At 37.6% G+C, this 135,546-nt stretch overlaps 6 protein-coding genes and 1 pseudogene across 6 annotated transcripts; 3 read left to right on the forward strand and 4 right to left on the reverse strand.

The window, feature by feature from the left end:
* The first annotated feature begins 55,809 nt into the window (after nt 1-55,809).
* Nucleotides 55,810-58,166, forward strand: LOC107830581 (inactive LRR receptor-like serine/threonine-protein kinase BIR2). The gene has a single exon (XM_016658193.2). It carries the CDS (start codon nt 56,085-56,087, stop codon nt 57,891-57,893), a length of 1,809 nt encoding a protein of 602 aa, XP_016513679.1. The 5' UTR covers nt 55,810-56,084; the 3' UTR covers nt 57,894-58,166.
* Nucleotides 58,167-60,192: 2,026 nt separating this feature from the next.
* LOC107830582 (uncharacterized) lies at nt 60,193-61,511 on the reverse strand. Its single transcript, XM_016658195.2, has 3 exons — nt 61,121-61,511; nt 60,566-60,739; nt 60,193-60,471 (listed from the first exon to the last, which is right to left on the reverse strand). Exons 1-3 carry the CDS (start codon nt 61,372-61,374, stop codon nt 60,432-60,434), a joined length of 468 nt encoding a protein of 155 aa, XP_016513681.1. The 5' UTR covers nt 61,375-61,511; the 3' UTR covers nt 60,193-60,431.
* Nucleotides 61,512-74,781: 13,270 nt separating this feature from the next.
* On the forward strand, nt 74,782-78,925 carry LOC107774802 (uncharacterized). Its single transcript, XM_016594451.2, has 9 exons — nt 74,782-75,206; nt 75,665-75,742; nt 75,830-76,282; nt 76,685-76,820; nt 76,970-77,132; nt 77,312-77,440; nt 77,622-77,816; nt 78,288-78,410; nt 78,490-78,925. The coding sequence occupies exons 1-9, from the start codon at nt 75,020-75,022 to the stop codon at nt 78,580-78,582; spliced, it is 1,557 nt and encodes a 518-aa protein (XP_016449937.1). The 5' UTR covers nt 74,782-75,019; the 3' UTR covers nt 78,583-78,925.
* A 1,667-nt stretch (nt 78,926-80,592) lies between these two features.
* LOC107774804 (putative prolyl 4-hydroxylase 7) lies at nt 80,593-89,038 on the reverse strand (annotated as a pseudogene).
* Nucleotides 89,039-89,271: 233 nt separating this feature from the next.
* LOC107774807 (glycerol-3-phosphate acyltransferase RAM2-like) lies at nt 89,272-94,112 on the reverse strand. The gene is made up of 2 exons (XM_016594455.2): nt 93,433-94,112; nt 89,272-90,307 (listed from the first exon to the last, which is right to left on the reverse strand). The coding sequence occupies exons 1-2, from the start codon at nt 94,063-94,065 to the stop codon at nt 89,408-89,410; spliced, it is 1,533 nt and encodes a 510-aa protein (XP_016449941.2). The 5' UTR covers nt 94,066-94,112; the 3' UTR covers nt 89,272-89,407.
* Nucleotides 94,113-97,277: 3,165 nt separating this feature from the next.
* Nucleotides 97,278-100,282, reverse strand: LOC107774805 (serine/threonine-protein kinase D6PK-like). Its single transcript, XM_016594452.2, has 2 exons — nt 99,111-100,282; nt 97,278-98,299 (listed from the first exon to the last, which is right to left on the reverse strand). Exons 1-2 carry the CDS (start codon nt 99,824-99,826, stop codon nt 97,426-97,428), a joined length of 1,590 nt encoding a protein of 529 aa, XP_016449938.1. The 5' UTR covers nt 99,827-100,282; the 3' UTR covers nt 97,278-97,425.
* Nucleotides 100,283-107,657: 7,375 nt separating this feature from the next.
* LOC107774806 (thaumatin-like protein) lies at nt 107,658-109,439 on the forward strand. Its single transcript, XM_016594454.2, has 3 exons — nt 107,658-107,790; nt 108,383-108,846; nt 108,935-109,439. The coding sequence occupies exons 1-3, from the start codon at nt 107,727-107,729 to the stop codon at nt 109,196-109,198; spliced, it is 792 nt and encodes a 263-aa protein (XP_016449940.1). The 5' UTR covers nt 107,658-107,726; the 3' UTR covers nt 109,199-109,439.
* Nucleotides 109,440-135,546: the final 26,107 nt, after the last annotated feature.

Here is a 135,546-nt window from a genome sequence, read left to right on the forward strand (position 1 = left end):
GGAGAGCTGGAGAAATATAACGCCCTCTTAGTGGTCAAGTGATCACATTGGAAGCTAAGAAAGCTCAACTGCTTGCACGACCCTCTTCTTTCCATACTTCGGAATTTCCCAACATTCCTCGGGCATCATATGAGGAATGGATTCAAGCCGAATCTCAATTGGATGTATATCGAGATTTGTACAAGGCGGGATCCATTTCTTAGGTCGCTCTCGAGGATGTCAGTGTTAAAGCCTATGAAGCTCGAGTCGCTTGCGGGTATGATCCCGTTGCTCTTGAAGGCGATAAAGAGGGAGATAATGGAATCGTGGTCTATCTTGAAGAGGATGCTTGGTATGATACCGCTTATCCTGACGGCGTGGGCGGTGTAAGTGGGGGTAATCAAGGTGGCGAGGACATCGGTAGTCAGGACGGTGGAGGTGCGGAAGGCCCTGATGGTGGTGACCAGTAGTTTTTCTTTTCTTCTCTTTTTTGTTAACTTTTGTTGTGTAGTTGGTGGCATCTTCATGAGCCTTTGTAAAGAATGTTTCAAGTATGAAATGCCAACTTCATTGTTTGCATTTGTTTCTCTTCCAGTGGTTTGTTTGTTTTTTAGTTCTGTCGCTTGTTTGAATTGCTTTTTTTATTTGGCCTTGATTACTTAATGGCGAGTTGCGGCCAAATATTGATAGGCGTTTGTTCGAGTGAGGTCGAACATGGTATTTTGTCAAGGCTGCGGCCAAGGGCCGGCATATGTTAGTTCGAACAATATCGAACATAACCTATATTAAATTATGGACGAGGGCCAGTAGGTGTTAATTCGAACAAGGTCGAGCATAACCTATATTTAATTATGGTCGAGGGACAATAGGTGTTAGTTCAAACCAGGTCGAACATAACCTATATTAAATTATGGCTGATGGCCAGCAGGTGTTAGTTCGAGCAAGGTTGAACATAACCTACATTTAATTGTGGCCGAGGGACGGTAGGTGTTAGTTCGAGAAAGGTCGAACATAACATAACCTATATTTAATTATGGCTGAGGGCCAGTAGGTGTTAGTTCAAACAAGGTTGAACATAACCTACGTTTAATTGTGGCCGAGGGCTGGTAGGTGTTAGTTCGAACAAGGTTGAACATAACCTACGTTTAAAAAATTTACAAGTTTTTCGGGCATTGGCTAGCGTTCCAGTCCCAGTCCCCGTCTATCTAGTCCCTTCGTTGGTTGACTTAGAGAGTACTTGAGAGGTCGAGCAATGAATTAGTAGTCACAGTGTCGTCCTCACGTACTTTGACTTAAAGTGTTCCCTTTGTTGGTTGACCTGGAGAGTACTTGAGAGGTCGAGTAATGAATTAGTAGTCCCAGTGTCGTCCTCGCGTACTTTGACTTAATGTGTTCCCTTCGTCGCCGCGTTAAAAACCTCTTTGAGAAAACCCAACTGGGACAAAACTCAAGTGAGGGAAAAAGAGTACGACTTGGGGGACGCTTTATCTTTTAAAAGTTAAAGTATTTGAGGTGGCTAATATTCCAATTGTTTGGTAGTAACTTTTCTTCTATTGTTTCTAGTTGGAATGATCCTTTATTTGCCTTTGCTGTGATCTTGTTCGGACCGTCCTAATTCGTTCCATTTTGCCTTCCTGTGGGTCTTTGCTCGCTTGTGTTTTAGTTTTAAGCACGTAGTCCTCGACTTTGAGCGGCCTGACCTATGATTTCTTGTTATAATAGCGTTCTGCTTGTTGTTTCTGGGCGATCATTCTTATATAGGCCATATCTCTTTGTTCTTCGACTTCATCGAGCTCATGCCTTCTGCTTTAGTCGTTGCTCGTACCGCTCTCATGGGAGTACCTTAGGTTAGGTTCTCCGACTTCGACCGGTATTACTACATCAGTCTCATAGACCAAAGAGTAGGGTGTCTCTCATGTGCTTGTTGTCAAAGTTGTTCAATAAGCCCTCAGTACTTCTGGTAATATTTCCGGCCACAGCCCCTTGACGTCTTCAAGCTTTTTCTTCACGATGTTCAGTATCGACTTTTTGGAGGACTCTGCTTGCCCGTTGCCTACGGGGTGGTATGGTGTCAAGAGTATCTTTTTGATATTCCATTTCTCAAAGAGCTCGACGGTTTTTTATCCCATGAATTGGGGTCCGTTGTCGCAGCTGATCTCCTTGGGAAGGCCGAACCGACATATGATGTTCCTCCATATAAAGGTGATTACTTCATATTCCCATATTTGGGCGAATGCTCCTGCTTCCACCCACTTAGAAAAGTAGTAAATTAAAACCAAAAGGAATCATATGTTACCTCGTCCTGCCGGGAGGGGGCCCACAATGTCCATTTCCCATTTGATGAACGACCAAGGTGAGGTGACCGAGTGGAGGTGATCACCCCCTGGTGAATCATTGGGGCGTACTTTTGGCATTGCTCACATCTTTTTATGAAGTCCGCGACCTCCTTTTCATGGTGGGCCAGTAGTATCCTGCCCGTATGAGGTATCTGACCAGAGCCCAATTGCCGGAGTGGGATCCATAATTGCCCTTGTGGACCTCTTCAAGGACGCATCGAGTTTGGTTTGGGTCCAAGCATTTTGCTAGAGGACCGCCGTATGTTCTCTTATACAGGTCGTTATAGATGATACTGTGTGTGGCTGCTTGCATTCTCAATTTCTGGCCCTCTTTTTAATCATCTGGGAGTATGTCATCCTGCAAGTATATAATAATACGATTACGCCATCCCCAAGTTAAGTTTATGGTTCTTACCTCGACTTGGTCTAGCGACGAGTTGAGGAGGTGGACTACGTTTCTGTCTCCAGTTGTAATATTTTTGGTGGTTGTGGCTAGCTTAGCGAGTCCATCTGCCTCAACCTTCTGTGCTCGTAGAATTTGATCGAGTTGATATTCGTCCAACTCGGACAACAACTTGCAAATTTCGGTCTAATATTTTTGCAATCTTTGTTCCTTGATTTGAAAAGTCTCTATGACTTGGTTGACTATGAGTTGGGAATCATAGTGTAGTTTTAACCGTTTCTCCCCATACTTGAGCGCTAGCCTCAAACCTGCAATTACGGCCTTATACTCGGCCTCGTTGTTTGTCATATCTGGGTACCTTAGCGAATTACTTTACCGGTTGGGACTTCGAGTACGAGTCCCAGTCCGGACCCTAACGCGTTGGACACGCCATCGGTGTACAGGACCCAGAGGTCTTGTGTTTGGGGGAAGTGCGGGCGACTTTTCTTTCAACTTCGGGCATTAATTTTGCGCTGAAATCGGCGACGAAGTCAGCGAGCACTTGTGACTTTATCATTGTTCGTGACTGGTACGTGATATCGTGCTCGCTCAGTTCGATGGCCCATTTGGCCAGCCTTCCCGATAGCTCCGGTTTATGCAAGATTCTTCTTAAGGGGAAAGTCGTGACGACCGAGATGGGGTGGAATTGGAAATATGTTATAAGCTTTAGCGAAGCTACGACTAAGGCCATGGCTAGTTTTTCGAGGTGAGGGTACCTCGTCTCGACGTCGACTAATGTTTTATAATATAATAGATGGGGGATTGCGTACCTTTATTTTCTCAAACCAGGACTGCACTCACAGTTATTTCGGATACAACAAGGTAAACGAGGAGACGTTCCCCTAGCTCCGATTTTGAAAGCAATGGTGGCGACGACAAGTACGCTTTTAATTCCTCCAGGGCTTGGACGCACTCAGAAGTCCATTGGAGGTCGTTATCCTTCTTCTGTACGCAGAAGAATTTTTGACACCTATATGGTGATTATGAGATAAACCTTGATAGGGCGGCGATACAACCAGTCAACATTTGAACCTATTGTTTGGTGGTCAGGTGTTCCAGTATCCCCTCGATGGCTTTGATTTGATCAGGATTGACCTCGATCCCTTTGATTTGATCAGGATTGACCTCGATCCCTCACTGTGATACCAGGAAACCTAGAAATTTTCCTGAGGCCACGTCGAACGCACACTTTTTGGGGTTCAGTTTCATTCTATATCGTCTGAGTATGTCAAAGGTTTCTCTCAGATGGTCGATGTGATCTTTTTTCTTTTTGGATTTGACTAGTTTGTCGTCTATATAAACCTCCATCATTTTTCCGAGCTGGTCCTTGAACATCCTCGTCAACAACCTTTGGTAAGTTCCCCTAATGGGTGATGAATGTGGTTTTCTCCTGATCCTCTTCTTCCATGAGGATTTGATTATAACCTGAATAAGCGTCCAAAAGGCTCAGTAATTCATGCCTGGTCGTTGCATCGATGAGTTGGTCGATATGGGGTAATGGAAACGAATCCTTGGAGCATGCTTTATTCAAATCTATGAAATCCACGCACATCCGCCATTTTCCATTTTTCTTTTTCACCATGACCATGTTGGCAACCCACTGGGGGTACTTTGGCTCCCTGATGGAGCCATTTTCTAACAGTTTTTCCACCTCTTCACGCACTGCATCATTAATAGCGGAGTTGAATTTATGCCTGACCTGTCTTACTGGGGGGTGAAATGGGTCGACGTTCAGTTTGTGCGTGCCAATTTCCTTTGGGATACCTTGCATATCTGTATGGCTGAAAGCAAACAAATCTACGTTAACTGCTAAGAATTAGCAGAATTTACCTGGTTCCTGAAGCTTGCAGCCGACATAGGTCTTCTTGCTGCGGTCGTTAGGTCTAATTGAACGGGGTCGAGGTCTTCTATGGTCGATCCTGCAGCTTCGACCATTTCTGGGTCTCTGATGTCGTCCCCGTTGTCGTCATGTGCTGACCTCGACCATGCTGATTGTTATGCCTCTTTTTCTTTATCCTTCTTTTGTTGGGTGGCCGAGCTATCTAGGGCGGTGCTGTAGCATTTCCGAGATATGTGTTGTTCCCATCGTATACTGAATATTCCCTACGGAGTTGGGAACTTGATGATCTGGTATAAGCTGGAGGGGACGACTCTCATGGTGTGTATCCATGGTCGCCCTACTATGGCGTTGTACGTTGTGTCTTGATCCATGATGTGGAATGTGGTTTCCACAGTGACTCCACCGGCCAAAACGGGGAGTGTGATCTCTCCAGATGTTCGCTCAACTGCATTGTTAAAACCAGTTAGTGTGATGCAACGCGACACTATCTTATCTTTTAGTTTCATTTGTGCAAGTACTCGAGGATGGATAATGCATGTGCCACTACCGTCATCTACCATAATGTGTCTCACATCGGTATCTAAAATTTGTAATGTAATAACGAGGGCATCATTGTGAGGAAAGGTCAAACCGTTGGTGTCTGACTTATCGAAGATGATACTTTCTTCGAGTCTGTCATACTGTTCACGGGTGACTGATCGCTTGAGATTGTGGGTAGTGGTGAATTCCACGCTGTTGATGAATGAGTCGTCGCTATCGCCGATGATCATGTGGCTGGTACAGGCCGGCGAGGGTGGTTTTTGCAGTCCTTGGTGCTGCTCGTGTCCTCTGGCGAAGTTGGTCCTTCCCCAGTCGCTTAGCAACTCTTTGAGGTGTCCTTGTCACAACATGTTTACGACCTCCTGCCTTAGGGCAATGCAGTCCTCGATTTTGTGCCCTCATTCTTGATGGAACGCACAAAGGGCGTCAAATTTTCTTGCATTCGGATCTGACCTCATCTTCTGCGGCCACTTTACTTTCGGTCCGACTTTCTCCAAAGCATAGACTATCTCTGTAGGCGACGCACAAAAATTGTGAGCTGATAGTAAATAGGGCATAACTTTTTCATTCCCGCAAGTCCCTGTCCTTGGTCTAGAGGGGCCCTCTTCGTAGCGGGAGGAGGCCGCAACGGTTGTTCTGACATACGGATGATGTCGTTCCCTGTTAGGTCGCGGAGCTGCAAGATCTCTTCTGGCAATATTCTTTCGATCTTTTCTCGATTCGGCCTGTACCAAGGTCAGTCGACGGGTGGGTCCATTGAGGTCGTCCTCATCTGCTCGGACCTCGGCACAATAAGCATTGTGTATTTAGTCCTAAGGGGTTAGGGGGTACTTCATCAGTCGACTCAATAATTTCCTAGTTGCTCTTGAACCATACCTGCTCAGCCGGTTCTGAAAGGTTGTAACCGCCATTCCTTCGGATACATTCGGCAAAGTCATCCTCGCTCGATTGAACTGGGCAAGGAAGTCCCTCAGCCCTTCCCCTAGGGCCTGTTTAATGGCAAATATGTCGTTCACTCTTGCTTCGGCCTTCTTGGCCCCAGCATGGGCCGTTACGAACTTGTCGACCATCTCTTCGAAGGTTTCTATGGAGTGTGCTGGTAGTTATGAATAACATGTTAATGTTCCTCCTATGAGGGTCTCGCCAAAATGTTTCAGCAAAATGAAGGACACTTGTTCTTTGGCGAGGTCGTTGCCTTTCACGGCGGTGACATAATGGGTCACATGATTTTCCGGGTCGGTTGTGCCATCGTATATCCTGAGGTAGGGCGGCATTTTGAAGGTTTTTGGTATGGCATGAGGAGTTGCATCATCACTGTACGGCTGCTCTATGAAACGGCCGGCGTCTCTTTTCAGTAGCAATTTAGGGGCGCTTGGTATTTTATCGACCCGCTCTTGATGTTCTTTCATCTGATCTCGGAGCACCTTATTTTCATTCTCCATTTCTTCCATACTTTTTAGGATGGCTGTAGGGGCGTTATCACCTACATTATCAATGACATTGTAAGTTTTACCTGCCGTTAGACGGGGTGGGTGATTATCCTGATCGTCCGTTTGTTGGATCGTAGCAGTCTCTGTGGTTTCTGCAGTTGAGCCTGGGGTGGGTTTGTTAAGGATGCTCGTCAGCGTGTCGGTCAACCAAGTCTCGAGAAGCTTTTTGACAGCTGGGGGTGCCCCTTCCTCCGCAGATGTAATGGCTCCTTTGCCATAGGATTTTGTTATACTGCAGTGCGGGAGTGGCGACCCATCTTGCCCGGGGGATGCATTCGGCATCGTATCCTCACCAGTTGTTTCGCAGCTCTCGTTGAGGACGGTTATGAGGTTGGCATGTAGGTCACTTGTTATCCTCACCCTTTCTTCTCGGTTACCTGCCGTGTTAGATTTTGCACAAGGAAAGAGAGAAGATCTTGGGCTTTGTGACATTAGTGACCGGTGTTAGTTATAGATCTAGAGGAAATTAAAAGTTTAGCTAAGAAATCCCCACACACGGCGCTAAATTATTTGACCCAAAAACATAAATCTTGGTTCAAATAATTAATTTCAGTTAAACATTGGTTAATTTTAGTTAAGAATAATATCCTTAGATCTTATAAATCAGAAAAAGGTGGTCGAATAGTATTTACAAGGGCAACAATGATTCTACGTAATACATGCCCTTTTTCTATCATGAACAGTAGCAGTGTGTATATGATTTTCAATAAATGGCAATATAACTCATGTAATTAAAAGGAATAATTTAATAAGCAAAAGGTGGAACAAAAGAACCTTTCACCTGACAATGATTGAACAACAGAACCTCAAACGGTTGAGGATTCCTCGGGATGAGAATCTTAGTGAAAAGTGAAGTTTTGTATTTAATGAAGAATGAATCTTTTTTCAAAGTGTTGTTCTTACAATTGAATCTCAGGGTGCTTCTATTCTCACCATTTTTTCTATTTATATGAGACACATTGCTAGTAAACTTTAATAGTACATGTAAAGAGAATATTCACGGAATATTTTTTTTAATACCCTATTTTGAAAACTAATTGTTACAACTTCATTGACGGTGCTCGAACTCGATCATGACTGGCACCTCGACCTCGACTCATATTGACTCTTCGGCTATGGGCTTCACTGCTTCCTGATCCACCTCGACCAACGGCGGCTCGATAATCCTTTTCTTAGTATAATTTTTTTCAAATATTCTAGAGCGGATTTTGACCCATACAAGAAGAATTTTGTATCGAATGCTACCGAAATTGGTGCAAAATTCCTTAATGATTATTGAAGAGAACTATAGGAGTTCATATTTTTTTGGTAAGTACAGTATTTTATACCAAGTGAATATGTACAAGTATAACTGAATTTATAGTTAGACAAATGGTCCCAACCTCAGTTCAAGACCTGCCTGTATCTCAACTCTAACTCATATCATATATGACTAGCTAACCATATAGGAGTTAAGATTGTGTACTAGTTAAGCTTGTTTTCTCTTTACAATTTTAAAACTAGAAACTTTTCAGAAAGAACAGAAAAAGAAGAAAAGTTTAAAAACTCCAGTTTCGACAGTATAATACAGTTAAATTAGAGACTTAATTAGAAGTTTTTAACTTGATCTTCTTACGTTTTTTAAAAATTCTACATTCCCTTATACTTTCTGCAGCCTCATAAAATTACGACTTTGCCAAGTCCTAAAATGACAAAATTTACTCATAGTAAAAATAAAGAAAAGTAAGAGCCTGTTTGGACTTTGGAAAACCACCTAGGAATTGAATTTGAGTATAATTGAGTGTAATTACACAGTTTAACATGTTTGTCTTGGAGGGTGTAATTACGCTCTTTAGTTTTCAAGAATAATATGAGAATTATTGGTAATTACGTTGTTTAATTACAAGATACTTTAACTTTTCTAATCTTTTTATTTTATTTTTATTTTTCGAATATATTAAGTACTATTCTTTTCATATTATTTTTTTATATTTTTCCTATTCTTATTTTTTAACATTCAAATATGTTTGCTTATGGTGTGCTTCCATATATTTTGCAACTTCTCATATTTTGCTTCTTTTAGATTTTTATTTTTATTTTTCTTAGTTGTTAAACAAAATTTCATGTTTTACTAACTTTGGTTTCTATTTATTAGTGCAAAATAATTATTGATAAAAAATACCTTTTAAACTCATATTTTTCGTTTTATTATTTAAAAAATGTAAAAAAAATCATAAATTTCATATTTTACTCGTATAAGTTGGTAAAGTTTTAAATTCATAATTGAAACTTTTATTAATTATTTTAAGTTAAGATATTATTTATTTGAAAATAGTCAAGATACAATAATTCTTTTCGATATAAGTTACCGATTTATAATTATTTAATATTTTTATTTTTAAGAATATTATTTATTTGGAAGATACTTATTGCCTTTATAACAACAACAAACTCAGTATAATTTCACATGTGGAGTCTGAAAAGATACTTACTATTTTTAAGATATTATTTGTCAACTGATAATTATTTAATATATTTCGATAGGTTAATCTGAAAAAATATTTATTTAACTATGTAATTACACTTCTCCAATCAAACGTGACGGTGTGAATTACATTGCAATTATATTCTAATAAACAAATATGTTATTGTGATTACTATATTTATATTGTGTAATTACGGAGTGTGTAATTACTATCCCAGATAATTACACATGGCTTTTCAAATAAACCTAGTATAATCCTTGTGTCTCAAAGAGTTTATCACTTTAAATAGTTTAATTAGGTGACATTAAGGAGTAGTTGAAGGTGCGCTCCAGCGTTGTTTTAATGAGTGAAATGCGCACTGTCTTTTGTTTTATAGTTTTTGAATATATACATTTTTATTTATGCAAATTAACTAATCCAAATCCGATCAATTTTGAAAGTTGGCCAAATTCACACATAAATTAGGTTTCGGGAGGGAGGTTATTGTAGGCATGCAAAATTTTATTGGATTTAAATTCATAAAATTATTTGGATTGTACTTTAAATTCAAGGTATATTAGTCCAAATAAATATTATGAACTAATATAATTGAATTAATTACTTAAGTCCAATAAATATTGACTAGGCTAGCCTATTTAGTTGGGCTACAAATGATGAGTCCACTTAGGCCTAATATGCCATCTTCCCAGAGGTACAGTTTGGTGCCACGTGTCAAATGACGTGGCACGCCAAGTCAAACGGGAAAAGCTAATAGAATCATACCAAGTGTCAAAATAACAAGGCATGCCAAGTCAAATTAAAAGGCCTATGAAACCGCGACACATGTTCAAGTGACATATTCTGGTCAGTCAAATGTGACCTTGTCACTCTTCAATCTGATTGGTCGGAAAGAGTTTGTTGCCATCACAATTCTTTCATTCCACAACTATAAATATGGGTCTTTATAACTTAGAAAATGGACCAGAAGTTATAACAAAAAGCAAGAAAGAGCTCATGGATCAAACACCTCAAGTTTCTTTACAAGTTTCAAGCTTCAAATAATCAAGTTTAAGTTCAAGCTCAAGAACGATGAACAAATCAAGGTTCAAAGAGTACGAGTTCAAATCAAAGTTCGTGCTAGCTGAATTTAAGATCATCGTTCGTGGCAACAAATATAGATTCAAGATCAAGCTCAAGGGCCCTTGAATTTATTTACTACGATTGTTGCAATATTTTCGGCCTTGATTTTATTTTCTTGACGCAAATTTATTGTCTACAAATTCTGGAATGCGCAGTGGGACAATCTCTACCTCCCATCTCAACTTTTCAATCACCAACGTTCAAGACCATCGAAATGGCTTCACAGAAAATTAACTCCAGATCAACTTCCAGTGAGGCTGCTAATTCGAAGTTCTATGCTGATGTGGAAAGCATCCTTGATTTTACCTTTGAAAGTTTTGGGCCAGTTACAAGGAGCAAAGCAAGTTCTTTAGGACAACAAGCACTCCAAGTGTCATCCATGTCAGCCCCTATTTTCGGATCTTCATCTTCAAAAGGAGCAAGATCCTCTATAAGCACGACCCAAAAAGGGAACAATGTCGCCAAAAGGATCGAAAAGTTTCTTGTCCAACTTAGTTTATCTAAGTCTAAGAAACCTTTCATGCAAGCTTATGATGATGACTTAAGTGTTGGATCTACTTTAGTCTCCATTAATGCGACTTCCAAGCTCTATCTCAATAATGATCTATTTCATTCTTCATCCTCTACGGACATCATGTAAGCAATGGTTATTGAAGCTTCTACCGTAGAAGTACAACTCGCAAATTTGATGAAACTAGTTGAAGGCTTGTCAAAGCGCGTGCAAGATCAAGATGCTAAACTTTCCAAGTTAACAAATAAGTTGGATAGCATAGTAGAAGGAGAATCTATACAAACACCTTTAAATCTTCAAAAGTTACAAGAGAAATGGGACTCCTCCAACAAGCAAGCAACGACAACTAAGGAGATCTAAGTCTCCGCTGAAGGTGTAATTCCCGTTGAGAAATTGAAGGACTTCATCATGGAGGCTATTAAAGATAAACCTGAGTCGTCATCAAAATTATCTCTCACATACGCAAAGCCGTATAAGCAAAGAATTGATAACTTGAAGATGCATGCTGGTTATCAACCTCCTATGTTGCAACAATTCGATGGCAAGGGAAATCCAAAACAACATGTAGAGAACTTTGTTGAAACTTGCAGCAATGTTGGAATGTACGGTGATTATCTTGTCAAACAGTTCGATCTCTCAAATGTAATACATTCAATTGGTACACAGATCTCGAACTTGGATCCATAGATAGTTGGGAGCAGCTAGATCAGAAGTTTCTTAATTATTTCTATAGCACAAGATGCATCGTAAGCATGATCGAACTTACAAACGCTCATCAACGAAAATATGAGCTAGTTATTGACTTCATCAACCGCCGCTGGAGGAGCTTAATCCTCAACTGCAAAGACCTCATTAGTGAAACTTCTGGCATCGAAATGTGCATTCAAGGCATGCATTAGGGTCTTCGCTATATCTTACAAGGCATAAATCCTAAAACATTTGAAGAACTAACAACCCGTGCTCATGATATGGAACTAAATATGGCCATAAGTGCCGACCAAGGGCTACTTGTCTTTGAGCCTTACGACGAAGATGAAGAACAAGAAGGAGAGGATGGGGGAAAGTTTTCATTTGAAAATGAAATCGAAGAGTCTATGCACGTCACTATGCTCCTTAACGTATGAGCCTAAACTGCAAGTTATAATGCTCAGTAATGCACGAGCCTAAACTGCAAGCCGTAATGCTCCTCAACGCACGAGCCTAAACTGTAAGTCGTAATTCTCCTCAATGCACGAGCCTAAAATGCAATTCATAATGCTCGTCAATGCACGAGCCTAAACTGTAAGTCATAATGCTCCACAAGGCACGAGCCTAAACTTCAAGTCATAATGTTCCTCAACGCACGATCCTAAACTGCAAGTCGTAATGCTCCACAACGTGCGAGCCTAAACTGAAAGTCGTAATGCTCCTCAACGCACGAGCCTAAACTACAATTCGTAATGCTCCTCAATGCACGAGCCTAAACTACAAGCTGCAATGCTCATCAACACACGAGCCTAAACTGCAAGTTGTAATGCTCCTCAACGCACGAGCCTAAAATGCAAGTTATAATGCTTCTTGGCACATGAACCCATATTGCATATCATGAAGCTCTCCAAATTTGAAATCTCATAAAATTCGAGCAAAGTCTTCAAGTCGCAAATCTCTTCAAATACGAGTAAAGACTCAAGTCGAAAGCTCTTCAAAGTCGAGCAAGGACTTTAAATCGCAATGTTTTTCAAATTCGAGCCAAACTTCAAGATGTTAAGCTCTTCAAATTCGAGCAAAAACTCAAGTCGATAGCTCTTCAAAGTTGAGCTAAAACTTCAAGTCACGAAGCTCTGCAAATTTGAGCCTAACTTCAAGTGACAAAGCTCTTCAAAATTGAGTAAATCTTCAAGTTACGAAGCATTTCAAAACGTAAGCCAAATCTTCAAATTACTACGCTCCTTGATGAAAGAGCATAAACAACATGTTACTCCTGGACCGCAAGATTATAAACTTTGTACGGCCCCAAAAAAGGATCTGCTAGGTTGAAAACCTCGAAAGAGGCGGCCTAGGAAAAAGTTAGGGCATTAAACAAAAACAAATACCTCACCCATTCTAAAATACGACATGACTTGATCCTCTACACCGAGGTACGTAGGTGTCATGACCCAAAATCCCACCACAGGCGTCGTGATGACACTTAGTCTCTAAGTCTAGGTAAGCCGATTATAATTACATTTCAAGCCATTTTTTTAATATATACTTTAATACAAATGTTACACCCTGTGCGTCCCAAGGTGACGTATAATAAATATGAGACTTGTTAATCATTATTTAAATGAGTTTAAAGTCATAATATGACTATATATGATGTTTGGATAAAACACATAAAGTTTGGGAAAAATCGGATTAAAGTTGCGGAAAAACCAACTAAGAATTTGCCCTATAAATAGAGCTTTTTGAGAAATAAATTTCGTGTGCTATATGAGATCTTTTTGGGACATATTATATACCAAATTGAAGTTCTTAGAATTTAGTTTCCAACTCTCTTAACCGTTTATTCATACGATATCCGGATAAAAAGTTACAAACGTCGGAAAATGGGCGAATCAGAGGGTGCCAAGCTAGCACCTTTTGACTTTTCAAAATTTAATATATTTTTTTAACTAGTCTCTATCTCTCTTCATTTTTACATAGCATCTGACGATAGGACACCATAAATGGTCCTTGAGCTCTCTAATATTACTTCAAACAAGACTATCATCTCGGACACGAAATCAAGAAGCGATAACATTAACTCGATCCCTATGACGTAAGTATCGCTATATCGCCTCTCTTTTTCTTTGTAGTTTGAGTTTTGGAATGTATTTAATAGTTAATAAAAATTCCTAATTTCTGTATTTAAGCTTTAAAATATCAAGAAAAGTTGACAAATTCGTTTCCTAATAGTTAGACCTCACGGGACGGTGATCGGAAGCCGTGAGTTTGGGTTATTTGACTTATAGTGGACTATTTTATGGGCTGTTTCATGTTGATTTTGGGTTGTCTATTGTGTTGCTGATTTATGGAGTTTGGAAGGATAAAAAGGGCATGGAGAAATGCCACATGTGGTAGGGTAGTAGGTTGGTCGCTAATCGTTGTAGTTACATGCTAATTGATAACTTATTGGTTGGGTGTATTATGGTATATTTGGGGGTTTTGTTGTATTGAAGGTCCCGGATTGTAATTAGGTTGGTTTTGAGTTGCTGATTGTATTATGTTTGTATCTCGCCTATAGTAGGCTTGAGGGAGCAGTAAAATCAGGGGAAATGCTGCCCGTTTTATTTTAGAATCGAGTTATCGTTTGAGATACGTAATATACTACCGCCATCTAAATTGTACACGTATTTCTTTGTTATAGGGTTGGCGCGCTAGTTGTCATAAGCTTGTTGTTGAGTTGCATTGACGACTTGAGGTATGTTAAGGTTATCCCTTCTTTCCTTTTGGCATGATCCAAATGATACAAACGACACAAGCAAAATACGCAACTTTCATAAATGACTCTATTCATAGAAATACTAGGGGTGTCTATAATCTTGATTCCCCATGTGAATTATTATTATATCCTCTGCTCACGGGTCCCAGAGAAATACGTATTTGATAAAGTTTGTCCGAAAGGAATATTAATTTTATGATATTCGAGAAATCTTATTAACGTATTTCTTATGCATTTCATAAATTTATACATGTACATTGACCCATGACCAGAAGACGTTATATATGTGTATATTATATGTATATGGGATATGGGAAAAGGTTAAGGCATTATATACATACCACCACCTGATCAGCTGGTATATGTTGATGATTTTGCCCACAGTGGCCGAGATAATATGATGGGATGCCCTCAGAGGCTTGATGATGTTATGTACACCTATACCTATGCATGATATGACATTTACATGCATGATATGACATTATAAATGTTTCAGGATTCAGAAAGTTATTTAGACTCACAGGTGGAATTCTTTACCCCATGTTTCATCTATGTCTTTTATGTACTGATTTTCATACTATACATACTCAGTACATTATTTGTACTGACGTCCATTTTTGCCTGAGGACACTGCGTTTCATGCCCGCAGGTGCAGGTAGACAGGCTGACGGTCCCCCTTCTTAGGATCCTTGATCAGCGAGAGTTGGTGTGCTCCATTTGATCTGGAGCTGCTTTGAGTTTTAGTACGATGTGTTTGCATACATATATGGGTACGACGGGGCCCAGTCCCGTCCTTTATATAGTTGTACACTCTAATAGAGGTCTGTAGACAGTCATGTATAGTTAGATAGTATGTGGCCTTGTCGGCTAGCCCTACCGTATTCCGTATATATATATATATATATATATATATATATATATATATATATATATATATATATATATATATATATATATGTGTGTGTGTGTGTGTGTGTGTGTGTGTGTGTGTGTGTGTGTGTGTGTGTGTGTGTGTGTGTGTGTGTGTGTGTGTGTGTGTGTGACGTAGGTTGTTCATATGAATTATTAGTTTAATTCCAAACTTTATGTATGACCTACACTTATTTCATGTTTATATCTTAGACAAATGCTTAGGGGTGTTCGATAGGTAGAACTCGGGCACTCATCACAACCCATCGGTTTGGGTCGTGACAAAAGTGGTATTAGAGCAGTTCTGTCCTAGGGTTGTCTACAGACCGTGTCTAGTATAGTCTTGTTTATGGGTGTGTTGGGAACCAGACTTATAGACACGAGGCTACAAGATATTTAAGATGGTTACTTTTCTTTCTTCTCTTAGATCGTGTGATTTAAGAATTCATTTTCCGAACGATATGTTATGTTTTCAGAGATGCCCAAGAAGGCTATAGCCACCCAGAAGGGCAAGTCCATGGATCATGAGACTACAAGTAGAGCACCACGAGTTACCAAGTCTTGGGGAGAGTCGCATAGTGAGACTCCATCTCAGACTTTACATACCCTGCCCTCTCTAGAGGAGATTCGAGGGGCACCACCTCCAGCACCCGCTCCAGTACCCCCAGCTCCTCATCCAGATGCACCGGGTCAGGAGATGAGAGATGTTATTCAGCTATTGACTCGATTAGTGGCCGCATAGGCTCAGCGCTTGGAGGTAGGTATTGGTCATACAGATAGGGCCATTAGTGCGAGGGTTCATGATTTCATTAATTTGGACCCTCTGATATGCACTGGAGTAGATCCACACGAGGACCCTCAGGTATTTATCGATAGGATGTAGAGAACTTTGAGGGTAATGAATGCCATTACGACTGAGTCAGTTGAGCTAGCTTCCTATAAACTTCAGGATGTTGCAATTAATTGGTACGAGTCTTGGGAGTTGTCCAGAGGTGAGGATGCCCTTCCAGCAGTATGGCAGGATTTTATAGAGGCTTTTCTTCATCATTATTTGCCATCAGAGCTTAGACGAGCCAGAGTTGATAGGTTCTTGACCCTTCGACAGGGTAATATGAGTGTTCGGGAGTACAACCTTCAGTTTGATTCTTTGGCTAGGTATGCTCCCACTATTGTAGCTAAGATGGAGGATCGGGTTCACCGGTTCGTGATGGGATTGGAGTCTCACCTGCTCAATGATTGTATGTCGGTCTCACTTCATCCAGGCATTGATATTTCTCGTATTTATGCATATGCTCAGGGTGTAGAGAAGCGTAAACAGAAGCAGAGGGCCGATCGTGAGCATGATAGGGGCCAGATTAAGAGAGCGAAATCTTCAAGTTCTTCTGGTGAGTTTCGAGGTGGTCAGAGACAACAGTATCCGAGGTATCCAGCTCAGCCATCAGCTAGTGCACCCCCTCAGTTTTCCAGTAGGAGATTTGATCGTTCCATATATTCAGGGCCCAGTCAAAGTTCCAGGGCCTCTCGTTCTTAGTATATGGGTGAGTCAAGTCAAATGAGGCCACCCATGCCACGATGTGCTCAGTATGGTAAGCATCACGTCGGGCAGTGCCTCGTGGGGTTGGGTGTTTGTTATACTTGTGGTTATCCAGGCCACGTTATGAGAGATTATCACACGAGAGGTGGTACAGGTATAGTTCAGCCAGCGGGATCTATAGTTGGTTCGTCATCATCAGTACGCCCTCCTGGGCAAGGATCACAGGCACCGGCCGGTCGTGGTAGAGGCAGAAGTGGAGCATCTAGCTCGAGCGGTCCTCAAAACCGCATTTATGCATTAGCGGGTCGACAGGATCAGGAGTCGTCACCTAATGTTGTTACAGGTATATTATCAGTCTCTTCATATGATGTATATGCATTGATTAATCCAGGTTCCAACTTATCTTATGTCGCTCCGTTGGTTGCTAGCAAGTTTGGGATAGAACCTGAGTTGATTAAACATTTTGAGGTGTCTACACCTATTGGTGATCCAGTGATAGCTAGACGGGTATATAGAGATTGTATAGTAGGAGTTCTAAGTCGTTATATAGTAGCGGACCTGATTGAGCTAGATATGGTAGAATTTGATGTTATAATGGGTATGGATTGGTTGGCTTCTTGCTATGCTAACGTTGATTGTAGATTAAAGATGGTTCGGTTCTAGTTTCTAGGGGAGCCAATTCTAGAGTGGAAAGGTAATACTGCATCGCCGAGAGGTAGGTTTATTTCCTATCTTAAGGCAAGGAAGATGATCAGAAAGGGCTATATTTATCACTTAGTTCGGGTACAGGATGTGAAAGCAGAGTCACCGACCCTTCAATCTATTCCGGTGGTTAATGAGTTTTTCGATGTTTTTCCCTATTAGCTTTCAGGCCTCCGCCAGAGCAGGAGATTTAGTTTGCTATTGACACATTACTAGATACTCAGCCGATATCTATTACTCCTTATAGAATAGCACCTGCAGAGCTGAGAGAGTTGAAAGAACAACTAAGGGATTTGCTTGAAAAAGGCTTTATCAGACCCAGTACATTACCGTGGGGAGCACATGTGTTATTTGTGAGAAAGAAAGATGGTTCCTTGCAGATGTGTATTGATTATAGACATTTGAATAAGGCGACGATCAAGAATAAGTACCCACTCCCGAGGATTGATGATTTATTTGATCAGTTGTAGGGTGCCAGGTGTTTCTCAAAGATAGACTTGAGGTCGGGGTACCATCAGGTAAGGGTTAGAGAGAAGGATATTCCGAAGACATCATTCAGGACCAGATACAGACACTTTGAGTTTCATGTTATGTCATTCGATTTGACTAATGTCCCAGCGGTATTCATGGACTTAATGAACCGTGTGTTCAGACCCTTTCTAGATCTATTTGTGATTGTATATATAGATGATATTTTGGTTTATTCTTGTTCAGAGGTTGAGCATGCGGATCATTTGCGTACTGTGCTCAGAGATCTACAAGAAAGGAAGTTGTATGCAAAATTTTCTAAATGTGAATTCTGGTTGAATTCTGTAGCCTTCCTTGGTCATATTATTTTGGGTGAGGGTATTCGGGTCGATACACAGAAGATTGAGGTAGTGAAGACTTGGCCTAGACCCACGACACCGACAGAGGTTCGTAGCTTCCTAGGTTTGGCAGGTTATTACAGGAGGTTTGTAGAGGAGTTTTCTTCCCTTTCAGCACCATTGACAAAGTTGACTCAGAAGGCAACCAAATTTCAGCGGACTGATGCTTATGAGTGGAGTTTCCAGGCATTGAAGGACAGATTGACTTCGGTACCTGTTTTGACACTTCCAGAAAGGACCGATGGTTATGCTATCTATTGTGATGCTTCAGGCGTTGGATTGGGTTGTGTATTGATGCAGCATGGTAAGGTTATCGCTTATGCTTCTAGATAAATAAGAAACCACGAGAAGAATTACCTGACCCACGATTTAGAGTTAGCCGTGGTGATCCATGCACTAAAGATGTGGAGACACTATTTGTATGGCATTCATGTTGATATCTATACGGATCATAAGAGCCTTCAGTATATATTCAAGCAAAAGGAATTGAATTTACGTTAGAGGCGATGGTTTGAGCTACTAAAAGACTATGATGTTGATATTTTATACCATCCAAGAAAGGCGAATGTAGTAGTCGACGCCCTCAGCCGTAGATCTATGGGTAGCTTATCATATTTACAGCCAGAGAAGAGTGAGATAGCTTGTGAGATTTACCAGCTAGCTAATCTTGGAGTTTGATTATTAGATTCAGGTGGTACTGGAGTTACTATTCAGGACACAACAACATCCTCTCTAGTAACTGAAGTGAAGGAACGCCAGCATGAAGATCCTGTGCTAGCTCACTATAGAGATACAACCCCTCAAAAGGAGAAGACACTATTGGAGATTACAGGAGATGGAGTCCTCAGATATCGAGGTCGATTATGTGTTCCTAATGTAGTAGGGTTGCGCCAGCAGGTTATGGGAGAAGCTCACTATTCTCGTTATTCCATTCACCCAAGAGCGACGAAGATGTATCATGATATTAGGGGAATATACTGGTGGGACGGAATGAAGAAGGATATAGTACAGTTTGTTGCTCAGTGCCCAAGTTGTCAGCAGGTTAAGATTGAGCATCAGAAACCCGGTGGATTATTGCAGGCTATAGAGATTCCGACTTGGAAATGGGAAGTGATTAACATGTATTTCATCATAGGCTTACCTCGTACCCAGCGTAAGTTCGATTCTATTTGGGTTATTATTGATAGACTTACAAAATCAGCCCATTTTCTGCATGTCAGGACTACGTATTCAGCATAGGATTATGCAAGGATTTACATTAAGGAGATAGTACGACTTCATGGTGTCCCTATATCTATTATCTCACATAGAGGTGCTCAATTTACAGCTAATTTCTGGAGGTCCTTCCAAAAAGGATTGGGGACTCAAATAAGTCTTAGTACAATATTTCATCCCCAAATAGACGGTCAGGCTGAGCGTACTATTCAGACACTGGAGGATATGCTACGGGTTTGTGTGATGGACTTCAGGGGTAACTGGGATGATCATCTTCCACTTATTGAGTTCGCATATAATAATAGTTATCATTCTAACATTCAGATGGCTCTATACAAAGCTCTTTATGGACGAAAGTATAGGTCACCTATCAGATGGTTCGAGGTTGGGGAAACTAAGTTAGTAGGACCAGAGTTGGTACAACAGGCAGTTGAGAAGATTAAGCTTATACGGAAATGGCTATTAGCAGCTCAGAGTCGTCAGAAGTCATATGCAGATAATCGACGACGAGACTTGGGGTTTCAGATTAGATGACTGGGTATTCCTAAAGGTATCACCGATGAAAGGCGTTATGAGATTCGGTAAGAAAGGAAAGTTTACCCCTCAGTACATTGGACCTTATAAGATCATACGCAGAGTAGGCCAGGTAGCATATGAGTTAGACTTGCCTTCCAACTTAGTGTCAGTACATCTAGTTTTTCACGTGTCTATGCTTCGCTATTGTGTTAGAGATATTTCTAGAGTCATTCCAGTTGATGATGTTCAGGTCACAGAGCATATATCATATGAGGAAGCTCCCGTTGCTATACTAGATAAACAGGTTCGGAGATTGAGAACTAAAGACATATCTTCGGTTAAAGTACTTTGGAGGAACAATAATGTGGAGGAGATGACTTGGGAAGTTGAAGAAGACATGAAATTTAGGTATCCTCACTTGTTTTCGCTTCCGGAGGAAGATCGGACTGAGACATCATAGCCTTAGGTACGTATATGGTACTTGATTCTTATGTTAGTTATTGTCATTGGTAATGTGAGACCATTGGTGTTATTGATGATTGTGGACCTGTGTGGCTTTGTATTGTTGGCTTTTCTGTCTAACAGGTTGATAGTGGTACCATTATAGAGGAAGCTCTGCCAAAATTTCTATAAATATCTGGGAGTTTAACATTCGAGGACGAATGTTTCTAAGGGGGGAAGATTGTTACACCCTGTGCGTCCCAAGGTGACGTATAATGAATATGAGACTTGTTAATCATTATTTAAATGAGTTTAAAGTCATAATATGACTATATATGATGTTTGGATAAAACACATAAAGTTTGGGAAAAATCGGATTAAAGTTGCGAAAAAACCAACTAAGAATTTGCCATATAACAGAGCTTTTTGAGAAATAAGTTTAGTGCAATTTGAGGTCTTTTTGGGACATATTATATACCAAATTGAAGTTCTTAGAATTTAGTTTCCAACGCTATTAACCGTTTATTCATACGATATCCGGATAAAAAGTTATAAACATCGGAAAATGGGCGAATCAAAGGGTGCCAAGCTAGCACCTTTTTACTTTTCAAAATTTAATATATATTTTTAACTTGTCTCTATCTCTCTCTTCATTTTTACATATCATCTGACCATAGGACACCATAAATGGTCCTTGAGCTCTCTAATATTACTTCAAACAAGACTATCATCTCGGACACGAAATCAAGAAGCGATAACATTAACTCGATCCCTATGACGTAAGTATCGCTATATCGCCTCTCTTTTTCTTTGTAGTTTGAGTTTTGGAATGTATTTAATAGTTAATAAAAATTCCTAATTTCTGTATTTAAGCTTTAAAATATCAAGAAAAGTTGACAAATTCGTTTCCTAATAGTTAGACCTCACGGGACGGTGATCGGAAGCCGTGAGTTCGGGTTATTTGACTTATAGTGGACTATTTTATGGGCTGTTTCGTGTTGATTTTGGGTTGTCTATTGTGTTGCTGATTTATGGAGTTTGGAAGGATAAAAAGGGCGTGGAGAAATGCCACATGTGGTAGGGTAGTAGGTTGGTCGCTAATCGTTGTAGTTACATGCTAATTGATAACTTATTGGTTGGGTGTATTATGGTATATTTGGGGGTTTTGTTGTATTGAAGGTCCCGGATTGTAATTAGGTTGGTTTTGAGTTGCTGATTGTATTATGTTTGTATCTCGCCTATAGTAGGCTTGAGGGAGCAGTAAAATCAGGGGAAATGCTGCCCGTTTTATTTTAGAATCGAGTTATCGTTTGAGATACGTAATATACTACCGCCATCTAAATTGTACACGTATTTCTTTGTTATAGGGTTGGCGCGCTAGTTGTCATAAGCTTGTTGTTGAGTTGCATTGACGACTTGAGGTATGTTAAGGTTATCCCTTCTTTCCTTTTGGCATGATCCAAATGATACAAACGACACAAGCAAAATACGCAACTTTCATAAATGACTCTATTCATAGAAATACTAGGGGTGTCTATAATCTTGATTCCCCATGTGAATTATTATTATATCCTCTGTTCACGAAAGTTTGTCCGAAAGGAATATTAATTTTATGATATTCGAGAAATCTTATTAACGTATTTCTTATGCATTTCATGAATTTATACATGTACATTGACCCATGACCAGAAGGCGTTATATACGTGTATATTATATGTATATGGGATATGGGAAAAGGTTAAGGCGTTATATACGCACCACCACCTGATCAGCTGGTATATGTTGATGATTTTGCCCAAAGTGGCCGAGATAATACGATGGGATGCCCTCAGAGGCTTGATGATGTTATGTACACCTATACCTATGCATGATATGACATTTACACGCATGTGCATGACATTATAAATGTTTCAGGATTCACAAAGTTATTTAGACTCACAAGTGGAATTCTTTACCCCATGTTTCATCTATGTCTTTTATGTACTGATTTTCATGCTTTACATACTCAGTACATTATTCGTACTGACGTCTCTTTTTGCTTGAGGACGATGCGTTTCATGCTCGCAGGTGCAGGTAGACAGGCTGACGGCCCCCCTTCTTAGGATCCTTGATCATCGAGAGTTGGTGTGCTCCATTTGATCCGGAGCTGCTTTGAGTTTTTTGGTACGATGTGTTGACATATATATGGGTATGACGGATACAGTTGTACACTCTAATAGAGGTCTGTAGACAGTCATGTATAGTTAGATAGTATGTGGCCTTGTCGGCTAGCCTGGGACTTCAAAGATACCTAAGTACTATTTGATGAGAGCAGATAAATACACACACACACACACACATACACACACATACACTATGTCTTTTGGGCATGTTTTCTCATGTAGGTTGTTCATATGAATTAGTAGTTTATTTCCAGACTTTATGCATGACCTACACTTATTTCATGTTTATATCTTAGATGAATGCTTAGGGGTGTTCGATAGGTAGAACTCGGGCACTCGTCACAGCCCATCGGTTGGGGTCGTGACAACAAGTGTCGAAACCAATATCGAAAATAATAATAACAACCTCCCAAGACTGGTAATACTGAGTCAGAACTCTAACTGAATACATGTAATGATCATAAGGATCGAATATACAATATTGTTCGAATAAAAGTTGACAGTACAATAAAATGGAAAGACTCCAAGGGACTGCGACGACCAAGCAACTCTACCTGGAATCCTTGCGATCAACACACTAACTCTGTCCGAGTCCGATATCTCCAATACCTCGCTTTGCACAAAAATGTGCAGAAGTGTAGTTTGAGTACACCATAGTCAGTACCTAGTAAGTATCAAGACTAACCTCGGTGGAGTAGTGACGAGGTACAGTCAAGACACTAACTAGCCTAATAACCTGTGCAATATCGTATACAAAAATAATAGAAAAAAATAGCAGTGATAACAATAATAGTCAACTAGTGATTTAAACAACAAGGCAGCAAGAACACCATAAATATTGATCAAACAAATAATGAACACAAGTACAACCAATTAATCAAGTCCTTCAAATATAAATCTCTCACCTATAAGTTTTTCAAATATAAACCTTTCGAATATAATTCTTTCAAATAAATATATTTCGAATATACTCCCTTCAAATAAATATTTTTCGAATATAATTCTTTCAAATAAATATTTTTCAAATATAATTCTTTCAAATAAATATCTTTCGAATATAATTCTTTTCAAATAAAAGTCACCATGTGACACCCCATTTTATAATCATAAAATACGGGTCTTAGCCCACTTACATATTTTCACGGAATTACCTATCACGGAAAAATAAAATAACCAAAGGCAAGTGCATCCATAGAGAAATATCAACAAAGGGTACTCTTGAGGTACCGCCTCGTAGTCCCAAATTATAAATATATTTTTACAAAGGTCAATCCCAAGGTACTGCCTCGTAGTCCCAAATTATAAATAAATTCACAATCTTTCCTTATATCATCGCGGGAGCCTTCATATTTAGTTTTAAAAATTATTTTTTCCGAAATAGCATCCCGCATTTTAGCCACCATTATCACACCGCATGACTTCTAGTAGTTTTTCTACTAGCCACGCGTATCAAGCCCACCTTATCTCACCGCATGCATTTCAACACCCCGGACTTATATCACCTCATACGTATCAATATCACAATATTTCATAAATCGCACATCAAGTGCAAAATATCACATCATAACACAACTTGCACCTCAAGTGCTCAAATATCACAACATATTACAAATTGCACTTCAAGTGCTCAAATATCACAAATTGCACATCAAGTGCTAAAATATCACAACATATCATAAATTGCACATCAAGTGCTCAAATATCACAACATATTACAAATTGCACCTCAACTGCTCAAATATCACAACATATCATAAATTGTACATCAAGTGCTCAAATATCACAACATATCATAAATTGCACATCAAGTGCTCAAATATCACAATATATTATAAATTGCACCTCAAGTGCTCAAATATCACAATATATTAATAATTGCACCTCAAGTGCTCAAATATCACAACTTGCCATAGAAATCGACAATAATATTATTTTTCACAATAAGGAGCGCACGACTCGATCATAATGTGCACAACATCTTAACAAAATATTCGGGAGTGAACAACTCAGTCGAATAATATTTCACAATTTAGCACTTTGCCTTAGTATGATCCACGGCCTTTATAATTCAATACCAAATTTTCAACAACATGAACTGAAAAGTAATTCATCAAGGAACAACACCTCTTTTAAATCACAACTTCAGGAAATAAATAGATTTATTCATCGTGTTAACTAAATTTCCCATTTAATTTATTTGTAGATAAAATCAATAATGAAAGTATTTTCCATAAAAATGGCAACTCAAACAAACACAGAGTTCACATAAAAGTCAAGTGGCAATTGATAAGTAGGGATTTTGACTGCTTATTTGCTCTATTTTACTTATGTTTTAGCTCAAAAATGCTTAAAAGTATTCCCGAAAACTAATGAAATGTACTTTCTTGCATGAATATTGAAAAACGAGCCAAAGAAATAAAAATTAACTAAGAAGGAGTAAAAATTGGACAAGATCTAAAACAAGGCAAAATGGGCCAAAGTGCGGACCGCATAATACTGTGTGTGGCCGCAGACTCTGAAAAGCCACTGTCAGAATTCCTTCACAAAGTACGGACCGCACAATTATTGTGCGGCAGCAGAAGACCACCCTGTCAAGTCAGCTTCAAAGTGTGGACCACACACAGTATTGTGCGGCCGCACAACCTCCGCAATGGTGATTTTGTCCGATAATTTTAGCTAGGTATAAATAGATCTTTTTGTCATTTTTAGGTTAAGTTTGAACACCTGAGAATAGATAGCCGTTTTTCTTTACTGTTTTGGGTAACTTTGTAATAGTTTATCATTTTAACATTAGACTTTCTTCCCTTAATCATCTATTATGAGTTTTATCTTAGTTTCTTCTTTAATTTTTCATTTCCTATGAGTAGCTAAAACCTTAGCTAGGGTTGTGACCCAACCCTAGTATGGGTATCTAATAAGTTATTGATTTAGGGCTTATTTATGATTGGGTATATGATATTTAGCCTAGTTCTTGCTTGAATTTAAGAATTTATGGTTGCAAACATTGATTCATGCCTAATTGACTAAGTCTCTACTTGAGAAAGAGAGATTAAGTCTAGGAAAACTTGGGTAACAGGAAATTGGGGTGAACGCGAGAAATTGATTGCCCAAATTAAAGGGTCGAATCTAGAGATAGTAAGACCCGACTTGAGCATCTAACACTTGTTTCGTGAGATACCCATTTGGACTTGAGAAAGCCAAATTGGGCAAAATCACTCAAACTACCGAGAGGTATAGAGTGAGTAATCGCGTGTGATTGCTATATTGTATCCCGACCAACCAAACATGCCCTAAAGCTCTCAATCCGGTAGGTAACCAACTAGGCGGAAGTTACAACCCTAGATCTTTTATAACTTGAAAAACAACAATACCAAAAACATTGTCCCTTAGCTTTATAATTACAAGCATTAACATAAAAATTAGAAGTAGAAAAGAAACAACTGAATATGTGAAAGTGCAATCTTGGGCACGTAATATACTTAGACTAGGTATATACCTAATCCAACATAAAGCTCTTTGTGGAATCGACCCCGACTCGCGTTGGGTATTTATAGTTGCATCGACCGCCTCACAATCCCAATGAGTGGTGTGAGTTTGGACGACATCAATTTTTGGCGCCGTTGCCGGGGAGCTAAAAACGGATTTAGCTGTATATTTGGTTTTGTGTGTGATTTGTCTTCTTTTCCTTCTGGGTTACTAACCTTTTTGTGAATCGATTGTAGATACAAAAATGGATTTCAACAATGATCCTCTCGGAAACATGCCTTTGGGGGATGTGGACGTGGAAGATGACCCTGTTGAGAAGGTTCCTCTTGAGCCTCAAGCAAATAGACGAGGCCGACCGCCTCAAGACAACATTCCCGTTCCACCCCCAAATCCACCGAGAGCAGCTCCACACCGGGTGTTGCCGAATGAAGGGTATGCAAGTGCCATAGTCCTGCCCCGGCTTCACACCGGGTGTTGCCGAATGAAGGGTATTCAAGTGCCATAGTCCCGCAAGAGAGATTTTTCACCGGAGCTCCGAATCCAAATGCGTACAAACACTTAAAAGGATTTGTGGACACTTGTTGGGGGAGTAAACAGACCAACGTCTCCGAGGATGCTCTAAGGTTGAGGCTATTTCCCTTCTCTCTACGGGGGAAAGCCTTGGACTGGTTAGAAAGATTGCCAAACCATTCTATCCATACATGGGAAGAATTGGCGGAAACATTCATTGCCAAAGATCTATTCTCCCGGGCATATGACTACTCTTAGAGACGAGATTCTAGCATTCAAACAAGAATCCAATGAGCCTTTGCATGAGATATGGGAGAGGTACCACACTATGGTGAAAGAATGCCCGAATAATGACATGACTAAGGCTATGATTCAACAAACCTTCTATAGGGGGATCAATACTACCAATCAATGCGTGGTCAACCAACTTGCCGGTGGAAATTTCATGACAACACCATATGCCGAAGCTTGTGAAATCTTAGATGAAATGGCGGATACTTCATCGGCATGGCAAAGTAGAGCAAATGTTCCTCAAGGTGATCCAAATGTGATTCACCCATACAAAGAATTGCATGATCATAGGCAAGCAATTGTCGAGTTGACCACTACAATGAATCAATTGGCCAAAGCTCAACTTCAACAGGTTCAAGGTCCTAAGAAAGTAAATGCAATGGAAGGTGTTAATATGATGGTGAACAAGCGAAGGCAAAAGGGCCAACAAGTGCAAAACCGTGTGGAACAATTTGTGCAAGATGATACTGGGTTTGACCAAGACGAATCATACAATGAACAAGAGGGAGAAGTGCAATATGTAAATAACTACCAAGGGCAAAGAAACAACTCTCAAGGCCCGAATCAACAATAATGGCGATCTCAAGGAAATCAAGGCAATTGGAGTGGTAGTACCAACAATCAAGGTAATTGGAACAATAACAATAATCAAGAAAATTGGAACAATCAAGGCAACCAAGGAAATTGGGGTGGCAACAATAAAGGATATTGGGGAGGTAACAACCAAGGGGGCTGGAACAATAACCAAGGGAATCGGGGGCGAGGCCTTCAAAGTCCCCTGATATATCAACAACCAAACAACCCGCCTCCTTATATGTCTCATGGTTCTAGCTCTTCCAATAATGAGATGGGACAAATTGAAAATATGTTCAAACAAATGATGGAGAAAAATGCCGACTTCGATGCTCAACTAGCCTCTCACAACACTTCAATCCGCAATTTAGAGGTTCAATTAAGGAAAATCTCGCAAGCTTTAAACATTCGTCCTAAGGGGACACTACCTAGTGACACGGTAGTGAACCCGAAGGGTAGAAATAACACGGGACATGTCATGGCCGTAACCACAAGGAGTGGAAAAGGTGGGGAGGCAGCAACATCAAACCAAAGAAGAATTATGGATGATGATGTAGTGATTCAAGAAGATGAAATTCCAAGCAATATGGTTCAAGATAATGAAGAAGTGAGAATTGATATTGATGAAAATGTGGAGGAGACTCAAGAAGAAGTGAACACGTCTATGGAACACGTGATTGACATACCGGAACCGGTAGTGCCAAAGGCCAAGGCACCAATGCCAAGGCCTCTTCCTTCACACCCTCAAAGGCTCGCCAAGCAAAATAGCGAGAACTAATTCAAGAAGTTTATTGACATGATGAAGAGCTTATCCATTAATGTGACATTGGTTGAGGCGTTGGAACAAATGCCCGGCTATGCAAAGTTCATGAAAGATTTGGTGACAAAGAAAAGATCAATGAACTGTTAGACTATGAAGATGACACATCAAGTGAGTGATATTGTACACTCAATGGCTCCGAAATTGGAAGATCCCGTCGCTTTCACAATTCCTTACACTATTGGAAGCACCGACTTTGCCAAAGCTCTATGTGATCTAGCGGCGAGTATCAACTTGATACCCTACTCGGTGTTCAAAACTTTGGGAATTGGGCAACCAAGACCCACATCTATGAGGTTACAAATGGTGGATCATACTATGAAGAGACCATTGGGTATTATTGATGATGTGTTGGTTCGTGTTGATAAGTTCATCCTCCCGTCGAACTTTGTGATTCTTGATTGCGAAGTGGACTATGATGTGCCTATTATCTTGGGTAGACCTTTCCTTTCTACGAGGAAGGCTCTATTATCTTGGGTAGACCTTTCCTTGCTAAGGTGGGTTTCCATGTATGCAAATCTATGAGGCAACCGAATAGCAATGAAGTTTGTTCGTTTGTGGACTTAGTGACCGAGGTGATTGTTGATGATGCTAGTGCCATGATGAATGTTGATGATACTTTGGAGGCCGTATTGCTTAATCATGATGATGATGAGAAGGAAGGCTATGTGGAATGTGTAAATGCATTGCAAGGAATGGAGTCGTATACTTATGAACCCCGAAAATTGTCCTTAGATCTTGAAACCCGGAAGACTCCTTTAACAAAGCCCTCAATCGAGGAGCCTCCCACTTTGGATTTAAAGCCATTGCCTTCACATATCATGTATGAGTTTCTTGGCCCATGTTCTCCTTTACATGTTATTCTTTCCTCTTGCTTGACTAATGTGCAAGTAGATTCTACTTTGGCGGTGCTTCAAAAGAGGAAGAAAGCTATAGGTTGGACACTAGCGGATATTCGGGGTATAAGCCCCACCTTTTGCATGCACAAGATTATTTTGGAGGAGGATGTCAAACCCTCCATTGAACATCAAAGAAGATTAAATGAAGCAATGCAAGAGGTCGTGAAGAAGGAGATCATAAAATGGTTGGATGCCGGGGTTGTTTACCCCATTTTCGATAGCTAGTGGACCTCTCCGGTGCAATATGTCCCAAACAAAGGGGGCATGACTGTAGTAACAAATGACAAGAACGAGTTGATCTCCACAAGAATGGTCACCGGGTGGAGAGTTTGCATGGACTATAGGAAGCTCAACAAAGTCACTCGAAAAGATCATTTTCCGCTTCCATTTCTTGATCAAATGCTTGATAGGTTGGCCGGATGATTTTTTTATTATTTCCTTGATGTATATTCCAGCTACAATCAAATTCTTATTGCTCCTGAGGACCAAGAGAAGACTACTTTCACTTGTCCCTATGGTACTTTTGCATTTTCGCGGATGCCATTTGGGTTATGTAATGCACCGACGACTTTTCAACGGTGTATGATGGCCATATTCACCGACATGGTGGAGGATTTTCTTGAGGTCTTCATGGATGACTTCTTCATAGTGGGGAATTCTTTTGATGAGTGCTTGGACAACTTGGACAAGGTTTTGGCAAGATGTGAGGAAACAAACTTGGTTTTGAATTGGGAGAAATGTCACTTCATGGTCGAGGAAGGCATAGTCCTCGGCCACAAAATTTCAAAGCATGGTATTGAGGTCGACAAGACCAAAATTGAGGTGATCTCCAAACTCCCTCCCCTACATCAGTGAGGGAGTGAGGAGCTTCTTGGGTCATGCCGGGTTCTATCGTCGATTCATCAAGGATTTTTCTAAGGTGGTAAACCCCCTGTGTAAACTTTTGGAGAAGGATGCCAAGTTCCATTTCAACGAGGATTGTATGAAGGCATTCGAATTGCTCAAGTTCAAGTGAATACTACTCCTATTATCACCGCACCGAATTGGAACTTGCCTTTCGAGCTCATGTGTGATACAAGTGATGTGGCGGTCGGAGCAATTTTGGGGTAACGTATTAATAAAATCTTCCATCCGGTCTACTTTGCTAGTAAGACCATGAATGATGCCCAAGTCAATTACATAGTGACCGAAAAAAGAGCTCTTTGCTATTGTCTTTGCTATGGAGAAGTTTCGCCCGTACTTGATGGGTACAAAGGTGATTTTCCACACCGATCATGCAGCGCGTTGGTACTTAATAAGCAAAAAGGATTCAAAGGCAAGGTTAATGCGGTGGGTGCTTCTATTCCAAGAGTTTGATCTAGAGATTCAAGACCGCAAGGGTAGTGAAAACCAAGTGTCGGACCACTTGTCTCGTTTGGATGAGGAGGGGAGGCCACATGATGGCCTTGAGATAAATGATTCCTTCCCCAACGAGCAGCTTCTAGCCATTTCAATGACCGGGATGCCATGGTTCGCCGATTTAGCCAATTATCTTGTGAGTGGTATTGTACCGAATGAGTTCTCTTCAAACCAAAGGAAGAAGCTCAAACGGAATTGCCTTGACTATTATTGGGATGAGCCGTATCTCTTCCGAATTTGTACCGATAGTGTGATTTGACGATGTGTGTCGGAGTAGGTATAAATAGAAATTCTTGAGGCTTGCCACTCTTCACCATATGGTGGTCACCATGGTGGATCTAGAACGACAACAAAAGTGTTGAGTTGTGGATTCCATTGGCCTTCTCTTTACAAGGACGCTAGCGATCTCGTAAAGCGTTGTGATGAATGTCAAAGGGCCGGTGGGATTTCTAAGAAAAATGAGATGCACCTATCAACCATCTTAGAGAAGGATTGCCTTGACTATTATTGGGATGAGCTGTATCCCTTCCTGATTTGTACTGATGGTATGATTCGACGATGTGTGCCGGAGGAGGAACAAATGGAAATTCTTGAGGCTTGCCACTCTTTACCATATGGTGTCACTATGGTGGAGATAGAACGACAACAAAAGTGTTGAGTTGTGGATTCTATTGGCCTACTCTTTACAAGACCGCTAGCTATCTCGTCAAGCGTTGTGATGAATGTCAACGGGCCGGTGGGATTTCTAAGAAAAATGAAATGCCCCTCACCACCATTTTGGAGATTGACATAATTGATGTGTGGGGCATTAATTTCATGGGTCCGTTCGTGAGCTCTTGTGGGAACACTTACATATTGGTAGCTGTGGATTATGTGTCAAAGTGGGTTGAAGCCATGGCTTTACCCAACAATGAAGCTCGAAGTGTGGTGACATTTTTGAAAAAAAACATCTTCATGAGATTTGATACTCCAAGGGCCATTATTAGTGATGGGGGATCGCACTTTTGTAACAAAGCTTTTGATACCTTAGTTACAAAGTATGGTGTCACTCATAAAGTGTCAACTCCCTATCATCCTCAAGCAAGTGGGCAAGTCGAAGTCTCCAACCGGGAGATCAAGAGTATTTTGTCAAAGACTGTGAATGCCAACCGGACAGATTGGTCGAAGAAACTTGATGATGCTCTTTGGGCTTATAGGACGGCTTACAAAACACCGATTGGTATGTCTCTGTATCGGTTAGTGTTCAGGAAATCTTGTTACCTACCAGTGGAACTTGAGCACAAGGCTATATGGGCATTGAAAAAGCTTAATCTTGAATGGGATGTTGCCGCCAACTTAAGGGTGGCACAATTGAATGAGCTTGATGAATCCCGGTACCATGCATATTCAAGTTCGTCCTTATACAAGGACAAGGTGAAGTACCTCCATGACAAGTACATCCGGAATAAGGAGTTCAAAGAAGGTGATCTTGTGCTATTGTTCAATTCTCGGTTGCGGATGTTTTCTGGAAAGTTGAAGTCCATGTGGAGTGGTCCATTTGAGGTTGTGCATGTAACACCCTTTGGTGTACTAGACTTGAAGAACAAAAATGATGAAGTGTTTAGAGTCAATGGTCATCGGGTGAAACATTATCTTGGCAAAGTTGATGATGGCCACATTGTGGCGTTAATCCATTTCAAGTGATTGATGGTAACCTATGTTGTGCCCCGACGATAAATCAGACGCTTCTTGGGAGGCAACCCATATTTCTTTTCATTTTTCATTTTCTTCCTTTTTAGATAGGTTTTGTATTGAGCTAACTGGTTTTGAAGTGAATTGCAGGAATGAGTGTACATTGCATGTACTGTAATTGAAAAATTGGCCAAGCATTAAAAAAGTGTGGACTGCACAATTATGATTGCAACCGCACAATTGGAGACCCAAAAATGTGAACTCTCTGAAGTTTTGAGTTGCAAAAAATAGGCCAATTTACGGTCGCACTCACTTTTGTGCGGACCGCAGAATCTCAGCTTAAGTACAGGTAAAGAGTGCGGATCGCACTCAAAATTGTACGGCCGCACTCAGCTCACTTTGTGACCTACTTGGTCAAACTATAAATAGGGCTTTTGAACACTATTCACACTTTACACTCTCTGAACTCTTGAGCCCTAAGCAAACACTGTGCATCACAAAATAGTTCACACTTCATAATCAATTCATCAAGTCTAGATTCTCACATGCATTCCTTCATCACTGGTATGTTCAATCCATGTTAGACTTTTTCCATTTTTCTTAATTTTGTTCTTAATTAGTTTAGTTATTTTTAGGCCTAAAAATGTCAAATGTTCTTCATATGTGCTTAAAACCATGTGGGTAATTTCATGTATGTTCATTGAGGACTGGGTAGACCATTGATCATGTTTATTTGTAAATACCATGTCTAATTTGTGAAAACATTGCAAGAAACCTAAAGTCACTGTCGTATGTTTTCAAATTGTGCGGCCGCACACAAAATAGTGCGGTCCGCAAATCTATCGATTAGAGCAAACATGTGCTTGAAAAGTGGGGACCGCACTCAAAATTGTGCGGTCCACAGAAAAAATTGTGTGGTAGCACTCAAAATTATGTGGTTCGTACTTCAGCATATGCAGCTACACTCAAAATTATGCAGTCCGCACTTTAGGGTATGCGACCGTACTTTAAAAATTGTGCGGTCCGTACATGACAGTCTGCGACCGCACTCAAAATTGTGCAGTTCGTACTGTCTCTTCTGTAAATTATTGTCCTGTAACTGTACTGCAAATGTTTAACATGTTTTGAACTTCAACTGACTTATGTGCCTTGTATTGCAGACAATGGTTCGTTCACGAGGTAGAGGCGATACATCCAAAGGGAGAGGTGATCCCTCCCGAGGCATAGGAAAGGGCACTAACCCACTGGGAGTGCAATCTAAAGTAATCGCCAAAAAGCCGACCACTGGGAGAGGTAGGGCCACAGAGCCCTCTGAATCTAGTTCCTATGCCCTGTCTAGGGAAGCCTCCGAGGGTCAGTCAATGGAGGTACAGCCTGAGGCCCAGTCCTAACCACCACAACCCACTAGGAGATAACCCTCCACTACAGCAAGTTCTTCTAAGGGTTCCGATGCTGGTAGCCAGGGTTCAGAGCCCTCCTCTACACCTACTCCTCTGGCACCAGTGGCAATGGATGATGATGATGATGGTAGAGGAGGTGACACTCGATTGGGAGACCTAGAGAGGTCGAAGAAGAAGGAAGCATGGGAGGATCGGTTTGTGAGTTTGACAGCCTTCATAAGGTTTAGAGAGTGGTGGCCCCAGAGATCGCTCACACTTGAGCGACAGTTCTTAATGAAGGATTTGGATAAATACAATCCAAATGTCCTTCGACAGTTCCGGGAGCGAAAGGGGTGGATGAGGTTCACCCAAAGTGTCATCGATGCAAATGAGCACTTGGTTCGGGAGTTCTATGCCAATGTGGCTCACATAAAGAAGGGTACCAAGATAACAAAGTTGAAAAATTTGAAAGTCAAATTCGACCCTACCACTTTGAACACTTACCTGGGCTTTGAGGAGGTACAGGCAGTCAAGTACCTAGAGAAGGTTGCTATGGCTGATGCAGCTCGCCCTTGGCTAGCTGAGATTTTGGCTGCTCGAGGATCACCACCACCGTGGATCACTGCAGGGGTTCCTATCCTCCGGGCCACCCTAAATTTTGAAGCAAACGGGTGGCGAAGCTTTGTGTGCAGCCGTATCGACCGGAGCATAAATGAGAACAATCTTCCTCTTCCCCGAGCAGTTTTGGTAGCTTCGATTATGGCCGGGTACCCAATCAATGTGGGTGCCATCATGTCAGCCAATATGAAAATAGTTGTCTGAAAAGGTGAAAGCTCCTACCCATATCCCAACACCCTCACAGAATATTTTAACGATGCAAAGGTGGAGCCAAGGACATTTGATACGAAAGTGAGGGCCAAGAAGCCCTTCTCATGGTACCACCTGCAGGGTGCGGACAACCCAAAGTTCAAGGGTAAGGCCACTACCACCGTTGGTCAGTCTGATGAGCCTTCAGTGGTGGGTATAGAGTCTGCTGCTGAGCCATCTACAACTCCCATACCTCCTACAGCAGCCGGGCCTTCCACCAGGACAGCTGACATGCCACCACCTTCATCTTCTAGACCATCAGCCTCAGTACCAGTTCCAACTTCATCCACTTATCCACTCACTTCGTTGCGTGCAGTGCCGGCCCAAGGGGGAGGCAGCTAAAGCAATTGCTTTAGGCCCCCCAATTTAAAGGCCTCAATTTTTCATTATTAGTTAATTTTATATTATTAAAAAATTATTATTATAAAGAAGATACTAGATTTATGTTTAGAGGTTATTTAGATAAATACTTAAATTTCATAATAAACATACAATATGGCAAAATAACAGTTTGATGATGACATTGATAATAAAAAAATAAAAACAAATCTCTTGTAATATCTTTTAAAGTAAATTATTTCTTATAAAGAGTAGATCAAGTCATTTTTGTTAATTCAAATAAACTTGAACTCTTTCAAATGTCTAAAATTATTTTAAAATATACTTTAGTAGTATAAAATTATAATCATTAGATGTTGGGAACTTATAAAAACGTTTTATTAACTGCAGATATTTCTTATAAAAAAAATTGAAACCTTGGTGAGTAAAGTTACTAGATATCTTCAAAGGTGGAAGCTAGCAGGAAACCGAGTGAAGGGCCAAAATACATACAAGACGGTCCATAAAACTATTAATAACAAGAAAGAAAAGAAATCATACATATATACAATTTTATTAAATAAATTTTGGGCCTCTTCTTAACGTTCGACTTTAGGCCACCAATTTCGTTGAGTCGCCCCTGGCTGTGTGTCTCCCACACATTGGCGAGTCTCAATAACTGGATACACACAACCACTTCTAAGCTGTCTGACATATCCAGCGTTGTTGCAGCATAGTCTTCTACCCCAGCAGCACCACAGGTCCCCCCGTTAGTGGAGGAAATATTGAAAAAGATTCTGGAGAACCATAAGACCATTATGGATACACTGGTGGCTCATTGGGGAGCTATTGAGGAGTTGGGAAAGCAGGCAAAGAAGATGAGGAAATCCCAGGCTTCAAAGATATCAGTGGAGAGATTGAGAAAGGAGGTGACGAAGATCGCAGCCGCGAGTGATTTTCCATTTGACCTACTGATGGAGACGGATCCATCAGTACCAGCAGACTCAGCACCACCATCAACAAAGGCACCAGCTGGCCAGTCTGACGAGCTAGATCTTGCTACCCACACTGCTGAGGAGATGCTTCAGATGCTCGCCAACTCTGTTGTTCCCTAGCCAGATGATGATGAGATACAGTTGGAGGAGCCCGATGGTGGTGATGCTGACAGTCACCCTGAGACCACATAGGGAGTTTTCTCTACTCTCTACCCTCCTTTATTTTGATTTTTTTAAGCATTGAGGACAATGCTTGTTCTTATTCAGGGGGTGGTTTATTTTGGTTTGATTTGATGACATTTTATGACATTAGCATGTAATAACTTTAATACTTCTTTTCTTTTATCTTTATTTTCTCCTCATTATGTATATATTCATCCCTCTTATATATATATTTTATTTCACTCGGTCTGTATATTCATTTGCCTTACTTTCAGTAGTTTATTTCATAACTTCTTCATTTTGTTTTCTTAATATTATAGCTTCTTAGTTACCCTAATAGCTTCTTTTTGATTTGTTAGCTTCTTTTTACGTTTAAGTGAACAATAAGCCTTTGGTTTTTTTATGCCACGGTTCTTTCCATAGGTGGGCTTTGTGTGAACCGGGTTGTCTCTTCCCAACGATGGATGGCAAGACAACCTTCTTAAGGGATCGAGTCTATTCTTGATATTTAGGTAGAAACAGTAGTATAAATGAATAAATAAGGGTCGAGCATTCTTCACTTGGTACCAATACACTTAACTACACGCGTATGGTTAAAAATAAGTTTTTGGAAAGAAATGGCTCTAGTTAGTGACCTTGTGACTCTTGTGTTGACTTAGGCAATCATCGCATCGTTTAGTTGAACCATTAGCGATTTTCAATCTTGAATGCGGTTATTGTGGCCCCTCGACTCTATTCTCTTTAATAATCCGGTGGTGTGAGAAGTGAGGTATTTTGTTACAAGTCCAAGTACCCGTGCGAATGGTCTAGAACTTGCCCCAAATGTGTTTCTAGGCGAAATTCTAAGTTAGCTTGGCTTGAGAAGTGATTGTAGGCTCTCCTTGACCCGTTTTGAAACCTTCCATGACCCACCAATGATATTATTCCTTAGTCAACCCTTTTGAGCCTAAAGCCTCTTTTATTCGATAACCACGTTACAAGCCTTTACCCATTTTATAGTGACCCTCTCTTGGCACCCAAGCTTTCTTTAGCACTCATGAGAAACAAATGGCGAAAACATAAGTTTGAAGGGAGAGACGAGGAGTTTAAAGATGGTATCAAGGCACAAAAAGAGAAAAGAAATGAAGAAGAGGAAAGACAAAGAAAAAGAAAGGAAGAATAAAAGAAAAACACAAAAAGAAAGTGAATAATGTGAAAGGGTTGAAAAGATTCAAAAGAAAGCAAAAGTACAAAGCATGGAGAAAACAAAGAAGGAGAATATGAATAGCAAGACCAAGAAAGAGCGATGTCAAGTCTCTCTAGTTCCCCTAAGGAAAAAGAAAATACCTCAAAGAGTCGGCAAAATATGAGCCACAAAAAGAAAATGGAGTGCTAAAGGAAAGATGAATCAATTCCATTCCAATATTTCCCTCACTAGTCCAAAAGCCTTCATTACATGGCGAAAAGGCCCTAAGTGATTTCAAGCCGGGTAAATTTACATCAGTGGTGATCTATATGAGGGGCAAGCATATGGTACTTAGAACTAGGCTTGTGACATTCTTTTGAGAGTGATGCGTGAACCTTTCTCAATTCATTGCATTGAGTGCTATATTCTTAAGTGAGATGAGCTTCCGGAGAGTATAGGAGGAGGAGTTTGGGATCCACAACGACCTATATGAAAGTGCAAACTTCCTTGAGGAATTAACTCAACTCTTGATGCTCAAGCGTCACATTAGAGCTATTTGTACTTTAACATTCAAATCATAGGCTAATGATTCATGAGTGTATGGGTAATTGTTGGTCCCAATTGATGTGTGTTTGATTCAACTTAGGCCAGCTGAAATAGCCCTTTTCTAGTGGAGATAGGAATTGCCTTAATTGCTTGAGGACAAGCAAAAGCTTAAGTTTGGGGGAGTTGATAAGTAGGGATTTTGACTGCTTATTTGCTCTCTTTTACTTACGTTTTAGCTCAAAAATGCTTAAAGGTATTCCTGAGAACTAATGAAATATGCTTTATTGCAGGAATATTGGGAAACGAGCCAAAGAAATAAAAATCAACTAAGAAGGAGTAAAAATTGGACAAGAACCAAAACAAGGCAAAATGGACCAAAGTGCGGACCGCACAATACTGTGTGCGGCCACAGACTCTGTAATTCCTTCACAAAGTGCGGACCACACAATTATTATGCGGCCGCAGAAGACCACCCTGTCAAGTCAGCTTCAAAGTGTGGACCGCACACAATATTGTGCGGCCGCACAACCTCCGCAAGGGTGATTTTGTCCGATAATTTTAGCTGGGTATAAATAGATCTTTTTGTCATTTTTAGGTTAAGTTTGAACACCTGAGAATAGATAGCCGTTTTTCTTTACTGTTTTGGGTAACTTTGTAATAGTTTATCATTTTAACATTAGATTTTCTTCCCTTAATCATCTATTATGAGTTTTATCTTAGTTTCTTCTTTAATCTTTCATTTCCTATGAGTAGCTAAAACCTTAGCTAGGGTTGTGACCCAACCCTAGTATGGGTATCTAATGGGTGATTGATTTAGGGCTTATTTATGATTGGGTATATGATATTTAGCCTAGTTCTTGCTTGAATTTAAGAATTTATGGTTGCAAGCATTGATTCATGCCTAATGGACTAAGTCTCTACTTGAGAAAGAGAGATTAAGTCTAGGAAAACTTGGGTAACAGGAAATTGGGGTGAACGCGAGAAATTGATAGCCCAAATTAAAGGGTCGAATCTAGAGATAGTAAGACCCGACTTGAGCATCTATCGCTTGTTTCGTGAGATACCCATTTGGACTTGAGAAAGCCAAATTGGGCAAAATCACTCAAACTATCGAGAGGTATAGAGTGAGTAATCGCGTGTGATTGCTATATTGTATCCCGACCAACCAAACATGCCCTAAAGCTCTCAATCCGGTAGGTAACCAACTAGGCGGAAGTTACATACCTAGATCTTTTATAACCTGAAAAACAACAATACCAAAAACATTGTCCTTTGGCTTTACAATTACAAGCATTAACATAACAATTAGAAGTAGAAAAGAAACAACAGAATATGTGGAAGTACAATCTTGGGAATGTCATATACTTAGACTAGGTATATACCTAATCCAACATAAAGCTCTATGTGGAATCGACCTCGACTCGCGTTGGGTATTTATAGTTGCATTGACCGCCTCACAATCCCAATCAGGGGTGTGAGTTTGGGCGACATCGGCAGTCACACCAAATTATCAATATAAAAAGAACCTCGGTAAACAAGGAATAAGGCATGACAAATAAGGGATTTAATGAGTTCCAATAATTTTTCAATTTAATACACAAGGGTGTCTACGAATTTTAACCGATATAATTTGCACATATAAACCAAGTACGTACTTGTCACCTCACGTACATGGTTTCCAATCACACAATTTTCACATAAGACTCAATGCCTAAGGGGAAATTCCCCCACATAAGGTTAGGCAAGATACTTACCTTTTGAAGTTAGGCCTATATTCTAAAATGGCCTTCTCACGTGAATTGAACTCCGGACGGCTCCAATCTTTCTTAAGCTTTCCTTACATTACTAAGATGTTCCGGAAATCCTAACGACTTCAATATATTTAGAAACATAACAAAAGTGAACCATAATTAGGAAGATACTCGTGGGTTCATCTCATTTAAGCATTTCATCAAACACTAGGTGTGCAAATTTGATTACAAGATTCTTCCATAAGATTTCCTTCACTCCACAACCCACTCTTTGCCCATTTAAGCTCAACAATCTCCTTAAAAACCTTATTGGTACATGCATGTATAAATAATACTCTCCTACCCAAGAATCATACTCCCAATCACCCATTTTCTATCCAAACTCGAAATTGAACTTTACCTCTTGGGTGAAAATCTTGTGAGATTTCTTATTGAATTTCAAGGCTTGAGTAAGATTTTGATGAACAATTAGCTTAAGAATTTCTCCTCTCACTTTAGTTCACTTTCTCTCTCTAAAAATATCAGATATTCCCTTCAAACATGGTCTATTGCGTCTATTTAACGAGATAGGGTCGGGTTACAAAGATAGAAGAATGGACCCTCCAAATTCCGGATCGGGCTACAGACCATGCTAGGCACGCTCTGTAGCGAGCTACAGACCAGGCTTCGCGTGCTTTGTAGCGAGTTAAATACCAGGCTTCACGAGCTCTGTAGCGAGCTAAATACCAGACTTCGCGAGCTCTATAGCGCGCTACAGACCTAGCTTCGCGAGGGATATAGCACATTCTAGCGCGCTATAGACCTGGATTCGCGAGGTCGAAATGATTCAATTCCCCAACGCACCGTTCAACCTAAAAATTCTGAAAATACAATACATTAGCCTACCTTGGCATCACGAAACCTTAAATTTCTTGGCGAAAGTTTACGGGGCATTACATTCTCCCCCTACTTAGTATCATTCATCCTCGAATGAGAATTAGAGTCCGCTTCAAACACCTAACATAACACATCTCTTCTCTCACACATCTCATGCTCCCAAATTTGACTAACTCCCAAATTTTTCAGAAATTTCGGCAGAGTCTCCTCTGTATTTGGGCCTATCCACCTGCTAGAGAAATACCAAAACCACTTCTAAAAACACATCCACAACTAGATAAAGCATCACAACATACCAATAACACAAATTTCAACATTATCGGCATTACATTAACAAAAATGGCATCTGGACATGAACTGTACCTATTTGAATCATAACACATAAAAGTACCTTTCGATCCACAATCATTTGACTATACAATCAAGCGTGAACATTCTTTTTCCTTAACACTTTCAGCCTTCGAGGTGGCCTCCTCGACTCACATACTTCTCCATAACACTCGACACATGCAAATCTCAACTTCCGAACTTATCTAACAAGGATGACAAATAAGTACCTCTCATAGGCCAATTATCCATTTACTTCAACTCCATTAGCTTCCATCGGAACGATGGATAAAGGATTTCTAACTACCTTCTTAGACATAGACACATGAAACACCGGGTACATGGAGGACAATAATAGGGGAAACATCATGCTCATAGTTTGGCATATTTTACCTTTATTAGCAATTCACCTATTATATCCATAGAGAAAATCGTGAGAATAACCCGTGCATTTTCTTCAACTCTAAATCTCTACGTCGATCACCCAAACTAGACCTTTGGCTACCCTCAACAATTACCTTAAGATGTGCTAGCATGAATATGACCATAAAATTTGCTACCCAATATATTTGACCAATAAATAATGATTCTTCTTTGACATGTTTGAGCCTTCAACCGGCTGCAGCAACTCGTGCCTACACACACATCATATGTACGCCCATAACCATATCTTTAGCATTAATATCTATTCATAATCAATTACAACATCTCCAATTAACCTCATGTTAACTAAAATCTCTTTTCAAACCTTCACTTTACTAACAACGAGTCATGAGGCATGAAGACCTCATAATTATTTATCTGAATTAACGAGTCACAGTCAACGCCACCTGGGCACTCACCTCGTAGGCTAACACTCAATATTCACAGCACGAATATGGCTAAATATGCACAGAAAATACATACAAGAATTTATCACATAAGCCTAACAGGCATGACTCCCTATTAATACTTATAAATTTTAATTTCACAAAGGGAGAATTTAAACACATATTTTTTTTTACACCACAAGGACCTCGTCCTTATATAACTTCCACCGCGGATTGTATCCCAATTTAAATATTTTACATCATATATAAAAATGCGAGGATCTCGTTCTTAACTCTGAATCACAAGTATTTTGCACATTATGCCATCTGAAATTTTTTCATTCCCTTTCTTTCTTCATTTTAATAAATTTCGTGAGACAATTTCACAACACAAAGTGAACCCCCATACCGGTAGGGCATATATTTCACAAATTTTTACCAAACTATCTCGGATTTATATTAAAACCCACTGTAGTGAGTAACAGAAAGTCACTTTTGGACTCTTAGCCCTCAATATTGTACAAAACAAAATGCTAGACAGGGGCTAACACCATTAAATCTCCCAACAGGGATAAACACATAAATAGGTTTCAAAATTACGAAACTCATCCATAAGTGGAGCATAATAGGAGGACTCGCCTCGATACTCAGAATTGAATCAAACTAAGGAAAATATTCCTTTATAACAAATTAGGATCGTACCTGTAACGACGTCATCTAGTGTAGCGGCCTCAGCCATACCATACCAATTATATCAACGGGTCGAGCCTCCCCCGCTAGGGCGCCCTCTACCCGCCTGTCCTCCAGCCCTAACTGACTGTGCATGTGGGGTAGTAACTGGAATAGAGCCTGTAGCCTGAGTATTCTGATGAAATCTGCCTCTCCCAAGTCTGGGACAATCTCTTATAATGTGCCTAGTATCACCACACTGATAACAACCCCTATGCGGGTTTGGCTGCTCATACTGAGCATGTGCCGGATAACTGGAATAACCATTATAGGAACTCCGTGCCGGTGGTGCATTAAAAGAACTTACTTGAGCGCCTCGAGTATTCTGAAATTGTTTCTGTGACCCCACTGATATTGAAATGTATAATTATTAAGGACGCGGGAATACCGCAAGTCCCAGCATCATCCTATACAAATCACAACTCTTAATCATCACCTTTCAATACCACATACATACATCTTAGGCCAAAATTGATATAATACATGACCCTACAATCTAATCATTGATAGTGGACTCCCTTCACTTGGCGCGAAGCCATAGGACATGGTCCAATAATCCCATATGAACCACATAAACTCTAATACCACCAACTATCTTCAGATCTACATCCACCTCCTGACCCTACCACGATTGGGATAATTAGGCAACTAATTAAACCTTCTTAAGATCGTACTTATCAACCAGATATCTGGACTTGCTGCACCCCTATGTGCATCACTAAATGATCTCTCAATACTTCCACATCCACGATCTGGACGACATGTTGTAACAATGGTTGAGCAACCATGGCTCCCTTATAGACCCTCTGTAGTATCACGAACCGTTGGTGCATAGTTGATACCGAGTGCATAATTTCATACACGAGTGGATGCAAAAGAACATAAGATATATGTTTCAAGCTGAATAAATGCCGCACGATAAGGAATGAAAGAAGTGAAAATTTTCTTACTAGCTCTGTAGCCTCACGAAGATAAGTACAGACGTCTCCGTACCGATCCGCAAGAATCTACTAAACTCGTTCGTGACTCGTAGAACCTGTGAACCTAGAGCTTTGATACCAACTTGTCACGACCCAAAATCCCACCACAGGCATCGTGATGGCACTTAGTCTCTAAGACTAGGTAAGCCGATTATAATTACATTTCGAGCCATTTTTTTAAAATAATTTAATACAAGTGTCGAAACCAACATCGAAAATAATAATAATAACAACCTCCTAAGACTGGTAATACTGAGTCAGGAACTCTAACATAATACATGTAATGATCACAAGGATCGAATATACAATACTGTTCTAATAAGAGTTGACAGTACAATAACATGGAATGACTCCAAGGGACTGCGATGACCAAGCAGCTCTACCTGGAATCCTTGCGATCAACACACTAACTCTGTCCGAGACCGATATCTCCAATACCTGGCTCCACACAAAAATGTGTACAGAAGTGTAGTATGAGTACACCACAGTCGATACCCAGTAAGTATCAAGACTAACCTCGATAGAGTAGTGACGAGGTACAGTCAAGACACTCACTAGTCTAATAACCTGTGCAATATCGTATACAAAAATAATAAAAAACAAATAGCAGTGATAGCAACAATAATCAACTAGTGATGTAAACAACAAGGCAACAAGAACACCATAAATATTGATCAAACAAATAATGAACACAAGTACAACCAATTAATCAACTCCTTCAAATATAAATCTCTCACCTATAAGTTTTCAAATATAAACCTTTCGAATATAATTTTTCAAATAAATATATTTCGAATATACTCCCTTCAAATAAATATTTTTCGAATATAATTCTTTCAAATAAATATCTTTCGAATATAATTCTTTCAAATAAATATCTTTCGAATATAATTCTTTTCAAATAAAAGTCACCCCGTGACACCCCATTTCATAATCATAAAATACGAGTCTTAGCCCACTTACATATTTTCACGGCACCTCGTGCCCATGTTTCTATCACAACCACACGTACAACTCACGTACCAAAATATCAAAGTATATATGATCCGCAGGATTAATTTATTTTCAATAAAGTAAGTTTATAATTTTTAAATCAAGTAAGAAATCAACAAAGAAATGAATTTATTTTTTTAGAAATCGTTTGGGTGAAGATAATAACCTTTCAATTAAAACGAAGCACCAGATAGCTACTGTATTGGATGTAAAACTTATTAAATCAAAACATGGCAGCATTTCTTTTATTCAAAACAACTCAACCTCGAAAACCAGTAAAAACCAGAAACACAAATCCTTAGAGTCTCGTACGAAGAACCAAAGCCAACACATTATAACAAGAAATACAAAACACATAATAAAATAATACTTCACGGAAGAACACAAGGAATTACCTACCACGGAAAAATAAAATAACCAAAGGCAAGTGCAGCCATAGAGAAATATCAACAAAGGGCACTCCCGAGGTACCGCCTCGTAGTCCCAAATCATAAATATATTTTTACAAAGGTCACTCCCAAAGTACTGGCTCGTAGTCCCAAATTATAAATAAATTTACAATCTTTCCTTATATCACCGCGGGAGCCTTCACATTTAGTTTTAAAAATTATTTTTTCCGAAATAGCATCCCGTGTTTTAGTCACCCTTATCACACTGCATGACTTCTAGTAATTCCCCTACTAGCCACGCGTATCAAGCCCACCTTATCTTACCGAATGCGTTTCAACACCCTGGACTTATATCACCGCATGCGTATCAATATCACAATATTTTATAAATTACACCTCAAGTGCTAAAATATCACAGCATAACATAGCTTACACCTCAAGTGCTCAAATATCAAAACATATTACAAATTGCACTTCAAGTGCTCAAATATCACAACATATCACAAATCGCACATCAAGTTCTCAATTATCACAACATATCATAAATTGCACATCAAGTGCTCAAATATCACAACATATTACAAATTGCACCTCAAGTGCTCAAATATCACAACATATTAAAATTTTATCTCAAGTGCTCAAATATCACAACTTGCCACAGAAATCGACAATAATATTATTTTCCATAATAAGGAGCCCACGGCTCGATCATAATGTGTACAACATCTTAACAAAATATTCGGGAGTGAACAACTCAACCAAATAATACTTTACAATTTAGCACGTTGCCTTAGTATGATTCACGGCCTTTATAATTCAATACCAAATTTTCAACAACATGAACTGAAAAGTAATTCATCAAGGAACAATACCTCTTTTAAATCACAACTTCAGGAAATAAATAGATTTATTCATCTTGTAAACTAAATTTCCCATTTAAATTATTTATAGATAAAATCAATAATGAAAGTATTTTCCATAAAAATGGCAACTCAAACAAACACAGAGTTCACATAAAAGTCAAGTGGCAATCACACCAAATTATCAATATAAAAAGAACCTCGCCAAACAAGGAATGAGGCATGACAAATAATGGATTTAATGAGTTCCAACAATTTTTCAATTTAATACATAAGGGTATCTACGAATTTTAACCGATATAATTTGCACATATAAACCAAGTACGTACTCGTCACCTCGCATACATGGTTTTCAATCACACAATTTCCAAGATTCTTACCTTTTGAAGTTAGGCCTATATTCCAAAATGGCCTTCTCACGTGAACTGACCTCCGGACGGCTCCAATCTTTCTTGAGCTTTCTTTACATTACTAAGATGTTCCGAAAATCCTAGCAACTTCAATCTATTTAGAAACATAATAAAAGTGAACCATTTTTAGGAAGATACTCGTGGGTTCACCTCATTTAAGCATTTCATCAAACACTAGGTGTGCAAATTTGATTACAAGGTTCTTCCATAAGATTTCCTTCACTCCACAACCCACTCTTTGCCCATTTGAGCTCAACAATCTTCTCAAAAACCTTATTGGTACATGCATGTATAAATAATACTCTCATACCCAAGTATCATACTCCCAATCACCCATCTTCTACCCAAACTCGAAATTGATGACTAGGGTTAGAATCTTATCTCTTGGGTGAAAATCTTGTGAGCTTTCTTATTGAATTTCAAGGCTTGAGCAAGATTTTGATGAACAATTAGCTTAAGAATTTCTCCTCTCACTTTAGTTCATTTTCTCTCTCTAAAAATATCAGATATTCCCTTCAAACATGGTCTATTGCGTCTATTTAACGAGATAGGGCCGGGTTACAAAGATAGAAGAATGGACCCTCCAAATTCCAGACCAGGCTAGGCACGCTCTGTAGCGAGCTACAGACCAGGCTTCGCGAGCTCTGTAGCGAGCTAAATACCAGGCTTCGCGAGCTCTATAGCGAGCTACAGACTTGGCTTCGTGAGGGATATAACATGGTCTAGCGCGCTACAGACCTGGCTTCGTGAGGTCGAAATGATTCAACTCCCCAACACACTGTTCAACCCAAAAAGTCCGAAAATACAATACATTAGCCTACCTTGGCACCACGAAACCTTAAATTTCTTGGCGAAAGTTTACGGGGCATTACAGTATGTAGCTTAGAGCTTCATTCTATGTTCAGTCGTGTAAATTCAAAAGATATATATTGCCCCGATCGTTTTCCAAATAAAGTATGATGAAAGTAATTCATTCAACCTACACTTGAAAATCGGGCTTAAATATCATTCTTCTGTTGAACTTTGGATCTCATATGACTTATAGGGGGAAATCCTCCATGGTAAACATGTGTCTTCAATGGGACTATTATAGTCTTTTAGGAGGCTACCAAGTATTTTCACTGAAATTCAGGGGTTCACAATGTCTTCATGTTCTCCAAATCTTTAAATCCGTCGATCTTCAAGTTCGCTGCTCTTCAAGTTGAAATATTTGAGCCCTAAAAGTCTTCAAGTTGAAGTCTTCAAGTCTGTCAGTCTTCAAGTTGAAGTCCTCAAATTCACCGGTCTTCAAGTTGAAATATTTAAGCCCTCCAAGTCTTCAAGTTGAAGTCCTCAAGTCCGTCGGTCCTCAAGTTGAAGTCCTCAAGTCCGTCGGTCTTCAAGTTGAAGTCCTCAAATTTGCCGATCTTTAAGTTTAGTTGTTTAAGCCCTCCAAGTCTTCAAGTTGAAGTATTCAAGCCTGTTAATTTTTCAAGTTGAAATTTAAAAGTCCACTACTCTTTAGGTTGAAGCGTCAAAGTCCGCTGAATCTTCAAATCCATCAAATTTTCAAGTTTGTCGGTCTTCAAGTTGAAGTCTGCAAAATTCGCCAAATCTTTAAAGTTCGCAAAATATTCAAGTCGATGTCGTCAAGTCCACCAAGTCTTCGAGGTGAAGGTTTCTAGTCTTCCAATTGATGATAGGCTATAATCCCGTATTTTAGTCGCTCATTGCACTCTAATTTACTGCACTTTACTTGTGTTGAGCCTTAATTGGTAGTATTTTTGCACTTATTGTGTGTTTCATGCCTTGTAGGAGTGATTCCGAGTTATGTAGATGTTATAGAGCTAATTCAAGCTATTTGGAGCTTTGAAGTCTCAGTAGAAGCCCAAGCAATTAAGTCGGGATCACGTTCGGGGGTCGAAGACCAAGTCTGGACATAAAAAAAAATGAGAAAACGAGTTCACTCTGAGAAAATTGTAATACCGTCTCGTGGGCCTCATAGCGCTAGTGCAATTTTCCTGCAAAGTGAAAAAACTCAATTTCTGGCCAAATTTACACTGTTGCGCCGCATGGGACGGCGCGAGGCGCAACACGGCAGTGCAAAAAGTGGCTAGAAATGATTTTTTGGCACGTTCTGGAATTCCCAACATGCGCGCCGGATGGGGCGGCGCGGGACGCGTCGCGGTAGCACAAAAATATTAGAGTGACTTCCCATTTTCGCTAAAAAGGGTAGTTTCGTCCGGGGTTTATTTTGGGGGCTGTTTAAAAACACCAAAACACCATTTTAGATAGACTTTTGATACAATTTCGACCAAAGGAGGCGAAGGAGGCTAAGGAGGAGTTGGAAGAACACAAGCACAAGGATTTCATCATTCCTTCCTCACTCAAGATCCAGGTTTGGATTAAATTTATGTTTTCCTACACTTTAGTTACATTTGTGAAGAACTTCTCCATGTCTATGGAGTAGATCCTTTTGGGTTTTGATGGATTTGGTGTGTTGATGATTGTTTGTGGATTATAACTCTATTTTTATGTATTTGAATCGTTTTTGAAAGATTTAATTATTGCATCTATATTCACTTGTTCTTGTAATCGAAAGAGGCACAACTTATGATATCTTTGCATTATATTGTTGGTTGAGTTCATAGATTCTTCTAAGTAATCGAAAGAGGCTAGATGAATCATTGATTAAATCTAGTTAGGAGAATAATCGAAAGAGGTTTTCCTAAAGACCGATCCACTATACATTCCTGCATATCTTCATAGTGCTTAAATTGGTTCATCTCGTGAGGTTAAGACTTAATCGAGAGAGGAGTTTTTGCTGAATGTTTGAACTAATAATAGAGTGAATTCGAGAGATTCACTTGAACATTGGAAGTAAATTATCTAGAGTTAGATCCCGAACAATTATCTTGCACTTATTCTGTCAAAACCCTATCCTTTTCTACTTATAACCTTAATTGCTTATTCCTTGTTTCGATAGTCACTAGTCAATAACTGTAGATTTTAGATTCTTAGTTAAATTTTATTATTAATCATATAAATCCCAACCGTTGATCCTCCTGGATAGCAATCAAGCTAGAAACTACGAGAATACTATTTAAATCCAATCCCTATGGACACGATATTATACTATACTATCTTTGACTAACGAGTACAATTTAAGTGTGTGTTTTGCGTTTGTCACCAATCTTAAGGTGGACATTTAAATCCCTTTGCACCTTAAGTTGGTCTTTTAGCGGATTTATCCTTAAAAGGCACTATAATTTTTCAATCTTAAGGTGGACATTAAGTCCCTTTGCACCTTAAGTTGGTTTATTCATGGATTTTTCCTTAAAAGGAACCGTAATTTTCCAAGCTTAAGGTGGACATGTTAGTCCCTTGCACCTTAAGTTGGCCTCTTCGCGGGTTTGTCCTTAAAAGGAACAATAATTTTCCAATCTTAAGGTGGATATTTAAGTTCCTTTGCACCTTAAGTTGGCCTTTTCGTGGGTTGTCCATAAAAGAATCTATAATTTTCTAGTCTTAAGGTGGACATTAAGTCCCTTTGCACCTTAAGCTAGTTATAGATTTGTTCCTTCTATATGTTGTTACTAATTTGATCCTTCTATATGCGGCTATAGATTTATTCTTCAATATGTTGTTACGGATTTGATCCTTCTATATGCTGTTATGAATTTGTTCTTCTATGTTGTCGAGGATTTGTCCTTCTATATGTTGCGAGGGATTTGTCCTTCTACATGTTGTTGTGGATTTGATCATCTATATACCGTCATGGACTTGGCACTGGGCGACTCTTACTTACTTGACCTACAAAAAAAAAAAGGGACAGAAAAAGGCAACAGAAAATACAGAAGAAGAAGTTACCTCCGCTAATGCTGTCTATTCGTCAAAGCACGGAGCTGAGATGGCTTGCATATGTTGCTATGCGATGATCGATGAACCTACGAGCATGAGTTTATATAGCTATCAAAATATGGTATTAAATATTTTTTTGGCGATGGGGGATCAGTTGTTTAGGCGGCTCCAAAGTTTTAGTTTCCAACATGAACTAGGATACGGTAGCTTGATCCAAGTAGAAATCTAATTAAGCAGGTGAAGGAAGCTTGATTTTGAAGGAGACACGTACATTACATTGCACTATTATCTGGACAAAATATTAAGACCCACATGACTTGGTATTGGATTGGCTATGCAAATTCTTATCTAAACATTAGTCCATACAAGTCAAAGCCCATTTTTACGTGGAGATTTCCTAAGGGAAACTACCTGGCACTTGTGTATGAATAAGAACAATACATCCTACAATGCATATTGAAAAGGAAAAGAAAATGTGATTTTCCTTGAAAAAGGGGACGATTGGGTATTAGTCTCGTAATACTTCAATCCTCGTCTTTCAAGTTCAAGATATTTACCCAACAAGTCTCGAAGTATGGGATATTTGTAAGCATACAAAATTTAATTAGATTTAAATTCATAAAATTATTTGGACTGTACTTTAAATTCAAGGTATATTAGTCCAAATAAACATTATGGACTAATATAATAGAATTAATTAAGTTCAATAAATATTATTTGGGCTAGCCATTTAGTTGGGCTACAAATGATGAGTCCACTAAGGCCCAATATGCCATCTTCCTAGAGGCCTAGTTTGGTGCCATGTGTCAAAATGACAAGGTATGCCAGGTCAAATTAAAAGGCCTATGAAACCGCACCACATGTGCAAGTGACATGTTCTGGCCAATCAAATACAACCTTGTCACTCTTCAATCTGATTAGTCGGAAAGAGTTTGTTGTTATGACAATTCTTCCATTCCACAACTATAAATAGGGATCTTCAAAACTCATAAAAGAGACCAGAAGTTATAACAAAAAGCAAGAGAGAGCTCATGGATCAAACACCTGAAGTTTTTTTACAAGTTTCAAGTTTCAAACAATCAAGTTCAAGTTCAAGCTCAAGAACGATGAACAAATCAAGGTTCAAAGAGTATGAGTTCAAATCAAAGTTCGTGCGAGTTAAATTCAAGATCATCTTTCATTGCAACAAATATAGATTCAAGATCAAGCTCAAGAGCTCTTAAATTTATTTACTACGATTGTTACAATATTTTCGGTATTGATTTTATTGTTATTGACGCAAATTTATTGTGTACAGTTATAAATAATAAATAATTTAGAGTTGAACGACCTCCTTCACCAACTTCATTTGTACCGGCCACATGGAACTAGACCACTACGGGCAAATGTGGAACAACCCCAGAAACGAAATCGATTTATAACTCATTAAAAATGTTAATTTAATACGATTCTTTTTACAAAAATAATAATAATAATAAAATAGCTCAAAAGAAGATAACGAAATAATAGGAGATCTTTGTAAATTTTTATATAATATTGAAATCCTAACAGGTCATAGGAGATTATTATCTACCTTTTATAGGTTTCTTTAGATTACAAGCGTTTACATTTAATATCGTGCCATTGCAATATTTAGGAAATTAAATATTACGAAAAGGATTCTTAGAGCGTATAGTAGCAGAATGGAGTCTTATCCTTAACATTAAATTCATTCGAAAATTAAGATTCAACAAACATAATAGCGTCTCCCAAAGTAAATATAGGAGTACTGTATAAGACAGTGATCCAACAACTGTAATAAGAGCCATGTGCCTAATAATTAATATTGCTAACTTTTAATAATAGAGAAAAATCCGACATTAGCGTTAACTCAACTCATTATCCATCTGTTATAAGTAACAACCAACTTAATGAATCCAACAATTTTTAGTTTAATAATATAAGCCATTAATAAGTACTTTGTGTAATTAGTATTCAAGCTAGTCAAGTTTTATCTCCCAAGTCTAAACTAGCATTTGGACATAAATTTGATTGAAACTTGAAAAAGAAGTTGTTGAAATTGTGTTGAAAAATAATTTTTGAAAGTTAAAGTTGTGTTCGGTCATGCATTTTATTTGAAGAAAAATTAAAGTTATGTGAGTGGAAGAAAACATTTCACCCAAAATTGCCCTAAACTAGTTTTTGGGAAGTTAAAATTTTTTGAATTTTTTTCCCAAAACATGATCATATTTCATAAATAAATAATTTTTTTAATTTTTTTTTGAAAAAATAAAGCTAAAATATATGGCGGAGCTAAGTCTCCAATATTGCAGCCACGTAAAGGATAGTGTTAGTTAAGTTTTTGCAAAACAATTAATGCCCTTGGACTTTGACTGCTGGATTAGCTTAAGTTTTGACCCGCCTTTTTCTTCTGGAGTGAAATTCAACGTCCTCCCCCAAATCATACGCATTCCATTATGCTTTCATTATCAGTCTACCCTCCTCTTATACTTAACTAGTAAATTTTTTACAACAAAAATAAAATATGACTAAACAATTAATGACATATAAAAGAAACTCAATCTTTACTAATCAAACATATCTTCATGATTTTATCATGAACTATTATATTGATTACAACTTGTGAAATAAATAAAAAGAAAAAATGACACTGTATAATCGCTCTCAAAAATTTTAGCCGAAAAATGTATATTTTTTGTATATATATATATATACACATTATATATATATATATACACACACATTCTGTATGTTATATAAAAAATAATTATACAAAATTTATATACCTTTTCGACTATAAAAAATAAATAGTTTCTCGCGGGCTAAAAGAGGAAAAAAACCCAAATAAAAAGGTTAAGTATGCATTTGGACATTTTTTGGTTGAAGTTTGAAAAACAAAAGTATTTGATCTCTAAATCTTGTTTCAAATAGCACTTAATAATATTTATAGCCAAGCCAAAATATTTTTCGTGAATGTTAGATATTCTTGTTTTGAGAATTTTCCTGCATGTGATAATGCTCCACCAATCCAAATTTAGCGGTTAGCTACAATTCAATGAGTGAGATTAGAATTCTATTAACATCATTCTTATACGCTATAATAATTTTTAGTTTTCTTGTTTTACTTTCTATTTTTGGTTCTAACAGAAGCAACTACTACAATGACCAAAACTTAGTTTTAATTAGACTACTCTTATAGCTCTGTAATCACAGTTTTCAATATTAAATAAACAAATTCTCAAGAGTATGCCAAGGTAAAATGATAAATAAGGATGATACCCAGTTTATACTTGAGCAAATCCAAGCAACTTTTTCTTTGTAAATAATCAAAGTAATAAAATCTAAAAAGATATGAAGAAATGACTGACTGCCAAGGGCGGATCTATGTAGGGGATTGGGGGTGGTACGCCACCCGATCACTCGAGTAAAAAATCGTATATATATGCTGGTATTTTCCTCAAAATATTGAACATATATAACGGGTAACATCCCAAAGTCACAAAATGGGAGTAGGTGCCACGGTTAAAGCATTGCAACTCGAGGATCTCTATTGTGGTCCTAGTTATTTTGTTTCTATTGTGGTCCTAGTTGTTTTGTTGTCATCTGTTTTCCCTTCCCTTTCTTTTCTGTGTGCTCCTTCTTTTAAATTGTTTTAATTTTTTCACCTTTGTTATTCACTCTATTTTGTACAATCTCCTTTTTATTATTTATTTAAATTGTATATCTTCCTTTTTCATTTTCTAGATCTTAAAATTTATTTGAATGTGATTTTAATCATTTTCTCTTTTTATCCATCTAATGTTATTTTATTAATTTTAGAAATTAAAATGATGCATCAAAGACATAATATTAATCGAGCTATATGTAGATTGAAGTGGTGTATTTTCTAATTTAAAATTTTATTTTTACTTTATATTTTTTAATCATATTAATCAAATTTGAATCCAGAGAATTTGACCGAATTAGAAAGAACTTATTCAATTTTGTGATATATTCATTTATGCATATAACGATCTTTTAAATTGAATTGAATTAATTCAAAATGGACCGAACCGAACCGAATTAATAAAAAATGGATCGAACCGACTAAATATACACCCAAGTTTAATCTCTTCATTATGGTTGGTTTGCATTAAAACCAGTGGCACCAGGGGCGTACGCAGAAATTTTTGTAAGCGGTGTTGAAATTTACAGAAGAACGTTAATTAATAACTTTAGTTATCATACTTAGAGACGAGAAATAGCTTTAGTCTATTGGTTTTGTTGAGTCTAAAGTTAGAAAAAGTTATGAATTAAATTATATTTCATCACAATTTTTAACCACATACATTCTCTCAAATATTTGCAAAAATGATGTGCTAGTTGATGTTTGAACCTCTGACCTCTTAGAGCAAAATCAAGCACATAATCAATGCGTCAATATTGGTATCATTTTTTCCTACTTATGCGCTTCCTCACAGTATTAATACATATATTTAGCAAATAATTACGACGGTGTCGCATGACACCGCTTCGATAAATGTGCATCCGCCCATGAGTGATACCCATAGCCATCAAATCTTGGATCCGCCTCTGCGGACTGCTTAATAAAAGAAAGGAAGAAACACCTTGCGTAAAAATAAAAATTTGGATCATAAAAATGAAATTTTCTGAAGCCAACGTAAAGTAAAACAAACCAAGCGAATGATGTTAACAAAAGTGAAGTGTTAGTAATGCTGCGATATGCTTCTTCTTTATGTTTTCTGAAATACTAATTCAACTTTTCCTTCTTTGTCTGAATATTTTGCCTTTGGGTCTCTTAGTTTGTTTTCTTGGTATTCGTTCACTTTCCCCTCCTTTGTACTCGTACCATTTTACAACTATAAGAATATCCAAAATTCAAAATCTATAGTGCTACAATGCAGGTAACAAAAGTGGTATAATCTTATCTTTCCTCGTTAAGACCATCAGCCAGCCACAATATAATGTCTTAACTCTTATCAACAACTCATGCAATAAACTGCTCAAATAACTCTAACCTGCCAATACGATAAAGAAGAAAGATGTTATGCTCACGTTTTCTCGGCATTGTTTATAGAAGAACTTGTTCTCACTGATTAAGGCAAATGCCTTAGAAAGACCTGATAATACCACCATGGATGAATTGACACTTTTTTCCTGAATTCTAGAGTTGATCCAGTCATCACTCTTCCTGTTTTCAGAAATGCCTCTAATATGATCATGTCGACGATAGAGGACAATTTTTATTTTTAGGGGAGGGGTGATTACATATAAAAATAATAGGTTACAACCAGTGTTTGTGAAGGAAATTACGGTCAGTCCTATCCAACTCAAACACATGAGAATAGAGAATTTATAGAAAGTTATCATAAACTTGTGAAGATTCAAGGTACCAAAGTTCAAGGTTTACCGGTAATGACAAACTTGTGAAGATTCATCTGAATGCCTATGAGATTTCCTTGAATGAAATCGTAATGGCGCCAAAGAGATGTGGCGCCAAAGAGATGTGGCTTCGCGCACACTCTTGAAATGGAAAAGCCTAAGTTTTCGCTTGTCGATTGTGAATCGGGTGCTTTATTCCTCTTTCATAGGTCTTAACGGAAGTATAAGTAACTGAAACGGTGCCATTGTTATTTAATAATTGATTATTATGTTGAAATAAGAGGGATAAATCTAAAAAAAATGAGATAATAGATAAAAACATTTCCTGATTTATTAGAGGTGCCAAGTCACCATAATATATTTCCTAATAAATAACTTAACACATGAGAAAGGGGAAAGACAACACCAATGATTATTAAAACTTATATAGCATGATTTTATTCACTTTAACTTTTATTTTAACTATTCACAAAAGTTCAAGGCAGTTTCTCATTGTAGTACTCCTTGATCATAAACTAGATACTTCATTAGGTTCGAATTCTAAAAATAATTTTTTTTGGTATGGAGTATTTTTTTCCTTTTTACGCCATGTGCATCTGTATTAGTCAACCAAAATCATTCAAAAGTGATTTTGTGGAATAAACCAATTCTTCTTTAGAATAAAAGGTTTACATTAATTGGGTATTCTAGGCGCAGCCATAAACCTTATATGACAAGAATATTTGAATCTACGCTTTAACTATCTAAGGCCCTTTTAGGGGACTAAACTTTTCTTATTCAAACATCAACAATACTTTAAAGAGTTGTATATTCTTCCTTTAAGCAAACTAACCATTTTAATAGTCAAATTTGGCCTTTATTCATTAACAATTTCCATTTATCTTTTACGCATTAACTAATGTATCACCCCCTCCAAAGGCTCCACTAATGTAATAGTCATACTATACTAGTAAAATACAGAGAAAAAAAGAATCTGTAATTACAGACTGGGTTTTCATATTGGCAAGTCAATGCCTCAGCCGTCTTCGTCTTCCTTAGCTTTGCTATTTCCTGCCCATTTCTCTTGTACATATTATCAAACACCTCGTACCAATTACACAGAGCTGTTAAATCCCTAAAAAACCCTAGGAGGCTCTGCTCAATTACACGATGACTCGTTTCAGATTTCAGTTAATTCTGCTTTTTGTTGTACTTCCTCAGTTTTACGATGCTGCTGTAGTTGAAGATGATCTCAAATGTTTAGAAGGATTCAAAAAATCCTTAGAAGATCCAAGCGGGAATCTGATCTCATGGGACTTTACCAATTCCACTGTCAGCGCTATCTGCAAGTTTACAGGTGTCAATTGCTGGAACGAACGCGAAAATCGAATCAACGGCCTCGCTCTTCAGACCATGAACCTCGGCGGGAAGGTAACAGAATCGTTAGAGTATTGTGCCAGCTTAACAACCCTTGATCTTTCCGGTAACCGCTTTTCCGGTCCAATTCCTTCGAAAATTTGTACTTGGCTCCCTTTTTTAACAACCCTAGATTTGTCCAGTAACGATTTCTCTGGCTCTATCCCTGCTGATCTAGTTAAATGCGCTTATTTGAATAAATTAATGCTCAATGATAACAAACTTTCTGGAAATATTCCCCCTGAATTTTCTAGTTTCAGTAGGCTCAAAACTTTATCTGTGGCAAACAATCGACTTTCCGGTATAATTCCGGCAGCTTTCGACTCGGCCGATTCGGCTAACTTTGAAGGAAATAGTGGACTCTGTGGTGGACCTTTGGGGAAATGTGGAGGACTCAGTAAGAAAAACTTAGCTATTATTATTGCGGCAGGTGTCTTTGGTGCTGCTGCTTCTATGTTGTTGGGTTTTGGTGCCTGGTATTGGTATTTCACTAAGGCCGGGAAGAGGAAGAGAGGGTATGGGATCGGTAGAGGCGATGACTCAGATAGTTGGGCTGAGAAGCTGAGGGCACACAAGCTCACTCAGGTTATGTTGTTTCAGAAACCGCTTGTTAAGGTTAGATTAGTTGATTTGTTGGTCGCCACGAATAGTTTCAGCATGGACAATGTTATCAACTCGACTAGAACGGGGACTACTTATAACGCTGTGTTACGCGATGGTTCTGCGCTTGCCATTAAGCGGCTTAATGCTTGCAAACTGAGCGAGAAGCAGTTTCGGGTTGAGATGAATAGGTTAGGCCAACTTAGGCATCCTAATTTGGTGCCACTTCTGGGATACTGTGTTGTTGAAGAGGAGAAGCTTTTGGTTTACAAGCACCTGTCAAATGGTACTTTGTATTCATTCTTGAATCGGAATGCAAGTGAATTAGATTGGCCTACTCGGTTTAGAATTGGTCTGGGTGCTGCTAGGGGCCTTGCTTGGTTACATCATGGTTGCCACCCACCTATCTTGCACCAAAACATATGTTCTAATGTTTTTTTCCTCGATGAAGACTTGGATGCTAGATTAATGGATTTTGGGCTGGCAAGGCTGATGACGCCTTCAGATGCAAAAGAGTCTAGTTTTGTGAATGGGGAGTTGGGTGAATTTGGTTATGTAGCTCCGGAGTACTCTAGCACAATGGTGCCTTCACTGAAAGGGGATGCTTACAGCTTCGGGGTAGTGCTTTTGGAGTTGGCTACTGGACAAAAACCTCTTGAAGTTACTGCTGGTGAAGAGGGCTTCAAGGGTAACTTGGTGGACTGGGTAAATCAGCTCTCTGTTTCAGGTCGCATTAAAGATGCAATCGACCAGAACATATGTGGGAAGGGGCATGATGAAGAGATTGTACAATTCCTAAGAATTGCTTGTAATTCTGTGGTTTTTCGGCCCAAGGACAGATGGTCTATGTATCAGGTTTATGAAGCACTTAAGAGCATGGCTGAAAGACAGGGTTTCTCCGAGCAATATGATGAATTTCCGTTACTATTTGGCAAAGAAGCTACTACGAGCAGTCCTATTTGAAACCGGAATTTTCAAAGCATTTCAAAATGTTACAAACCAAGTGAATATGATGCATCCTGCTGTAAGTCTTCAGTTCCTACTGGTGTAAGTGGCACGACACCATTTTGATTGGTTCAAGACTGTACACCCTTTGAATATTGCTGTATTATATTTGCAAAATGGACAAATTATTCTTAAGTATTTTGCTTGTTTGAAATATGTAGTATAGGAAGCGACTGTTAATTGTTCTTCATATATGTGATTACTGTTGCATATAGCATTGGATGTTATGTACTCGGAGGATCCTCGACTAAACGTCTCATTTCTTGAAACTAGCCTATATTACTGCTAGTTTAGCTCTTGTTCGGAAGCAATTGGGTGGGGTGTTTGCTTCTTAATGTTGAATCAATGGCCTTTGTTATTCATGTGTTGCTTGCAACTAGTTGTGTATAGCAAAAACTGAAAGACACGCCAAACCAAAATATCGAATCAAACCAACTAAAAAATCCGGCATCTATTTGGTTTGATTTGGGAAAAAATTGAACCGGAGTTTGACATATACTTATATGTGTGTGTGGATTTATGTGTGCATATATATATATATAGCTTTTCTGAAAAATAAGTTGTCTAGACATATTCAAGATCCTTGTTTGGGATGTAATGTCTAATATGTTTATTATGGAAGATCACGTTTCATTCTGTTTACATGGTTGATTTTCATGGTCACTTTGTTATCACGTGTTTGTTCAAATACTTCAACCCTCCCGTTCTTTCATCTTCACAAGCGAAGATTAATACGTTTCATATTGAGTTTTGAATTTTCTATTGATGCTCTTTGGAGTCATTGCTTCATCTTTAACTATCCAAAATCTGTTAACTTGAAAGCATATATGAATGTCACATTGTTGTTAGATTAATGATAAAGAGAATTGTATTACATCAACTAGTGATTTCAGTTAATTTTCAAATTCCATGTCTTTGGCGATGATTTTTGGTGAGCTGGAGTGAGATAGGGTACTAAAGTTAAATAGTTGCTCATTCAGCCCGATGCTGCATTTTATCTATACCGGCTAAGGTTAAAGGAGGCCTCATTATCAAATACTGTTGCTAATTAGCTATTCAGCTTAAGGCCTCTCATTTCCTTAGGGCGCTGGAGGGTAAAACTAAAGTCAGTTTAGGCCAAATTCCACTCTCCCCACATTTAGAACGTAGCCCAGAAAGAGGAGGAAAAAGAGACGGGAAAGCAGCTTTCTTTCGTTAGAGGTATGGACGGTGTAACGACTTTTTTACAAACACAAATTACATGTCTCTTAGTCCATTTCAGCCTTAGATTTTATTGATTTTTTTTCACCAAATGGCACCTTGTTAAAGATATAAACTTATTCCATCAATATTTTTTTCACTTAGCTAACAACTAACAAGTGAGTGCAAAAGCTTACGTAGATTGGTCATTGAGATTTAAACTCGTGAAATTGCAATGTGAATTGTAGACTTTTGACCACTAGATTGTCCGTGGATGTAATAGATAAAATAACCCGGGGAAGGGATTGAGTGGAGGTTAGGATCATGCATGTGCATATGCTAATCTTCTTTTTTATGATTAATCTTTATTCTCTTTCAAAGACCAGAATTCTACCTTTTGAACACTCTGACCAACTTTTTGGACTAGAAACTAGAATGCCACCGAAAATTGAAACATTAGTCTAAGTGAGGATTAAATCTTATAATTGCTGTTTACTGGACATCAGTCAAGGCTAAAAATATTGGACAAAAGTAAACTTTAATAAGTCTCGTTTAGGAGCTTAGCTTTACCTTGTGAAATTTGCTACTTAAAGAAAAAAATAATTCCACTCGAGCCAGAAAGTAAAAAACTTGTTCCTTTGAATAGTCAAAAATGCCAACATAATCATTCAAGAAAGACTCCCCAAAACTAATTAATATCTTGGAAACTCCCCATTTTTCATGCATTTATCCAATATTTCTGTCTATCTTTTGCAGTGTCCCAATTATAAATGACACCCTCCTAAAATACTAAAAAGGAACAAAAAAGTGGGTAGCATATACTCCACAATCAAATCATATCCTGCTTTCATATTTCCTCAGTCTTGAAAAGTTTTACTTTCCAATCTACTTTCCCTCGTTAATTTAATTCTCCTTACTTAGAATTTCATTCAGGTGATAGCAATTTACTTTTCTACAAACAACATCTCCAGTGTCCTAACTCCTAACCATAGACAGTTCCAGAATTTAGATTTTATAGATTCAACCTTTAAGTTCTTAAAATTTAATTCATTGCACTTCTAAAGTTATGAGTTCAAAATTTACTAATTTTCCGCGTGTTACTATTTGTTGAAACTTTACTAACTTTTCACATATATTTATATTCAATATCGAAATTACTAAATCAGTAAGGCTACACTCGCCTCTGTCTACCAACAGATATATAGCTACTAGTACATTCTAAGGAAACACCTACTTGTTATCACTGCTTGTATGTTGTAAAGATGGTTGAAGGATCTTGTTGCTCTTTACTAGAGTACTTTCAATTGTTTTTTAAGCTCAAGCTCGAGTTGGTGGCTCCCTATACTTCCCTATTTTCCTGAAAACCAAGAAACATAAACATCATAAACTACAACGTTAAGTTTTTCTCATTGGTAACGTACTAATGCATATATGGATCAACAGTAATGTACCTGTTGTGTATGGCATTTGGTCCAGTAGGCACTCTTCTTTTGCTCACATAATTGACATTTGGATTCCTTTGAAGATATTGCCTCTCAGCTTCTATTATCTTCCAAACATCTAAAGGTTTGTTTGCCCTATCATCAACTATTTTGGTTGCAGCCCTGGCTGCCTTCCCTGCTTTCCTGAAAAAACATACACATAAAAAAGTTTTAACTTCTATATATTGATAGAGTTTACTATTAGGTCACATGAAAGATTAATTTGACAAGTAAAAATGGCAGCTCGTTGCAGTGTTGCACTAAACTCCCCAATGAGCATGTCGGACCACCTTGGATCTATTGTACGAACCCTTACCTTATATTTTTTGAAAAGTTTATTTTCATGGCTTGAATCCATGACCTCTTGGTCACACGGCTGCTAGGATAAAAAATACCACGTAATATGCTAACATATTTAAGGGAGGTAATATGCTACAACTTAAAATACATTTGGAAAGTTTTTGCATACAAGTGATACTAATGCATACAAGTGATTATATATATATACTGAGAAAGAGTAGATACCTGTTCAGAATGGCATTGGGTCCAGTAGACGCTCTTCTTTCGCTGACATAATTGAGATTTGAATTCTTTTGAAGATAATGACTTTCAGTTTGTATTGTCTTCCAAACATCAAAATGATTGATTGTCTTAGTGGTAGATGTTGCCTGCTTGGCTAAACTCCCATTGAATACAAGCCACAGTAAACTAAGTAAAAGAAGAACTCCCAAGAAAGCCTTCATACCATTAACCCTGCGTATAGCACCATCACCAACCATAACTCTATGTTTTTAATTGCCAACAGAGTTAGCTGTAGATTATTTCATGAGTAAGAAGACAGGGTAGTTCATGGCCATGATAGCAGACTAATATAGGCAATTCTATGTTGCTCTAATGATCTTTCATGAAAGATTTCCATTTGCTTTAGATGAATATATAATGTGGAAAAGTTAAAGTTAGTTAATGTCCAAAAGCCAAAAAGGGAGGGAATGTTAGAGGAGGTGGGGTGAAGGAAAAATCTTACCAAGTTGCACCAAGAAATGTTAGAGGATGTGGGGTGAAGGAAAAATCATACACAGTATTTTGTATACATATTTTTTACCTTATTATTTAATCATGTACTTAAGTGATACATATTCTTACTTTAACTTGTGGCTGGTTAATTTATTTGATCTGATGTAATTATCGGATGTGAGTACGTATTAAGAATTGAAGGACTGGCCGACGGTCTCGAAGGGGGGAGTGGGTCACCAAGTTTATAGTAAAGTGAGATATCCTTTCTTTACTTTATAGAAGTAATTGATTTGTCTCCGCGGGAACACTTCCTTTACTTTCTTTTACTCATTTTCATGCAAATCAGCCAATGGGGACCTCACTTTTACTACTATAGAGTCTAGATTTGGCCCTTCCCATATTTACTGGTGTAAGTTATGTGATTTGATAATAGCAGCAAAGAATTTTATTTAAAAAATAAATAAATAAGTGACGCACGCAATCTATCAGCATTGAATTAGCATCTTTTAGTCCGTAAATTTATCAAGTTAATTACTAGTACTACTATTTTACGAGTTATTCACATGCTCACGTCTCATTCGTTCAATCAGTAATTTGGAAGATTTACATTAGCAAGCACTTTCTCATCTGAAAAAAAAAAGGGTCTTGTTCTTTGCTGGACTTCCCCCATGGAACTGATACCGTATACAATCAAAATCGAGCTCGCCTACGACATGATAGGTCAGGCTCGAAATATGGCAATAAAGGACTGAAAATCGACCCCAAGCCCTACCGGGCTAGCACCCGGGGTCAGAACGTCTGCCTTCGAGAATATCGAGGCCGTGATCCCGGAATCGATCCTAGCTCCGAACGAGTTCGAAGAAATATTATTAACATAGCCTACAGAAGACCGGAATATCCGTGACCGGTCGGATATTACGGCGGGAATCTCGGCACGTATCAATAAGGAACCGACAATCAGTAAATCAAGAGATTTTTTACCTTTTATAGAATTGTACCTAAAGTAGAACTCCTCTACTATATAAAGAGGTTCTAATAATGATAAAAACTTACCCGCATCAGGTGTTTACACCCATCCAATAAATAAATAACACATGTCACATTATTTAACTAAAAGTATTAGTCTTTAATCATAGTTAATTACCATGTATTTTCCATATCATCCTAAAGAATAATATTAAAAATACTTAATAGAGTCTTGCAAACTCTAGTCTGTAACGTTAATGAATGACGATATTAATTTTTTGTTCACTTTCTGTGCCATCACTGGCCTCTACAAATATAAAAATTATTTTTTCTTCTACTAGGGTAACTATCATTATTTATATATGCATCTTAACTTTGAAAAATATATTAAACATTTTAAACTTAACAAAGAAGAATTTACTTTAGCATACTCTAAGTGGAACACATATGAAGATTAACAAACGAAAAAACTTTACGAAATAGAATCTGGTTTTACCCCACTAATGATGGATCTTCTTAACATGATGAAAATTTAGCATACATAATTAGAAGAGTAATCTACATAATATAATAGGTTAATATGATCTTGCAGTTCTGAATTTCATGGTATAAATAGAGGGTGAAACTTTCAGTTGACTCATCTATCCTTTATTTCAAGTTGTTCGTTGAAGCAGACAACTTGATTTTGGTGAAGGAGATAGTGAAAGTTCTCGTACCATTAAAGGTGCTCCTCTTGATGCCGCAAACTTTGGAAGTAGATCGGATCGGAAATAAAAGAACGTCATAAGAAGACAGGAATAAAAGAAATAAGAACTAAGAACTGACGGCAACCCTGATTATGTTAGTATGACTTCATTCTATTTTTTATTTTTTATTTATTTAAAATAAGATTCCTAATAGACCTTATATTGTGTTCTATGGTTAACTAAATTACATAAGGTGTAAACACCCGGTGCAGGCAAGTGTTTATCATCTGATAATTCATAGAACAGATTGCTACACGTATTGCAAAGCAATATATTATTATTTCTCTCTTTAAGCTCTTATTCTTTTGTATTTTGATACCGATCGAAGTGCATCTAGATCGAGGGTGACTAACCTTCCAAGACTGAAATTATCCAATTCGTGTAAATTTACTTTATCATTATTTATTTCAAGTGCAACTTAATTTATCACCTTGTGCCAAGTTAATCCGCGTATCCTTAGAACCACTTACAAGTTCAATTGTTATCCGATTTTGAGGGTAAACAGTTTGGCGCCCAGCGTGGGGCTAAGGATAATAGTGGTTATTTGATACAAATTTTCATAACACACACTACTTTACACTTGTTCTTTGGAGTGTCTCTAATTTCAGGTTAAAGCTCAAAATATCAAACTCTCAGTCAGCACCCTTACATGTTGACAATGGATCCGGCCATCACGGTGAAAACAACAACATAGTGCCCAGTGACAAGGTATTGCCCATTGATCCCATCGGAATTCTAGTCGAGGACTCGATTGATGCTAACTCGCATGTGGCTATCAACACAAATCTGCCTATCGACCCCGAGAATATCGTCTGTGGTGGATCCCGATCTGCAGCCCAAAAAACACAAAATATTGGAGGAGACGGGATCAATTTACGGGTGATCTTCGAAATATTGCATGCTCAACAAGCGGCGATAGTCCAGTTACAGAACCAAAGCCGCGCACTGAACATAATTGAACCCGATCCATCCCGGGAAGTCACCTAGAGGGATGAACCGGTCGCAGAGAGGTCGAATGAAAACGAATTGTGGGCTAACCCCGAGATCATAAAGATGCTCGAGGAACTGACAAAACGGGTAGAATCAGGGAGAAGAAAATCGAAACTAATGACAAAAAGGTGAAAACCTACAATTCCAGGGTCGGCCAAATCCCAAGATCACCGCCGATATTAAAAGGCTTGGATTCCAAGAAGTTCGTTCAAAAATCTTTTCCTATGAGCGCGGCTCCGAAGTCGATCCCTAAGAAGTTTCGCATGCCCGAGATTCCTAAGTACAATGGAACGACCGACCTAAACGAGCATGTGACCTCCTATATATGTGCCATCAAAGGGAACGACTTGGAGGATGGTGAGATCGAATCTGTCTTGTTGAAAAAGCTCGGGCAGACCCTGTCAAAGGGATCTATGATATGGTATCACAACTTACCTCCTAATTCTATTGACTCGTTTGCTATACTTGGAGATTCCTTCATAAAGCACACATCGTGGCTATCCAAGTCGAGACCAGGAAGTAAGACCTTTTCAAAGTAAAATAGATGGATAATGAGATGCTCAGGGAGTTCGTGTCCCGGTTTCAAATGGAACGGATGGACCTGCCATCGGTCACTGACGATTGGACAGTTCGGGCTTTCACCCAAGGACTCAATATTTGGAACTCGTTGGCTTCACAACAGTTGAAACAAAACTTGGTAGAATATCCGACTGTCAGTTGGGTCAATGTCCATAACCGGTATCAATCGAAAATCAGGGTCAAAGATGATCATATTGGGCCCCCTTCTGGGTCCGTGTATCCCGTCAGAACCATCGACAGAGTCAAGAGAGACATCGATCGTGAACCGAGATCGAACAGGGATCGGTATCAGTTGTACAATGGGGACCGAAGAAGTAGTGGGTCCAGGCAGAACCCTGCGAGAAACGAAATGAGAAACGGTCGAGGCCAGAGCAACCGGGGACTCATTAGCAAAAACAACTTCTACAGGCCCGTCGGGCTAAAGAAGCATCGAGATTATCGGAGTACAACTTCAATATCCCGCTATCGTATTTGCCATCGGATGCATCAAAGATACCAAATGGTCTAGACCTTTACAGATCAATCCAGCCCAAAGGGATCCCAACCTAATATGCAAATATCACGACACTCATGGCCACAGAACAGAAGATTGCCGATAATTAAGAGAAGAGGTGGCCCAACTATTCAACAACAGACATCTCCGAAAGTTCCTGAGTGATCGGGCCAGGAACCACTTTAGAAACAACAGTGATTATAATAAGCAGACCGAGCAGGAGTAACCTCAGCACGTCATTAACATGATCATCGGTGGGGTCGACATTCCCCAGAGGCCGATGCTGAAGCGCACCAAAGTATCTATCACAAGGGAAAAACAGACTCAAGATTGCGTACCGGAAGGAACATTGTCTTTCAACGACTAAGACGCTGAGGGGATCGTACAACCCCACAACGATGTACAGGTAATATCAATACTCGTAAATAAATCTCGAACTAAGCGTGTGCTAATTGATCCAGGTAGCTCAGCCAACATCATCAATCGAGGGTCATGGAACAACTCGGCCTACAAGATCAGATTGTACTTGCGGTCCGAGTCCTGAACGGGTTCAACGTGGCATGCAAAATCACTAAAAGGGAGATAACATTATCGGTGAACGTTGCCAGAACCGTTCAGGAAGCCAAGTGTTTTGTAATCGGAGGGGATTATCATGAACCAAAATTTCCTCCGTAGGGTTTCGTGATGACACTTAGTCTCTAAGATTAGGTAAGCCTATCAATGTGGAATAGTTGAATATAAACTGAAATTTAATCCTTAACAGTTGAATAAATAAGAACTGCAATTTAACAATTACAATCTCCCAAAACCCGGTAGGAATAAGTCACAAGCTTATAAGAATTTATCCTCAATATCTCTATATATCAGAGTCTAAAGAAAATAAGGAAGCAACATAATAAGGATAGAAGGGGACTCCGTAGCCTGCGGACGCTGGCAGATATTCCTTGAAATCTCCGCATACGGCTAATTCACGGATGCACAAAAAGATGTGCAGAAGCGTAGTATGAGTGCACCACAGCGGTACCCAGTAAATGCCAAGCCTAACCTCGGTAGAGTAGTGACGAGGTCAAGTCAGGCCCTACTGGAAATAATAAAGGACATGGTGAAATGTTTAATAGTGTAATAACAATAAAATATAATAGAAATGAATCAAGTAGTATGTCACCATTTAATTACACAGAATGAGGAAAAATAATACCTCGCAAAAAGAAAACAGAAATTTACAACTTTAAAAAAAATCACAACAATAATCAAAGGCAAATGCAGCCATAAAGAAATATCAACAAGGGCACTCCCGAGGTACCGCCTCGTAGTCCCAAATCATAAATAAATTCACAATATCTCATTTTCTTATATCACCGCGGGAGCCTTCACAATTAATTTTAAAGAAATCATTTTTCTCGAAATAGCATCCTGCGTTTTAGCCACCCTTATCACACTGCATGACTTCTAGTAGTTCCCCTACTAGCCACGCGTATCAAGCCACCCTTATCTCACCGTATGCGTTTCAACACCCAGACCTTATACCACCGCATGCGTATCAATATCACAATATATCACAATTTCACCTCAAGTGCTCAAATATTTTAACTTGCCAAAATAAATCAACAACAATAATATTTTCCACAATAAGGAGCTCATGACTCAATCACAACGAGTACAAAAATCTCACAAAATATTCGGGAATGAATATCTCAGCAAAAATAATATTTTATAATTTTTAACACGTTGCCTCAAAACCAAATATAAAAATGTCCACTACTTTATATTAATAATAATTCAATTTAAGAAAAATCAATCTTCGATTAATGCACAGAATAAAAGAACAAAATTTCAACTAAACAAATAAGTCAATTAGCAAGAAAAGGTCATACAAATTTCAAAAAACATATATATAAAAATATATCAATGATGATGAATATAACAGGATGAAATAATTTAATTAATATGTAACAGTGATCTACACAATTTTAAGACATAACCTTCCACATTTAGTCTATGTACACACTCGTCACCTCGTGTACACGACTTTCAACACATCACATCAATACAAATCCTAAGGAAAATTTCTCCCACACAAAGTTAGACAAGTCACTTACCTCGAACGGGGTAATTCTTTACTCTGCTATGCCTTTGCCTCGTGAATTGGCCTCCGAAAGCCTCGTATCTAGTCACAATTAACAGTGTTTTAAAAGGCATTTCTGGGACTCGCCCCTGGGCGGGGCACTTGCAAAAACGCCCTGGGGCTCATGTACGGGGCTTAGTTCTGTGAGGCTTACACCCCAAGCGCCCGACCGTGCGCCTTAAACACGCCCAGCGCTCGAGACTCGCCTAACAGTTCTAACGCAAATCACGTATCGAATTTCCTAATTAATATCGTTGACCTTCAAAATTCTTTAACAAATTAATGATAAAAGTTCTATTCATCGATAGAAATATGAAGATTGAGCATAACTCTAATAATGAGACATAGTATTGCGAATTTATATTTTCACTTGTTATTGGTCGTGTCTTAGTTCATTTGTCCCTCCTTGTTATATACTTTTATTAATTTGATATCTTAAACTAATTTGTATTTATTCATGAAGGAGTAATATTTTAATTATCGTATTAATAAAATTTTATTAATTATTTACTTTTAGGAAGGTAAAATGTGGAGTTTGATCATTTTTTAAAGAAATTATAAGTTTTTAATTATTTGAAAGTTAAAGACGTTATATGTGATTTGTATGCATTAGTTATACTTAAGAATCATGCTAGATATTTTATATATATATATATATATATATATATATATATATATATATATATATATAGTTTTCTTCAATTTTTATGCAATTTTACCTGTTTATAAATATTTACTATCATTTTCTTCAATTTTTATGCAATTTTACCTGTTTATAAATATTTACTATCATTATATTATTTTATAAAATATTAAAAATTAAATACCTATGGGGCTTACGCCCCGTGCCTCGGGGCTTACGCCTCGCTGAGACATATGCAAAACGCCTCGTCTTACGCCCACGCCTTTTAAAACACTGACAATTAATTAGATTCAATCAATACAAATTATTAAAATTTATTCCATATGAAAATATAAATTTTTCCAACAAAATCCGAAATTTAACTTTAAAAAAATTACTCATAGGGCCCAAGTCTCGGAACCTAATAAAAGTTATAAAATATGAATGCTCATTCAACCACGAGTCCAAGCATACCAGAATCACTAAATTCCGACATCAACTCGACCCTCAAATCTTCAAATTAAACCAAGAGGGTTTTCTAAATCTTCCAACTTAAATTCTCAATTAAATGTTAAAAACAACCATGGATTCGGGTAATTTAACTAATATTGAGTTAAGAACACTTACCCCGTTATTTTTCTTGAAAATCTCCCAAAAATCGCCTCTTCCCCAGCTCCAATTTGTCAAAAATGGTTTCAGAACTTAAAGTTTCTGTCCAGGGATTTCTTCTTCGCGAACGCGACCCTTGCCTCGCGTTCGCGAAGCACAAAATGTGCCGCCCAAAATTTCCTCTTCGCGAACACGATGACCAGGGATCCCATGCCTTTTCGAACGCGATGCCTCACTCGTGAACACGTAGGCTAATGCGTGAAGTCCACCCCAGCCCTCACTCTTCTTCGCGAACGCGTGGCCTCTCTCGCGTTCGCGATGCACACTGGCCCTCGCCCTTCGCGAATGCATCCCTTGCTTCGCGAACGCGAAGAACAAACTCTCGCCTGCCCCAGTTCCCCTTCGCGAACGTGAGACCTCTCTCGCGAATGCGAAGAAGGAAACCAGAGCTGGACACCAGAAATTCTTCAGCTGTTCTCCAAGTCCAAAATTGATCCGTTAACCTTCCGAAATTCACCCGTGGCCCCCGGGAACTCAACGAAATACACCAACAAGTCCTACAACAGCATACGAACTTAGACGAAACCTCAAATTACATCAAACAATACTAAAACCATGAATCACATCCCAATTCAAGCTTAAGGAACTTAAGAATTTTTAATTTCTACATTCGATGCCGAAACCTATCAAATCAAGTCCGATTGACCTCAAACTTTGCACACAAATCATAAATGACATAACGGAGCTATGAAAATTTTCAGAACTGGATTCCGACTCTGATATTAAAAAGTCAACTCCCCGGTCAAACTTCCAAACTTAAATTTCTATTTTAGCCATTTCAAGCCTAGTTTAGCTACGGACTTCCAAATAATTTTTCGGACATGCTCCTAAGTCCAAAATTATCATACGGAGCTATTGGAATCATCAAAACTCTATCTCGGGGTCGTTTACACATAAGTCGACATCCGTTCACTATTTTAACTTAAACTTTAAACCTTGAAACTAAATGTACCAATTCATTCCAAAACCTCACCGGACTCGAACTGACTACCCGAGCAAGTCACAATACAGTTATAAAGTACAGAATGAGCAATAAATGAGGGAATGAGGCTACAACTCTTAAAACGACCGGACGGGTTGTTACAGGGTTATGAGATACAACACTTTGTTCGGGAGGCCATGGATTCACAACATGGAATTACGTTCATGTAACATTAAGCATTATATTGGTTTAAAATTTTTGAAGTGTACTCTAATAAAAATAAATATCGTCATGTCCGTCTTCCTAGAGAATGCCAGATTTTCAAAGTTCAAATATTAGATACAAGTTCATAGAATATAAGAAAAATAAAAGAAGGTAACATGAGCTTGCAGAATTGAATCAGAAGGATAAGTAATAGTAGCAAGTGGATATTTAAGTTTTCAGCAGGCTGATAAGAGTGGTGTAGCCATTAATCACGCTCCTTACTAGTTTTCTACTCTTATTTCACAACTTGGATAGTGACACCAATTTATCAGAATACTGTAATACATTGCACATGAAGTTGAAATAGGATGTCAGATCAAATCATTGGAGAACATGGCAGAGTTTCACATTCACACATTGGTTGATGTATGGGGTGTAGTATTCTTTTTATATGCTCATCGGAGAAATTTTCTCCGGTGCTAATTTTTGAGGTTGAATTAGTCTAAGTTTTATTTTTCCTTCTTAAAATGGTATTAAAACTAGATCCATCTTTTATACTTATAAATTACTCAATATTTGATTGCCATATTATGTTATTCACACTCCATAAGCATAAGAGGGTATTAGAATATCAATTGATTAAGGTATGGCCGTAGTGTCCTAATATGGTCTGATACAATTGTCACTACATGAATTAAATTTCAAGGTGAGTTAAGTCTATAGTATATTTCAAATCAGACTTTAAAAATATGGTATTTAGGGAATGGTGCGCTAGTAAAACATTTTAAAAGTCACATCCGTATACATGGACCAGAAATTTATTGTAGAAAACTGGTATTGCCTTCTTACCGTTGGCTCATTGTGACTCATGAGCAACAAATATGTCATACAACAGATCAGGCAGCTAGGGACGTACACAGCCCCATTGGCGTGGCGGAATGGCGGAGACTGAAATTTAGCTAAGCATATTCAAAATTTAAGATAATACATATAAAAAAAATATTTAACACATACAATATAATTTTTCGACAAACAATGTTCGGAGTATGTGCCTTGGTGATAGGTCCAATGCTGCAGTTCGAGCAGTCAATAGATTAAATTTTACGAGAAGAGTCCAAATATAAATTACTGTGAAACACTGAACATTGAAGTTAGATCACCGTGTGAATAAATAGTGTCTGGTGCGATAAATTAAATGCATATGATGCCTTGACTAGAACATGCGTGAGGCAATTTTCCGACAGCTAATTATATAGGTGTAGCTATCTCCACGTTTCAAAGAAGATCCAACCTCTACTTTGTTTATGTCCTTTCTATGCATTTTTTCTTCTCTGCTGACTTTGGACCATATCCTCAATCAGATATTTTTAGTTTTGAGCAACTGGATTAAGGGAATAAGTAAGAAATCTTATCATATAGAAACAGAGATCAACTACCACTATAAAGCAGACGAATTTCCTCTTAGGAGAAGACACTATCCAAACACACCAACCGAAGATGGAGACGTAAAATCAAGGCTATCTCCTTGCACGTTAAGCAATCAACATTATTTCTAATTAATAACACCAAAAATCAAGGTTGATATCCTATATTTGCTCAGACTCATTAATCAAATGATATCCACATTTTTATATTTATTAGTTCTTGATTTAAAATCTTTTTTATAATTTAATCCATAACAATTTTCACATTGAACCCACAAATACCTGTATTTTTGAGTTACCTCGAGATCATTAGAACTTTCTCTTATAGTTAAATCACCCTTAGTGCGAGTTCGTCTATTGAAGCCCTCATTTTTACTACTATTTTGACTTTCACCACCATCAAAACACCATTAGAGGTGTGGCAAAATTTTCAAAAGTCATGAGATCTTTTTAGATCGTAAAAATAGCGCGGGCTAGCCAGTTTTTGGATTGATAATTAAAAAATAGCCAGCGTTTGCAAAGTCATTAAAAAATAGCCATTATTTTTCTGCAACACGGAAAGTTCCAGCATAATATACTGGAGATTAGAGCACCTGTGTATGAACTTCCAGCATATTATGCTAAAATAGTATATTATGCAACTCCGTTATATTATGATGGAGCTCCATCATAATATACTAGAGTTCCAGCATAATATACTGGAGTCCAGTATATTATGCTGGAAGTTCACATGTAAAAAATTCGAACTCGAGTATATTATGCTGGAATATTTTCCTGACTTTGAACAGTGTTTTCGTTCAGATTTATCTTTACATGAAAAGTGACTAAATTTCGATTATTTTTTAAATTGTGACTATTTTTTAATTACTACTTATAAATCTGGCTATTTTTAAATTTCACACTTATAGATTATTTACACACATTGTTTGGGTCCTCAAATCAAGTCAAGCCTGATACATAGAAGAGCCCAACTGGTCCATGGGCTCTTTAAATGTTGGGCGGGTCAAGAGTGGGCAATAGAGAGGTGGTGAAGCAGTGGGTCCACAAAATAAATAGCAACACGTGGGGCTCACAACGTTGTTCCAGTGTTCCTTAACCCTTTTATTTAAGACGCGCTAGTTTCACGGACCATTTCTTCGACAGTTCAAAGGTCGTGGACGTCACGTATTTAGCCTAACAACTCGGCCTCGTATCTCAGAAATTTTAAGACTCCTTCACGCGCTACCCGCACTCCTTTTTGTTTTTTTTGCGGGTCCTTTTCGCCGAATTCTTTCACTCGTTTTAATATTGGCAAAATGACCACTTAAACTTGCGCTCAATTATCAATTCGGTACATAAACTTATATATTTCTCATTTGAACACTTCAACTTGACAAAATGAGTATTAAAAAATACATCCAACAATACGTGTATATCAATTACGGTGACATATCAACACATCATATGTTAGACTATTTATTATTTGTCATGTGTTATTTGTGAGTCCCATTTTTAAAATTAATATATTAAATTTCATGTCATTTTCATCACTAAACTCACGTCCCCCCCTTCCCCCCCCCCCCCCCCAAGTAAAAGAAGCTATTATCGGCGAAGCCTCCGACCAAGCCCCAAATCCAAGAAACAGATAGACCACCGAAAAACTCTAGTTGGCCGGAGAAGTCACTGATAAATGTCTCTGAATTTTCAGCCACCATTTTCGTCCAAAACCCCTAATTACCATCTCCGTTAAACCTCCTTCCCACCAAGCCATACCAAACAAATCAAAAATAACCCAATTCTATATCCCCTTCCACAAAAATTTAAAGAAAGAAAAAGAAAGGAGCAATGACCAGAAAAATTTCTTCGGCACTATAATCAGAGATTTTCTTTTGCCGACATCGAGTTGTGTGGATAACCTTTTCTATTTTTCTTCTTATGAAGTCTTGTACTCAATAGCACAAGATTAATCTTTTTCAAGTAAAAATTAACAATGGAAAGGGGACGGGGACGAGATGGAATTGCATCACTGGGGATGGGATATAAAACTAAAGAAATGGGGATGGGGAAGGAGGACGAAGTGGGCTGGGAGGAACAGAGGAAGCTTTAGTTTTTTTTCTTTTTTATTTTTTCTTTTTGTTATCTTTTCATTATTTATATTTTTTAAAATATTTTTTCCATCAAAGTATTACACTCACGTGCTTTTTCAGTGTGGTGTGCACACAATTTGGTCATGTCAGCTATGTTGCCTCCACATAGGCATGGTCAACGGTCAAAGTGGTTTATTAATTAACAAATATCGGAGTTAGAGTGTTCAAATGGAAAATGTATAAGTTTGTGTACCGGGTTGGCAATTGGACGCAAGTTTAAGTGGCCACGAGGCCATGTTGGCTTTAATATTTGGCTAATATCTTATCTTAACTTTGAAAATGGTAAAGCCTACAGAGATTAACATGTGATCAAGTTACCTATTTAATTGTAATATTACACGAAGTCATTAGTGATGTCTGTTCTTGTGAGTGCGACAAAAAGGAAAGTATGGTTAATTAGTTACTTAATTAATTTGTTTAAATTGTTACTTCACGTTATCTTGCTTTTTAACAACATAAAATAGAATAGTTTGGTTTACAAGCATAAACTTTATGACATAGATTATAATACGATAAATAACAATTAGTGAAATATTACTAACATTGATTAAAATAATTATACTTCAATTTTACATTCTTATCTTATTATGCTTTATCTGTATCCATTTCATTCTAGCACTCATATTCACGTGGTGATGTGAAGGAACTTCATGTCCCAACTCTTAACAAATAAATATTCATAACATTAATTACGATTTGGCTATTTTTACAGTGATAGTCAATCAGCGAATCAATCTCTTTTAGCTAATGCTTAGTCATCGTATTAAAATATGAATTTATGATGCATATTTAATAAATGCGTTTGGATTAAAAATATATTTTGTATTTCAATTTCTTTAAAAACTAGCTTTGAAAATGTTCTTGAAAATTCAGTGAAATTCTACCTGTAAGTTATTTATTGTTTCTAAAGAGGTCTTGTTTTGATTTCCAACAAATTGAAATTCGTTCTTCATTTTAAACATGGTGATTTTAATAATGCAAAGTGAGCCTTTCATTTATTAACACGAGATAAACTAGTTAAACACTACATTCGTCCTAAACAAAAGGAAGACATATTCGTTAATGCAAAAACAATTTAAAAGTCTAAACTAAAACAGTAGAAAAGGTAAAAACAAACCACTTTTTTAAGCGCGTATTCTAAAGGAGAGGTAAATTTGAGTATGGGTAGGTACGTGGCAATAATGAAGGGACGCGGGACCAAGCACCCAGGAAATTTCGTACCAAACTACTTATCGACAGTCGAAGTATTTTGTCGTTGACCAATCATCCACTCCTATTAATTCCCAACTCAACAATTAACTAAACCTATTTTTATATAAAGTTGTCCCTTAACTTTTCTACTACTAGTAGTTTCTGTACAAATTGCTGCACTTATATTGATTAGATATTTGATTCCTAAACCCAAATAATAATAAACGTGAATATTGATAATTAGCATCAAGAACCTCTCTGTTGTGTATATATGTTCTTGTTGGTGAGTGATCGACTCAAATTTTGAGAATTTCAGTTCTTGGGGTTTTTTTCTGAGAGCTGAAAGAGGAAAAATGGGAGCATGTGGATCGAAACCAAAAGGGTGTGTGGGAATTAGGGGGCGGAAGTTTGTTCATAGGAAGAAACATAAAATTAGCAGAAGGAGAAATGTGTCAAAGACCAATTCGGCTTCTCATAATCTCAGTAAGATTGAACCATCTGTTTCTTCAGATCTTTCTTACAACAATCCTGCATTTCAAGGTATTCTATTTTTGATTCTCTACTTACTATTTTCTTTCTGAAATCATGAAATTTTAATCCTTAGCTCGTTTTTCAATTTTTCCATTTAAGATTTTTCCCCATCTAGCTCGAAAATAGGTAAAGTTAGAGATGTATTTGTTGATTAGATTCATTAAACAATTTGAGTACCTAGGAAATTCTAGTTGCTCTTTGAATCTAGGTAGTTGATTTCTTGCTATTAGCTTTTACTGACTTGAGTATTGAAATATCTTGTTGAGATTATTTGTTTATGAACTTTTTCATTTTTATGTAGTTTTCTTTTATTGAGTTTCCAATCTCGTTTGGTTTTTGTGTATATCAGTCAACACCCTAATGGAAAATTTTCTATATATTTAGTAAAGATCTTAAATTTCTGTACTTGGAGGCTTATATAAAGCACGACTCAAATTTGTTTTCGTCATATTATGTGCCCTAAACAGGAAATGCAGAGTCTTGGTTTGACCCGGAGATGGTGATTGAATCTGACTGTGACGACGATTTTCATAGCGTTCAAGATGGTAAGTCATCTGCCTCGTTAGAAGTTCAAATTCATTGCATTGTTTAGGTCTCTAATCGATGTTATATTGTAACTTCAAAATGTGCAGTCTTTTCACAAAGTGGTTCTTTTTCGAACGGGGTTTCTCCAAGGTTTTCTGATTTTGTGTATCACAATGGAAATGCTACTTCTGGCCTCCCGGCAAAACATGAACAATCATTTGGAAGTCAAGAACCAAATGTTGTCAAAGAGGATGCTGCAAAAAGAAACTCATCAGCAGATTCTCAAGTTAAGTCCAACAATCCTCAAATTGAGATGGATGGCCCGAGCCCTGTTGATAAAACGCCCCGAGGCATGGATCAAGGTGGTGGTAGGGTTGAAACAAGATTTTTCCACAATTGTGGGAGTCAGAACCCATGCCTGCCTTGTCTTGCTGGCGTTGCCTCTTCGGATGAAAAGAAAAAATCGCTAAACCCGAGCTCACCACGCACCCGTAGAAAATCATCCCTGACCCAGATGTTATCTTTTAGATGGAGAGAAACAACTTCATGTTCGGCTTTACGTAAGTGCTTTTACCTTGTATATACTTTTAATGGCAGTCAAAGTCTCCAATTGGCTGCTTTTCTTGCATAAACCGCTTCTGAAACCTTAAAAACATTTTGAGATTAGTACTCTATTATTTCATCTTGAGTTGGTCAGATAGATCAGCTGTAACCTATCTAAACATACATTAAATGATAGTAGTTCTTGTAAGATGAACAAGATTTTGTCTAGTTGATCTGTAAATAGGGTGGACAGCTTTAGTGCTGATGAATGTACTGTTACCATTTCCCAGAAAAATTCATAGATGACAATTGAGGGAGTTAATTTTTCTACATAGAGCTACAAGCTACAACTGAATTCGCGTTGACCTTGAAAATGTAATTGTGTTATGTTACTGACTTGTCTGCTTTTTTATCTCCAGTATCGCCAAAAGCCGTTCTTCAAAGACCAATAGCTGGTTCTCAAATTCCTTGCAGCCCGTTGGGGAGGAAAATGTCCGACTGCTGGTCATCAATTGAGCCAAATACTTTCAAGGTCCGTGGCAAAAACTACTTTAGGTAAGAGAAAGCTTCTGATGATGGACTCTATCTGTGACATGAGATTATAAAAGACATGTCTCCAACTTTGTCCATTTCTTTCTTGAGTAAATTCCTTGTGTTTATTTTTGTTCAATTGAATATAGAGATCCCTCTAAATTCTTTGGCAGGGATAAGAAGAAAGAGTTTGCTCCAAACTGTGCTGCATTTTATCCTTTCGGGGCTGATGTATTCTTGTCAGCAAGGAAAATTGATCATATTGCACGCTTTGTGGAACTTCCAGCCATCGATTCATCTAGTGAAGTTCCTGCTATTCTTGTTGTGAATCTTCAGGTATTAGAATATTTTTCTTTTCATATCTTCCTACGAGATTAGACTTATTTTTTATTGCTCAGATCCGGCAATTAAAACCTGCCCAGTGAAGATGCTGGCAAAAAAGATTTTGGATAATGTCATGCTATTAATGAATGACTGCTTGTCTTAAAAATTGATTGACTGTTGTCTCATTTCAGATACCGTTATACCCTCCTGCAATCTTCCAGAATGAATATGATGGAGAAGGGATGAATTTTGTTCTCTACTTCAAACTTTCAGAAAATTACTCAAAAGAAATGCCAGTTCAATTTCAAGAAAATCTCCAGGTAAGGATGGTGAATTTTCTTTACATGACTACATTTTCTGATTTCTCAGTAACACTTAGTAAAACAAGTACAACCTATTAATCCAGTAACTGAATATATTTGTTTTTAATGTGTAAATACAGATTTGCCCTTTTTGAATAAATTGCTAATTAGTTATTCTTTTCCATGATCTGTGGGACAGAGATTAATACATGACGAAATAGAGAAGATCAAAAGTTTTCCCATGGATTCAAATGCACCCTTTAGGGAAAGATTGAAATTCTTGGGCCGAGTTGCAAACACGGATGATCTTCAATTAAGTGCAGCCGAGAAGAAACTCTTGAATGCATACAATGAAAAGCCTGTGCTCTCACGTCCTCAGCATGAATTTTATTTGGTAGGTTAATCCAAGAAACTTTGTGCAGTTAGCATCATTGCATTTATTTTCTTCTGACTTGGTTATATTTACTATTTAGGCTCTGAGAATTGAACTCTGAATCCACCTTTATGAGACTTGTAAAAAACAAGACGACTTTTTAACTGTGCCCCTTAAAATATTGACATTTTTCTACTGCATACAAACAATATATCACCTTTTAGCTCTTACGAAAACAAACTTCCAACAAAACCATTTATGCCTCCTTCAAATAAAAGTCTCTTTTTGCATGATGGTGGAACCTGGACAAAAGGAATATTCAATCAGATCTTCGCAATCACATTTTTGTCGTGCAAATTAAACAACAACTTATAACTTTTCATGTGGATATTCCCTCCTTTGCTATGTACAGACATTCATGTATTTTGCATGTAAAATCAAACAAAATTCTCTTGGTGTTCATACTGAAATCTTTAGTGTTGGCTGTTGCAGGGCGAAAACTATTTTGAGATTGATTTAGACATTCACAGATTCAATTACCTCGCTAGAAAAGGAGTGGAATCATTTAAAGACAGATTGAAAAACTGTGTCCTTGACTTCGGTCTGACAATTCAGGTAACTATTAACAACTCTAAAGAGGATTTGGCTACCTCTTGAAGACTTGTATCTGATGTTACTTGTAAATATGGTGCAGGGAAACAAAGCAGAGGATTTGCCGGAAAATATGTTGTGTTGTATTAGAATGAAAGAGATTGACTACACCAAGTATCACAAACTTGGCTTCTAAACCATGGCAGAAACATCTGCAACAGACTCAAATGTTGCGAGCCAGTCTTACTGCATGATACTACACAGAAACCAACTTTTTCCTTGTCTCCAACTTTCATCTGAATGTATAGCCTTGGCCATTTTTTGAATTCTATCCTGTAGTGTATGCTAACACGAAAATTGAGAGAAAAGAGAGTTTTCTTCAACAGTTCGTGTTCCTGACCCTGAGAATGGAAATGAATTGATCGCACAGCTGGTTCATGTTATCCATACTTGTAGCAATTATCAGAAGTAACAATCTCGGTTCAAGAGAAGCTAGTAAAGCATTTACGTTAAACCCCAATTTTATGGGTCCCCAAAAATTGTTAATGAATTTTATCATTTTATTTTCGTTCAGAGAATATTGTAGGAAAAAAAAATTACAAATCTTTATAAAAAGAAAGCCAACTTTTTAACAATAGAAATATTTTAGAAATCTGAAATAAACTGTTTAGTTCTTTATATTAGTAAATAAAGTTTTTTAATTACAAAATTAAAGTAATGTATTACAAATACATGGTTAACATCTTATTAACTTGAATTAACTTATACCAATATATATAGTAATATTACTATAACTTCGATGTTTTATGTCTTGTAACAGTGTTACATTACAAAAACAAGTATGGAAATAAAGGTTACATTACACTACTTTTTGCATGTTTTTCCCTTATTAAAATTTGATTTTAGACCACCAATTTTATTAAGCCGCCGATACGTTTTCATGACGAATCAGTTTAAAAGATCCAAATTTTGGAAATTTCATATCCTTGAGAATTGAGATCATCTTTGTCAAAACGCGTACCAAATGGATTTCATTTATGTTGTACAAATTGGTTTATTGCTACGAACTGGGTAGAGTGTGCACAAGTTCTTGGGGCGGATCTAATGCATTAGTTACGGTTCCCGTGAACCCATTAACATTTGTATGGATTCTATATTTATATTGAAACATTCATTAAATGTATTAGAGTATTTAGCTTGGAACTCAGTCGGTTAATCTAAATATTATTGTATATTAACGTGACATTTCTGTAGGAACCCATAAACTTAAAATCATAAATTCGCCTTGTATGGGTACATTAAGTTTTTTACGCTCCTATCACACCTGTTGAGAAATTTGTGTAACATTGGTCATGTTGTCTTTCACTGTGTAATAATGATTCTTGCTTGTAAAGAACACAACTAGCGTAGAGTTATAACATATGGCACATGAAAATAAGAAAAGAATAAAACAAGAAAAGCTCCAACAAAATCTCTAGGATGCATGAGTTCTAGTGCATCCTCTAAAAATGGCAATGAAAGAGCACCTGGGCGGCTTACTTTTAGATCTAGAAGATGGTTCAGAGGTTGCCGCCGCATAAGAATTTTTATTTGTCTCTGTTCCGACAGATGTGGCGGCAACATTTGAAACCTCGTCAAATTGGATTCTTCTATATTTTTGAGAATTTCCGATTCCATGAGCAGTGGTTGTTGGTGGCCCGCCATCAACCGATATATTGAGTCTGTTGTCCCAAATGCGGCCGGAGGATCCTTGTCGCCGGAATGAAGATGATGATCTCTGTAATGTAGTCATGGATTAATCAAAGTTGTGTTGGAAATATTTGATGAATATTTCTCATTGTTTTTTATTTGGATTTTTGTTTTCCAACTGTTCATTAGTTTTCTAACTAAATTAACGGTTTTTTCTGTGGACTGTTATGTTTTTCATAATTTTCCTCTTTATCTTCTCTGGTTGGCACTTGGCAGTTAGAATTTCCATCTTTACGTATGAAATAATTAAGCCGGGGAGAAAATGGGCATCTTTTTATCCCAGGTTAAAAGTCCATTATAATTAATACTTAAATTAAGAATTTTTACGCTTATGCTAATTTTGACAAGCTAGATGAATCAGATTAGATAAACTCATCAAGCAAGGCAGTGAGGCACAGGGCTCTATAGTACCAAGTTACCAAATAATGTGATAAACGAAAAGTAAATTGCTCTATTAGCATATGGTGTCTAAAAGGGTAACATAATGTAAAAACAGATACACAACAATTGAGGATTCACTTTGCTCTACTGGTAAAATGATATAGAAAAATCCGAGTATGTATTCCTATCATGAGCACACATTACAACTCTTCCTACAATGACCTACAAAACCTTCATAGCCCACCATGGAAGAAGGATTTTTATCACATTCACCAGCAGGCGCAGTCAGGATTCTGATCGACACACTGATCTGTTGATGGTGTGTCGTCAATGGACCTTATATGAATCCACTTCGTAGCAGACTACTTCTCGCCTTCAATGACAGGGCAACTTCCATGCAAACTCAAAGGATCGGTTGTTGCATTAGGATGTACATTGAAAAACAACAATGCATCACCCTTCCTAGGTTTTACTGCAAACAAAACATGGATATGTCAGTATACTTACCATCTCACTTAATTTTGTGTCACTTTTATTCATAGGCAGATGCAGCCCATCTCAATGGGTTCAACTGAATTTCAAAGGTACATTGTTTTAAGTGCTTCACCAAGTTTAAATCTTGGATCCGACTCCCATTTTATTATCTAAATACATAATGTGCCTTACTGACTGAAAATGGCTAATACTACTTCCTACATGAATATGCTGATGGACACCTATAATGTCACATTGAAATTCACGGTGACAAATCGAATCTGCATAGCCATATTTAGCACAATCAGACCAGTCATCACCCTTTGGCTGAGATTCCGCGGCCTGCAGGTTTCAATAACAAAGAAGAAAAGAAAATTTTCGTCTCTAGTATTGTTAAAAAAGAAAAAAGAAAGCCAATAACAATTATACAAAACTGGAATTACCTCTGACCAAGGGAAAACTGTTTCTCCACCCTTTTCAACATCGGATAAATACATTAGGACAGTAGCCACGCGATGGCCACCATTTTCTTGATTGACCATGCCCATAAAATAATCATAATGTGGCTCCTATTTTTGCCCATTTTCATAATGCAATATCTGAATTGATTCTCCATTCTCTGAATAACAAGTTAGTATACAAAGTCAGAAATTCAGTTTAGGCATATAGTGATGAAGCCAATCAACACCACAGATTCCAAAGTACCTTCTGGGAGAAATGTCCAAGCAGCTATTCTGGCCTCCACATTAGCAACAACTTCATCCTTTAATGAAGAGAAACAAATAAAAAATTAAGTGTTCTTTCTCATCTAATACTTGTAACAATATTAACATTCAACACTAAATGTCCACTAGAGGTAAAGTTCTAAAAAGGAGAAGTAATAGCAACACAGAGAAGAGAGTCAGGACATGAACTAACCTGAGCTTTGACAAGAAACATGCCGGAGCTTGTCCGAACTTCACTTTCTATGCTCTCTCCTGATACATTGTCAGCTACCGTGGATTTCTCCAGTCTACCTTTAGCCTATATAAAGAAAAGGCTGGCTTTGTATATTCTTAGTAAGTAATAGTACTAGAAAACAGTCTTTTATACTACTTAGATAAAGTAATATGTGCCTAAGGAAAATTTCTTTAGTTTGGTAGCTAATTTTGTTGAATTTTTTTGATTTGGTAGTCAACTTTGTTTAATTTCTTTGGTTTGGTAGCCAACTTTGTTCAATTGTCAACATTGAAAAAGGAAAAGTGTGTGCAAATTATCAAATATTGTAGGCTTTAGAGAGTGAGGTTTCGGCTATAAAAGGAGAGTTTCAACTCTCATTTCTACACACCAACAAAGAGATAAAGAAAGAGTGAGGTTTTACAGACAAGATATAAGAAAATAGTATGTGAGAAAAATAGAGAGTGAGCGATATTGTAGTGAGGTGGGAATATCAAAAGAGGGTTATTTCTTTTGAGTATTGTAGTGTCCTTTGGAGTATTTTACTCGGACCTACAAAGTATAAAATTTCTTGCTATAGTGATATCAGTTGCTCGTCTCGGGGTCGTAGTTTTTCCCTTATTCACAAGGGTTTTCCACGTAAAAATCTTGGTGTCGTTGTCACTCTTTAATTCTTGTTAATTACCGTATCTCGGTGCTACGTTATTATTCCGCTTTTATTACTGTGAATATTATTTCTGTAGGGGGTCTATTCCCAACAACTGGTATCAGAGCACAAGTTCTGCTCATTCACAGAAATACTATTCATTGTCGGTAGTACTATACTCGGTGAAAAAAAAATGTCAGGAGTAAAGTACGAGGTAGCAAAATTTAACGGAGATAACGGTTTCTCAACATGGCAAAGAAGGATGAGGGATCTGCTCATTCAACAAGGATTACACAAGGTACTAGATGTTGATGCCAAAAAGTCTAATACCATGAAAGCTAAGGATTGGGCTGACTTGGATGAAAGGGCTGCTAGTGTAATCAGGTTGCACTTATCAGATGATTTGATAAATAACATCATTGATGAAGACACCGCATGTGGCATTTGGACAAGGTTGGAAAGCCTATACATGTCCAAAACGCTGAGTGTCAAATTATACCTGAAGAAGCAGCTATACGCCCTACACATGGGTGAAGCTATGAATTTTTTGTCATATTTAAATATGTTTAATGGACTAATCACACAACTCGCCAATCTTGGAGTGAAAATCGAGGAAGAAGACAAAGCCATCTTGCTATTAAACTAGTTGCCATCTTCATACGATAATTTGGCAACAACCATCCTGCACGGTAAGACTACCATTGAGTTGAAAGATGTCACATCGGCTCTTCTAGTCAATAAAAAGATGAGAAAAAAGCCTGAAAATCAAGGACAAGCTCTCATCACAGAAGGCAGAGGCATGAGTTATCAAAGGAGTTCGAGCAACTATAGTAGATCCGGAGCTCGTGGGAAGTCTAAGAACCGATCCAAATCAAAAGTCAGAAATTGCTACAATTGTGATCAACCAGATCACTTCAAAAGAGATTGCCCAAATCCAAGGAAGGGCAAAGGTGAAAGCAGTGGCCAGAAGAATGACGACAACACAACCGCCATGGTTCAAAACAATGATAATGTTGTCCTCTTTATAAACGACGGAGAGGAATGCATGCACTTGTCAGATCCAGAGTCGGAATGGGTAGTTGATACAACAACATCTTACCATGCCACACCGGTAAGAGAAATATTTTGTAGATATGTAGCAGGTGATTTCGGCCCTGTGAGAATGGGTAACACAAGTTACTCAAAGATTGCAGGGATCAGTGACATTTGTATCAAGACAAATGTCGGATGCACATTTGTTCTAAAGGACGTGCAACATGTACCTGATTTGTAGATGAACTTGATCTCGGGAATTGCTTTAGACCGAGATAGATACGGGAACTATTTTACAAATCAAAAGTGAAAACTCACCAAGGGATCATTGGTGATTGCAAGGGGGTTGCTCGTGGCATGTTGTACAGGACAAATGCAGAAATATGCCAAGGTGAATTGAACGCGGCACAAGATGAAATTTTTGCAGATTTGTGGCACAAAAGGATGGGTCATATGAGCGAGAAGGATTGCATATTCTTGCCAATAAATCACTTATTTCTTATGCCAAAGGTACAACGGTAAAACCTTATGACTACTGTTTATTTGGTAAGCAACGCAGAGTCTCATTTTAGACATCGTCTAAAAGAAAATTAAATATGCTTGATTTAGTATATTCTGATGTTTGTGGTCCAATAAAAATTGAATCGATGGGCGGTAACAAATATTTTGTTACTTTTATTGATGATGCTTCACGAAAATTATGGGTTTATATTTTGAAAACCAAAGATCAGGTGTTTCAAGTTTTTCAGAAGTTTCATGCTCTGGTAGAAAGGAAGACAGGCCAAAAGCTAAAGCGTCTCCAAAGTGATAATGGAGGTAAGTATACTTCAAGGGAATTTGAAAAGTACTGTTCGAGCCATGGGATCAGACATGAAAAGATAATTCCTCGAACCCCACAACACAATGGCATAGCCGAAAGGATGAACCGCACCATTGTGGAAAATGTGAGAAACATGCTTAGAATGGCTAAACTGCCTAAGTCATTCTGGGGTGAAGCAGTTCAGACAGCTTGTTACCTGATTAATAGGAGTCCATTAGTTCCGTTGGTCTTTGACATCTGAGAGAGAGTTTGGACCAACAAGGAGGTGTCCTACTCGCATCTAAATGTGTTTGGTTGCAGAGCTTTTGCACATGTACCAAAGGAGCAGAGAACAAAGTTGGTTGATAAATTTGTTCCCTGCATATTCATCGGATATGGAGATGAAGAGTTCGGATACATATTGTGGGATCATGTAAAGAAGAAGGTCATCAGAAGCAGAGATATAGTCTTCCAAGAAAGTGAAGTTGGAACTGGTGATGATATGCTAGAGAAGGCCAAGAATAATATAATTCCTAACCTTATTACTATTCCTTCTATTTCTAACAATCCCACAAGTGCAAAAAGTAGGACCGACGAGGTTGCCGGGCAGGGGGAGCAACCTGGTGAGGTTATTGAGCAGGGGGAGCAACTTGATGATAATGTCGTATAAGTGGAGTACCCCCCTCAGGAAGAAGAATAACCTCAACCTATGAGGAGATCAGAGAGGCCAAGGGTAGAGTGATGCAAGTACCCTTCCACAGAGTATGTCCTCATCAGTGATGAAGGGGAGGCATAAAGTCTTAAGGAGGTGTTGTCTCATCCAGGAAAGAACCAATGGATGAAATCCATGCAAGAGGACATGGAATCTTTGCAGAAAAATGGCACGTACAAGCTGGTTGAACTTCCAAAGGGTAAAAAACCACTCAAATGTAAGTGGGTCTTTAAACTCAAGAAAGATGGAAATGGCAAACTGGTCAGATACAAAGCTCGATTGGTGGTTAAAGGTTTCGAGCAGAAAAAAGGTATTAATTTTGATGAAATTTTCTCACCTGTTGTCAAAATGACTTCTATTCGAACAATTTTGAGCTTAGTAGCTGGCCTAGATCTTGAAGTGGAGCAGTTGGATGTGAAAACTGCATTTCTTCATGGAGATTTGGAAGAGGAGATCTATATGGAGCAGCCAGAAGGATTTGAAGTAGCTGAAAGAAAACACATGGTGTGCAAACTGAATAAGAGTCTTTATGGGTTGAAGCAGGCACCAAGGCAGTGGTACAAGAAGTTTGACTCATTCATGAAAAGTCAAACTTACACAAAGACATATTCTGATCCATATGTATACTTCAAAATATTTCTAACAACAACTTTATTATTTTATTATTTTATATGGATGACATGTTAATTGTAGGAAAAAATAAGGGGTTGATCGCAAAGTTGAAGGGAGATTTGTCCAAGTCATTTAATATGAAGGACTTGGGCCCAACACAACAAATTCTAGGTATGAAGATAGTTTGAGAGCGAACAAACAGAAAGTTGTGGCTGTCTCAGGAGAAGTATATTGAACGTGTACTGAAACGCTTCAACATGAAGAATGCTAAGCCAGTCAGCATACCTCTTGCTAGTCATCTAAAGTTAAGCAAGAAGATGTGTCCTACAACAATAGAGGAAAAGAAAAGCATGACTAAAGTTCCTTATTCCTCTTCCGTCGGAAGTTTGATGTATTCAATGGTATGCACTAGACCTTATATTGCTCACGCAGTTAGTGTTGTCAGCAGGTTTCTTGAAAATCCTGAAAAAGAATACTGGGAAGCAGTCAAGTGGATACTAAGGTACTTGAGAGGTACCAGGGGAGATTGTTTGTGCTTTGGAGGATCTGATCCAATCTTGAAGAGCTATATAGATGCTGATATGGCAGGTGACATTGATAACAGAAAATTCACTACTGGATAATTGTTTACATTTTCACGGGGAGCTATATCATGGCAGTCGGGGATGCAGAAGTGTGTCGCACTCTCTACAACTGAAGCGGAGTATATTGTCGCTATTGAAGCTGACAATGAGATGATATGGTTGAAACAGTTCCTTCAAGAGTTTGGATTGCATCAGAAAGAATATGTCGTCTATTGTGACAGTCAAAGTGCAATAGACCTTAGCAAGAACTCCATGTACCATGCAAGGACCAAACACATCAATGTGAAATATCATTGGATTCAAGAAATGGTAGAGAATGAATCTCTAAATGTCTTAAAGATTTCTACAAGTTAGAATCCCGCAGATATGCTGACTAAGGTGGTACCAAGAGACAAGTTTGAGCTATGCAAAGAACTTGTCAGCATGCACTCAAACTAGAAGACAGTGCTACCTCCTCTAGATGAATGAGACTGGAGGGGGAGATTAATGAGGTCCATCTCATTCAAAAGCCAAAGTAATAGGCATGTGCCTAAGGAAAATATTTTTTGCTTGGTAGCCAACTTTATTGAATTTTTTTGGTTTGGTAGCCAACTTTGTTTAATTTCTTTGGTTTGGTAGCCAACTTTGTTTAATTGTCAACATTGAAGAAAAAGAAGGAAAATGTGTGCAAATTGTCAAATATTGCAGGCTTTAGAGAGTGAGACTTTGGCTATAAAAGGAGAGCTTCAACTCTCATTTCTACACACCAACAAAGAGATAAAGAAAGAGTGAGGTTTCACAGACAAGATATAAGAAAATATTCTGTGAGAAAAATAGAGAGTGAGCGATATTGCAGTGAGGTGAGAATATCAAAAGAGGGTTATTTCTTTTGAGTGTTGTAGTGGTTTTTGGAGTACTCGGACCTACAAAGTGCAAAATTTCTTGCTATAGTGATATCAGTTGCTCGTCTCGGGGCCGTGGTTTTTTTCTTATTTACAAGGGTTTTCCACGTAAAACATCTTGGTATCGTTGTCACTCTTTTATTCTTGTTGCTACTTATTATTCCGCTTTTATTAATGTGAATATTATTTCTGTAGGGGGTCTATTCCCAACAAAACAAACATAGTAACTAAACACTCAAGTAATAGGCAGTGTTAATAAGAAATTATTTTCTCTCATACCAAGTAGGAGAAGTGTATACGGGTAAAACCGGGCCTGCTAAACACTTCGATTTTCTGGTAAGCCAAAACGGAACAGAAACGTGACCGTAATGAATCGGAGTCAGAACGAGGAGCCTCATATTAGTTCTCGGGCAAATCATCTGCCCTCGGAGGTATTGTGGGTCATGTCCTCCAGGTCCGGTTCAAGGATTAAGACTTCGGAGGGTATTATCAAACAGCTACACATGACTAACAGAGAGCCGTGATGTCCGTGCCCAATCGGATATCACGGCATGAATCTCGGCAGAAAATCAATGATTAGCAAAATAGAAGATTTTTACCTTTCTTAGAATTGTACTTAGGGTAAAACTCTCCTACTATATAAAGGAGAAAATTTATTATTTATGGGACACATTGTAACACGCATATCAAGACAATTAATTTCAATTCTCTTTATTGTTCGAAGTTCCTATTCTTGTTCTTAAGTTTTTCATAAGTATAAGCTTGGAATCGAGGGCAGGTTCTTCATCGAGCCATCAACCGATCTCGGAATCACCCTTAAGTTTTATTTGCTTAATCTAACGTCATTAATCACTCGTATTGAATTAATCCACATATTCTTAAAATCACATATAAATTCAATTGTTATCCGTTTTTTAGGGTAAACAAGTAGTAACTATATTAAATGAGCTTTAATTAATCGCACTACTAAAGGGCAACCTGATGCACTAAGCTCCTGCTATGCGCGGGATCTGGGGAAGAACCGGACCATATGAATCTATTGTACGCAGTCTTACCCTGTATTTATGTAAGAAGTTGTTTCCCAAAATTCAGAAAGAAAGAGAGGAATAGAGAGCAGCTGCACAAGAAAGAGGAAAAAGGCTGACGAGAGATGAGATGATCACACCTTTCATCAGTCAAAAAAATTTCTATATATGAAAGCCCTGCATATAATTCAAATCAATATCAAGCATCAAATTACCCATAAAGCTGCATTCTTTCCAACTGTCGGATATCAGCGATAAAAAGACTAAATATTAAAGGGTAACAAACCTGGGGTGCCATGAAATTTGAGTGACCCGTGTTGGATCAATTGAAGTCGACGAAGAGCCACTCCTCAATTTCAGAATTGATGATTTTCTGGAAGAAAAAAAAAAAGCAAAGGCATTGATAAACATTATTCAAATAAGTAACAGTATACTAACTTGTAAAAGAGCGAGAGATGATAGGAATTACGTTTCTTTATAACTGCTCCATAAGGAGAATCGAAGAGAAGAATGAGAAATGTCTGGGAAAATGGAAATGAAATATAGAAGAAGTAAAAGTCGATAATCCATCACAGTTCAGACAACCACACTTCTATGCTTTGTGCGTAGTCTCTTGTTGCACTTAGAAATGAACTACTTTTTCCTATCGAGAGAAACTTTTTCGTAGATTACTTTCCTGTATGTATTAAGGTAAGTAATTTATGCTACATGTTTCTTCAAATAAGTTACTATGAGAAAAGTTAAGACAATTAAATAAGGAAAGAACTTATGCCTATCAGTCATGATTTCATTCTTATTCTCATTTTAAGAACTTACTATTCTTTAAAAAATACCTTTTTAAGAAAGTTGAAGCTTTTATACTGCAAATGGACAATAACTATCCCGATTTTTTTTTAAAATTCGCATGACTGGCTAAACTAATTAAGAAGAATATGTTCACTCTAAAGATCAAATTGCAATGTTTAAATTATGTAACTATGTGATTCTTGTTTAGTCTGATAAATATACCAATTATAGTTTATTTGTATGAAGATTCGAAGCCAAATGATCAATAACTTTAATGAGTTTTTTTATTTATTTTTTGCAGTTTATTTCTGTTTCTCGTCAACTGTTAACTGTTTAATTCTCTCTACAATTTGGAACATGACCACAAATGAAGACAACTACTAAAGCCCGCACAATATTCTCTATTAGCAGCCCATCACTTTCTTGCGTGCAAGTCCTGGTTTTGTTGTCACAGTTCCATCATTTCCAGCCAAAGCACTGTACTTATCCTTCCTAGTAAAATTAGTGCACTCATACGATAATGTTGCGGCGATTGTCCTCTGTATATAATTCGCCACATCGTGACTTGATTTTCCAGCTCTACAAGTCAAGTCATATGGCAATTTATTCAAAAATGTCACTTCATATGCAGGACTGGGATTCATGAAAAAATAAAATGGGTCCATTCCTTTCCATCCTCTAGCCGTCGTGCCATGGAACATGCTCATTTTATTAGACATAGCAACAGGAACAAGTTCATCGGTCAATTCTGCAAATAAGGCCGAAAATCTAAGTAAAAATGGTTCCCTACACGTTGTCCCTTCGGGGCATATAACCAAATCACCTTCTTCTAACAATTTCTTGATCATATTAGCATCCGTTACACGATCACGGCTAAGACGAACCGTTTTAATAGGTGAAATAATCTCAGATAGCCGTGACAATGAATATGTGACTGCAGGTATGGGCCGGCCAAGGGCTGTTGATAGGAAAATTGGGTCGAGAAGAGTTCGATGAGAGCAAATGAATAAGACCCCGGTTTGGCCCGTGGATTTTTGGGCCGGAGGAGGTGGGTTGCCTTTGACTTTGACTCGAACACCAAGAGCCCAAAAAGCGTAATAGACTAGTGGCATCGGTAGGAGCGAGCCAGCGGCTATGCGCAAGCATGCTAAGAGGAAACCAATTGGGATCCAAAGAATTATCATAAGTGCCATTAAAGGACTTGGTTTTTGAACAAGTCGGCCGTCGTGGAAAACTATAGGCTTTGGTAATTTGTCTTGGTTCAAAGGCTTCACACCAGGTTCTGGTCGTACTATGTAGCTTTCCTGCAAAGAGTAATAGAAGATGAATCATATTATTTCTATCTTAAATATAAAGAAATTTTATATTAATAATACATTTAAAAACGTAATAGCAGGTTATTTGTCATTTATAAATGACACGATCTTGTAAAAATATACTACGTAAAACTTCAATTTTATCACTTGCATTGAAGACCTTCTTGTTTGTGCTAGTAATAAGTTATTACTCCCTCGTTTTCATTCTATAGATTGTTGTTTCACTGCATGTCGATTGTCAATAATAAAATATAGGTACAAGGTTTCCAAATAAAGAAGGATCTAAATGCACTAAGTGTATTTTAAGGTGTTTTATAAGGTAACTTGTCCTATTTTCAGGTATAATATTATTATTTTTTTTATGCATGGTTACCTAAAATTTTACTTTTATGTGGCTTGATATTACATTATCTATACTATATTAAAAGTACGAAAATCCTTAGTGAAATGTCGTTCGTCTTTTTTACCATTCAAAATTAAAGTTTACACTAGACAAATTAATCATTTAATTATTTTTTAATATTTAGAAATATTCATTTAATTAATTCCCTACTATTTATGAAAACTCATTTAATTATTTTTCTAATATATAGGACTTTGAAATCAACTAAATCTTTACTTATTAGTAAGTTTTTTTCTTATTTTAGTTATGTAGATTAATTCTACCCAACTTTGCATCTTAAACGTGTGTAGTTAACATTATGACTCAAGGTAGTTGTCACTTTTTCATTTTTGCATTTTACTTAAACTTATTGAGGGGTTTGGATTTTGGCACTCTAATAAAGTGAATAAAATAATTAAATTTTATAATTTATTATAATCATATGTTGGTCAATATTTTTATCCGTTGCTAGAGCCGTCAAAAAACGGGCTAACCCAGCCCAAGCCTCGTAGGCTTTTAAATTTGGTGGGCTAGGCAGGGTCGGGCCGCCACATAAATGGGCCTTGAAATGGCCAGCCCAACCCAGCCCTAAGAGGGCCGCGGGCCGGCCCTTCAATTTTTTTTTTTAGAAAAAAGAATTTCTTTACATACTTAAATATTTTTTCGTGACATAGTCGATTAAAAATGTAAACAACTTCTGTTTGCTTAGAGCGTACAAAAAGCTTGATATTTGATGATGAATCTCGTAATTGAAATACAAATTCTCTGTATCTCTAACTCTACTTTTTTAAAGTTACATGAATATTTTCTTAATACTTTTCTTTTATTTTCCTCAGATTCAGGGATTGCTTCAATAAGTTTATATGCTGAGATTTTTTAATTTAGGATTAACATCATTTGCTGATTTCATCATTATAGTTCATAAAGTTTTTAAAATTCCTAAAATTTACTAGTGGTCAATTTTCTTTTTTGTATTTAAAATTGATATTTTTCTATACTGAAGAGCAATTTAAATATTAATAATATATTAAAGTAATCCAAGCTGATCATTGGCCACTTAAAGTAATATTTTCTTTTAAAAAAAGATTATTATTGGCCATCCAAAACTTTTCGAGTTCGTTATTAATTAAACAAAAGAAAAATTAATTTTGTCATATTACATGCATGTCAAAAATTTAAATTTTAGTTGATATGGAAGGGTAAATGAGCAATCTAGGGTTGGGGAATTAGGATTATAGTTAATAGTTTTTTTAGTTTTTATTTTTTTTTTACATATTAAATATCTAATAGTTAATTAATTTTTGGCCTACGGGCCGGCCCAGGCCCCAGCCTCAGTCAAGCCTCAAGGGCTAGCGGGCTAACTTGGGCCGGACTTCTAAGCCTCAGTTTTAAATAAGCTAAAAAAAATCTAGCCCAACCCTACCCAAATAGCGGGCTGGGTTGGGCTGGCCTCACGGGCCAAGCCCATTTTGACCGCTCTACCGCTGCAGATAGATTTACATTAAAAAATAAATTATAGTTTAAATATTTTTTTAATATTTAAAGTTTTAAAAATAACTAAAATTTTCTACGTGAACTGTCAGATCGATATTTTTATCCTTTGAACATAAAATTCTTATTGGATAATAATATAGTTATAATAAATATTAAACTTGGGATGATTTAATATTAAAAATTTGAATGAAGAAAAACTATTTCCTCTAATGTTTAGAATGAATAATTAAACTTTTGAACTAATTTAACAAAATAAGTTTTTTAATCAACTAATTAGCTAGAAAATCCAATTAACTTATTTTACAAATTCATCGTATAAGTAATTGCAAAACTTGTAGTGCACATAATAATATTGATGGTAAAAGAAATAAAAAAAATAAAGCAAAATTAGTTACAATATAGTATTGAGAGTCAAATTGATAAAAATACAAACTTAAAGTAATAAGGATAAAATAGTAGAAGATAAAATAAATTCTAAATGAGTTATCATTATTTTATTTTTCCTTTGCATTTGTTCAACAAATGATAAGTTCCTATAATTTTTATTATTAAGTTATGTATTAGAAAATATTAACTCAACATCGGTCTTTTTTAGACTTTACATTGTCACTTATTATTTTCTTTTTAAGGAGCTATAGAGCCAACATCTACATTCTCAAATGTCTAAAAGACCAAAATATTTAATTCGTTATTTGACAAATCTTTGGAGAATTGCAATGAACTATTTTTGTGTGATCACTTGTTTGTTTCGAGTATTAAGTTACACAACAACAATAATTTTTGTAAGATATTTCCAAAGAAATTCTCAAAAATCACAATAAGGCATATGAGGACTTCTACGAGCATGATCTTTTCATAATAAGCTAGCTAAATGGGATCAATGTTCAACATTATATAATTTTTTGTAATTTTTATTTTATAAGCTACGTAAAAAATTAGCATGACACCTGTAAAATTTTTGCAATGAATAAATCTTATATTAAAAATATTGGCTAAGATGATTGAAAACTTCTATATTGTCATCTTTTTTTTCATTTATTGAGTTGCTAAATAAAATCAACAATCATCATTTATAGTATTTATGTAGTTTTTAGAAAATATGTATTTATTGAGAATGAATACACGCGTCGCAAGACTAGTGAGAATATAAAAGTGAAACTCATATAAAATTGTGTTTTTTTCTTAAAATTTTATAAAACAGATTAAAAAAAGAAATAGCACCATAAGAGGTACAAACCTTGCATAAATTCATGAAGGGAAAATCAGTCTTGCGATCACCAAGTCCAATATCAGGTACAGATGTAGAACCAAAGGCCTTTTGAAGTGCCACAGCCTTATTTTCACCTACAAGAATTCCAGGTTTATTCACAAACCCAGTGGCTCTTCCTTTATACGCAGATATCTCTGTCCCAATAACCAAATCAGCGCCTAAATATTCCTTCAAAAATGGTTCAACCATAATCCTAGGATTCGCTGTAAGAACACATCTTTTCCCACATGACGAGAAAACACGCCATGTCTCAGGGTGCAAGTCGCTAAAATAGAATTTAGGCAAAACAGCACGAGCCACGGACTCGAGATCGGACACTTTCATCCCAACAAATGTTGCAAAAATTAAGACTCTTATGCCTGCGGATTCGGAGATGAAATAGTAGAGAAGTCCAGCAAAAGGAGATGCTAATACTAAAAAAAGAAGCCTAAAAATACCACCAACTTCAAAGGCAACAAGTGCAAAATAAGGGAAAGAGCTACGTCCAACAAGTAAAGTTCCATCCATGTCTGCTACTACTGTGTGGTTTTCTCGCCCCTTTGATTCACATTGTTGGATTGTTGGGAATTTAGGAGGAGAATTTGAATCTAATTTAGCCATTGATTTATGTTGTATTAAGCACTAAATAATGGCGCTTATCACTTCTAGGGAATGTTCAAATCGATTGACTTTCTTGTGCCTTAAATATAGAGCTTAGCTACGGTATAAACAAGCTGCATTTCATATGTGGACAAACATTTAACGTGATATCCAAAATGGTTTATCTCTCTTTTCTCTTTGGGATTACCGAGATTATCAAGGTTAATGACATAATGTTATTGTCATGCTAATTTTAGCACTACAATTAATTCGTAGTACTATCAAATACGTTCATCGGACATGTTATTTTTCATTCCGATCCTTTTTATCTGTTACTTTAATCAATTTCGGTCCAAAATATTTGTCACTTTAAAAAACTAAGAAAGCGGAGTTAAATTATTTTTTTAATTCCACCCATAATACTCCAAGAAAGCATAGTAGTTACTTATTAAGTAACCATTTAAGTAAGAGACGATAAAGTAATTTAGTAAATAATCTATATAGTTAATGCTATTAAATTCCTTACGGGTTGCCAAAACTTTAAATGACGGGTAAAAAGGACCCGAGGAAGAACCTTACAGAAGCAGTTTGAGGGTTTTGTAAACCCACTGAACTTGTTATAGGTGCACCGTTCAGTTTACATTAATTTCCTAAAAGAGTAGGGCTGCGTATTGTCATGTACTATGTTAATAATACTGAAAGTTGTTAGAGTTTTACCCGACTTAATTATCCTTTCTAAGCCACAATATTCTTGTAAATTCCGTCTCAATAAGACGTAAAGTTAGTTGGGAAATTATATTGACTCGTTATGTAGCATATTCTATAAACATCTTTGACGAACCCGCCAGCGTTTGTCAGATTTCACTCTTGAACACCGGAGTGGAGCTAGTATTTGAGATAACGGATTCGGCAGAAGTCGGTAACTTTTGTCCAAATCATATATTTATGTATACGGATAAAATTGAGCTCACTGAACACCTCGATTTTCCGGTGAGACAAACGGAGCAGGAACATGACCGTAATGAATTGGAGTCGGAGCGAGGAGCCCCTCGTATCGGGGCTCGGGCAAAACACCTGCCCTCGGGGGTATCGGGGCCATGTCCTCCGGGTACGATTTGAGGATCAAGACTTCGGAGAGCATTACCAAACAACTGCACACGACTAACAAAGGACCGTGATGTCCGTGCCCAACCGGATATCACGACGTGAATCTCGGCCCGTATCGACAAAAGATCAGTGATTAGCGAAACTGAAATTTTTTACCTTTCTTAGAATTGTACTTAGGGCCTACTATATAAAGGGGAAGCTGATTATTCATGACAGACATTGTAACACGCATACCAAGGCAATTTATTTCAATTCTCTTTGTTGTTCAAAGTTCTTATTTTTGTTCTTAAGTTCTTCGTAAGTGTAAGCTTGGAATCGAAGGTAGTTTCCTCATTGAGCCATTAACCGAGTTCAGAATTACTCTTATCATTGGTTTGGCCATTTATTACGTATTTCATTTACTTAATCTAACGTCATTAATCACTTGTATTGAATTAATCCGCATATCCTTAAAATCACATATAAATTCAATTGTTACCTGTTTTTTAGGGTAAAAAATTTGTTTTGAAAAATTCATTGAAGATGTACAAATTATTAATTTAGAATCCAGTAACTTCAAATGACTAGAATCTCAAATCCATAAACTTTAAATTCTGTATCCGCCGTTACTTGAACATCAGATACATAGATGCTTCTTTCTACATTTTAGTGTAGAACATAGCCATAAATATGTTAAAAGTTCGAAAAGAAATAATTAATTACAATCTTAATGAGATTGCTAAAGTGATCATTAAAAGTAATTAAAGGTAGGAACAAGAAGGATTTTTCCTGGAGCCATATCCCAGGATGAGTTGACATTATATGGCCTGTTTTATACACACGAGAATAAATTTAAGATATAGTAACTTTTTTGCATTCATGATTGGCATTATATTGGAAATCTTTCGGCATACATGATCATTCAATCTCTTTATCTTTTTTTCAGGATCATCGATATTTGGCAGTTTAGACGCCGGAAAAATTGATTGCTTCAATACATGATCACCTCTCGCAATTAAGTTAACTGCCTAAGTGTGTAATTTTATGTGTATCTAATGGGTAGCTTATAAGCAATCTGCAATCTGCAATCTTTTACCTGATGAGCTGGCTTTTAAAATCAAAGTTAGATGGGTCCAAACATATGGTATCAGTCAAATAAATTAGAACGGAGTAGTTATACACTACACTCTAATATCAGACTAGCGGGAGGCTTGAGCAGCTTATAAGCAGTCCGCAACCTTTCGCCTTATGAGCTAATTTTTGAATTATAGCTAAGTGGAGCCGGAATAATATGGACTTACAAGATCACATAATATGATAGCCTAAGGTTGTCGTACATACAACTGGATGCAATTTTGTATCATATTCTTCATTTTAACTTTTGAGTGGTAAAATGCTTTTGTCTTTTTGAAATCAAAATGCATTTAAAGATGTGTCATTCCCTTGTTCCATCCGTATCTATGAAAATGCACTTTGGAAAAAACACAGTAGCTTCCTGCCTATGATTCCATTGCACAAGCTTCGATTCAAGAAATTGGTTCCACTTTAATCTGGTACCTAGACTGCACAACCCTGAACAGAATGTCGGCATCCAACTCAAGATATTACTGTTTTTGAGGAAAACTAAAGAAGAATGATAGACTAAAGACAACAGAAAGCAAATAGATTTTTTCCAGCACAGTTTCGAAAGAAAGAAAATACCCAAAATAAGCCCACCCCCCTTGTAGAATCGTCAGTCAAAGCAACACTGACATATAAGGTGGAAAACGACACTGACTCAACACTGCAAAATTTGTAACAAAAGAAAACTTTATCATCATTTGTCCACATGTTTAAGTTGCTTTATATAAACTACAGAAGATGTTTTTATAGGAAAAGTCCTTGTGTTGTCCTTGTTCAAGACAAAGATAGCCTCTGTTAAAGTGTGTCCTGAAAAGTGTGGTTTCACCACCTCAAACGGAGGGTCCTCAACGAGTATCTAATTAACAGAATGAAACAATGAATAGAAAAGGTATTCTGCTACTTTTATATTCCTTTCACTTTACTGAAAGTATTTAACATGAAAAGGAAAACCATTTTCAGGAGATTCCAATGCCTTTTTCTTTTTGTAAGTTTCTATTGGAAAGCAGTTAAAAGAAGAAAGTTGGTGGGAGAACTACTTGTATACTTCTGGCATGTAATAAAGAAAACATAATTGTAAAGTGAAACAAATTACTTTCTAACCAAAATGAAAATCAAAGATGGCCATTTAGTTGCATCAAGAACGACACCTACAAATCCACCTCCAAGATTTATTCAGAAAAATTCAAAATCTAAATAAGGACCAGATGATCTATCCGAATCAGAAGCAGCCTTCTCGTTTGCATATGACGATGACTTGCAAGATTGTTTAAAAAATGTAAGATCAACTGGTTTAGGAATCTCTGGAGGATGAGTACTTCGAATGAGAGCCCAGTTAACGCTTTCAAAGAAAGGATGTTGTTTGATCTCTGTAGCACCTCTTTTAAATCCTAGTCTTTTTTGAGGATCCTTCATAAGTAGACCTCGGATCAAATCTTTTGCAGCAAAACTAACTGTTGATCCCTCAGGGAACTTTAGAGGTTGACCGACAACATTAAATAATGTCTCTCTATTTCCATTGCCTTTAAATGGTGTCTTCCCGTGAAGTAACTCGTACAGAAAAATCCCAAATGTCCACCAATCAACAGCACTACCATGACCGTCGCCTCTAATTATTTCTGGGGCTAAATATTCATGTGTTCCAACAAAGGACATAGATCGAGCTGCAGTTGGCTCTGCGACCAGCACAGGAAGTGAACCAGCAGACACCACGGGTGTACGATCACCTCTCGTTTTGGTTGTTTTTTGGTTGAGGAGACGAGGCTTAAAACACGAAGGTTGAAAGCATGAAGGCTCTACACAGACAGGTAATTTGCACGCTGGATCAATGCATGATGGCTGGATACAGTATGAAGAGATAGCACAAGATGGCTCATCGCTGGATCTTAAAAGGGTGGGACTAACACAACATCTCAACGACAAATCAAAATCTGACAGCATTATATGGCCATCTTCCCTCACCAAAACATTTTCAGGCTTTAAATCTCTGTATACAACGCCCATCATGTGTAAATACTCAAGGGCGAGCAACACCTCTGATACATAAAACCTGCCACCAGGAAAAGGAAAAAAACTCTTTATGAGACTTCAAAATAGACAGAAAATTGGAAGTTTAATACCAAAATTGAGACCAAATAAAATGCACTGTTGCATGGCATTAAGGTCCAGTTAGAATAGATCATGTTCCCCATTTAAATTCATCTCAGACCATCATTATACTATAGACCATGCTTAAATATTTCAAGTATAATTACAAGATTCTGAATTTCCATTTTTTCATGGATTTTATGAAAGCAAAGTGAATAACCTTATGCTTCAACAGTGGCTAATACTAAGTGAAAGTGTTAACAAACTGCATTCCTAGGATTTGAAATTAGGGACACAAACGATCGAAAGTAATGAGCAATCACCATTAAAACTCTAATGTCACACACGCTGCCAGGGGCGAAGCTATGTGTGGCTAAGGGTGGTCAACTGAACACCCTTTGCCGAAATATTACATTGTGTATAGACTGAGATATTACTTGTTTGTTAGTCATCAAAAAATAGATTTTGAACACCCTTGCATAGCCCACTGACAAAAGGTGTTCAAAAACACCCTTATTGAATTTTCTGGCTTCGCCACTGCATGCTGTATAGGGAACTCAAGGAAAATCAGCAAGCCAGACCCGTGATGAAATGACTAGCAGCAGAGCACTAAGTTTATCAAACAACATCAAGCGACATAAGACACTTAATCCAGATACCTATGGTACTACGTGAAACAAAGAAACAAATACAAATTGAAAATTTTGGTACGTATGCAGTCAAATTGGCAATTACACAGTTGAAAATTGCAGAAACTAGAATAAAAGACAAACCTTGCAGCTTGTTCTGTAAAATGTTTGCCGGGCTGGCGCTGCCTGAGCAAATGAAGATCTCCTCCACTACAGAACTCCATCAGCAAACACGAAAACTTCTCTGTTTCGAAATGTGAATAAAGGGTTGGGAGGAACGGATGGTCTAACAAGCCCAAAATTTCCCTCTCAGTTTGAGCTCTCATCACCTTCTTCCGCCCAGCTAACATCCCTTTGTCCATTACTTTCATTGCAAACAAGCATCCCATCCCCCTTAACTCTGCCAAATAAACGCTCCCAATATCGCCAAATCCAAGCTTTTTCAAAAGCCTAAAATGGGCCAAGCCCAACTCTCCATTTTTCCCTTTGACGCATTGTATTGCATCCCACCGAATATCGTTACCCTTGTGAGGTTTTGATGCACAAATGCCCCTGAAACTAGCCTCATTTGGGTCAGCACTGTTGCAATAACTAACTGAACTAAAACTGGTATTTTCACTGTCAACATATTCAACAGCCTTTTCCAATTCAACATTCAAAGATTCCATTTTTTTCCCTTCAAAACCACCATCAGAACTCAGTTTACTGCCTATGCTATTATTCTCAGATAGGGTAAAGCTAGTACTACAAAAATCAATGCTAGTACTGTTAGTATTGCTAATACTAAGGTCTTGGAAACTGACCTTGAGAGAAGTGGGCTCAGTGTCTATGCTATTATTGGCTTCTCCTCTATTATTCATGACTGACTATAGGGACGAAAGACACCTGTTTGATGAAATGACTGAAAGAAGTAGAAATGAGATTTGGGGTTTAAAGCCTAAAGAGTTTGGCAAAAGGAGGGAAAATGAATGGTGGTCAAATGGGGTTTTGGTGACGCCGAGGTAGTCAAAGAGAAATGAGAGAGAGAATATGCTAAAACTTGTGCATATAAGGACTCAAAAGGGTATTCAAATTTGAATGGGTAGTCATCTATTTACACACTCTTAGAAATCAAACAGCTTGAGACAAAATATATAGGACCAGTTACAGTTAAATATACACCCACTCTATTTAATACAACGATTTGTGTGTTTGTGTTGGGAGTAACAAGGATGCAAAAGCCTATCACATTTTTATAAACATAAACAACCCAACCCACAATTTTTAATGCCATATTGCCTAAGTCTGTCACTTCTTGTTGCACATAAAGTGCAATGTGGGCCAATTAGGTCTTCTTCGATTTCTATTGAGTACTTATTTTTTTTGGTTTGGGGGGGGGGGGGGTAACAGTTTATAGTGCCAAGATAATCTCAGTCCCCATATATTTGAATACTTATCTGAGTTGTATTTAGCATCCAGAAGGAACTAGTTTTCAGTAACAATAATTCAAATATTATTAATCCAACTAGTAATTGAATGTTTACCAGTTCATTCGATAAATATAGATACTCTTATATTTACTTGTTCCCAATTTTGTCGAGAATCACTAATTATTATTTCTATGTGTTCAAATAGTGAAATGGTTTCTTGCAGAAATATAAGATAATGATACATATAATGAAACTGATATGGACGGTCCCTTTTTAAGATTCAGTATAACAACAACAACAAAAAAAAAAAAAAAAAAAGTGATAGATAGGGGTGGATTGGTTAGAAGTCCATTACTAAGATGGTCACTCAACTATTCGAAATTATCTACCAAAATCATCTTTCTTTCGTTTGTAACAACAAAGTCACTTAACTATGCCAATAGCACTCAAAATGTCACTCAATTAGATTTCTCAAATTTTTGATCGCCAAATACCTATTTTACCCTCTAAATTATTAATTTTTATCTTCTTTTTTTTTTTTAGCTTTTTAATATAATAATTTTTTTCTCTTTTTAATTTATATTATGGACTTACCTTAGAATAAATAAATTTTATTTTTAAATTAAAAAAAATTAAAATAGCATTTAAGGATATATAATGTTAGAATAATAAAATATTGAGCATAGTAGAAAGTTAATTAGAACAATTTGTTCATAATAATAATTTTGATATTAACAAAAAAACTCAAAAAATTATTTACACAATAGAGAATAAAAGAAAATAAAAGTTTTAAAATATATATTCCATGCACGTACTATAGAAAATAATTATTTAAAATAAAGGTATTTTTGTAATATACATTACATATTCTTGAATATTATGCCCAATTATATTATTATTTCGACATTATATATGCTAGAAAAATATTTTTTTTATTTTTAAATAAAATATTTTGTTCTATAGGTAAGTCTAAATGTTGATTAAAAAGAGAAAAAATTATAATATTAAAAGGGCAAAAAAAAAAGCAAAAGATAAAAGTTAATAATTTAGAGAGTAAAATATGTATTTATTTGGCTATCTAATATTTGATAAATCTGGTTGAGTGACCTTCTGAGTGTTATAAGCATAGTTGAGTGACTTTGTTATTACAAACGAAAGAAAGATGACTTTGGTAAATAATTTTGGAAAGTTGAGTGACCGTATGAGTAATGGACTCGATTGGTTAGGTTGCTAACAATAAAACTAGTCAGCAATTTTGAATCTCAGTCCTCCAAAATTTAAATATTTCTCAGAACTTATTGACAATTCAATGATCCAGAAGGAACTAGTTTTCAGTACCAATTTTGACCACGAAAAAGTTGAAGTCCCAACTATGTTCAATACATATTGTTTCAATTCAAATATCATTAATCCTACTAGTAAGTGAATATTTACCTGTTCATTCAATCAATATAGATGCATTCATGTTAACCTGTTCCCGACTAAGTTCAGAATCAATTTCAACCATTGTTTTAAAAGGCGTGAGGCGTTTTATTTGATACAGGACGAGACGTAAGTCTTGGGACGTGGGGCGTAAGCCCCACATATCTTTATTTTTTTTAATTTATAAATTAATAATATAGCATTGTAAAACAAAAAATATAAAAAGTACATTCAAAGTTCAAGAAAACTGAAAAAATTAAAGAAACTCATAGAAAATAAAATATCTAGCAGGTTTTACAAATATAAAAAATGCATTACTAATAAATCAACTATAACGTCTTAAAGCAGAGAAGGATCTTATGCCACCGGTGACCGGCCTTGTTGTATCTAAAATGACTTCGAGCATCCAGCTTCACCACTGCCGCCTGCTCTTTCCTTCTTTGGCACTTCCGAGTAGCAGCTTTATCGGAAAATTTCTCATCTTAGTAGGAGCTTTCCAAAGAAATAGCTTAGTAGCCACGACCGGATACTCCTATCCCACCATGCCTGGCCCTTTATCTTACCTTAAGAAGAAAGAGAATAAAATATTATTTAATGGTGGAAATGACATGTCAAACGTACCTATCAGAATCGGAACACGAAGGATTCAGTATAGCAGCCCTGGTTCGTTTGCGCTGCGCGTTCCCGCTGGACTTTCTTCATCCCCCTCTATCAAAATGATCAAAAAAGGACCTCTCTAGTTACAGAGAAAGATAATAAGATGCTTACTTCTTTCAATGTACATGATTTTGTATTAACTTCCATACTGAATCAATCTGGAACTCCAGATGTGTAAGTAGCGGCCATCTCTACCACGTCCTCCTTAACGTCCCTTGTTATCTCGTGCGAAATTCTTCCTCTGTTGAGGCTTCTGCTGGTCATCTTTACCAGCTCTATCTCCTCTCCTGCCACCCCGACCTAATTCATGATAAGCCCACCAACTGTTTAGTCGGGTGGCGGTCGTTAGGTCACCTATTTTGAATCGGGGATACTTCTGCGTTATCGGCCTTTGCAAACGGGGTCGGCATGAGACGTCTGTTCTCTTTTTTAGAACATGTGCCTTACTACGGAGTTCGGGGTTTCCTTTCAATCCACATCGAAAAATTTAGGCTTTCTCTACTGGGAGTCATCAAAGGAGGAATGGGCATACGCATACCCCTTTCCTATTTTGCTTTGCCGCCTATTAAGAGAGAGAGGTCTATGAACTTGTGCTTCAACTTTCACTGGCGGGCTTTCGTCATCCATATCCTCTGTTGCGGGCGTAGTCGACTTCTTGGGGGGTGTAGGCGGCATTTTCGGCCAAGACATTCAAATAGCTCTAGCTAGATTCTCAAGCTCTGATAAACCCACAACTGTTCCGAGAGTTACGAAGGAAGTTTCGAGCTCATATTGGTCATGGGTTTAGAACGGGAATTGAATTCTATGAGATTGATTCTCCTGTTGTTCCTCAGTAGCTCAGTGGTAGAGCCCAATCCGGAAACCGAAGGATTGAGGCTGACAACAAACATTGATTCATCTGTGCCAATGAGAAGGGGGCTTCACCTGGCCAGGTTGTCGAGGACACGTCTGAAGAGGAGGCGAGGCTCAGAGTGAGACGAGTCAGGGATCCAGAATGACTTCACTGAATGATCACCAAGAAAGAAAGACGCTTTACGCAATATTATAATTTCTAAAAAATATTATTAAACTGCATATTTTACCTCCTTAATAATAAATACACTATAAATTTTATCAATACTATAATTTAAAATTATTACTCCTTCATGAGTAAATACAAAATTATTTTTAAATAGCAAAATAATAGACGTATAATAATTTTGAGAGACATTGAACTAAGTCATGAAGATCTAGCAAGTAAAAATATAAATTTTGGCTATCTATTTTTTGAAAAAATATTCAAATGATATACATCTCATAATGTTCTCAATTAATAAATATGCAACATTATGCTTCGTTATTTGAGTTATCAAAATTTTCATATTTATATATATATGAAAGAACTTTAATTATTCAGTTGTTACGAAATTTTGAGAGTAAAAAGTACTAATTAGTGAATACGACACATGATTTGCATAAGAACTGTTGAGCGAGCCCAGGATGTTGAGCTTTATGCGTATTTTGGGCGCATAGTCGGGCGTTTCAGGGCGTAAGCCTCACAGAACTAAGCCCCACACATAAGTCTAAAGGCGTTTTGATAGTGCCCCACCTCAAAACGAGTCCCGAGGCGAGTTCCAAAAAATCCTTTTAAAATACTGATTTTAACTACCTATACAAAACCGTCTTTTCTAGAAATACAAAATAGCATTACCTACAATAGATGAAAAAATAAGTCACCCGCTCGACTCCTAGAGCGGTCTAGTGCAATGGGTTGTTTCTGTTTTTTTTAAATTATAAAAAAAATAGAAATTAATGATACAAGTAAAAGAGTAAAACCTACTTAGCAATCTTGAGATGACGAGGATGATTTGAATAAAAAAAGTGAAGACGGTGATGCACATTGATTTTCAATAATAGTTTGTTTGGCCAAGTTTCTCCAAGGTGAAAAGTATTTTTTTTTTTGAAAAAAAGTGTTTTTATTGAAAAAAAAAAGTATTTTTTTTCTTCTAAAGTTGAAGTGTTTGGCCAAGCTTTTAGAAGAAAAGAAAGTGCTTTTGAGTAGAAGCAGAAATAGTTTTGGAGAAGTAGAAAAAAGTAGTTTTTTCTAGGAAGCACTTTTTTGAGAAGCACTTTTGAAAAAATACACTTAGAAGCACTTTTTAAAAACTTGGCCAAACACTAATTACTGCTTAAAGTACTTTTCAAATTAATTAGTCAAATACAAACCGTTTCACACCAAAAGTACTTTTGAAAAAGACGCTTCTCAATTTTTTCACCATGGCCAAACATGATATAAGTTGGAATTAATGATTGGTTCCATTGGGAGTCAAACGGCGGAGCGTTTGAAATGGCGCTGATGCTATCTAAAGATTTCGAGTTAGAAATTATGTTCGTACAGTTCGGATTAGCTATGAGAATTTCGGTTTGAATTTTTTATTTTCGAATTGAATAAATGACCATCCAAATTCAATCCAAATAAGTTCAGATTGAATCGGATTTTTTAAGTTCGTTTTCGAATTAATCGGTTTGGATATTATGAATTTTCGGTTTTGAGTGTATAAGTTGAGATGTTTCTACTTTTTATAAAAATGAGTATTCAAATAAAGTACTCATGTTAAATTACCTAAAAAGTCTCTCATTCTTGTGCCAATCATCCATAAGATAATTAATACAGCTGATAAGAAGCAACACTTGTAAAATCATGTCCAAATAGAAAGTATTCTCACATTAACTTAGTAATTAATATCAAATTAAATATATGATATAATATCTAATGGGTAGGGTATTGAACTTATTACTATTGACATATAGATAATTGACTAAATATAAAGTATAAAAATATCGAATTTTCGGATATCCAAAAATCCGAAGTACCAAATCCAGTATCCAAAATTTAAAAATTAAATCCAAAATCCAAACCAAAAATCTAAAATTTTGGATTTCGGTTAGGATTTTGGATTTGCCCAAACTATACCCATCCCTACTTTGTACTCTCTCCATTTACTTCTACTTGTCCACTATACTAAAAATATATTTTTATTTTTACTTGTCCATTATACTAAATCAAGAGAAAGACAATTTTTTTTTCTTCCATATTTTACCCGTATCATTAACTACTCATTCTCCAAATCATTTCTCAAAACTTTTATAAATATTATCATTATTATGGATAAAATTGTAAAATACATATTTTATTTATTATTTCTTAAGGAGTGTGAAAAGTTCAAAGTGAACGGAGGAAATAGTACAATGGTAGTGTAGCTTTTGTTAATGGTACGACCGCAATCACCGTCATTTGCTTGAAATCTATTGCTCATATTAAGAAACCGAAGAAGAATTAGCCCAAATAGCCGCTTACATAATTGCTTAAATTAAAAACAGCCATCAAATATATAATATATGTATAATTCATGTATTGTATTTGTCTATGTATAATAAGTATATAATCTATGTTTACCGGCCAGAAAATATAATTTTCAGCGAAAGGCGGTGGCAAATTCAAATTTTTTAACTCATGGGTGCTTAGCTATTTTTCCTCTGAATTTGCTACTGAGGTTGGGTGCTTAGTGAATATATTTATATGTATTGCTCGGATTTTATGTAAATTATGTCGGGTTCCAAAGTAAATGGGTGCTTGGGCACCCATAACCTTAAACATAGATTCACCATGGGCAAAAGGGTGAACTCCCTTCTGCCCACCTAACTCCGTTCCTTGATGATATTCTACTTCCACGTATTAAAATTATGAATCCGCAAAATTTGTCCTACAAGTGAAAGGAGAGGGGTGTTTACATGGAAAATATATAGGTAAAATACATAAAGACCCCATTAAATTTGTCCAAAAAATAGGTTTGAACACTTAAGCTAAACAGGTGATTATTTATCCCCCTAAATTTATTTGGAGTGAATTATTTCCCTCCTTGAAATACTAATACCAGTCTCACAATATGAGGTGTTTTACACATATACGCCACGTCAAAACCACGTTAGCATCAGCGCCACGTCAGAAATCTTTTATTTTTGGTATTTCCTATTTTCCTGTTTTCTTGCTCATAGTTTACACTAATAATTTTAATTAACCATTAAGATTTGTTTCATCTCTCAGTCACCAGAGAGACAAGAGAGCACCAAGGGAGAACAAAGATTTGTTTTTTTTTGTTGGTTCAATAGTATCTCATGAAAGATTCACCATTGTTCCCTTTTAGCTTTATTTTTAGCAAATCTATTACCCTTCTCCGCCCAAAGAACCCACTTACCTCTTTGTTCATGTTGGATTATTCTACGTGCAATTGTATTTGCAAAGTCTTGGGTTGTGATCAATTCTCAAGAAAAATACTGTATATTCCGGCGAAAATGAGCTTTTAATTGAGGTGAACTGTTGTTGGGATGATTTTATTAGTTTTTGGGGAATCTTTTGGGGAAGAAAAATAATAATATTCTATCTTCTATAAATGGAAAGATATTAAAGAAAAGAAGTAGGAAAACAACAAGAAGAAGAAACTGATCTGAAGAAGAAACGGGGAGAAGGAGAAAGAAGGGGGTGGTTGAAGAGATCGGAAGAAGAGAAAGAAAGGGGCCCACTTTTTTATATTTTCTTTATGTCACGCGTTTAATTATTTTTTTCTTTTTATTTTTTTGTCACATAAGCTATTAAGGTGGAATAAAATTTCACTCACAATGTATTTAGGGGGTTAAAACTTAAAAATTACCAGTTTAATTTAGGTGTTCAAACCTTTTTTTTAGGACAAGTTTAATGAGATCTTTATGTATTTTGCCAAATATATACTTTAGTTTTGGACTCGGTCCATGCATCACATGACGTGTGTCTTTTACTTTTTGGCTTTTCATTTAATCATAGTTAAGTGATACAATATATATTTTACTTCAATTTATCACTCAATAGTAAATTAATCAGAGCCTTCAAGCGTTAGCATTGCACTACAGCCTGGAGAGAACTATTTCTTGAAGACTATATATGTTTTGCAGAAAAAGAAATAAAGAAAGAAAAACTCTACGTTGATTAGCTCAACCCTACCTCACATACATTAAGCCTGTGGCAAAATGCCAGGGCTCATTTATGATGTATAGCCTTCCATTGGAAGATAAATCATACTTTAAAGGGAGAGGTAAAACATCTGTTCTCTTTAAGGTTGTTTCTTATTTTCAAAGACTGTCTATGTAAAAGACTTGAAGTAAAATCAAAGAAGGATTTGGACCACTTCTATTAATATCCCAACTATAAATACATTCTTAATTTAGCTCCTTACATTCGTCAAAATTGCAAATTACCAGGATGAAGTTTTCATCGATATCTCCAACAATCCTTCTCTTCTTGATATGGCACTTCATTACATCAGGTATTTAAGATAACTCAAATGTAGTTGCTGTTTTAAAATTTCTTTTTTCCCCTTGAATCTTTTCTTTAATTCATTTTAATTTATCCATATCTCCAGCCATCCTTTGACGGTTGAAAATGCTACAAATGGCTCTCTTTTTTTCAAAGCTTAAGCAGGCATTTGCACAATATTTGGTTGAATAAAAAAAAGTATTTAAATTTAGAAGTTGAAAAAGAGTACTAGAAAATTGATGTTTGGACATGAATTTCATTGAAAAAAATAAAATGAAAAAGTAAAAATTGAACATTTATGACAATTTATTATTTAGCTTAAATACTCCCAAATATTTTTTTTAATATTTTACCTGTATTTTGAATTGGATTTAAGCTATATAAACTGGCATAGAATGCAAAAGCTTTTTACTAGGTTAATATAGTTGACATATTACAGTATAGTTATCAAGTTATCAATTAATGCTTATTATTGAAATTTACCTATAGTTATCTTATAAATGATCTCATTTTATGAATAGATGTATATGGACGAAACATAAACTCTTTCAAATACTTACTAAAGTTTAGTATTTATAAAACTTGGTATAATTTTTATATAGGTAAACTCGGAGAGGTGGAGGCATGCACCATCTACATCAATAACAAATGCCCCTTTCCTATATGGCCAGCAACAGCTCCAAATGCAGGCCATCCAGTTATAGCAAACGGCAGCTTCTACCTTCCGCCAGGCCGAATTCGCAGAATCGGTGCCCCAGGGGATTGGAGCGGACGCATTTGGGCTCGAACTGGTTGCAATTTCGACGATCCCACCAATCACAAACCTGCCTGTGAAACTGGCGATTGTGACGGAAAACTCGAATGTGAAGGAACCATAGGCCTTCCTCCAGTTACACTAGTAGAAATGTCTATACAATTTGACAAAAGACAACCAAGTTTCTATGATGTGAGCTTAGTTGACGGATATAACCTCCCTGTTTCTGTAACATCAAAACCTTCAGCATCAAAGTGCGTCATTGGAAGTTGCTCGAGAAACTTGAATGCCATGTGCCCATCAGAGCTTCAGGTTTGTTGAATTGTATAACCATCTCATCTAAATACTTAAATTATCAGGGAAGTACACTTTAAGACGCATAGTTTTATGTTTTTGACAGGTTATAAATGATGAAGGACAAGTGGTGGCGTGTAAAAGTGCTTGCTTGGCATTCAATCTCGACTCATTTTGTTGCAGGAACAAATATGGGAGCCCCGACAAATGCAAGCCAAGTGTGTACTCGAGTTTGTTCAAGAAATCTTGTCCCTCTTACGTTACTTATGCTTTTGACACACCTTCACCTGTGGTTGGCTGTTCATCCGATCAATTTGTCATAACTTTCTGTCCAGATAAATGGGGCACCGAACAATATTCGTCTACTTGATTGAATTGTTCCTCCTCGTTTTACTATTGCGGCTTCTCCCTTATACAATCAGCAATCATGTTAATCTTTAGTTAGATGTAATAGTGTCATCTTGTACACAAAATAATCTTGAGTCTACATTCTGATCAACTCCTTAGTAAATTATAGCAGCATGGCTAGAGTGGGTTACTATTTACTAGGTTCCCCACCGGCCATAGTGCTTTATTTTCATCAATAAGATAAATGAATACAACCTTCTATTCTTTTTTTCCTTATAATTTCTATTGTGCAGTGAAAGATAATATCAACATGAATGTCAAGGCTTCATTTAACACAAAACAATATCACTATAGAATATAGTTACCGAGTTCCTGATAAACTAATAAAACAGATACGCCAACTTTGTTTAGGTTAGGCTTCAAAACTGTAAAATGAAATTGTAAAGTGACCAGATTTTATTTAATTGTATTGAAAATGAGGACGGGTATCAAACAGTAGTTATCTTTATACAAAGTCTTACTAAATACATATTAGGTTATTTCAAGAGAAAATTTTATATAAAGTTATCATCACTCTATGATTCATCAAAAATTTAACTGAATAAAGTTTATGACAACCTTCAAACAATTAATTTCTCATATGATCTTATGCTTGGCTTTGTAAATTACTGAAATCTGCCACTACTAGAAATACGCTAAAAATCGATCAAAAAAACCAATAAAAGTTGGTCGGTTATGGCCAATTACCGATCAAAACGCGACCATTAGGGTGTGGACGGTGTTTTGATGGTCGGAATGGCTTACCGACCAAAGTTGGTCGGAAATTACCGACCAACATTGGTCGGTAGCTTAAAACGACCATCTGACAAGTTTACGTACTTACCGACCAACGGTGTGGACGGTGTTTTGATGGTCGGAATGGCTTACCGACCAAAGTTGGTCGGAAATTACCGACCAACTTTGGTCGGTATATTAAAACGACCATCTGACAAGTTTAATTACTTACCGACCAACTTTGGTCGGAAACATATTTTATTAATTTAATTTTACCGACCAAAGTTGGTCGGTTTAACTAAATTATATTTTTTTATTAATTATTAAAATTAAAAAAAACCGACCAACTTTGGTCGGTAATTGAAAATATATATTTTTTAAAACTAATTAAAATTAAACATTACCGACCAACTATGGTCGGTAATCTCAACAATGCAAGCAAAATACCGACCAAAGTTGGTCGGTAATGTTGAATTCTAGGAATTCAATGTTCATTAACCGACCAACTTTGGTCGGTATTTTGGAATAATTATTTTTTAATTAAAATCCGATCAACGTTGGTCGGTTTTTCTGGGTTTAATTTTGGCATAAAATGCCTGTTTTGACAGCTACACCACCTGCCAGCATACCAATAAACCTAATAATAACAACAACACAACAACAACAACTAAAACATTCAATAAATACTTTTAAACTAACAAATTAAAGTTCAATTGAACATAAAAATCCAAAACCAAGTTAAAACTAATTACAACTAGTTCAAAACTTGTTCTATTTGTCTATTTCAAAGTATATAAAAGTCAAGGGGTATTTTCTACAACATCATCACTACCGTCTGATGAACTTTCATTTACAAGACGGTATAGAGAACGGACTTATGGAGGACGGGAAGAACGATCACTGAGAGGACGGGAGGAACGATCACGAGCAGGACGGGAGGAACGATCACGTGGAGGTCGACCCTCTGGAGATGACTCACGAGACCAGGGCAACGGAAAAGCTCCACTAGATAGGAGAGTTCTGATCTGAGCTTGCATGCCAAGGAATTGAGCATCTCTAAGCCTTTCTCTTTCCTTGGCCTCTTCTAGCTCGGATGTGAGCTTTGTCACTGTCTCCCGCATAGCGGAGAGGCTCTCCCTATTAAGTTCCTCGCCTTGCGAGGAAGTCTCTATTCCTTGCATTCCACACTTATAGCGATGGAAGAATTTAGTAGGAAGCCCGTATACCTTCCCCCATTTTAGACCGCCAACAGACTCCAACCATATTCTTTCAGCATCCTCGTCCGAAGGTTGGGTTGGCTCACCCGATTCACCAGCTGGATGACTACGGATGAATTCCTCCACGTTACTTTGGTAGCGACCCTATATTATTTTAAATTAAATCAGTATTTCAAATTTTTTATAAAAGTAAATTATAATACTTAAAGAAAATTGAAAGCTTACATATTCAGTCGAGGCCCGGTCCTCGATCCACTTATATTGATCCCCCTCTTTCTTCTTCTTCTTCAAAATATGCGTCTCCTTGAATAGCTCATCATGACTCATTAGACGCCCATACTTCTTTTCCTGAAAATAAATTAATTTAGTTAATAAACAGAATAGATATACTTAGAAAAGTAAAATAATTTAAGCAATTACGTACCAGTGTGCAAGGAGCCTCCCTTCTCGGATGTGCGAGCTTTTTTTCCTTTTTCGCTCCTCTCTAAGAACTCCGCGGTAAGCCATTGCCTTTGCAAATTATTCCACAAATTCTCAAGTAACCATCCAGGCCTCTTGTTCTTCTTTCTAGCATTCGAGAAAGCATCCGCCAATCTCTTGCGAGCTTTATGATAAAAATTTGCAGCCACTTCCGCGCTATAGAGGTCTTCCCATACACACTTGCTCTGCATTTCAAAATTTAATTATTAGATGAAAATATCATAAATATAAATTATTAAACTATTTAAAAGAATATTTATACCTTAAATTGATTGAAAATTTGCTCCTCAGCGAGAATGGGCAATCAGTCCAAGTCGCATAAGGGCCATCATAAAGCTTTCTGATGGCATTGGTGATTATCTTCGTAGTCTTATTACCTAGCCTGAACCTGCAATTTAACAATAAAAATACATTAATATCTTAGTAAAAATGTTACAAATTAATAGACGCAAAAATAATGAATAACACTTACCCATCACCCTCAGGTACTATAATGATCATGCCATATCGATCATAATGCACTACCTCGTCATCAGCATCCGAAGCATGTGTATCAGAGGCATGTGTAGATGGTGCAGGCGGGTCAGAGCTACTGCCTCGCAGGCGAAGACCTGCAATAGATGGAGTCGATGATAAAGATGGTTGCGATCCTTGTGACTGCGACATAGCTGGATGCGACCCAAGTGGCTGTGATACTGATGGTTGTGACCCAAATAGCTGTGATCCGAGTGGTTGTGACATGGATAGATGTGATCCATGTGGCTATGAGGATGCTGGACTGTATGTCAGACGTATAGTCCTATGGCCCTGTGATGGAAGACCAGGTGTCTGAATGAAGGTGTATGGCTCGTGATGCTGTGTCAGCTCAGTATAGACGTGTGGTGGAGGATAATACATAGGCATCTCTGAAAAGGGTGGACAAGAGGGACTATTATTTTCTACCCTCCTCTTTCCCTTCCTACCCTTTTCTCGACCCCGAGAACTAGTAGGGTCATTGTTACCTTGACCCTTGCCTTCCATCTGCATAATATAATACACATTTAGATTGAAACATATAAGAAACTAGCTATAAAACGAGAGTGCTTTAAAAAACTAACTTTTTAATCATCATCGACGTATTGTTCCTCGTCCGAGAATTCTTCGTCCTCACTTGTTTGAGCTTCATCGGTTGATTATTCATCCTCATTTTCTATAATTGTTACTTCATTTATATCAACTTCTTCCAATGTGCGTTCAGGATGTTCCAAATCATTTTCTAACTTATCGTCCACTATTTGGTGAACACTGGAGATATCGTTTTGATATGCAACATCTAATACATTCTCGACTTCCACCCTGCCTACAGGCTTAGTTTTTATTACAGCCCACTAATCGGACTTATTTCGCTGCAATTGATAGGGAGTATAATACACTTGCCTAACGTTATGTGCAATTATGAAGGGATCATAGCGATCATACTCCCTCGTATGATTAACCTCAATTATGTTGTATTGGTGGTGTACTCTTGTACCTCTTGTTGGATTTGGGTCAAACCACTTGCATCTAAAGAGTATCAATTTCCTATATGGCCAACATGTATATTCTAGTTGTAATATTTCTTTGACCACACCATAATAATCAATATCTCCAACTTGGTTGCCATCACCACCTTGAACCCACACCCCGCTGTTGTTGCTATTTTTATTTTTAGAGCAATCCTCTGTATGAAACTTATAACCATTCACTACGTACTTAGACATTGTTGTGACCAGCCCGGGTCCCCAAGATATATCTTTCAAAAATTGATTTACAACATTATTTGGTTTATTTACCTACAAAGTGTTAACAAAATTCATAAGTTAGCACAACTTATGAATCAATTTTTATACATTTACTACGTATATATATATATATACTTACAAACTATTTGAACCACGTATCAAATCTCGTATATACAGCATCATGGCCAAATTGACCCACGAAGTGACTGTGACACATCAAATATTTTTAGTAGTTGCATCAATATGTAGTCACAGTAAATTTTACATTTTGATAACTAATAAATCAATACTTACTTGAGAAATGGTACAACTTCGGGACAATTTAACAACACATGAAGTGTAGCTGACTTGTACTCCATATCACTCAAACTTCTTTTTCTAACATCCTTAGAACATCGGCCTGGTTGATTGAATATGGACATTGGTGGATATAATGGATCATTCACACATTCGACCGTGTGCCTATTGGGCCTATTCCTAGAACATGGCACGTTACTCTCAAAATAATAAGAACAAAAATGTGCAGTTTTCTTTGCAAGATAGGCTTCGCATATAGATCCTTCAATCCTATTCCTCTGCTTAACAAATTATTTTCATTTTCCAATTGTCCTACATAATGTCATGTTAGCCAAGAACATTCAAATAAAATAGAATATTACATCAAACTTATAATATTACCTCACAAAGGGATACATCCATCTGCATTGAACAAGCCCTCCAAGTCGTGCCTCGTGTACAAGGTATATTGCAAGGTGTTCCATCACATCAAAGAAACCACATGGAAATATTTTTTCCATCTTACTAGAAATTACACGAATGTTCTGATCCATCCGAAGTAGGTTTTCTTCCCTTAATGTGGTAGAACACAAGTCTTTGAAAAACAAACTAATCTCTGTGATGGGTTTCCAGATTCTTTCAGGTAAACCACAAAATGCAATAGGCACTAAGGTCTCCATGAAAACATGGCAGTCATGACTTTTCAAATGGCTCAACTTCCCTACCTCCATATCTACTTTTTTTCCAAGATTCGACGCATAACCCTCATGCATCTTCTATTTCGTAACCCAATCACAAATTTATCGTCTTTCCTCCAAAGTGAATGTGTAACTTGCTTTGGGCTTGAACACCTTACCATTGTTTGCTGTTTGCAAGTATAATTCAGGCCGCCTGCAATATTCTTGTAAGTCCATTCTAGCTTTCGGGTTATCTTTTGTATTACCTTTAACATCCATCACTGTGTTTAAAAAATTGTCAAAATAAGTTTTCTCAATACGCATGACATCAAGGTTGTGTCGGAGAAGATTATCATTCCAATAAGTCAACTCCCAAAATATACTCTGTTCCGTCCAATTATGATTAACACCATATCCGGGGAACATATAAGGTGGAGCCTCGGTAACTTTACTGAAGTTCTAGACCCTCTCCCTAATTTCCTCACCTGAAAGTATCGGAGGTGGAGAGTCATATTCCCATTATTCTTTTTGAATGCATTTTTCATCCTTCTAAACTCATGATCATCAGGCAAGAATTGACGGTGACAATCAAACCATGATTGCTTTCAGCCATGTTTCAAAGTGAACGCTTTACTATTTTTCATGCAGCAAGGAGAAACTAGCTTCCCAGCAGTCATCCACCCAGACAACATTCCATACGCAGGAAAACCTTTAATAGTCCACATTAAATAAGCACGCAAATTGAAATTCTGCTTGGTTGATATGTCATATATTTCAACACCATCATACCACAATTGTAATGACCCAACCGTTCGTTTTGACTGTTAGAACCCCGTTCCCCTAAATAAAATTTTTCGTATGTGTTTTTAATGATTTATGACTTGTGGGGATGGTTGGTTCGGGATTTGAAAGTGTGTGAGTTGAAATCGGAACACTTGGTTCCTTAAGTTACTTTAAATGGACAAGTTTGACTTCGGTCAACATTTTGAGAAAATGACTCCGGAATCAGGATTTGACGGTTCCAATAGGTTCGTATGATAATTTTGGACTTGGGCGTATGTCCGAATCGGGTTTTGGATAACCCGGGAGCATTTTGACGCTTAATAGTAAAAATCAACTAATTGAAGGTTTAAAATTCTTTAAATTTGGTTTGGAGTAGGATTTTGAGTAATTTAAGTCCGTTTAGAATTCCGAGTTTAGAAATAGTTTCGTATAGTGATTTAAGACTTGCACGCAAATTTTTGTGTCATTCCGAGTAGTTTATGTATGTTTCGGCGCATTGGAAGTAAATTGAAGAACTTGAAATTCTTAAGTTTAAATCAATTTGGTTTAGGATATGATTCTTAGATTTGAGGTTGTTTTACGTGTTCCGAGAGTTTGAGCGAGTCCATTTTATGATTTTAAACCTGTTGGTATGTTCGGGCGGGGCCCCAGGAGGTCCCGAGTATTAATTGGATGAGGCTCGGACCAATTTCGAACTTGGGAGAAAAATGCTGAAACTTTCTGCTTCTGGTACGTTCGCACCTGCGCTTGGACAGCCGCGTGTGCGACCCTCGCAGATGCGAGCTTCAATCGCAGAAGCGGAAGTGGGAAAGAGGGCCTGCCATCGCAGGTGCGGAATACGCACAGGTGCGAGAATTTTTGCGCAGATGCGACCTTGGCCCAGGCGAGTGGAATTCGTACCTGCGAGGAATTTCCGCAGGTGCGGTAACCCTCCGCAGGTGCGAAAAACCTGTTCGGGCAGAATGTTAAAAAGGGGCGAGGCTGAGCCATTTTTGTCCGTGTTTCCTCCATTTTTGGGAGACTTTGGAGCTGTTCGAGAGAGGATTTCAACTAGCAACATGAAGATAAGTTAATTCTACACACTTAGAGTTAAATACATAGATTATGGGTAGATTATAATTAGTAATTCTTAGAAATCAAAGTCTTAGGTGAAAAACCTAGATTTTAACCACGAAAATAGTTATGGAATTGGGTATAAATTATATATTCAGGTTCTTGAGATTATGGTTAACGTTTTCATCCGAAAATTTCCAGAATTCGAGCACGTGGGCCCGGGGTAAATTTTAGAAATTTTACCATTTTGTATAAGGTAATTTATTTAATAGATAAATTTCGAATCATTTAGCATATATTAATTATTTTGTATAATATTTGGATAGTTTCGGATTTTTCGGCATCGAATCGAGAATTCAACGCGACGTGGTAATCGAAAAGTGGACTTTGAGACAAGGTAAGCCTCTTGTCTAATCTTGTGAGGGGGAAATTACCCCATAGGGATTAAATTGAATAATTGTTGCTAATTACAGGGGCTACGTACGCACGAGGTGACGAGAGTCCGTGCGTAGCTACTATTAATGCTAAAGTCCGGGTAGTTTAGGACTCAAAACATGAATTACTTGTGTAAAGTGTATTCTTTGTTTAATTAATATTAATTGATATGTATATATGAATATATTGTGAATTGTTAGATAAAGATATTAAAGGATGAAAATCTCATATGCTTGATTTTCTGTTTAAATTAATTAATTGTCAAAAGAAATTGTTCTTCCTCCCGAATTTATTCTATAATAAATATACTCTCCTTCCGGAGGTACATAAGAAAATGTCCTCCTTTCTTGTGGAGCGGGCCAAACGCCTTGGCAGGATAGATGCATCTATGGATCACGCCGCACGTCCCTCGGCAGTGTACACGACACTCTGGATCGGGCTGTGCATCCTCGGCAGAAATCGTGCTTAATAATAATAAACACACGACACCTTAATAGTTTATTGCAGCTTGTGAGCTAATTGATAAATTAGAAATCATTGGAATTTACTGAATTTTTATTCCTGCTTGTTAAGAATTATTGTTATTCCTGTAAATGAGACTAATTGATAAACTCAAAATCTTTGGAATTTATTGAATTATTATTCCTGCTTGTTTAGAATTATTATTATCCCTGTAAATGAGACTAATTGATAAATTTGGAAATTTATTGGAATTGAAAGAATTTAATTAATATATTGAGAATTACTACATTGAAGGAATCTAATTATTTCTACTGGTCAATAAAATTACTGTTAAATCTGTGAACCACGTTGATATAAATATTTCTATCTCATGATTATTTAAATATTATTGACCCATAGTGAGTGTCAAAGTCGGTCATCTCTTCTCTACCTCTTCGAGATTAGGCTTGATACTTACTGGGTACACATTGTTTTCGTACTCATACTGCACTTGCTGCATATTTTATTGTGTAGGTACATATATGTATAGCGGCCTTATGGGCGCAAAGGTGTGGTTAATAATTGTGGGGACATAGGTGAGCTGCACTCTATATTACGATACGCAGCTAACAGAGTCTCCTTCAGAGTTATTAAATTTTTCTGTCTAATTTGTATTATGGACAAATATTGTATTTTATATTTAATTCCGTAGTAAATGCTCATGCACTTGTGACACCAGATTTTGGGAATGGTTGTGAATTGTTTAGAAATTTAGTTGCTAAAAATATTGATCATTTACTCTATGAGTTTTATCTTTACAATTTCATTGAAGAAATTTTTATTTCAAAAATACTAAAATGGATAATTAAGTTAATTGATTATGGTTGGCTTGCCTGACAGTGTTGTTCGGCGCCATCACGGCCTTTTAGATTTTGGGTCTTGTCAACATGGTATTAGAGAGCACTAGGTTCACGTAGGTCTCACGAGTCATGAGCAAGTTTAGTAGAGTCTTGCGGATCGGTACAGAGACGTCTGTGCTTATCTTCGAGAGGCTACAGGGCTATTAGGAATACTTCCCTTTTTGATTCCTTATCGTGCGATTTGATTCCTTTGAGGCTTATGCCTACATTTCCTTCCTATTCAATTTTATGCGACGTGAAACACTTGTTATAAATTAGGGATCGAGGAAAATTTTAATGGTACTACATATATAGTACAAGATGCTTCTCCCTATGTAATTAATTGGGCTATTGTCGCCGCCTTGCGAAAGGTCGCTCTGTCATTTCAAATTAAGTATTAGTACTACCTAAGGTCTTGAGATATGGCATTGATTGTTATGACGATTCATGCGTTGTTATCACATAATGTTTATGTAATGGTAGAATGCCTGTCTATGTGTCAGGGCAATAAACGACTTGAAAGAAGGTTTTCTCAGTTAATGATTCAGAGGTTCCATGTTTTAATTCCAGCGGAGAAAAGGCAATCAGACTATGAATTTTCAGGTTTGGGATTGATGGAGTAACGAAGCTTGATATTTTCGAGTGTGGTAGAGTTTTCAATTTTGATGTGCTGTCATCGCCTTGTAAAATGCGTTAAGTTTTGTCGGTGTTATGGTTTTCTTCAACTCGCCTTCACGACGGGGTGTTAGGAATTTGTATAGGGGAAGCAGTCGTTAGAGATCGCGATGTGCAGTGATTCAGGATCGAAGCAGCATTCCTAGTATTGATGTCTCGAGAAAGATGATCATCAGAAAGGTTTAAAGCTGGTAACGAGCTATTGGTTCAAGTGCTACAGAGACGGATTTTGAGTTAAGGCAACAACTGGGCAGTGAAGGATGAGGAAGGACATGTGGAAGGTGCCTTGCGATGGTTAGGTTCCGAAAAGGCCAAATGTAAGAAAACAGAAGCAGAGTACTTGCTTAAAGGAGATGGTTGACCAAAGTGGGAGAGTGGCAAGGTAGCACATTGGTTACGATGATTACACGTCTTGAGGAACGTTTGGAGTGATTTGGGATGTAAAATGGACAATGACTAGGTCTACGGACTTAAGTTGTAATATTAGCTGCTATATTGAGAAAGATTGGATACAACAGGAGGAAGTTGCTTGATATGAAGAAGGATACAACATGACTTTGGATTGGAATGTATTGTTGCACCTCTAGTTAACGTCCATGAGGAGTGAACGGACTGGTGCAGCTGGTGAATGAGCTCGGACTCAGGATGATCTACTGATTTCGTAGTAATTGCACCCAGTGCAGCGACGTTGGAATATGTCAGCTTGTAATTTCCACAGGTGGGTTATCTCCTATAAGCAGGTTAGCGGTCGCGTGGTGTGACGAAGCTTCTGCGAAGAATTTTACTGGCTACCCGGTAGGATATTTAATATGTAAATGTGGCTAGTGGTTCGGAGTGTTTATTAAAGGTTAATAGAAGGATTTTGAGAAAATTTGACGAGTTGCGTGTGCAGGATCATGTCAACGATGAAGAAAGAATCTCGGTGGATTCCAAAATTTTGTAATTGTAGCTTCAAGCTAAGTGGGAGAGCCCCACCGTCTATGATTGGATTGCGTAGTGTCAACTTGTGCGGTTTCTGGTTATCAGTGTATTGGTGGATCATTGCGACTAAGGAAAGAAACCATCAGTGGTAATTTAAGGAAAGTATTTGGGGAATGTATGCCATATTTGGCCTTATCAATTCATATTTAGGTTTTTGAAAGACTCAGAGTTTATACTTCGTGTAGATGTAATGCACAGGAAAGTGAAATAGTCATATGTTTCCTTGATAAAATGTCCATGTGCTAGCAGGGCCTTGGAATTGATCATGTTTGGGAACAAGTCAGAGCAAGTGACTCTCAATAACAGTCCTAGTGGATTCAACAATTTAAAGTGTGGTATCTAAGGATCTCGAGTTTGTAGTATGGTTGAGTATCGAGCTTTTGCAGTAGATTATGAAACGGGGCTTCGAGTACTCTGCGTTATCTTCAGGTTGTGGTGTAGCAATAGAGAAACAAAAGAGACTAACTTCGGATTCATAAAAGAAGTATCAGAATGGGTGTGCCAGTTGAAGATGTAAAAAGTGCGCACAAGAAGGGTTATGAGATAATTAGTGGGTTTTGAAATAGCGTGGTCTCGTGAAATAAGGTCACTTGGGATTAGTGCGGATTTGAGTTCGTGATGTAATGAATGGAGCTATTATTATTTCTAAGGCATGTTGAGTGTAAATTGAAAAAAGACGGATCGGCTAACAATGGTTGAATCGACACGATGTTGGCAATGATTAGTTCCTTCAGTGCATTGAATTATGCATGTGATTTTGTCACGATCCAAAATTCCCTCTGTAAGAGGTCGTAATGGTACCTAGTCTCTAAGACTAGGTAAGCCTAACAATGCGGAATAATCATAAATATCTGAAATGAATAAACTACAATTTAAATAATTACAACTCCCAAAACCCGGTAGAAATAAGTCACAAGCTTCTAAAAATTTATTCTCAAAGTTTCTATGTATCAAGGTCTAAAGAAAAATAAGGAAGCAACATAAAATGATAGAAGGGGACTTCGGAGTCTACAGACGCTGGCAGATATACCTCGAAGTCTCTGTGAGCAGGTAAATCACTGACGTCTAGACTGGTAAGATGTACCTGGATCTGCACAAAAAGATGTGCAGAAGCGTAGTATGAGTACACCACAACGGTACCCAATAAGTGCCAAGCCTAACCTCGGTAGAGTAGTGACGAGGTCAGGTCAGGCCCTACTGGAGAATAGATAATGACATGGAAAAATGTTTAAATAATTTAATAAGATAAAATGACTATGGAAATGAATCAAATAGTATGTCACATTTAATGACACCAAATAATTTCAAATAATATCTCGTGGAATCATAACAGAATTCCTTTCAACTTTATGAAAATCACAACAATTAATCGAAGACAACTATGGCTATAAATCAATATCAACAAGGGCACTACCTAGGTACCGCCTCGTAGTCCCAAGTCATAAATAAATTCACAACATCTCATTTCCTTATGTCACCGCGGGAGCCTTCACAATTTATTTAAAGAAAATATTTTTCACGAAATAGCCTCCTGCGTTTTAGCCACCCTTATCACACCGCATGACTTCTAGTAGTCACCCCTACTAGCCACGCGTATCAAGCCACCCTTATCTCACCGCATGCGTTTCAATACCCAGACCTTATACCACCGCATGCGTATCAATATCACATTATATCATAATTTGCTCCTCAAGTGCTCAATATTTCGATTTTTCCAAAAATAAATCAACAAAAATATTTTTCAATAATAAAGAGCTCACGGTTCATGCCAAAATAATCCAACAATAATATTTTTTCACAATAAAGAGCTCATGGATCCATCACAATGAGTGCCAAAAATCATATGAAAATATTCAGAAAATAATATTTCAAAACCTTTAATACGTTGCTTCAATATCAATTTTAAAAATATCAAATACTTCATGTTAGTAATATTTAATTTAAAGAAAATCAACCTTCAAATAATACACAGTATAAAAGAAACCAAGTTTCAATTAAACAGATAAAACAATTAGCAGGAAAAGCTCAAACAAATTTAAAGTATATATCTCAGATAAATGATAAAGAATATAACAAGATAAATTAATTTAATAAATGCGCAACAATGATCTACACAATTTAAAAATATAACCTTTCACATTTTGCCCGTGTACACACTCGTCACCTCGTGTACACGATTTTCAACACATTATAATAATCACATTCATATTAATTCTAGGGAAAATTTTCTCCACACAAGGTTAGACAAGTCACTTACCTCGACTTGCTCCAATTTAATCAAGTATTATGCGTTTTCCTCAATTTTCCGACTCCGATCGACTCTATCTAGTCATAATTAATTCGATACAGTCAACAAAAATTATAGGAATCAATTTCATAAGAAAATACTATATTTTTCAATAAAATCCGAAATTAGCTCAAAAATTGCTCGTGGGGCCCACGCCTCGGAATCCGGCGAAACTCACAAAATCCGACAATCCATTCAATTACGAGTTCAACCATACCAGTTTCACTCATATCCGACTCCGAATTGATACCGAAATCTCAAAAATTCGTTTCTATGAGATTTTCTAAAATGTTCCAAATTTCAATCTCAAAACACTAATTAAATGGTGAAAACAATGATATATTTGTGTATATAGACCAAATTCGAGTTGGAATCACTTACCCCAAATGTCTTTCCTTGAAAATCTGTCAAAAGTCGCCTCTGTTTAAGCTCAAGTTTGTCAAAAATGGCAAATGGGTTGAATGCCTCTGTCTTTATAACTTACAAATCTGTCCAATTCGATCTCTGGAGCTCGATCTCGGGAGTGCGATTTTCGTCCTCGATTTTGGGCCAGAATTTCCAACAGAAAGGAAAAAATGCATCAGCTGTTTTAAATCCAACTTTTGATCCGTTAACCATACGAAACTCACTCGAGGCCCTCGAGACCTCAACCAAATATACCAACAAGTCCTAAAGCATCATCGAACTTAATCGAACCTCTAAATCGCATCAAAAAATGCTAAAACCACGAATCATACTCTAATTCAAGCTTAATGAAACTAAGAATTTTCAACTTCTACGTTCGATGCCGGAACCTATCAAATCAACTCCGATTGACCTCAACTTTTGCACACAAGTCATAAATGACATAACGGAGTTGTGAAAATATTCAAAATTGGATTCCGACCCCGATATCAAAAAGTCAACTCCCCGGTCAAACTTTCAAACTTTAAATTCCTATTTTAGCCATTTCAAGCCTAATTTCACTATGGATTTCCAAATAAAATTCCGATCATACTTCCCCCAATATCGACATACAACCCACACAATGTCTATGAAGCCTCTAAAAGATACAAAGGGGTGCAATGATAGTACTGGCTACAAGGCTCCGGCTATACCTCCAAACATGATATCAAAATGTACAAAAGATACATGACCTCGGAATGAGGTGGGGCTCACCAAGTCTTCTAGGAGGAAGGTGTACTGCTATTGCTGATCAACACTACTTGCTATGGAACCACCTGCATCCATTTAAAGATGCAGCGCCCCCGGCAAAAGGGACATTAGTACCGTCGAATAGTACTAGTATGTAAAACTAAACACCATCTCAATAGAATGAATAATAATACAAGGGGGAACAGTCAATAATTCAATAAGAGCTTCAAATAATGCTAAAACATCAAGTTAAGGATCACATAAGTTTTCATGTCAATTTGCATGTTATTAGGTTGGGTGACTTTAGTGCCGATATACCATAATTCACAATACCACCGTATTCTTACATGGAGTACGATCTCAACCCGATCGGCTAGGTCGTCTCATTTGAGACATTAACCATAACCACAATTTCATTATAATTTCCAGCACAGTCACTACCATGTGTGCGGCATGGCGCCCGATCATGGCCCGATTGGCTAGGCCATCTCACCCGAGACATTACCTTTTTCAGTCAATCATCTCACATCATACTTCTTCCACATCCTTTCAATTCATTGGCACTAGTGGCCACAATTATAAAGTCATTCTTAGCACTTGGTCGTATTTCATAATTCCAGTTTCCCTTTCCACATTCAAACATCATTATCATTATCAACAACAATAAGGCTTCCCATTCAAGGCATTACATTCATATATGAGAAATTTGGGAATCTAAGTCCAAAATCACTATACGAAGCTGTTGGAATCATTAAAATTCTATTCCGGGGTCGTTTGCACATAATTCGACATCTGGTCACTATTTGAATTTAAACTTTTAACTTTTCTTCAAAATTCCATATCTCGGGCTAGGGACCTCGGAATTTGATTCCGGGCATACGCCCAAGTCCCAATTCACGATACGGACCTACCAGAACTGTCAAAACACTAATCTGAGTCCATTTGCTCAAAATGTTGATCAAAGTCAATTCAGTTGAGTTTTAAAGCTCTAATTCATATTTTAATCCATTTTCACATAAAAACTTTCTAGAAAATTTTACGGATTTCGCACGCAAGTCGAGAAATGATAAATAGTGCTTTTTTCGAGGTCTTAGAACACAAAATTAATTATTAAATTTACAGATGATATTTTGGGTCATCACATTCTCCACCTCTAAAACAAACGTTCGTCCTCGAACGGAGTTAGAAAAAGTACCTGAGCTGGTGAATAAGTGTGGATAACGGCTGCGTATATCATGCCCGGTCTCCCAAGTCGCCTCCTCGACCGGATGACCCCTCCACTGAACCTTCACGGAAGCAATGTTCTTTGACCTCAGCTTTCGAACGTGCCTATCCAAAATAGCCACTGGTTCCTCAACATAAGATAGATCGTTGTCCAACTGAACCGAACTGAAGTCTAACACATGAGACGGTTCGCCGTGATATTTCCGAAGCATGGAAACATGGAATACCGGATGAATCGCAGAGAGACTAGGTGGTAGTGCAAGTTTGTAAGCCACCTCTCCAACTCTCTCAATAATATCTAAAGGCCCAATATACCTAGGGCTCAAATTGTCCTTCTCCCCGAACCTCATCACACCCTTCATAGGCGAAACCCGGAGCAATACCCGCTCACCAACCATGAATGCAACATCATGAACCTTCCGATCCGCATAACTCTTCTGTCTAGATTGGGCTGTACGAAGTCAATCCTGAATCAACTTAACCTTTTCCAAGGCATCCTGAACCAAGTTTGTACCCAAAAGTCTAGCCTCGCCTGGTTCGAACTAACCCACTGGAGACCGGCACCGCCTACCATACAAGGCCTCATACGGAGCCATCTGAATGCTTGACTGGTAACTGTTATTGTAAGAAAACTCCGCAAGTGGTAAGAACTGATCCCAAGGACCCCCAGAATCTATCACACACGCACGAAGCATATCTTCCAGTATCTGAATAGTGCGTTCGGACTGCCCGTCCGTCTGAGGGTGAAATGCTGTATTCAACTCTACCCGAGTACCCAACTCACATTGTACTGACCTCCAAAACCGTGAGGTAAACTGGGTACCCGGTCAGCGATGATAGATACTGGTACACCATGAAGTCTGACAATCTCGCGAATATATACTTGAGCCAGCTGCTCTGAAGAGTAAGTAGTAATCACATGAATGAAATGAGCTGAGTTGGTCAGCCTATCCACAATCACCCAAACTGCATCAAACTTCTGCTGAGTCCGTGGGAGCCTAACAACGAAATCCATAGTGATCCGCTCCCTTTTCCATTCTGGAATCTCTAACTTCTTATGTAATCCACCCGGTCGTTGATGCTCATATTTCACATGTTTACAATTTAGACACCGAGATACATACTCCACTATGTCTTTCTTCATCCGCCTCCACCAATAGTGCTGTCTCAAGTCCTGATACATCTTTGCAGCACCCAGATGAATGGAGTACCGCAAACTGTGAGCCTCCTGGAGAATCAAATCACGCAAGCCATCTACATTGGGTACACATAGCCTGCCCTGCATCCGTAGTACACCGTCATCTCCAATAGTGACTTCTTTGGCATCACCGTGCTGAACTGTGTCCATAAGGACAAGTAGATGAGGGTCATCATACTGACATTCCCTGATACGATCTTAAAGAGAAAACTGAGAAACCACGCAAGCCAAAACTTGACTCGGCTCAGGAACATCCAGTCTAACAAACTGGTTAGCCAAGGCTCGAACATCCAAGGCTAAAGGCCTCTCTGCTACTAGTAAATATGCTAAGCTGCCCAAACTCTCCGCCTTAGGACTCAAGGCATCGGCCACTACAATTGCCTTCCTAGGATGATAGAGAATGGTGATATCATAATCCTTAAGCAACTCCAACCATCTCTGCTGCCACAAATTAAGATCCTTCTATTTAAACAGATGTTGTAGACTCCGGTGATCGGTGTAGATCTCACAATGGACACCGTACAAATAATGCCGCCAAAGTTTTAAGGCATGGACAATAGCTGCTAACTCCAGGTCATGTACATGATAATTCTTTTCATGCACCTTTAACTGTCTGGATCAACACTGCGCCGAGACCAATACGCGACACATCATAATACACAGTATAAGATCCTGTACCTGTAGGTAATACCAATACTGGGGCTGTAGTCAAAGATGTCTTGAGCTTTTGAAAGCTCTCCTCACATTCCTCGGTCCATTTGAACGGAGCACTCTTCTGGGTCAATTTGGTCAAAGATGCAGCAATAGAAGAGAAACCCTTTACAAATCGGCGATAATACCCAGCCAAACCAAGGAAAATCCGGATTTCCGTAACTGAGGACGGTCTGGACCAACTCTGCACTGCTTCAATATTCTTTGGATGTACCTTGATCCCCTCGCATGAAACTATATGACCCAAAAATCCCACTGAATCAAGCCAGAATTCACACTTTGAAAATTTTGCATATAACTTCCTCTATCTCAAAATCTGAAGCACAGTCCTCAGGTGTTGTTCATGATCTTCCCGACTCCGGGAATACACCAGAATGTTGTCAATAAACACAATGACGAAGGAATCAAGATAGGGCTGAAATACACTATTCATTAAGTGCATAAATGCTGCTGGGGCGTTGGTCAGCCCGAAAGACATCACAAGGAACTCGTAATGACCGTAACGAGTCTTGAAAGCTATCTTCGGGATATCTGGCTCCCGAATATTCAATTGATGATAGCCTGAACATAAGTCGATCTTAGAGAATACTCTGGCACCCTGAAGCTGATCAAATAGGTCATAAATACGTGGCAATGGATACCTGTTCTTCACGGAAGGGTTCAGTTGGCGGTAATCAATACACATCCGCATAGAACCATCCCTCTTCCTTACAAATAAGACAAGAGCACCCCAATGCGACACACTGGGCCGAATGAAACCCTTATCAAGCAACTCTTGTAACTGTTCTTTTAATTCTTTTAACTCTGTTGGGGCCATACGGTATGGTGGAATAGAAATGGGCTGAGATCCTGGTAACAAATCAATGCTAAAGTGAACATCCCTGTCGGGCGGCATACCCGGAAGATCCGCTGGAAATACATCAGGAAAATCCATTACTATAGGAACTGACTCCACAGTAGGAGTATCAATACTAACATCTCTCACATAGGCCAGATACACATCATACCCCTTCTCAACCATTCGTTGAGCTTTAAGAAATGAAACAACCCAGCTAGGAACATGATCCGAGGTACCTCTCCACTCTAGCCACGATAGACCTGGCATAGCCAACGTCACCGTCTTGGCATAACAATCAAGAATAGCGTGGTAGGGTGACAACCAGTCCATACCCAAAATAATATCGAAATCCACCATACAGAGCAATAATAAATCAGCTCTGATCTCAAAACCACTTATAACAATTTAACACGACCGATAGACACGGTCCACAATAATAGATTCACCCACGGGTGTAGATACATAAACATAAGAACTCAAGGAATCACGTGATACGCCCAAATACGAGGCAAAATAAGATGACACATAAGAATAAGTGGATCCTGGATCAAATAAGACTGACGCATCTCTATGACAGACCAGAATAATACTTGTGATAACATAATCGAATGCAACAACATTTGTCCTAGCAGGAAGGGCATAATATCTGGCCTGGCCTCCCTCTCTAGGGCGACCTCTACCTGCTCGACCTCCACCTCTAGTTGGATGTGCAGGTGGAGTGGCAAATGGTGCAGTAATCATGGCCTGAGAAGCCTGAGGACCCTATGGAATAGGTGGGGCCTGAGAAATCTGTGGAGGTGCACCCCTCCTAAATCTGGGGCAATCTCTCATAATATGACGAGTGTCACCATACTCAAAACAAGCCCTCGAAGGACGTGGATGCTGGGACTAGCTCGAACTTGATCGACTAGACTGCCCGCTGAAAGCACCCCGTATAGGAGGTACAGAAGACACTGGTGGTGCATAATATAGAACCTAAGGTCTGGGAGTAGTCAGAATACCACTGGAAACTAGAAGTGCTGAATGAATAGGACGGCTCACATAACCTCTACCATGACGGGCTGTAACTGGGGCACGAGAATTATTATATGTGCCAGAATCTCGGGGTCTCTTAGCTTCCCTCTCTTCCCTCTCCCGAGTCTGCATACCTTCCAATCTCCTAGAAATTGACACCACATGTTGGTGTGTGATATCCACACTTAGCTCTCGGGCCATGCTGTATCTGATACTAGGGTGAAGACCCTCAATAAATCTGCGAACCCGCTCTCGAACAGTAGCAACTAAGGCTGGTACATGCCTAGCCAAATCACTGAATCGGACCGCATACTCTGACACGGTCATAGAACCATAGCGCAAGTGCTCAAACTCTGCGCTCCATGAATCCCTAAGACACTGAGGAAAATACTCCCTTAAGAAGATATCTGAAAATTGAGTCCAAGTGAGTGAATATGCCTCAGCGAGACTATCCAACTCATATGCCCGCCACCACTGGTAGGCTGCTCCTATAAACTGGAATGCCGTGAAAGAAACCTCACTGGAATCCACAATACCCATAGTACGAAGGATAGAGTGACATTCCTCCAGAAAACCCTGAGCATCCTCTGAAGCTAAACCACTGAAAGTGGGATGGTGGTACTTCTTATACCTCTCGCGCCTAAGCTGCTCCCCCTCTGAAACTGCTGTCCTAATATCAGGCCGAACTGGGACAACTGGCTGCATTGGTATAACCTCTGGGGAATGGTCAACTTGGGCACGTGGCTCTGGAGTACGGGCGGCGGGAGTCTGCGCTCTTCCCCCAGCCTGAGATGTGGCAGGAGCAAGTGGAATTAATCCTGCCTGAGCTAAAGTGCCAAACATGCTCAAAAACTAGGAAAGAGTCTCCTGAAGTGCAGGAGTAGTAACAGGCATCTCAGGTGCCTGCTCTCCAACTGGAGCTAGTGGTGGCTCTGGTGCAACAACTCGTGCAGCTGCTCTGGCTGCACCACGTGGTCTTCCTCAGCCTCTGACTCGGCCTCTGCCCCGTCCCCGGTCTCTTGCGGCTCCAACAGGGGGCACATGTGTTTGATTATCAGATCCAGTTTTGTGTGTCCTCACCATCTGTGAGAGAATAGAAAGACAATTGTTTAAAATTTTGAAATCAACAAATACGCACGATAAGGAATCAAAGAAGTGAATATTCCCTAACAGTTCCATAACCTCTCGAATATAAGTACAAACGTCTCTGTACCGATCCGCAATACTCTACTAAACTTGGTTGTGACTCATAACACCTATGAACCTAGTGCTCTGATACCAACTTGTCAAGACCCCAAATTTCCTCCGTAGGAAGTCGTGATGGCACCTAGTCTCTAAGACTAGGTAAGCCTAACAATGCGGAATAATCATAAATATCTGAAATAAATAAACTACAATTAAAATAATTACAACTCCCAAAACCCGGTAGAAATAAGTCACACGCTTCTAAAAATTTATTCTCAACGTTTCTATGTATCAAGGTCTAAAGAAAAATAAGGAAGCAACATAAAATGATAGAAGGGGACTCCGGAGTCTGCGGACGCTGGCAGATATACCTCGAAGTCTCTATGCGCAGGTAACTCACTGACGTCTAGATTGATAAGATGTACCTGGATCTGCACAAAAAGATGTACAGAAGCGTAGTATGAGTACACCACAGCGGTACCCAGTAAGTGCCAAGCCTAACCTCGGTAGAGTAATGACGAGGTCAGGTCAGGCCCTACTGGAGAATAGATAATGACATGGAAAAATATTTAAACAATTTAATAAGATAAAATGACTATGGAAATGAATCAAGTAGTATGTCACATTTAATTACACCAAATAATTTCAAATAATATCTCGTGGAATCATAACAGAATTCCTTTCAACTTTATGAAAATCACAATAATTAATCGAAGGCAACTATGACCATAAATCAATATCAATAAGGGCACTACCGAGGTACCACCTCGTAGTTTCAAATCATAAATAAATTCACAATATCTCATTTTCTTATGTCACCGCGGGAGCCTTCACAATTTATTTAAAGAAAATAGTTTTCCTGAAATAGCCTCCCGCGTTTTAGCCACCCTTATCACACCGCATGACTTTTAGTAGTCACCCCTACAAGCCACGCATATCAATCCACGCTTATCTCACCGCATGCGTTTCAATACCCAGACCTTATACCACCGCATGCGTATCAATATCACAATTTTCACCTCAAGTGCCCAATATTTCGATTTTTCCAAAAATAAATCGACAACAATATTTTTCAATAATAAAGAGCTCACGACTCATGCCAAAATAATCTAACAATAATATTTTTCCACAATAAAGAGCTCACGACTCCATCAGAATGAGAACGAAAAATCTTACGAAAATATTCAGGAAAATAATATTTCAAAACTTTTAATATGTTGCTTCAATATCAATTTTAAAAATGTCAAATACTTCATATTAATAATATTTAATTTAAATAAAATCAATCTTCAAATAATGCACTGTATAAAAGAAACCAAGTTTTAATTAAACAGGTAAAACAATTAGTAGGAAAAGGTCAAACAAATTTAAAGTATATATCTCAGATAAATGATGAAGAATATAACAAGATAAAATAATTTAATAAATGCAGAAAAATGATCTACACAATTTAAAAATATAACCTTTCACATTTAGCCCGTGTACACACTCGTCACCTCGTGTACACGACTTTCAACACATTTCAATAATCACATTCATATTAATTCTAGGAGAAATTTCCCCAACACAAGGTTAGACAAGTCACTTACCTCGACTTGCTCCAATTTAACCAAGTATTATGCTTTTCCTCGATTTTCCGACTCCGATCGACTCGTATCTAGATATAATTAATTCGATACAGTCAATAAAAATTATAGGAATCAATTTCATAAGAAAATACTAGATTTTTCAATAAAATCTGAAATTAGCTCAAAAATTGCTAGTGGGGACCACGCCTCGGAATCCGGCGAAACTCACAAAATCCGACAACCCATTCAATTACGAGTCCAACCCTACCAGTTTCACTCAAATCCGACTCCAAATCAATACTGAAATCTCAAAAATTCGTTTCTATTAGATTTTCTAAAATTTTCCAAATTTCAATCTCAAAACACTAATTAAATGGTGAAAACAATGATATATTTGTGTATATAGACCAAATCCTAGTTGGAATCACTTACCCCAAATGTCTTTCCTTGAAAATCTGTCAAAAGTCGCCTCTGTTCAAGCTCAAGTTTGTCAAAAATGGCAAATGGGTTGAATGCCTCTGTTTTTATAACTTACAGATCTGTCCAGTTCGATCTTGGGAGCTCGATCTGTCCAGTTTGATCTTGAGAGCTCGATCTCGGGAGCTCGATTTTCGGCCTCGATTTTTGGCCAGAATTTCCAACAGAAAGGAAAAATTGCAGCAACTATTTTAAATCCAAGTTTTGATCCGTTAACCATACAAAACTCACCTGAGGCCCTCGGGACCTCAACCAAATATACCAACAAGTCCTAAAATATCATACGAACTTAATCAAACCTCTAAATTACATCAAACAATGCTAAAACCACAAATTATACCCTAATTTCCAAACTAGATTCCGACCCCGATATCAAAAAGTCAACTCCCTGGTCAAATTTCCAAACTTTAAATTCCTATTTTAGCCATTTCAAGCCTAATTTCACTACGGATTTCCAAAAAAATTTCCAATTACGCTCCTAAGTCCAAAATCACCATACGGAGCTATTGGAATCATCAAAATTCTATTCCGGGGTTGTTTGCACATAATTCGATATCTGGTCGCTATTTGAATTTAAACTTATAATTTTTCTTCCAAATTCCATATCTCGGGCTAGGGACCTCGGAATTTGATTCCGGGTATACGCCCAAGTCCCAATTCACGATACGGACCTATCAGAATTGTAAAAAGACTGATCTGAGTCCGTTTGCTCAAAATGTTGATCAAAGTCAATTCAGTTGAGTTTTAAAGCTCTAATTCATATTTTAATCCATTTTCACATAAAAACTTTACAAAAAATTTTACGGATTTCGCACGCAAGTTGAAAAATAATAAATAGTGCATTTTTCGATGTCTTAGAACACAGAATTAATTATTAAATTTAAAGATGACATTTTGGGTCATCACAGATTTGTGGCGGTACGTGCGAGGCTTGACGGCCGCCGTAATTAATTTTATTTGGAAGAATTCAAGTATTATGACATGTTATGTGTAGAGGGATACCGAAAGAGTTATGGTGGTTTCGACCACTACTTGAGGCTGGTATTTTCTACGGATATGGAAATTCAGTCACGTGTTGCAATGGTTCTCTTGAAATGAGTTAAGAATAAAGTTTCTATATGATGAAGTGTTTACCCTATTAGTGGTTCGGGAGTTATGATGGAATTCTTGTACTCTTGTGCATTGGAATGGTTAAGTGCACTAAGTAGCATGGGATTTGAAAGTTGAGGATTTAAGATTTCGGTTCGGTGTTGACAAGGATGTCATGAGCTCGGATGAGCAGGAAAGGGATTTAGATGTTTAAAGTAAGATGGTATTATTTTTGGCATCATCTAAGGTCGATGTTAGGTGTAAGAGACCTTGTGTATTGATTTGTGGATTCTTGATATGCTTTACCACATTAGTGTAACCGGTAGCATGGATGTGCAGACTTGTTACCTGGTGTGGAAGGTCGTGGGAGCGTGTCTCACGGAAAGATTGTGTAAGAGTGACATGTAGTCACTTGATTGAGTGAAGATTGAAACCAAGTATGAAGATTGTGGTAATATCGCTGATTCGAGAATTTATGCCTGGAGGGCGCTCGGTTCATTTGGTTGTCGACTGTGGAAGTACGGTTATGATGGCTATTCTTGTATGTTATGGGAAAAAGGGTTATTATGGATACTTGAAAGGTTATTATCCTAGAACGATGCGATCATAATCGACTTGAGGTATGTGGATGGATTTGAATATGAATATGGGCTCTATATCAGGCCGGATATATTCATTTCAGCATAATCGCTCCCTATGGAGGAATATTCAGACGTTGGATGTTGTTTCGTCGTCGGTTATTTCATGTAATACTATATTTTTCCGTGTGAGTTGCGAAACGGCTTGATAATTTTCTTATGTGTTGAGGTCCCGCGTAGCGATGGTGTTATGTGAGCAGGATGGCTCTCGAGATTCAGATCATATATCGCACCTTAGTTGTGCTTGAGTTTTGTAGCGTATGGCGCTGTCGGTCCTTCCAAGGATGGTATTATGCACTTAGCGTGCTTGTGTCCGATGTTCGGATATTTTGTAATTAATGAGCATTCTAGCTCGGTAAGTATTTTTTTTATATAGATTCTTTTTGTGCGGATCGGGTTGCACGCCGCAACAATGTGATGTTGAGTACAATTCCCTATATTCTATCTTGTGTGTTTTGTGTCCCATTTTCTGAGGAAGGTTCATGACACCTTTTCGGTTGTTTAATTAGTCACGTGGGTTGAGTAGTCCTTTCCATAGTTTGTTTTCCTTATGTATCGCAATCGAGTCCGTAACTTATTAGATCATTGTGGCGTCATATGAGACTTTTTGTCATGTCTGAGGTGGCTTATTGACTGAGCAACTTATACTAAGTGAGACGAGGTTATTGGTTCCGGGATCAGTACGATCGGATTATATGAAGTATAATAAAGAGCAGATACCTTTATTTGGTCCATAATGAGGCAATAGTTCTTATCAGAAGGAGAAACTCAATAATTTTTTGGCTCAGCAGTTGGTTATGAATTTCTACACATTTCTTCCATCGTGGAAGCAGTTCAAGAGTTGGAACATGAATTATATGTATCATGAGGTGTGTTGTGAACATCAGATTCGTGGAATTTCGGCTATTGTTATCGGAGGATGATATTATGATCATGTGAATGGTGCGGTGCATGGTCTAAATTCAACCAAGGTATGCAACCCTGTATTGGTGCATCGTGTAGTCATTGATACGGTATTCGTAGGTTGGAAACATGCCCTGGAGAATTCTGGATATTAGAATTGGGCTCTAAGGCTTAATCGCCTAAATAAAGGGGAGAATCTTTAGATTGGCTCAAGCTAATGTGCTCACTTGGGTGTGGTAGCACGGGTAGGTGCTCGAAGTGTTAAACTGTGATTTTGGACAACTTTGGAACATTATTTAGCACGTTCGAGGACGAACATATATTTAAGTAGGAGAGAATGTAACGATCCAACCATTCGTTTTGACTGTTAGAACCCCGTTCCCCTGAATAAAAATTTTCGTATGTGTTTTTAATGATTTATGACTTGCGGGGATTGTTGGTTCGGGATTTGGAAGTGTTTGAGTTGAAATCGGAACACTTGGTTCCTTAAGTTAGCTTTAAATGGACAAGTTTGACTTCGGTCAACATTTTGAGAAAATGACCCCGGAATCAGGATTTGACGGTTCCAATAGGTTCGTATGATGATTTTGGACTTGGGCGTATGTCCGAATCGGGTTTTGGATAACACGGGAGCATTTTGACGCATAATAGTAAAAATCAACTATTTGAAGGTTTAAAATTCTTTAAATTTGGTTTGGAGTAGGATTGTGAGTAATTGAAGTCTGTTTGGAATTCCGAGTTTGGGAATAGTTCCGTATAGTGATATAAGACTTGCACGCAAATTTTTGTATCATTCCGAGTAGTTTAAGTATGTTTCGGCACATTGGAAGTAAATTTAAGAACTTGAAATTCTTAAGTTTAAATCAATTTGGTTTAGGAAATGATTCTTAGATTTGAGGTTGTTTTACGTGTTCCGAGAGTTCAAGCGAGTCCGTTTAATGATTTCAAACCTGTTGGTATGTTCGGGCGGGTCCCCAGGGGGTCCCGAGTGTTAACCGGACGAGGCTCGGACCAATTTCGGACTTGGGAGAAAAATGCTTTAGCTTTCTTCTTCTAGTACGTTCGCACCTGCGCTTGGACAGCCGCAGGTGCGACCCTAGCAAATGTGAGCTTTAATTGCAGAAGCGAAAGGGGGAAAGAGGGCCTGCCATTGCAGGTGCGGAATATTGGGCGCACCTGCGAATGCGCAAGTAGGAGAATTTTTGTGTAGATGCAACCTTGGCCCAGGCGAGTGGAACTCGCAGCTGCGAGGAATTTCCGCAGGTGCGAAAGCCGCATGTGCGGTAACCCTCCGCAGGTGCGCAAAAGCTGTTCGGGCAGAATGTTAAAAAGGGGCGAGGCTGAGCCATTTTTGTCCGTGTTTCCTTCATTATTAGGCAATTTTGGAGCTGTTCTTAGAGAGGATTTCAACTAGCAACATGAAGGTAAGTTAATTCTACACACTTAGAGTTAAATACATAGATTATGGGTAGATTATAATTAGTAATTCTTAGAAATCAAAGGCTTAGGTGAAAAACCTAGATTTTTATAAAAATGAGATTTTAACCACGGAAATAATTATGGAATTGGGTTTAAATTATATATTCAGGTTCTTGAGATTATGGGTAACGTTTTCATCTGAAAATTTTCAGAATCTTAGCACGTGGGCCCGAG

The sequence above is a fragment of the Nicotiana tabacum genome, chromosome 17 (assembly GCF_000715075.1).
Source record: "Nicotiana tabacum cultivar K326 chromosome 17, ASM71507v2, whole genome shotgun sequence".
Lineage (NCBI taxonomy): Eukaryota > Viridiplantae > Streptophyta > Magnoliopsida > Solanales > Solanaceae > Nicotiana > Nicotiana tabacum.

Bases quoted from the DNA above. Each gene is read 5' to 3' on its own strand.
- LOC107830581 (XM_016658193.2), top strand. From the start codon at position 56,085: ATGACTCGTTTCAGATTTCAGTTAATTCTGCTTTTTGTTGTACTTCCT.
- LOC107830582 (XM_016658195.2), bottom strand. From the start codon at position 61,374: ATGGTTGGTGATGGTGCTATACGCAGGGTTAATGGTATGAAGGCTTTC. The intron at 60,740-61,120 runs GTATCTACTCTT...ATGTTTTTTCAG, and splicing joins CCCAATGCCATTCTGAACAG to GAAAGCAGGGAAGGCAGCCA. The intron at 60,472-60,565 runs GTACATTACTGT...CTTGGTTTTCAG, and splicing joins CCAAATGCCATACACAACAG to GAAAATAGGGAAGTATAGGG.
- LOC107774802 (XM_016594451.2), top strand. From the start codon at position 75,020: ATGGGAGCATGTGGATCGAAACCAAAAGGGTGTGTGGGAATTAGGGGG. The intron at 75,207-75,664 runs GTATTCTATTTT...TGCCCTAAACAG, and splicing joins CAACAATCCTGCATTTCAAG to GAAATGCAGAGTCTTGGTTT. The intron at 76,821-76,969 runs GTAAGAGAAAGC...ATTCTTTGGCAG, and splicing joins CGTGGCAAAAACTACTTTAG to GGATAAGAAGAAAGAGTTTG.
- LOC107774807 (XM_016594455.2), bottom strand. From the start codon at position 94,065: ATGGCTAAATTAGATTCAAATTCTCCTCCTAAATTCCCAACAATCCAA. The intron at 90,308-93,432 runs GTTTGTACCTCT...TACTCTTTGCAG, and splicing joins CCTTCATGAATTTATGCAAG to GAAAGCTACATAGTACGACC.
- LOC107774805 (XM_016594452.2), bottom strand. From the start codon at position 99,826: ATGAATAATAGAGGAGAAGCCAATAATAGCATAGACACTGAGCCCACT. The intron at 98,300-99,110 runs GTTTGTCTTTTA...TCCTGGTGGCAG, and splicing joins TTTACAGAACAAGCTGCAAG to GTTTTATGTATCAGAGGTGT.
- LOC107774806 (XM_016594454.2), top strand. From the start codon at position 107,727: ATGAAGTTTTCATCGATATCTCCAACAATCCTTCTCTTCTTGATATGG. The intron at 107,791-108,382 runs GTATTTAAGATA...ATTTTTATATAG, and splicing joins ATGGCACTTCATTACATCAG to GTAAACTCGGAGAGGTGGAG. The intron at 108,847-108,934 runs GTTTGTTGAATT...TGTTTTTGACAG, and splicing joins TGTGCCCATCAGAGCTTCAG to GTTATAAATGATGAAGGACA.